Source organism: Ylistrum balloti, unplaced genomic scaffold (assembly GCF_031769215.1).
Source record: "Ylistrum balloti isolate Yb309-2 unplaced genomic scaffold, AGI_CSIRO_Ybal_v1 Utg369782, whole genome shotgun sequence".
Taxonomy (NCBI): Eukaryota; Metazoa; Mollusca; class Bivalvia; order Pectinida; family Pectinidae; genus Ylistrum; species Ylistrum balloti.
Window position 1 is genome coordinate 1,551,812 of NW_026781970.1, and position 105,974 is coordinate 1,657,785.

Genomic DNA, 105,974 nt, shown 5'->3' on the forward strand with positions numbered 1-105,974 from the left:
GATGACACAACAAGCATTCACAACAACATCAGTATAACTGTATAACATCCGATACAGTGACAAGTTTACATCAACGATAATACTCTCAACTGTTTTACGATGTTTGTTCGTGAATATAACATAATAAGCCACAAACAGATCATTTATATTTAATAACTTGACAAAACATCATAAATATTCAATCGTATTCAATAATACACATCAACACATTAAAATCACTCGTTGACAAATTCAATAAATTTCACAATGTAATGTGCATTAACTTTTCACATTTCACAAATAAATAAAAATCTACAATACAAAAACATTTAAAGCTGATATAGAAGGTGTATTTCAGGTTAGTATATATACATTGTAGCTTGTAGAGAATGACCCATACTTTCCAGTCAAACATCCGCTCTGTTTTTTTTTATAAAATTTTACAGTAAAAATATTATCACAAAGCTTTTGATACTTACATCATACTCATCTAACATTTTTAATAATTTGTACACTAATAGACTATGCCATTGTAACCTGTGTATCATCTATGACGTCACTAATAGACTACGTCATTGTAACCTGTGTATCATCTATGACGTCACTAAAAGACTACGTCATTGTAACCTGTGTATCATCTATGACGTCACTAAAAGACTACGTCATTGTAACCTGTGTATCAACTGTAAATAACATGTGTAGTAACTAGGTAGAGATAGTATATAAGTCCAGTATTTTGAATAATTACTCTGTTCTGAGGACGGCATACCTAATATGCCGAAACATGTCAACTATTAAACAGTTTTAATTCTTCCTACAGATGTTGTCTGGTCCTCTATACCTGCTAATTTTTAATAATCTGTAAATCATTATATGTTGAACTATGATGCTCTACATATAACGGCTTGATATCAAAATAATGTGTTATCATTTCCAATTAATCTATCAGATTGGAAATACAAACGTAAAGCATAAAAAAAGTAAATTTATTCCATTTATTGCCTCAAGTTTAACTTCATAAAATCTGACTGTTTTATTGCAGATATTTTCTGTTTTAGTCTGTAAGGTTATTTGTAAAATCTAAACTAACTTTCTTTTTAGACAATTCTGACAAAAAGGCTCTGGTTTAGAACTGTCCTATACCCAACAATGCTTTCAAATTTTAAACCTGCCAATGATAACAGTATTTAACTTTTTAAAAATCTCTTTTATGAAATATCTGAACCCATAAAATAAACCTTTATTGAGAACTAACTTCAGTTGGATGACCATGTCAAAGGTTTAATGACAGTGAAGTCACAGGAAATTAAAAACAAGACAATTTTTTAACAGAGTATCAAATTTCCATATCAAGCTAAAACTATACCACATCAGTACAGTTGAATAATATCACCTGTTTAATTCTCCATACATTAAAAATAGAAATCTCTAGAGATCTTAAAGTACATTTCCTCCTGTGAACTGTTCGACAAAACACAGACGAGGGGTGATCTTTGTTCCTTTCAACACATTCTCTTTCCTATCTCCTCAACTTTACCAGGTCATGTACTTTTAGATTAAAATAATGGTCATTTATCACACCTTTCCACAACTCTATTATTATGAGCTAAATGTTCTGATGATGAATGAAAATAATAACATCATCTTTTGATGTTAATTGGATTTTTTTGTATTTGAAACACGGCTGATAACATTCAGGATATTTCAGATTTGTAATCTTCCATTGTTTGGATAATGAAATGCCTGTATGTGATACCAATGTGGATTTGACATAGAGAAATGAAAGAAATGATGGCCTTTTTTTATATATTTTCATATCAATATTACAGAGATTGTTTTTATAATTATTTACCAACTATATACCTATACTTTTGCAAAATTTCATTATATTTTCTCCGTTAACATCAATAAATTAACAATTAAGATTTTCATCAACCATAAATCAGATTTTTCTTCACTCATGTCTTTTATGCCTTTTTGGCACATATAAATCCAGAACATTAAATCTAGAAAACTACACACAGATCTACATCCATCTTATAATACATATCAGGGTAAGCTAGAAAAACCAAACGGCTCTGACAGAGATCAAAATGATTGTATGAAATGTTGTTTAAAAGAATTTACAACAGAAAGTTCTTACTAAAATAGAACTTGTACTCTAACAATATTCAGGACAAAGTTTATATTTTATATACAAAACTAACATACAATAACACTTAATTTGCATAAAACAACACATTACGTAAAGTCAAACCTCAGTAACCATTCCAGTCAGGAAAACAGAAATATAAAATTGATCTCCTGTTACAAGATTATTCTGCTCAATATATATAATTTTTTGCCCTTGTTTCTTAATTATGTCAGGAAATTTTCATTATTCTTATTTTTCCAGACACTGGAGTGTGTTGATTAAAGAGTTCGACTTTTTAAGCAGCAATAATTTAGGGTTAAATAGAAGAGGCACTGGGATACAAAAGAATACATTATCACAGTTCAATATTTGAGAGGCAATAAGGTATCACAATACTACTGAGGGTGCTGGAAAGGGCAGGGTGCAAGGGGACGAGGGGATGAATAAGGCCAAATGATAATAATGTTCACAAATGTTGAAAGGAAAGGATTTTGGTGTAAAAAGGGACATGGGTATGGATAAGGCCAAATGAAAATAATGTTTAAGGTCTTGGAAGGAAAGAATTTTGGGGTAGAAGGGGGCATGGGGATGAATAAGGCCAAATGAAAATAATGTTTAAGGTCTTGGAAGGAAAGAAGTTAGGGTAGAAGGGGACATGGGGATGAATAAGGCTAGATGACAATGTACATATATTTATAAGAGGTTGTATGAATAAGATCATTGATAATATTTGAGTTGTTGGAAGGGACAGATTCAGGGATACAAGGGGATATAGGAATGAAATGGGCAAGATGATACCAGTAGAGGCTCAAATAGTTGGATATTGCAGTCATGAACGATGATTGAATGTTTTTAAGAACTCAGAGATGGCATTACAAGTAAGTCCTTTCAGATTTCAGACTGGGAGAGCGGCTCAAACTGTATGTTACACAGTGTATATCTACAACTGTGATCACATCCACATAAAACACACATCTCCAAGATCACTACAGAATAATCCTAACACATGGAAATGATACCAATAAAACAAAAACAATCCCGCAATACCAGGTATAAATTGTCAATTAAACGCCAAAGCATGGTTAGACCTATTTAATGTGGGGACATTTCATTTGTTAGGTGATGAGAAACAGGCTCTTTAACATTTACAGATAAAACAGTGGTTATATTTAAATCTCTTGGCACCCATCAGGTAACATATTGATCTATCAATATTTTTCTAGTCCTTTTTAACAATATAAACTAAACAAAAGTAATTAAAATATCCATTTCAAAACAACAGCAAACAGTGTTGTAACAAACATCGGATTCATACCCCCTGGTCTTGTCAAAGGTTTCTCTCTTGTTCCCTTTTAGTGTTGCTGTTATAGAGTCACAAGGTTCACCCAGTGCTTTGTTACTCTCTGTATCCACCTTTCCACCATACAGAGATAGGTTGGGGGAGTTGTCTAGCTCACCGAGGTCAACTTTCATGTCTAAAGGCCAAAGAGGTCATTAATTTTACTTAATATAACCATAATTGACCTCAGCCATTCAGTCATGAATCCTCTATTATTAGTGATAATTTCGTGTTCCACATTGCAATATACATTTTGCAGAATTTACTTGAGTCACCATATACTTCCATTCTGATCAGAACCCATCATTTGTGTAAGCTAAAACAATTCAAATGAAGTTCAAACAAAGCACAGAATATCCTTTCAATGCATATAAGGAAGCTGTATATTAATATAAATTATTAGACCTTGTTGTAACTAATGGGCCCTATAATACAGCCTAACACCCTTGATTTTGAAGAACTACAGCCAGAGCTTTGATTGCTAGAGGTTGGTAACCCCAAAAGAAAAGAATGAATCTGGGAGACCAAAATGGAATATCACCACCAAAATAAACACATCTTGTAGCTATCCTACTTGTTACAAAATATTTTGAGGGTAAAGTTTTGCCCAGAAAACTTCTCCCCATTGTTCTTACAATTTCAGAAAAAGATTAACGAAAGCAACCTGTAAAAAACAAATGTATTTCAACAATCTGTAGCTTTTGACTGTAAATGGCACCCCACTAGTAGAAATTCTCTACTTTTTACCCCCAATTTACCAAAACAGCATGCAAAAAATTGTGACAGCTATCTAAATTTTCATATCTTCTAGTATAAGTGACAAACTTCCACAAAAAAGCCCCAATATTAGATGTTATGGCTAATTTGAAAATATGGTAATATTTAGCACCCCACAACCCATCTTTGGTTTACTCTCAGCTGACATCCAAAGTTAACATTCTAGACCACCCACATCTAGAGCTGGGAATATAGATGTGCAACAAACGGTTTTGGGATTCAGAATTAGCAAACGCATTGAGAGACACAGACAGATCATAAGGAATGAAATTAATTTATTCCCCTGACTAGTTGAGTAATCAAGACCTATGTTGTAACTCCTGACATTTGATGGAGGACTGCCATCACGAAATAAATGAAAGCTTGATGAAGGAATTATGTTTTCACACGTAAGATAATGTAGAATATGTACGGACGATGTTCATGCTGTAATTACTAATCCCAGATCTTGAGTCATTCCAAGTAATTTTTCTGGCTTGCAAGGTTCCTATTTGTATTCCCTTAATACAAAAAAGGCCAGGCTTTAATTGGTGTCGGAGAAGTACCTTCACATGTAAATAAATCCTTCATTTTCTTTGGAGTTTTTTATAGCATGTTTAAAAACAAATCTTCTTTGACAAGACATCTGTAGATGAAAGATTTAACAAACATAATTTCAAATGATTTCTAAAATCTAAAGAAGCAGTTTGAGATTAATTATGATTGAAGGCTGTTACTTTGTAATAATGTGTTAAAAGGGCCGTATTTTTAACACTGAACTAATATTTAACAGCTTCAAGTTTTACATGTAATATTAAACATCTACAAACAAAAAACAAAAAACAAAAAAAAATTCTTAATGTTTCTAACTTCAGTATTATACAACACTGACTAAAATAACCGATTCTATCTTTAGTAACATAGTTACAATAACTCTGTTATAAGACGATATTGTTTAAGAGTAACACCATAAGGTAATGGTCATAATATCACATGCTTCACCTAATGATATATTTCATATCACTTCACCATATCATACTAATATTAGCAGTTTTTTCTTTTGTCTTTTATACATTAAAATAAAACCAGTAACTGATAAACAAATGAAATCTTTCATTAGGAAAAAAATCTGTACATCATAAAAATTTGTTCAAAAATAAACTAACATCTAAGAAAATAAATAATTCTAATCTCATTTAAAAACTAAATAGAAAATAAAACAAATGTTTTGGACATCGCCATCAGAAGCAAACAATACCAACACAAAAATAATAAAGAGCACATCCCACTAAGAAAGCAGGTTAATGCACCAGAGACTACAAATAATATCTAAGATAAGAAACAAACTAAATATGTCCATGCGTTAACCTCGTTCGGCAGACATCAAAAGACTTACGTGCAGCGTATATTTGCTTATATTCAAAACATTGCGATGTTTTATGAAAGAGTAATATTATCCCAAATCGGCATTCAATAAAAAATGTTGTAACACCGTATACATTGTACAGTAGCTTGAGCATTTTTTAAATGCTTCCCAATTTAAGCCAAATCCACCTTCAGAAAAATGACTTATGAAAAGATTTTCTGTTGGGGTAGCATGCATCTTTAAAAATGTTTCTGTTTTTATCAAGCTGTAGAAAATTTTCAAATGAAATCTTTATGATATAGAAAGTTCTGTAGTAAACTTTTGTGTTAATATGTATAAAAGTGACTCAAGGATCAAAAACATATGGTTTGTTCAATGTTAAAGAGAAATGAACCCAGAACCTTGATTTGTGGGCCAAGGTCAAAATGACTTTAACCATCTATATTACTACAAGATGGCAAAATAATGCTGTAACAAATATCAAATCAGATGTAACGATCTTGTAAGCAAATCTTCTATGTTTGCTCAGACAAAGAAAATTATTTTGTAACTAAATACATATATCAAAGTTATGTGTGACTATCATAATAACTTCAATTCCCCACATGAATGAAACATCTTTTTTTTTCTTTCATCTGTATAATTATTAATTAAAGAAAGATTTGCCGATCGTTAACGAGAAATTCTGTAACATCCTTACTGGTGTTCCACACGCCTCTACTTATTATCTTCTTGATGATATTTCTGATAAAACAAGGAAATATTAACAATAAGAAATTTTCACTTGCTGTTTTTTTCACATTAATGACATAGATGTAATTATCTGAGGTGTTGAGGAGTAGATGTATAAATAAAGAAACTCCGCCGAGATGATTACACAGAAATGACTGAAGGCTTCATTATACAATGTACAACCCCACTATTTGCACGTGTTCCATGTCTATCATTAAACCTGATGAACATTACGTCAAGACAAAACTTTATTCTATGTACTAGGTGATATCAGCTATACCCCTGCCATTGTCTTTTTTCTGCCAACAAGTTAACCCAAGGTTTCTATGCTGATGGGAGGACTCTGTGATGAATTTCAAATGAGGGATAACAAAGAACCCTGTAATTGTTGGGAATCCTTGGTTATGATATCTTAAAGTATTCCTGTGCTGCCATCCACTGTTCCATAGGAAATCTTGAGGCTGATTGCATTCTAGGTTGCTCCAAATCTTTTGTTTTCTCTTTTTCTGAAATTGATGAGAAGTAGATTGGGCTTATAAAGCACATACTTCATGAAAATATCACAAGGAAATTTCTGTTTCAGGCTCTGATATAAAATCAATTAAGTACAGCTAATGAATTATAGAGGGTGGGATTTGATGATTTTCAGTCATCCTCCAGGCCTAACCTGTAGGTCCACCAGGCCTAACCTGTAGGTCCATCATGTCTAACCTGTAATTCCACCAAGCCTAACTATAATTCCACCAGGCCTAACCTGTAACACCACCAGACCTAACCTGTAGGTCCACCAGGCCTAACCTGTAACACCACCAGGCCTAACCTGTAACACCACCAGGTCTAACCTGTAATTCCACCAAGCCTAACTATAATTCCACAAGGCCTAACCTGTAACACCACCAGACCTAACCTGTAATTCCACCAGGCCTAACCTGTAACACCACCAGGCCTAACCTGTAACACCACCAGGTCTAACCTGTAATTCCACCAAGCCTAACCTGTAATTCCACCAAGCCTAACCTATAATTCCACCATGCCTAACCTGTAACACCACCAGGCCTAACCTATAATTCCACCATGCCTAACCTGTAACACCACCAGGCCTAACCTGTAACACCACCAGGTCTAATCTGTAATTCCACCAGCTCTGACCTGAACCTCATCAGTTATAATCTGACACTCCTCCAGCTATAATCCGTAATTCCTTTAGCTCTAACCTGTATTTTCACCAGCTCTAACATATAACTTCACTTACTATAACCTGCATTAAACTTTTACATATTGGTATCATATCTTGAAACTACATGTCACAGCTTTAGACTTCAGCTCTGATTGCCATCACCTGTAACTGTTGAAACTACATGTCACAGCTTTAGACTTCAGCTCTGATTGCCATCACCTGTAACTGTTGAAACAACATGTTACAGCTTTAGACTTCAGCTCTGATTGCCATCACCTGTAACTGTTGAAACTACATGTCACAGCTTTAGACTTCAGCTCTGATTGCCATCACCTGTAACTGTTGAAACTACATGTCACAGCTTTAGACTTCAGCTCTGATTGCCATCACCTGTAACTGTTGAAACAACATATTACAGCTTTAGACTTCAGCTCTGATTGCCATCACCTGTAACTGTTGAAACTACATGTCACAGCTTTAGACTTCAGCTCTGATTGCCATCACCTGTAACTGTTGAAACAACATATTACAGCTTTAGACTTCAGCTCTGATTGCCATCACCTGTAACTGTTGAAACTACATGTCACAGCTTTAGACTTCAGCTCTGATTGCCATCACCTGTAACTGTTGAAACAACATATTACAGCTTTAGACTTCAGCTCTGATTGCCATCACCTGTAACTGTTGAAACTACATGTCACAGCTTTAGACTTCAGCTCTGATTGCCATCACCTGTAACTGTTGAAACTACATGTCACAGCTTTAGACTTCAGCTCTGATTGCCATCAACTGTAACTGTTGAAACAACATATTACAGCTTTAGACTTCAGCTCTGATTGCCATCACCTGTAACTGTTGAAACTACATGTCACAGCTTTAGACTTCAGCTCTGATTGCCATCACCTGTAACTGTTGAAACTACATGTCACAGCTTTAGACTTCAGCTCTGATTGCCATCACCTGTAACTGTTGAAACTACATGTCACAGCTTTAGACTTCAGCTCTGATTGCCATCACCTGTAACTGTTGAAACTACATGTCACAGCTTTAGACTAAATCTTTAATTGTCCTGACCTGTAACTATTGAAACTACATGTCACAGCTTTAGACTTCAGCTCTGATTGCCATCACCTGTAACTGTTGAAACTACATGTCACAGCTTTAGACTTCAGCTCTGATTGCCATCACCTGTAACTGTTGAAACTACATGTCACAGCTTTAGACTTCAGCTCTGATTGCCATCACCTGTAACTGTTGAAACTACATGTCACAGCTTTAGACTTCAGCTCTGATTGCCATCACCTGTAACTGTTGAAACTACATGTCACAGCTTTAGACTTCAGCTCTGATTGCCATCACCTGTAACTGTTGAAACTACATGTCACAGCTTTAGACTAAATCTTTAATTGTCCTGACCTGTAACTATTGAAACTACAACATGTCCGTGATTTTTGAAGCCTTACTCTGTACAACTTTCCTAACTTAAGTAATGATACAGGCCTCTACCTGTAATTCTCAAAGTCCTACCTTTATTTCTCACACCATTAACATGTAACTTTACAGTCTTAACCTGCTACTATGCTAGCCCTATCCCCTCACCCTTGTCACTATAGACCCTATGACAGGTGCCACGTTGTTGACCGCTTTAGGTAACCCTCTACACTCTCTCGCCTGTCATCTACCTGTGTTTACCTGTGATCTTAACGACCACTCATGGTGTGGCCAGTGGGACCCTCCAACCTCTGACAGACAGAGAGGATTAGACCAGATTAATGACACTTTCGTTCGTCATGAAGTACGATGGAGGACATTGTCAACCGTCACTTTGTCTTAAACTTCCATCTTCACTGGCTCTCTTGAGGTCAATAAATTACAATGAATGGTAATTCAAGAACAATAACAGAAGTGTAGGGGATTAGAGCTGAAAAGTCAAGTCGGGTGACACTCGGCTATTGTGACACGGAGAGAAAACCAGGAAATGGTCATACAGGTTGTCTAGATCCTTGCTATGGGGAGTTTATCTACTTGTCAACTTAACCAGAGAAAATCTCAATGTGATTTATAATCAACAAGATATGCATAACATTACAATTACAAAATTCATTTGATGATCTATAAAAATCAAAAAAACAAAAAAGGAAAAATAAAAATTAGAAAACATATTCCAGGATAACAACAAATATATAATATTTTATCTGACATTCTGTGAAACTAACAGAATAGGCCTGTAATAGTTTAAAGTATTTTATACATTAATGGATTAACCAATGTCTTGTTACCTTGGTTGGCACTAATCTTTCTACCTTGAGAAAAACTCTTCTGATAAGGAAACGCCTGTAGGTTTGCACAGGAAGTACATAAAAATCTAGACTGATGTCTTTTGATAATTTACCTTTCTTTGACGGATGAAGTTTTGCCTGCTGGACTTCCAGCTGTTTCTCCTGTAAAATACAAAGAAACAAGGAAAGATTAGAAACAATTGACCATTCTATCAGATATAATCAATCATGGCTTGAGTAACTGTGAAATTTACTTCTCAATGCTTATTGATGTTTTCCTTGGGAAATTTCAGACCGCTCTTGTTAGAGTACATAGTCTCAACATGAAACTTTAAAGGCGGACATTTTATACCGATTAAGCAAGTTGTTTCATCATAAAATACATATCTTTATGAGAACAGCAAAAACTTAAGAAAATCATCTGCCTTTCACTTTTTCAAACCCTTTCTTTGTCATATCCAAATACAAGACCATTTACGCAGGGTAAACGAGGGGCCAAAACCTTCAAAATTTACACTGTATATTCATAAAGCAAACTATCAACTGGCAGAAGTAAATTTATTGCACAGCGAAAACAATTTTACAGACATAAGAAAAAAAAAGCTGTGGTCCTAAAGATTAAAACAATGTTATAAAACCAGATGAAACTTAAAATGAGAATTGCACATGTGTACAGCTTTGACCTCAGAGTGAAGAAAACCAGGAGATGTGGCGTTATGGAAAAGTATGACAAAGTTTTTTTTTTTCAAACGGTCACAATTTACATATAGAGTATGGAACATGCAAGCTAGTTGCACCTTTAGAAGTTATAAAATTCAAAACCAAAATACAACATTCACAAAATGTCGGAGCAATCCTGACACGTTAATTACAGCACTTCATCTCAAGATGCCTGAAAACGGCACAAGTGCCAGGACTAGATTGGTGAGGGGGTGTATGGTTGACAGGCAGGGTGGATACAAGTGCCCTTCAAGGGCCGGACTTAGCACTTACATAATTACCCAGAATTACTTAACCAGTGCTGTAATCTTTCCTTCACAGAGCTGACATACATGATATGGAGTTGAGCTGTGCTTTGTAATCGTAAGCACGGCAGGCTTGACTATCACAAACACACCGGAACATCACCAAACTACCACAGGTTTCTCACAGTCAGAACATGTGGTTTAATCAAGTCACTTACGTATACAAATCAAGTCCAATAGTTATGCTGGGTGTTAATGCATTTGAAAAAAACAAATGATTTGGGAAGAAAAAAGATAACATTTACTATGTTCAGAAAAAAAATGTTGATCAAAATATCCTATCCCCTAAATTTTCAAATCAAAAAGAAAAATATCCACACAATTAGTATATCCTTATAAAACTTTCCCTATTAAATTTTTACTCCCTTTTAAAGAGAAAATCCAGATAAGATGAAATCAATTAACTGTATGAAGAAGCTAACAATCATAACACACTATTCTTAAAGGGACCAGTATTTCTCAAAATGCAGGACTCACTTTAATACCAGGATAACACTTCATGAATTTGACACAATTAGAATTTTTTCCCATATTGAAAAATATTTCAAACTATCAAACCTCAATATACAGGAGTGAATTTTGAATGTAAAAGCCATTGTTATTTCAATGTTTGTCTACGGGTATGAGTCGGAACTCTTCAAAGGCGAAAGATAAATACCAACTGATCAATTTCATACTAAAACTGTGTAACACAGCGGTCCGGTTTGAGATGTTGGGAGTCTGGGACCAATGCTAACAAGAAATTCATCCCATGTACATTGTCATTTCATTAATCAGTGTTTGGTAGTAATTATAAAGTAGACAAAGGGAAGCTGGTTGGAGTGTTTACACTCTGACTTGTTAAACAATTGACCAGACCAACAGATTCAACAGGAAGTTCGCTTATTGTCTCCCTTTTCCTCTGGGAGTTGACGATTGTCGATGCATTGATCTCTTCCTATTCAGGTACCAAATACACAGCAGATTTCCATACCGACACAAAGGTATTTGTTCTGAGCCAAGTTTCAAGTTACATATGTTTAGAGATAGTTTCAATGACTCAAGTAAACAAACAGAGGTAGAATCCCTGTAGCAGTCGGTACCAATAAACAAACCCACCATGCGACTTGCATAAAATCGTAGAATTACCTATAAATCAACAGAACCCTTTTAAAAAATAGACTGTAGTCACTGAATGAAAATGACACCGTTTGTTTTTTAAAGTAGAACCGCACAATAGAACTTGGAACCTGCTAATGAATTGTCCTAACAATAGTGATGAGTGCTGGGTAGCGAGCAAACACTTGAGGGGGTGGTGACAATACCCAGAGGAAGACGAGTTGGTCGATTCTTGTACGACTAACTAAAAGAAGGCTATTCTGATTTTTTAATATATTGTTGTGATATCAATAATGTCATTCCAGTGAAACATTTGTTGTTTCATTTATCTGAAAATATGAACTGTTTAACAAACATTTACACATATGCAATCAATGATGAATAATTGTGTTTACTATTTATTAGTGTAAAACTAGAACAGTATGCTAATGCATATATATTGTCCCTCCTGAAAGCCATAAAGGCCCATTATGTGGGGTTGGTACCTGTCACTTATTCTTTTTATGAATTTTGTTGTCTGAACTATACAAAAAAAATGGAATTTCTTCTCATAAGGCCATCTCAGAATTTCTGTAGAAGAATTAAAAACATTTGCAAGCTGAAATTTATCTTAATTATTAATTATCTTAATTATCTTCTCATCATTGATTAAACTTCATCACCAAGGAGACGGTCAGTTGGCTTTTCTTTACCTTTATGCTGGGTAAAAACAGTGAATACATTACAACTTTAAACATCAATGAATTCCGTCTTCTCCACTCGTCTCTACCACTGTTCTGCAATAAGTCCACCTTGACTTTGACGAGGACCTTGAGCACTGCTGCTTCCATTTAACTTATTTACCAATTTAACAGCTAAGCTATGGTCAAGATGGCATTTTAAAGACGTTAAACCAGTCATTGATTGATTTGTAGAAAATGTTACAATAAGTTAATGTTATCAAACATCAGTTTTTGTATCTAAAAATATCCCATTCAAGCTATATGCTTAAATAGTTGAAAATTAAAGTGAGCAGAGGCTCCTACAGATATATCCCCATCGCTGGATCTGGAAATATTTGTCATTCATTTTCTTTGGAGGATCTATTGTCATTGATATGGGTAATTCTAATCAATGAGTTCATATGTCTGAGCCGATATTTACTTTACAGACATTTATTGAGCTGTATTCATCCATGAAATTAAATGTCCATGAAAAAGTGATTTTTTAGAAAACTACAAATACTGAACCGGATAAAAATATATCTTTTAATCTAAATGGTTATTGTCATCACGTGTTTATGTGTTTACTCTCTGTCAAGGGATTCATGAGCTGTCATGCCTTTTCATTCCAAAAGTGGTCAAGGTGACTTCTGACCTTAACCTTGACCATTAAACACCAAAATCTAATAAGGTAAAGACCTTGATTGAGCGATGCTTGGATGTGAATAAGAACCAAATCTGTTGCGGGGTTCGTGAAATAATTTGTACACAAGGTTATCACGAATGCACGCAAAAACACATGAGCATGGTCCATGAACCAAATTTAACCCCTTGGCCTGGACACATCTACAATTCCAGGGTCATGACAGTTATAAAGTTGAATCAATATACTTAATGATACCCTAGATGCTTGCAGCTATCTCACGCATGTGAGGAGTATGACACTATCTGATATATAATTATATCAAGTATCTATAATGTATGGTTCAGAACCAAAGCTGAAACATTCTGTAATGGTCATGTATGGTTTAAGAAAGGCTGCCCACTAAACAAAAACACAGAACCACTTTGTAACGAATGTTTAGAAAACGAATCAAACTTTAATGTGTTAAACTAGCAATGTAGCTAATAGATGAGATATCGCAACAAATAACTAATCTGTGGGCCATCAACCAGCAGAACAAACTCAGCCACCATTCCATGATGATGTTATGATATTTTCTCTATTAAATATTCAGGTGTGAAGCTACGTAATTACACCTGTGTTCCGACTTATCTACTGATCTATTGACATGAGCATGATCAGTCCTATTTACTGATGACAATTTTCCCACATCCGCAAACAAAACATCAAATCATAGGCAATAGTGGTTGGATGATTCTTCAAGGTAATAGTTATTTCCTGGCAGCATTCAATAATATTAAAAAAGTCCAGATATTCTGGTTAATTCAGATATGCAGTCTTTTAACAAAGAATTTCAAATATGACAAATAATTTCTGAAAAAATATCCATATTGAGTTACAGCTTTGTGGTTGAAAAGAAGTCAGAATCATCATTCATAAAAATAGCTTCAGACCAAACTTGGACAATATTCTTGTACGAAGAAGGATTTTTAAGAACTTACATTTTCTTTATTGGTCCCTACATCTCTAATGTCAGAATCCTAGCTGATACAAATTAGGTTCCTTCCAACTAGGTATGCTTCAGACGAAATTGGGAGAGAAAATATTCCCAAAAAAGAATAATTTCAGAGAATTTCCTCTATTTCCACTATTTAGCCCCGCCCTAGAGGGCGGAGATCTACACATATATACATAGTTTTGTATACAAAACTGATTCCCCTTCACCCAAGTATGCTTCAGACCAAATAAGGACAGAATCCTGATATTTCTACAGAAGATCTGTTCAGAAGCATGTTGCTTTTGTTACATTGTTGAACTCACACACACATCGCTGACGACACTGTTTACTTAGGTACACCAGTAAATAAGTACATACCTCTAGAAAGTTGGACAGAAGCATACAGCTAAGTTCCTGCTCCAAAATCTGGCGATTAGACTGATTGTTGTAACAAGATGAGATGAGAGTTGGGAACAGGACATTGGTGAGTCGTGGGTCGGAAAAATATTGAAATGGCAATGAACACATCTGTTGTAGAATTGTTGGTGGCTGGCCCGACTGTATCACAACCTGTAACAGAAAAAAATTAGGATGTGTCTCGCATCAGAACGCAACTCATATCAGGACAAGTCTCAGATCAGGTCAGTGGCTAACATCAGGACCTGTCTCACATTAAAACTGGACTCAACTCCAAATGAGTCTTGCATCACAACTTGACTCAAATCAGAATGATTCAAGACTGGACATCACAATGCATATCCTACTGAAACACTTCTTACAACATGTCTCACATCAACAGGTCAGTAGAATGCATATTTTACAAGTATTTCATAACATTTTCTTTAATATGCAAAATAATGAATTTAGTAAAACACAAAAACACATCATCTACTGTAACATAAGTTTGAAAATGAACATGTGAAAATTTCATTTTATAAATATGTCAAATTTATATCACACAAAATTAACAGTTAACATGCTTTGTTGGTCATCATTATGCCGCATATCATGTCAATTTAAATGAAAATGATTGCTCCAATGATAAGAAAATTCACCTTATCTTTGATTGACAAATGAAGTAAACAATAAAAATGGTTTTGATAGTAAGATAGATAAATATACAGATATAACAGTAAGATTACAAGTGGAAGAAATAAAGAATTAAAACGGATACATACCAAAAATATACGTCCTAACCCCACTCCCCTCACACACCACACATTCCCCACCTCCCCTTGGGATTAACATATGTAACTAAATCGTAGTTACAATTCATTAAAATCTTGATGAAACAAGATTTCAGTGTAAATCTGCTGTACAAATAATCTTATAACTTATGTGGGCAGGTGATCAGGTGACTTAGTGGCAACACATTCACCTTTCACTAAGATGTCCGATGTTTGATTGCCCAAATGGACATTAAAAGGTATAAAGTCACCTGCCTCACTATCTGGGTTTCCTTTGGGTACCCTGGTTTCCTCCTACAATAAGGCCTCTTGCTTATTTCCATCTAGGCCAACAAGTCATTAATGTAAGTTGAAATAAGTGATTGTTGTCAAATAAAGTTAATTCCTGTATAACTTTCTCACGACTTTAAAACTAGTATAGTTTTAGCCTATGAATGATATGGACATTGTGTTAGCATGAGATTTTTAATAAACTAAGCCAGTAACAAAAATTAGTTCTTACAAAAATAACCGTTGATGTATAGAGAGAGTATGGCTATACCTCAAAACACATGTACTGAAGCAGAAAGTCCTCTGTGACACCAACAAATACTCATAATTAAAACTTAAACGTAATTACATATCACGTACAAACTCCGCGTTTCAAGATCTCTCAATTTGTACATTCAACTGTCCAAATAGGAATAAATTTCATGAAATTAAGACGTCAATTCGTGTAATCACTCTGGAAAGGAGTTGTGTGCACCTGAAGAAGATTTTACAAGCATTTTACAAGTATTTCCTCATAAATTCATCTTAAACATATACATTATGCTATTCCACATCTGCTTCTTGAGTTACCTTTGACCCCGAGACTCCACAGCTCTATAATACCAACCCTTCAAAACTTGACATGCATGAAAGTTGTTTTTAATCAGAGAAAGCTGAACACAACTTAAGATTCATTTTCTACTTCCATACAGCACACCAGTCTATAGGAATACCTGAGGAGGTAAACCCTGTAGTGTCCTACAGAGCATGTCAGTGATTGATGGAAGGAATGAGGTCGCTGTATCCAGGTTTGACTGGGCCCATATCAAACAAATATTTGGAGGCGTGATGCCTGATTGGGTAATTGTTACTGTATGTCTATAAGACGAAAAATACACAGAACTGCAGGAAATACAGTCCTATCACAGACACACAGGACTGGGACAAAATAGATTTGTACAGTTCTATCACAGACACACAGGACTGGGACAAAATAGATTTGTACAGTTCTATCACAGACACACAGGACTGGGACAAAATAGATTTGTACAGTTCTATCACAGACACACAGGACTGGGACAAAATAGATTTGTACAATTCTATCACAGACACACAGGACTTGGACAAAATAGATTTGTACAGTTCTATCACAGACACACAGGACTGGGACAAAATAGATTTGTACAGTTCTATCACAGACACACAGGACTGAGACAAAATAGATTTGTACAGTTCTATCACAGACACACAGGACTGGGACAAAATAGATTTGTACAGTTCTTGTATCACAGACACACAGCAACTAGTAACAGGGACAAAAGCAATTCTCCTATCAGGGACAAAAGGTATACTGGGACAAAAATGAATTTGTACAAAGAAGTGGGACAAAAATGAATTTATGCATAGAATCAGGACAAAAGCGATTTTGTATTCACAACTGGTACAAAAGCAATTCTGCTCTAGTAACAGGGACAAAAGCATTTCTACTCTAGTAACAGGGACAAAAGCATTTCTACTCTAGTAACAGGGACAAAAGCATTTCTACTCTAGTAACAGGGACAAAAGCGATTTTGTATTCACAACTGGTACAAAAGCAATTCTGCTCTAGTAACAGGGACAAAAGCATTTCTGCTCTAGTAACAGGGACAAAAGCATTTCTGCTCTAGTAACAGGGACAAAAGCGATTTTGTATTCACAACTGGTACAAAAGCAATTCTGCTCTAGTAACAGGGACAAAAGCATTTCTGCTCTAGTAACAGGGACAAAAGCATTTCTACTCTAGTAACAGGGACAAAAGCATTTCTACTCTAGTAACAGGGACAAAAGTGATTTGTATTTATAACTGGGACTAAAGCAATTTTGCACAAGGAATGGGGACAAAAATGAATTGGTACAAGGTACTGGCCAAAAGTGATTTTGTACACAGAATTGGGACAAAACCGATTTTGAATCTCTTTCATGTACCTGTGTGTAGGTAGGAGTAGTTTCACTTTTGTACCTGACTTACATGTTTCTGTTGGGAATAGAACCTGCAAGTCTAACTATTACTGAATGTTCTACTGATCAATTCCAAATAACCTACTGCCATCCAAAGTTATTGGTTAAACAGAAGGAATATTCAGTCACCACAATTTTCATATTAAAACAATATCTTGCCAGCAACACATGAAAAGGAGTTCGACATGTTATACATCATTCAGCATCAATTTCCAGAGTTACTTGCCCCTTGATTTTTTGATACGTTAATTAGCAAGCTCTTGCCTGAATCACCATCAGTCACCAACATTAATCAGCATGAAATATAAATTAAGTTTCACATCATCACCCAATGCTCTATGTACGAAAGGGAGTTGATTAACTCAAAGGTGAAGAAACTGATTATCTAACTGAACCTTCGTGCAGATATTTCATCAAAATAATTGAAAACAATTGCAATATGATAATTGTCTTTCTTTGAGATTTTTAATTACTAGTGTGAAATAGGAAAAATATTTCAAATGATAAAACACTTTCATCTCGCCCAGTACACCAATAAACAAAATGGATGTTAATGAAAAACATCCTCTTTGAACACAAATGGGAAAATATAGTTTTAGTTTTATTTCTTCTTCTTTTCTATAGAAAAACTCAAAATTTCAAATACTGAAATGTACTGAACAAACTTTATGGGAAAATAGATCCTACAGTGCAAAGAAATAATTTTCAATTCTGACTGCAAACTTTTACTAAAAACTATCCTAATCACAAAATTGTAAACAACAGTTGTCATTAAGTATAATCTGAAAAGAAATATTTTTTTGTTTAAACAACAGTTGTCATTAAGTATAATCTGAAAAGAAATATTTTTTTGTTTAAACAACAGTTGTCATTAAGTATAATCTGAAAAGAAATATTTTTTTGTTTAAACAACAGTTGTCATTAAGTATAATCTGAAAAGAAATATTTTTTTGTTTAAACAACAGTTGTCATTAAGTATAATCTGAAAAGAAATATTTTTTGTTTAAACAACAGTTGTCATTAAGTATAATCTGAAAAGAAATATCTTTTTGGATTTTCTTCAAATTAAAACTAATTAACTTCGTTACAGAGGGTTTGCTGATGAACCAATATAAATAAAAAACAAAAAGCTTTCACAAGTCTCATCACAATAGTGTGTGGCCATATCTTGAGAACACAATGGAATGTGTTTGCCATTTAATTTCACATACCTGCTAGGTTAACGGACAAGGGAAATTAACGTCGGATAAATCGTACTGCATTATGATATTAGAATATCAAAAGAGCATAATTATTGATAAATCAACCACGCTGTATGTGAGAAAAGCCAGTGTTCTTTATTTCTTTTAATTTCCTGCATGTTTTTGTAATTAATTCATATCCTTTGATGTGAAACATTCATCTACATAATGACACATCGGCGTTACCAGTATCAAATACTGTGAGAAAATAAAGATGACATTGTGCTGAAGAAACACAGGTAACATCAGATCTCCGGGACCATATGACAAATGTGATGGATGTGTTCCCGTACCACACTCTATCTCCGATCCTTTGCGGATCCTTGTCATAAACAGTATCCCTCTGGACCACTACAATACCTTTACAGGCACCAATCATGACCTAATCCATACAAAATATGTGTCTTTTCAATTACCTGTCACACGCTTAGAGCCAGCCAAAGCTCAAGGTATTCTCCATAGACATAATAACAGGGAGCTGAAAGCACGCCTGTCAGGGGGATTATCTTCAAGTTGATTAAATGGCTGTATTCTATAGCAGCTCTGAGTCCATTTTCCCCATATTTTAACGAAAGAAGCTGGCGGGTGCGTTTTGTTCCTTTATAAACACCAGATTTGTACATTAGATTCCACATGACGACTGACAAATTAAAACATAATGTATTCCCCCAGAAATGAACAAGAAAATTCTAGCCTTTATTCTCTAGAATTGGTAAGCTATTCTAATGCTTTCACCTGACAAAAAACAATTAAATTACTAAAAATATGCCCCAAGCTATAAATAAGATATATTGCATTTTCATCACACAAACATTAAAACAAAATCTTGAAGAATTATCTCTCAGTGTGAAATGCTATTATATACATTCAAAGTTGCATTACAGATTCTGGTGGTTAGAATTAAAACCAAAAAAATTTACACAAAATCTTATGAAATCTTAATGCAATCCTAGTCCTGGATTTGCATGCGTTTTGTAGTTGCTACATTGCTTAATTCATAAGAGAAAATATTACTTTGTTGTAAAAAGATAGACAAACAAAAAATGAATATTAAACAAGGAGATATAATGTTTAGCATACCCTACACCCAGATATTGGACACATAGTGATCTTACAGTAATATTAATATTCTGATGTAGATCTTCATTGTCTTTCAGAGTGGATTTTTTTATTAGTTTTCCCCATTAACAAATTTTCTTAACAGTCAATCAAATCTATTATTTCCTGAATTTGATTTTACAAAAAATTTGCAAATTTGATCAAAATCCCCAAGGAAATAAAACAACCATTAATGATGAGAGTGGTTTAACCACTATACCATTTGTGACTGTGACCTTGACCTTTTACAAATAGCATTGACCTTTAATTTGTCTGGAAAACTTGAAGTTTGATGAAAATTTCATTGAAGAATAGACTAGCTTATTCTCCTACCATGTGATGGTTGGGTTTTACCTCCCAAAGCTTAATCCTCAGGTAACACCAGTATGTGTTATGTAATATTATATAACACAAACATTATCATATAATCTCATTATTATATCATATTGTTTCCACATAAATCATCCTGTTATCACCCAATGGCAATCAACACTTTCTAAATAGTTGTTACACCAGCTCTAAAAATCAAAGCACCAAAAGCACTTAAGGACACTGTTTATGATGGATAGAACAAAAAAGTACCGGTAGTCATTCAGTAAATAGTGAAAGAAAATAACTACAAAAAATTAAATTGTCAATATAACCTAGCTGGAAATTCACAAGGCAAGTTGTCTTATATAATGAACAACATTAATCTCAAGTCTAGCTCTGACTTTTACCAAAGTACAGTGATTTGTTTTTTGCAAATATGAAAATTGTCAGAAAGCATGATAGCAGATTTATACTGCACATCTGTTGGCCTCTTTTTATCCTCTCTCCTTAATCTAATATTAAAATGGATCATAATTATAATTTAAAGTAACAACTTACACTATTTATTTACATGTTGTGTATATCAACTTTCAACGAAGAAGAAAACTTACATCCACAAAATTTCAATGTTATCATTTCATATTAAACCCATTAATTGTATGTAGAGAAGCTATGAAGAAAAAGATAGGTTTCATTTTATACATATATGAAGTATTATCATATCAAAGCTTTATAAAAATCAAGGGGAAAATGAAAATAACAGAAAATGGGATATTCTCATTTGACTAGTAATTTGTCAGTGTAAAATGCTTCATATTTAATGCCTAATTTTGTGTCCTGTATACGATGTACATACTGCCTAGAGTACTAACACAAATCACCAGTAGGTAAAATTTTCATTTCATTTTATCCAAATAATCACGAAATAATACAATCTAATTTCTCATTTAGCTTTACAGTGTCTAATTCTAACTCTGTATTAAAAGGTGCTCTTAACTTGTGTGTCTTTCACACAATCTCTGAATACGTTATTGTTGTTTTATGGTGATAGTGTGAACACAATTTCTGTCTGAAATGATTAGCACCTTAGGCATATTCTTTTATTAATGTACACCATTTTGATGTGTTATAATATGGATGGGATCGTGAGGGAGTGTTGGGGTATGGATTGTGGGTTGTGTTTGGGTATGGATTGTAGGTTGTGTTGGGGTATGGATTGTGAGGGAGTGTTGGGGTATGGATTGAGAGGGAGTGTTGGGGTATGGATTGTGAGGGAGTGTTGGGGTATAGATTGTGAGGGAGTGTTGGGATATAGATTGTGAGGAAGTGTTGGGGTATGGATTATGGGTTGTGTGGGGGTATGGATTGTGAGGGAGTGTTGGGGTATAGATTGTGAGGGAGTGTTGGGGTATGGATTGTATGTTGTGTTAAGGTATAGATTGTGAGGGAGTGTTGGGGTATAGATTGTGAGGGAGTGTTGGGGTATGGATTATGGGTTGTGTTCAGGTATAGATTGTGAGGGAGTGTTGGGGTATGGATTATGGGTTGTGTTAAGGTATAGATTGTGAGGGAGTGTTGGGGTATAGATTGTGAGGGAGTGTTGGGGTATGGATTATATGTTGTGTTAAGGTATAGATTGTGAGGGAGTGTTGGGGTATGGATTGAGAGGGAGTGTTGGGGTATAGATTGTGAGGGAGTGTTGGGGTATGGATTGTATGTTGTGTTAAGGTATAGATCGTGAGGGAGTGTTGGGGTATAGATTGTGAGGGAGTGTTGGGGTATGGATTATGGGTTGTGTTAAGGTATAGATTGTGAGGGAGTGTTGGGGTATGGATTATGGGTTGTGTTAAGGTATAGATTGTGAGGGAGTGTTGGGGTATGGATTATGGGTTGTGTTAAGGTATAGATTGTTAGGAAGTGTTGGGGTATGGATTATGGGTTGTGTTAAGGTATAGATTGTGAGGGAGTGTTGGGGTATAGATTGTGAGGGAGTGTTGGGGTATGGATTGTATGTTGTGTTAAGGTATAGATTGTGAGGGAGTGTTGGGGTATGGATTGTGAGGGAGTGTTGGGGTATGGATTGAGAGGGAGTGTTGGGGTATAGATTGTGAGGGAGTGTTGGGATATAGATTGTGAGGAAGTGTTGGGGTATGGATTATGGGTTGTGTTGGGGTATGGATTGTAGGTTGTGTTGGGTTATGGATTGTGAGGGAGTGTTGGGGTATGGATTGTGAGGGAGTGTTGGGGTATAGATTATGGGTTGTGTTGGGGTATGAATTGTAGGTTGTGTTGGGGTATGGATTGTGAGGGAGTGTTGGGGTATGGATTGTAGTTTGTGTTAAGGTATAGATTGTGAGGGAGTGTTGGGGTATAGATTGTGAGGAAGTGTTGGGATATAGATTGTGAGGAAGTGTTGGGGTATGGATTATGGGTTGTGTTGGGGTATGGATTGTAGGTTGTGTTGGGTTATGGATTGTGAGGGAGTGTTGGGGTATGGATTGTGAGGGAGTGTTGGGGTATGGATTATGGGTTGTGTTGGGGTATGGATTGTAGGTTGTGTTGGGTTATGGATTGTGAGGGAGTGTTGGGGTATGGATTGTAGTTTGTGTTAAGGTATAGATTGTGAGGGAGTGTTGGGGTATGGATTGTGAGGGAGTGTTGGGGTATAGATTGTGAGGGAGTGTTGGGATATAGATTGTGAGGAAGTGTTGGGGTATGGATTATGGGTTGTGTTGGGGTATGGATTTAGAGGGAGTGTTGGGGTATAGATTGTGAGGGAGTGTTGGGGTATGGATTATGGGTTGTGTTAAGGTATAGATTGTGAGGGAGTGTTGGGGTATGGATTGTATGTTGTGTTAAGGTATAGATTGTGAGGGAGTGTTGGGGTATAGATTGTGAGGGAGTGTTAGGGTATGGATTGTATGTTGTGTTAAGGTATAGATTGTGAGGGAGTGTTGGGGTATAGATTGTGAGGGAGTGTTGGGGTATGGATTGTGAGGTAGTGTTGGGGTATAGATTGTGAGGGAGTGTTGGGGTATGGATTGAGAGGGAGTGTTGGGGTATGGATTGTGAGGGAGTGTTGGGGTATAGATTGTGAGGGAGTGTTGGGATATAGATTGTGAGGAAGTGTTGGGGTATGGATTATGGGTTGTGTTGGGGTATGGATTGTAGGTTGTGTTGGGGTATGGATTGTGAGGGAGTGTTGGGGTATGGATTGAGAGGGAGTGTTGGGGTATGGATTGTGAGGGAGTGTTGGGGTATGGATTGTAGTTTGTGTTAAGGTATAGATTGTGAGGGAGTGTTGGGGTATGGATTGTGAGGGAGTGTTGGGGTATAGATTGTGAGGGAGTGTTGGGATATAGATTGTGAGGAAGTGTTGGGGTATGGATTATGGGTTGTGTTGGGGTATGGATTGTGAGGGAGTGTTGGGGTATAGATTGTGAGGGAGTGTTGGGGTATGGATTATGGGTTGTGTTAAGGTATAGATTGTGAGGGAGTGTTGGGGTATGGATTGTATGTTGTGTTAAGGTATAGATTGTGAGGGAGTGTTGGGGTATAGATTGTGAGGGAGTGTTAGGGTATGGATTGTATGTTGTGTTAAGGTATAGATTGTGAGGGAGTGTTGGGGTATAGATTGTGAGGGAGTGTTGGGGTATGGATTGTGAGGGAGTGTTGGGGTATAGATTGTGAGGGAGTGTTGGGGTATGGATTGAGAGGGAGTGTTGGGGTATGGATTGTGAGGAAGTGTTGGGGTATGGATTATGGGTTGTGTTGGGGTATGGATTGTGAGGGAGTGTTGGGGTATAGATTGTATGTTGTGTTAAGGTATAGATTGTGAGGGAGTGTTGGGGTATGGATTATGGATTGTGTTAAGGTATAGATTGTGAGGGAGTGTTGGGGTATGGATTGTATGTTGTGTTAAGGTATAGATTGTGAGGGAGTGTTGGGGTATGGATTGTATGTTGTGTTAAGGTATAGATTGTGAGGGAGTGTTGGGGTATGGATTGTATGTTGTGTTAAGGTATAGATTGTGAGGGAGTGTTGGTATAGGTATGGATTGTATGTATTTTGTGTTAAGGTATAGATTGTGAGGGAGTGTTGGGGTATGGATTGTATGTTGTGTTAAGGTATAGATTGTGAGGGAGTGTTGGGTTATGGATTGTGAGGGAGTGTTGGGGTATGGATTGTGAGGGAGTGTTGGGGTATAGATTATGGGTTGTGTTGGGGTATAGATTGTGAGGTTGTGTTGGGGTATAGATTGTGAAGGAGTGTTGGGGTATGGATTGTAGTTTGTGTTATGGTATAGATTGTGAGGGAGTGTTGGGGTATGGATTGTAGTTTGTGTTAAGGTATAGATTGTGAGGGAGTATTGGGGTATGGATTGTAGTTTGTGTTAAGGTATAGATTGTGAGGGAGTGTTGGGGTATAGATTGTGAGGGAGTGTTGGGGTATAGATTGTGAGGGAGTGTTGGGGTATGGATTGTGAGGGAGTGTTGGGGTATAGATTGTGAGGGAGTGTTGGGGGTATAGATTGTGAGGGAGTGTTGGGGTATAGATTGTGAGGGAGTGTTGGGGTATGGATTGTAGTTTGTGTTAAGGTATAGATTGTGAGGGAGTGTTGGGGTATAGATTGTGAGGGAGTGTTGGGGTATGGATTGTAGTTTGTGTTAAGGTATAGATTGTGAGGGAGTGTTGGGGTATAGATTGTGAGGGAGTGTTGGGGTATGGATTGTAGTTTGTGTTAAGGTATAGATTGTGAGGGAGTGTTGGGGTATGGATTGTAGTTTGTGTTGAGGTATAGATTGTGAGGGAGTGTTGGGGTATAGATTGTGAGGGAGTGTTGGGGTATAGATTGTGAGGGAGTGTTGGGGTATGGATTGTGAGGGAGTGTTGGGGTATTGGATTGGAGTGTTGGGGGTATAGATTGTGAGGGAGTGTTGGGGTATAGATTGTGAGGGAGTGTTGGGGTATGGATTGTAGTTTGTGTTAAGGTATAGATTGTGAGGGAGTGTTGGGGTATAGATTGTGAGGGAGTGTTGGGGTATGGATTGTAGTTTGTGCTAAGGTATAGATTGTGAGGGAGTGTTGGGGTATAGATTGTGAGGGAGTGTTGGGGTATGGATTGTAGTTTGTGTTAAGGTATAGATTGTGAGGGAGTGTTGGGGTATGGATTGCAGTTTGTGTTAAGGTATAGATTGTGAGGGAGTGTTGGGGGTATAGATTGTGAGGGAGTGTTGGGGTATAGATTGTGAAGGAGTGTTGGGGTATGGATTGCAGTTTGTGTTAAGGTATAGATTTTGAGGGAGTGTTGGGGTATAGATTGTGAGGGAGTGTTGGGGTATGGATTGTAGTTTGTGTTAAGGTATAGATTGTGAGGGAATGTTGGGGTATAGATTGTGAGGGAGTGTTGGGGTATAGATTGTGAGGGAGTGTTGGGGTATAGATTGTGAGGGAGTGTTGGGGTATAGATTGTGAGGGAGTGTTGGGGTATAGATTGTGAGGGAGTGTTGGGGTATGGATTGTGAGGGAGTGTTGGGGTATAGATTGTGAGGGAGTGTTGGGGGTATAGATTGTGAGGGAGTGTTGGGGTATAGATTGTGAGGGAGTGTTGGGGTATGGATTGTAGTTTGTGTTAAGGTATAGATTGTGAGGGAGTGTTGGGGTATAGATTGTGAGGGAGTGTTGGGGTATGGATTGTAGTTTGTGTTAAGGTATAGATTGTGAGGGAGTATTGGGGTATGGATTGTAGTTTGTGTTAAGGTATAGATTGTGAGGGAGTGTTGGGGTATAGATTGTGAGGGAGTGTTGGGGTATAGATTGTGAGGGAGTGTTGGGGTATGGATTGTGAGGGAGTGTTGGGGTATGGATTGTATGTTGTGTTAAGGTATGGATTGTGAGGGAGTGTTGGGGTATGGATTGTATGTTGTGTTAAGGTATAGATTGTGAGGGAGTGTTGGGGTATAGATTGTGAGGGAGTGTTGGGGTATGGATTGTAGTTTGTGTTAAGGTATAGATTGTGAGGGAGTGTTGGGGTATAGATTGTGAGGGAGTGTTGGGGTATGGATTGTAGTTTGTGTTAAGGTATAGATTGTGAGGGGGTGGTCTATAACTTTACTGACATCAGTGATATTTACTATTTCTATACGCCCACAACATTATCAGATATCTGAATCCAGTATATCATCACTAGTTTATCAATTTATCAATCTGACACCACTCCATACTCCATATGCTAACAACAGACATAAAGCATTGTGAAACCTAATATGAATATCCAGCTCAGTTTTAAATTTAAACTACACAATTCCTTTTTTTTAAAACATCATGAATAGACACTAATTCTATAATGTATATGATAGTGTTGTAACACCAATAGCTACAGCTGTACATGTATATATGATCTTAGGCTTAATTCTGAGAAGATCAATTTACATTATCAGGTATGGATATTCATTAAATGTAATGAGATGTTGTTTCTAACAAAGAAAAAAAAAATTTTTTTCACTTTCTTAACTATTCTCTTCCAGTTGTTTTTTCTTGCCTTATTTAAAAATATTGAACAAATGAGTAATGTGACTTTGATTTGCTTTTTTAGATACCAAAAGTTAGGTTTACATTAATTAAAATAACAAGCCATGTCAGACATATTAATTAATTTTATGGATATTTAGTTCCAATAAGAAAAGGTAGGATATTTTAATACCAATTCAATAAAAGTTTGTATTAAAGCATATTTACAATAATATTCAAACTTTGCAAATATTACCTTTCAAGACTGAGAATGCTGATGATAAATTCATTTATAAAATTTTGTAGATTTTTTTGTTTGTAACAGTCTCATCACTTAAGGAATTTATCCTGGTAGAATTTCAAAGCTTTTAGTATAATTTGGTAGCAAACTCCTGGAGGGGTTTTCTTTAAAATACTTTTTTTAAAATGAAGAAAATGAAGGAAAAACTGGTTAAAATTATAAAAAAAAACTTAGATTAACTTGTAATTGATGGAATCAGAAGGTAATTATAATGTACGGTGTACTTCTCAGAATAAATTGCTGTGGGGTAAACTCACCACAGCCATGTAATTTTCTCTGCACCTCTGATTATATTTCTAATCAAATGCTATCAAAATAGACAGGCTGTTTCACACATATTTATAGAGGTCCTACACAATCTAATCAGTAACTAAAATGTCTCTCTTCGAATGTCACATTTCTCACATATGTTAGTAGGTATTTTCTATATCTTCAGTGGTGCAGCAACATGTGAAATATCAACTAAATTACATCTTACAATGGTACAACATTCACCATGAGCTAAATTCTGCATACAGTTTAGTTTTCCATATTTCCTTCTAAATGAATCACTTCCAACAAACATGGGACATAACATACAGAAATCTGATATTTAATATCAAAGACTGTTATATGTTGATTTCATTCTTTTCACTAACACTACTGAAGATTTCCTGAACATAGAGACATGACCTTCTTTGACCTATGACCTAAGGTGACCTATTAGCCTCCTAAAACCAAGAGTCACCATACTGTCAATGTTACTATTTTTGTGAAGTTTCATTTTTCATCTTTTCAAGGATAGAACAAAAACATGGAAATGAGATACCCTGAAAAGAAGAGGTGTAAAAACAGGAATTTGTGGCCCACTGCAAAATTTCTACCAAAATTATATCCTTTTTGCTTCATAATATTGGTTGAATTGTGAATATTTCAACCAACAAAAAATCAACATGAACCATATGCTGATGTGCAATGGTCTTGCAGTTACATACCTGGTTGTCTGGACAGAGCACTGTGAAGTAGCCTACACACTGAATGACCTCGTGGAGTATATCTTCTGATGTATGATGGCTACAGTACCACATGAGGTAGCTAGCTATGTGACGAAACTCCAGTGACATGCCCTCATCTCCTAGGGTTTTCTACAACCAAAATATATCTGATCATTATCATTAATTGATTCCTATACTTCATATATTTATCATGGAACTTCCATTTAACAATACAAGTATTTTGAAAGACACAACTTCTTCCCTGAATTGTAGTAATTATGGGGATTTCACCTGTGGTGCAAGACATTAATGAGAAAATCTCACCTGAAGCATAGGGAGGTCAAGAGTAGCCATGTTGTTGAGCATTCTTAATCCAGTAAGTGTTACAGCCATGGTGTGCTGAGGAAACTCTGGCGGGGAGGAATCATTACGACTTGGTGCTCCAGAGTGTAGGAGCATGCCGTACAGAAGAGACACAATTCCAACCAACTCTGTCATTTCATAAGTGTTGATAAGCTGGGTGGGATCTTCTACTTTCTTCTGGTCAAATATAGAGTTGTTTCTGTGAAAACAAGAAGCGTAAAAAGAAATTAGAATTAATCTACTTATCAGGTTTCAAGGTGAGTAATCCCCCCTCAAAATCCAACTGGTTTTCATCAAATTTGAATTTTGTTATAAAAAAGGATCCTCATCTCTTTGAATTTTTTAAAGTATCAGGAACAATTTGAAACTTTAAATTCTAGACATTTAAAGCAGACTAAATTTGTTGCACATAAATATAAAGTAATTGGGGAAAAAATCTGTTTTAAAAAAAAGGAACAGTAGTTATTGTGATTAGGAACTCTTTTGAAATGAAAGTAGTTTTAGACATGTCATTGGGGCAACTTTGATGACAAACAAACATGGTGGCAAATATCAAACTATTGGTTGTTGTTGTTGTTCAACAATCTCATCATTATTGTATCTTCTTCATATAATTCCTTTAAGAAAATGAATCCTTGATTGTGGCGGGAAAGGTTCCTATCAAAGAGAAGTTAAGCCTCACTGATTAAGTATTATCCATAATAATGATGTAATGATAAAGTGCTTCTTTTGGTTCAGTTTGGAATTAGTTGTTTCAACATTATTGTTTTGCTGCACTGAGGAACTCTTTCTCTGTCAGAATATTTGTAGACATTTGAATAATTTTATTATTCCTCTTCCAGACACATATTCCAGTGTCACAATCTGTATTTTGCCCCTGAAACCTCACTGTATCTCTTTTTTAACTCTGGCAAATGAAGTCTAAAGAAGGGAAATAACTCATCAACAATCATGATACTTCCTATTTAAATAGCAATAGGAAGTTTATCTTAATAAAAAAATTATTATAAATTTGTGTATGAACCTGAGAAATATTTTTCTATAGATCAAATGACTCCTTAACCGCCAGAAATGTTAACTATTGATCGGAAATCCTGGTTTTTGGACAGATACTGCAAATTTGTCTTCTTTCCAAATATATTCAAATGTGTAATGGAGTCTTCTGAATTTCACTTGTAAAATTGTGGCAAATACACATTTGTGACATAGCCTTAATTCTATGATTTATAATGGACAAGTGTTTAAATTACCAACCTGAAATTCTAATATGACCATAAATCATTATTTTTTTGTTTTTATAGATAATTCCAAAAATTCTAAAATTCAAAAATTCTTATAATGATGTACACTTGTACATGTAATTATAGGTGAAAAAAATATTCCTCATCAAATTATCTTGACATGGGAAAATCTACATCATCAATCAAAAACACAGAAAATAAGTCAGTAAAAAAGAGCAGGAATTTTTTTGCCATTGCTAATGGATTATACTATTATGAAATACACACATAGACAAAATCTGTCATTGGAATCACCACTCATCCATCAAAAAAACATCAACTCACAAAAATTACAAAAATTTGTACTGGAGCTCCACGGCTGATGCTGCAATAACCTTATCTTAACTTTTTTTTCAAATTAACTTTGAAATTCAATTCATACCATCCATCTTGTAAGTGAAAATTTGTAATATATAATGTGTGATGTCGAAAGCATTATGTCTATCATACCAAACTAATTTCTGGTATTTGTAAAAAATTGGTGAAGTCATTGTGTATATATTACATTATCTAGCACAAACTCTGTGAAAGTATAATGATCACTTCACCAAATACACTTTATGTATTGTTTGCTTGGTTTACTGCCTGCTCTGTGAACAACCAGGGTAACTTTAAGGTGGAGTCTCCTATAGTTGCTAATGACTACCTTACAGAACAACATATAGGAGGCCCACTGCATGTCATCCGTTAGCAATTTGGGTAAAATGTCTTACCCAAAGGTACATCTACGGTAGCACTGAACCAGTTGGTTTCCCAACTTCCTGAGAAACACAAGCTGCCACAGATCGGAAACATTGGGCTACACAACTGGGATCTTCAGCTGAAGTTCTTGTGTAGGCTAATGCTTTACTGACCAAGTCAGCTACACCTTTTGACCTGAAGTAGCTACAAACCTTCCCGTTTCCATCTGTGTTGACTACTGAAGTTAGTTAAGTGTGACAGCATGTAAACAGAAAGGAAAAAAAGGAGAGAAAAAAACCAGGATGTTCCTTCATTTCTTTCACTATGCTTCTAACATTCAATATTTTCTAAAGTTCTTTCCTTTTGCAGTTGATTTCATGTTGTATTTCCTCTTCTGCTGAATGATTTTAAATAAATTCAGTAAGGTTTCTGGTGTTAGAAATTTACTCATGAAATAATGATGAACAATTTGAAGGCAAAAATAAGTAAAGAGAGATAACTCCTACCTTGATTTCCATAGAATGTGTGTAAGGTAGCATAGATCCTTAATGTAAAATCTGATCATTATTACAAGGCCAAAAATAAACTGATACCACTGTTTTCAGTAATTTGTCCTATTTTAAAGTTTTAGTATGTGTTATACAACCTTGGCATATGAACAGTAAACTATTGTATCTTTTCATTTTCTCATTTATCCTGTCTATTTTCAGGCTGATGTACAACACCACATCAACAGAAGAATTTCATCCAACGTTCACAATTACATTACAACAACGACAAAAAAAGATCTCGCTGGGTGGTAAAAAAATTACATCATCACTCTTGTAGATGTTGTTATCACCCTACCAGTGTCTTTGATTACTGGATATAATTATTTTATTATTTTTAATCATCAATGGCCATCAAACTTTCAGTGTGAAAGCCATTCTGGTGTATCCCAGATAAACACTACTGATTACATTTTTACCTTTCATATTATAGCGATTATGAAAACAAATAATACTGGATGGGTCTTTATCGATGAAAATGAAAAGTATTTCAGTGTTACTCAGCATCATCAAATACCAGTAATTTTTGGTGTCTATTCAAATCACTGCATTTCTATTTAAAAGATAGCTGACTTGTTTATTCAACTGATCTTTTTTACATAATTGTCATTTCTTCTTTTTATTACTTAAAAAGGTTGTGCGACTGACTCCTAATAAATCTAGTGTATCTAAAAAGATTTGTGCAATCTTCCCCCTAGCAGTGCGATAGTATGTGACAAACTTTCCCGTCTCCACTGAATGCTTTGTAACAAATGTAACCCAGAAAGCCTAGAAGGCCATTAATTTCTCAGGCACCCAATTATGGTCAATTGGCTAGACTGCAACCTCACCTAACTGACCATTAAGCGTTGGGCCGATCGACTGACCACCACTCATGGATCGTCTCAAAATGAGAATTTTGTCTGCAGCCACCAAATAAAGATTGAAGCATGTAACATTGGATGTCTGGAAAAAAATACCTGAGCTAGACACAGGATGTTTTAATCGTCTTGTATTTTAATGCCTTAATCACAGTTTAATAATCTTCCTTGCCAAATCAGACGACCCTCCTGTCAATTTAAATCATTTCTATTTAGGGTTCAAACATGTAGTTTTTTCCCCCCAGTTGCGAAAACTAGAAAATTGTGAGGTTGATATTTAGCACCAGACATCAAAAAGTCTCTATAGCCACTTGAAAGGATGAACACTGGCGGATCCTGGATTCCAAATATTATCATAACCTCAGAAAAATTACACAAAATGACATATTTGGTCTCCATCATTGTATTTGGTGTTTTGATAGCATATTATTAGCCCGACATAAATGAGTCATATTTGATCATGGATGCATTTATCAAGACGGGTGTAACTAGCATGTATCTTGGATATAATAAATTCACTTATGCCTCGCCAACGATCTAATGAACGGTCTGCAGGGACTTCTCCCGGTTCCATTAACTAACGCTCTTCTCCTGATGCTCGCATTAATAAGTTAATAAGCGGGGATTGTAAGATTCCCCGAGATTTTCTCCTGTCATAACGCATCGGGATTATAGGTAGAAAAATGCTGGATGCATTGACAAGTCCAAAATTAGCTTCTTTGTTGATGGCTATCCCTGCAAGTAATTCAATAAAGGCCAATGGCAACCGGGAATTATTGTCATAATCATCACAAGAAAAAATAACTCATCTTTCGGAACTGCAAAAATATCACTTTTTATTGTAAAATATTGCTCCATAATGCATGCGAATTAAGTTAAATCCAGAGAAAGGATAGGCCTGAACATTTGGATGCGCTTCAGTGCATCACTACAAGGTTTCTACAACTTCCAATAAGCTGTTTTGGTACGGACATTTCAGACTGTAGCTGTGGCTAGTACATTAGTGAGACGTGCCATTGTTTTCCCACGTTGGCTTTATACAGAAATATGATGGGCTCATGATACATTCCAGAGCTTCTTTTTATCAGATAATCCACTTTTTGCAGAATTAAATTTCAAACCAAATCGAGTGGAAATCAAATTTGTGTTATCTCTACCAGGTCTGGTTAAACCCTCAATCCCAGTGTTCCTAATTATTCCTCAATTGAATAAAAACAAGAAATAATATTCTTTTGACAGTTTGTTGTAAATTATGATATTAATCTCAGTGATGAAAAAAAAATAAAATATGCCAAATCATATCTTATTGTGTGACCTCTGATCATTATAACTGTTTTGTTTATTTTTTACCTGTTAACTTCATCATGAATTCTTCAGATTGAATATATCTTTTAGGTAAAAATGAATCATTTTGGTAACTTCATCATAACTTCAATGTCAAATCAAGACATATTTCATGAAATATTTTGATCTTTGGTGAATACATGTATACAAAACTGATAAAAAAAAGGCAAATAAGAAAGGGAAAAAAAAGTATACTAAAACCAGTTAATAAAAGTACTAATAAGCTGTACAATCTAAGCTGCTATTTTATTTTTTAAGTAATGACTAATGATGAAAATGACAGTTTCCCCTGACAAGACGAGCGTAACTTCACTATGTTAGAATTAAAGCAGTGCTTTAGCTGTTATTTCGCGATGATTTCATTTGCTATCATCTAGTCGGTGTCTCAGAATATCTCTCGCCCCCAACTAATGGAACAGCCGTGAAATTTACATTAAGTCCCCTAGAGAACCCGCCTGAATTGTCACCTCATACCAGGAGATACAAATTATCTCCGTTTGTATACCATATGTTATGGACATCAAAACAAGCTAATTACTTGAAATCAAATCTAAGAATGTTCAAATTACCAGTTAGAAATTCTCACCGGGACCCTTGCCCCTCCCACTCTGGTTCAAGGTGTAAACAGGCCCGGATTAAGACAGAATTTGGGAACTTTAATAGAGATGAGAACTGAGGGAAGGGAATCAAGCCACACCCCTTTCTGGAGCATTCGTTCCTTTAAGTACTGTGTAACAGTGCGGGTGCTGGACTTCCTCGTCCCCTAGGGACAAGTTGATGGCGTATGTACAGAGAGTGTAACAGAGGAACAGTGTATGCTCATCTTGCGAACTAACTTTAGAATTGCCTATGCCTAATGTGTAATTAACACCTCCAGTTTGTAAGCTGGAGAATGCTTCCTCACGTTAAATATCCTCTCTAATGGACTAGCATCAACATTACGAGGCGTAAGATTGAAAGGCAAGGAGAGTAAAAATCTCATAATACAAAAATTACCACACAATCATGCACAATGTGAACTACATGGGATTAGCTGAGCACAGCATGTGCTTCACAAAAGATACATGTAACTTGCTGTAAAAGTATCCACTTTCATTGGCGACCATATTGTATGAATGCCCATCAAAATCTTTTTCATACCCGTACTAAGTGTTCAAGACCACAACAGAGCCTCCAAAACATGATAATAAAAAAAAACTGAGTGAGCTCATTTACGCCTTTCCTTTCTGAACAGATAATGGCCAGCATTATAAACATTGGGATTGCTGTTCATACTTTATAAAATTTCTCTAAGAATGCTTTATTCCAACACAAGACGACATTTGGGTTAATGTGTATGAAATAGAGGAGGAGTTGACATGAAATGCTAAAAGTCACACCATAAACACTGACATCAAATTTGCTGAAATCAAGCTACTCTCATGTGTTTAAATGTCTGTACAACTCTGGACCACATGTATTCAGAAAAGAAATGATTATTTCTAATAACTTGCTGTCATTTTACCATCATTAAATGTAGTAAAAATGAGTAATGGACCAAAGCAAAAAGATATTTTAGGTATCCTTGGCATCCTTTTAATTTTTCATTATGGTTCTCAAGTTAAATAGAAATCAAAACATTTATTTATCAAATTTAGTTTTTAAAACACAACCTAATAACCTACTACATTTTATGTATAATGCAATTAAATTACATATGCACATTATCACAAATACATCTATATAAATATGGAAAATGGTTATTTCATAATCCAAGTTGTTTAAAAGTATTTGTGATATTTATAAGCATCATCATGTTCTTTTCTTTGCCGTATTTTAGAGTCCAATATTTTACATTTTCTACAGTAAGATGAGTTAATTTTACACCATCTACATCAGGATAAATAGATTTTACATCATATGCATTAGCATAAATTAATTTTGCATTATCTACAGAGGTGTAAATCAATTTAACATTATTAACAAAATTAATTGATTTTATCAACATTTGTTTAAATAAATTTTACACTTATCTTCAGAAGGATTAATTAATTAACGTCATCTACATTAAGATAAATAATGTTATCTACTGTAAGATTTTTTACAGTAATTTTACAATACCTTAATGGTAGAACAGATCAATTTTACTTTATCTATCACAAGATAAATAAATTTTTACAATATCTATCATAAGTTAATTAACATTTTACATTTCTACTATACGACAAATAAAATTTTACATTTTCTATTGTAAGAAAAGTAAAATTTCTACAGTAAGTAAAATTTTACATTTTTTATCATAAAATCAGTAAAATTTGACATTTCACTAAAGTAAGTAAAATTTTATCATTTCTTTATCACAAGATCAGTAAAATTTGACATTTCCTACACTAAAGTAAGTAAAATTTTATCATTTCTTTATCACAAGATCAGTAAAATTTGACATTTCCTACACTAAAGTAAGTAAAATTTTATCATTTCTTTATCACAAGATCAGTAAAATTTGACATTTCCTACACTAAAGTAAGTAAAATTTTACTAAAATTTCTTTATCACAAGATCAGTAAAATTTGACATTTTCTTTATCACAAGATGTAAAATTTGTAGTAAAATTTTATCATTTCTTTATCACAAGATCAGTAAAATTTGACATTTTATACAATAAGATCAGTAAAATTTTACTATTTCTATGGTAAGAAAATCAGTCTGATCTGCATAAGAATAAATCAATTTATACTATCAACAAATGAATAAATTAATTCTACGTTATCTACAGTAAGATAAATCAACCTTTACTTACATTATCTACTTTTGATGCGTTTCCAAATCTAACTCTTATCTGTTGTAAAGTATTAGGCAATGTTTCTTTCTTACTGTTTTAATTATAGACTAATACATTTTCACACTTTTCAAAGTTTTAGAACTTTTATTTATCTTTATCTTAAGACACAGGTAAGATTCTTGTACAGATTGAAAATTATAAGACATTTTACAATAAATAACTATATAAAGATACATGTTGTATCATAAACGAACATGTATTCAGATTTCATAACAACAAATGGTAATTGAAAAATACTTCAAGAACTGAAAGCGATTGTTTGGGAAAAAAAAAGAGCGTTTTATAAAATGCATTATATACATACTCAAACACTTGACTAACAGTATTTGATGATTTTATATCTTATTTCAAGTTGGCTCCATACATGGAATTTTCACTTTGTCATTCTGTTTGCAATTTTATTCAACTCAAGTACTCTTGACTCTTTCCCATAATTTAATATTTGTGTTTGTAGAGGTGATTGGAAACATACGGCAACTTAAAATGATTATCAACTGATGTATCATGAAAAACACAATATCAGATCAATTAAGAGTACGCTAATGACAGCCACCGTTTACTGGAAAATTTACAGTAATAACAGTTAATGATAATTCATCCCTATCAACATCATAAATACAATAAATGACATTTATTACGGGCAAAATTTACTGTCTGGACCAGAAACATATTTTCTCAGTGGCTATGTAACATCCTGACTGTACATACAAACAATAATCTGACATTTCCTATAAATCCAAACAGCAGATCTTTTGCCCCTGGACATCTAGTCTGATGGAATTACTGCCACAAAATACGGACAAAATTTCAGCTTGTTTGAGTTGCGTAGTTACCATTTATCGCTGAGGCAATCAGCATTCTCACCAGAGTAATGGACAAGGATGATCGTTTTCTCTCAATGCATTGTGCCAGGATTAACATGAACATTTTCCATGCGTTAGAGCCGGAATCAATAGACTTGCTTTGTTAACATTCACCATATGAAATATCAGTCCACCTGTGTGTCATGTTCTCATGATTTTTCAGATTTTTTTTTTTTAAATCTACAAAAACACAGACATATCTTATATATCAGCCACAAAACAAGGGATTTTAGTCTGAAAAAATTGGACAAATTTCATTCTATGTGGAAATTTACATCTTAAGACATCAGTCAAATTTTAAACTATGTGAAAGAGCTGAACAACTTCCAAACAAGAAGAAAACTTTTCCAATAATTATTGGTTGAAATAATTTCTGTGTGATTCAAAGAGGTCCTCACATGTATAAGTTAGTGATCATACACCACAGCTTGAAATATCCTCAGCACAAAGTAATGAACAGAAAATGAAAACGAACCATCGCATTGTACTTCATGGAACACAAGCCCCAACTTAAGTATACTTTAAATATACTTTGCCATCGGAAGACATGCTCAAATATAAACTTAGGCTACTGCAAGTCATATGTGCCATGGACAAAGTGCCGTATCATGAAGAAAGGGATATAATTTTGTAAATGGTGGGGTGTGAAACCCCATTAAATATTTAAAAGACAGATTTTGCTGGTAATTAGTAATGTGAGTTGTATTAGACTCTGTGTTAAGTTCATATACAATTTCATTATTCTCTTCTTTATTTGATGGGGGGTGGGGGTGGGAGGGGGGGGTGTTAAGGTTTATCTTTCATCTCCTTTTTCAATATGGCTTTAATTTTCAGTTTTCTTACCCTTGTTTCAGAACCTCACACGGGATAAATCAGTATTTTGATAAACCACAAAAATCTTGATTTGTCTTTAAATCCAATAACTGTAACAACAGTAAGAATTTTAAATCCAGATATACACAAATATATAATGTTCCAAAGATAGATTTATCAATTTTTCTTCAGTCATCAACTCACCTTTTTGACATAATTTTTGTCATAGAAACCAGTAGACCCAAACTGTGTTGTAGAAACTCTGCTCCCTCCTTATCTTCATCAATTGGGCCCTGAACACCACGGAAATACTGTGTCAGCTTGTCCACGATACCAACACTGATGATATAACTGCAAACACACAAATCATTGATGTTTGTAAAATCAGGAGCTTTATTTCATAACATTTTCTTCTTGTTGGTAATGCCAACAAAATGAAAGTAACACAGCTAGCCAATAAACAGTTTAAGTGTGACTTTGGATAACGACACTGTCACTTTAATCAGACACAAAATAAAAAACCCCACTAATTTACTGATTTGTTTTGTCTGATGAAGGTGACAAAGTTGTCATCAAAAGTGGTTGTTCTATAAGAACATACAAGATAGAGACATTTATTACGATAACATAGACAGTGTTAAAAGACTCCAAAGGATACCAGCATCCAAACATCAAGATAATCAATGCTTTGGTAACTATAGCAAAAAATGTGTATTTTCCAATATTCTGAGGGGGAAAAATAGAAGCATAAAAAAAGAGTTTAAAAGTACTTTTAAGCACGGTTGATTATTTCTTTAAAACCAACTTATTATATCATATTTATATTTAATTATATTAGTAGTTCTGAAAAGTGGAAATCAGACATGAAACTGCAGACAAACTAATTTATAAATTACATGCATCGAAGGTAGAAGTAAACAGCCATTTAAATGTGCAACATTATTTACGGGAAACAAATTTGTGACCAACATATCTCTCTATTGCTAAGAACAGGAGGGAATCCAGTTATTAATTTTCATTTACAGTTTTTTTTTCTGTTTTTGTTACATTTGATCTGTTAAATTCTCCTTTTGTTAACCTATACTAATGACAGGTAAGCGGCTATCCACAATTGGAAAGCACAGTTATCAATCACTCTAAGCGAATGAGACGTCACATATCTGATATTGTGGTCAATAGGACCATGTTTGGTCAATATTCACTCTGTCCATGTTGAGATTATAAGTGTGCTTCTGTATATCTTGGGCACGCTGGCATCATAATATTTTCATGGGCATCATAATGTTATTGCAGGCATCAAAATATTACTGAGGGCATCATAATGTTACAGTGGGCATCATATATGCCTTCAGATTACCACATATTAAATATCTATAATTCATTTCTTCTGGTAATCCTTTGTTATTTAAGTTTCAATAAATATTTTACTACAAATTGAGTTTTTTGTTCATATATATTGAAGGATAACAAATGACACTGAAAACGTAAGAGAAACAAAAGAAAAACAAACAAACAAACAAACAAATCATTACACACATCACATATCTATATAGAAAATACATATCTGGCCCTAATTACTCATTATAACATAGACAATCATTTACATTCAGAATTCATTTTGTAGAAATCCATCTAATTCCAAACTAAGAATGAAATTAGCCATGTATAATGATTGAAATCCAACTAAAGGAGATATGATGAGTTGTTAGGGAGGCTGACCACATGGGACAATGACATCACTATGCAAACCAACCGTGACTGTCGCCCAGATATACAATTTCATCTCCTCGCAATGAAAACATATTTAATTTGTCACATTAACCATTAACGACTACAGGACAAACAGTCATAAATTTGGGTTATTTTCATTGCCACAGTTTGAATGGAAAGAAGACATCCATTATAAATCTCTGTAAATGAATCTGATGCTTCGTGTAACACTGTGCTATTGTCTACCTGAGGTAGCTTGAGTCAGCCGAGTGCACAAAATTAACAAACGACTATTTGATATTGTCTTTATTGAGACGAAGGATTACGGTGTTGATTGACAAACAACGAAATGAGTTGATCACAAATCTATTAAACCTAATACTAATCCTAAAGATTCAGAATTTATTCTATTCATCAGTTTCTATACCAACCCGTCTGATGAATCAAGGTTGGTAATAAAATCTTGTCCGTCAATTCACAATGAAGCGACCATGTACTGACTTCCTAGCTAGTGATGGCTATCAGATGAAACAAAACATAAAACTATTAGGTGAAAAGTGAACGGAAATTGGAGCAGGCCTTTCACAAATTAGTATTTTTGTGTGAGTTTTATGGATGAGGGTTACCACTAGCATAGCTAGACTCCGCATGTGGGCTTGTCGACTAAGATTGAAACAGCTGATGTATCAAGTACCAGACTAGATGCTGAGATGGACATTCATTTCCGGATGGTGAAAGTATGAATGGGATTCGGTCGGCCGTGACAGGATCCAGTCATTGAAAATGCAACGTAATCAGTCGGCACGACACCTATATCCGTCCTTGTTGTTCAGTCCTAGGTGCGGGTGTCAACTTCCGCCCTCTTTGTTAGAGTTATTTGAGGCGACAAGCAGTACTGAATCATTACACACTATCAAAAGACATAATTAATAGCCATCCCATATATAATTTTGTGTTTACTTCAAGAATTCATTTCAGAAAATAATTAGTGTGAGTCAACTTCCAACCAATACAAGGTAAACTGTAAATAAGGGCAGAACTTTATGTTCCATATTAAAAATGTCTGATATCAAAGATCAAATTGTCATAAACATTTATTTACACAAACGGGATAATTGACATCTGACAAACAGTCATAACTAACATACAAATCACATTGCAAATAAAAAACCAAATTCCATGATTTTATGGAGCCCCATGTAAGGTATGGAATATAATCGCCCTTGGTGTGATGCAGATCTTTCTATATTTTACAAGATTATGTTCTCCCATAGTAGGTTAAACACATCATATGATATTTCCTGTAATCAGATTTCACGAAAATCATTATCTTTAATCCTCCTTGGTCGTAATTTGAAATCAATATTTGTGTTTAATCCTGTGTAATGCTGTGCTATACATTGAGCCCTTTATAATGAAAAGATGGAGGCTTTGTGTTCAAATAAAGCATTAAACAATGTCAGTCATGTGTAAATCTACTATCTCCAAAGTATCTTCAACATTTTCCACTCCGCACTTCATCTGAATCTGGATGACAGTCATCGGCCACAGATGAAATAGGATGCGCTATTCGTTGTTGTGCGGTTGAGTTGGTGGTAGAGAGGAGATTCCTGTCATGTCCTTAAAGTCCCGACTGTCGTTCGATGGAATCAAAGTTTACAATAAAATAGCTACTGATGACACCCCTGTTTAAAGCCTTATCAATCATCATTGGTTTTCTCACTATCCGTATAGGCATCAAGATAATCACTCATGGAAACGGCTGGAATTCAAATCCATATTTACCATCAGCGAAGCGCCCCACTGTTAGTAATGACACATCCTAGGGTGTAACAGAAATACATCTTTTCTACTGATGCTTTGTCATCAGATTCATCACCAGGCCATGATCAGTCTAACTACCACTTAACATCAATGCTGTTAATATTCACTCAGTCTTGTCTTTTTTCCCCGTGAAATTGGCAAATATGAAAGCAATAATTAAAGATGCTGAAACTGAGAACTAAACAAAATCCTAGGTTTATAACGCCTGCAGTCTTGTGTTAAACTCACTTTTTCTGTTGATTCATATCTTTAAAAAAAACTGCCAATCTACAAAGTTCTGCTATACACAAACCCCAAGTGTCCAATCTACAAAGTTCTGCTATACACAAATCCAAGTGTCCCGTCTACAAAGTTCTGCTATACACAGACCCAAGTGTCCAGTCTACAAAGTTCTGCTATACACAAACCCAAGTGTCTAGTCTACAAAGTTCTGCTATACACAAAAACCCAAGTGTCTAGTGTCTAGTCTACAAAGTTCTGCCATACACAAACCCAAGTGTCTAGTCTACAAAGTTCTGCTATACACAAACCCAAGTGTCCAGTCTACAAAGTTCTGCTATACACAAACCCAAGTGTCCAGTCTACAAAGTTCTGCTATACACAAACCCAAGTGTCCAGTCTACAAAGTTCTGCTATACACAAACCCAAGTGTCTAGTCTACAAAGTTCTGCTATACACAAACCCAAGTGTCCAGTCTACAAAGTTCTGCTATACACAGACCCAAGTGTCCAGTCTACAAAGTTCTGCCATACACAAACCCAAGTGTCCAGTCTACAAAGTTCCACATATACACATTAAACAATAAGTGTCCAGATATGATATTTGTTTGATTTATTAATCAAATCTACAAACAAAAGTGCTCATATACATAGATGAAAACAGCATACCAATCCATAGTGTATTTCGCAAGATAACTAGGCAACCATCTACACATCCTATAAAAAGCCCAGGGGGCCAACAAATTACCTCTGTATCAATGTTACCTATTATCCTAGGATTATCAGAGGACAATTAAATTTCATTAATTGGTAGTTCCAATGAAGAACTATTAATCATATGTCAACTCATTAGTAAAGGTACAAAATTAGTTATTCTAAGAAAAACATACTGCATATAATGAAGTCTATTATTTATACATGTACAATTTTACACCATTAAACATGCATGATCTGTGAATCTAAATAAAGCTTAATACTCTATATGTTTTACGATATCAATTTCTATGTAAATTGACTTCTGTCATCTAAAGCCAGATGTCAATATGAAGGGGAATTTTTACAGTGTTAAGATTTCATTTCAGTGTATATTGTAGGTTAGAGGCATATTTCAAAATTGCATCTAATCTCGCGGAATCTGCCAGAAATTGTCCTTAAGTTGTAACAACTGGCATAAGCGTGTAGAGCACATACCAAAGAAACACATAAATTTCATCATAGCCTGCTGTTGTTCATCAAGTCTTTAAACAGCCAACAAATGTCACACCAAGGTATCACTGTTGTGAACTCTGACCTCTACAATCCCCTCATTATCCGTATGTAGCCCCCTGAGAATCCGGGGAGGGGTACAAATTTCAGGCAGCTTTGTGTGTTTCCTTACTGATTATATATGGTACCACTGTGAGTGCCAACACACTACAAGTGGAGTCAGAGCAGTCTTTTTTTTATATAATTCTGAGCTGTTTTAGAGCTGTAAATTGAAAGCAGACACTTTGACATGTGTCGTTGTAAGCGTTGCCAGTGGAATCTGTTACCTATTGTGTTTATGTTCAAACATAATTCTGTCAACTCTCTTAGGAATCAAATTCACTTCTTCAGCTCTTAAGGGGAAGTATAAAGCTGGTGCATCATTAATCCACGCATCACTTGTCTGTTTCTGTTACTATCTCGCCCCAGATCCAGCTACCACTTTACTCTGATTATTTTACCTTCTAGCCACCACAGTACTAATCTGGTTGCCCAGTATTCCAGCCACCACTTATCTAGATGTCCCACATTCCTGCCACCAAGTATGCGATTGTCCTATTTCCAGCAACCACATACAATACAAGTTCCCCAAAGAGATCTTTATCAAAACTAATCATCTATTGAAACTCAATGTAATACTGATTTATACAAGGATGTTCTATTTATCATCGAAATTAAAAACTTCCCCAAACTAATTCCCCTCAATGCCACATACCAAACTCATTTTGTGTCCAAATGGATTTAGATATACTGAAAACTACCTCTACAAACCATCTTAACCAAGTGGATTGTGAAATCAACACGAGTGACAACATTCATAATCTTTGTACCTTAGATGTATACAAGTTGCGGCTAGGCTTATACATACCCCGCTCAGGAAGGTTATGATTAATGTTATATATATATAATTATCACCAACAACAAGATGAATCAATACTTAATAAATACATCATTTCACTGAAGCAAGTAAATGCTAGAGACAAAGAGAAAATAAGTACTTAGGCAAAGCTAGAAATCTGCAGTTTCTCATCTAATTTGTAAATCATGGAATATATGATATGGGGATATTAACAGAATGTTGATTTATAAAATAGTTACATTATACCGAACAACAAAAACAGTTTATCAACTCAGCTGTAAATAAAATAACCATCTGGCCCACGTCCTAATACTAGCGATTAACGTCATGGTATTTATTACTAACTTGATGATAAAAGACAATATGTGTCTGTGTGAACCAACAGTGAGCCTGGTACAGCCTTCTAGTAGGAGTCACCATTACCGAGCCTGGTACAGCCTTCTAGTAGGAGTCACCATTACCGAGCCTGGTACAGCCTTCTAGTAGGAGTCACCATTACCGAGCCTGGTACAGCCTTCTAGTAGGAGTCACCATTACTGAGCCTGGTATAGCCTTCTAGTAGGAGTCACCATTACCGAGCCTGGTATAGCCTTCTAGCAGGAGTCACCATTACCGAGCCTGGTATAGCTTTCTAGCAGGAGTCACCATTACCGAGCCTCATATAGCCTTCTAGCAGGAGTCACCATTACCGAGCCTGGTATAGCCTTCTAGTAGGAGTCACCATTACTGAGCCTGGTATAGCCTTCTAGTAGGAGTCACCATTTCCGAGTCTGGTACAGCCTTCTAGTAGGAGTCACCATTACCGAGCCGTGCACAGATTTCTTTTCAAGTGAAGTCACATATTGCTTACCACATCCTTTATCATTATCATTTTTTTCACTTCATTTAAATGTTTTGATTCTATAAAGTTTCTTTCAAATGAAATAGTTAACATAATGTACAGAACAGAATCAGGTCAACTATTTGAGTCCACAACAGTCAACTTCATTCATGTCAGCAAATTGCACCTTCTTTAGACCAGCCAATGTTCATGTTTCATATATAGTAGGTGTGGAGAGGTTCTACTGCTTGTTTCTTTTTCCAGCCATCAGTTATCTTGTTTTCCCATTTTCCTGGCATCATCTAACTGGTTGTCCAATTTTCCAGCCACCATTTATCTGGTTGTCCAATTTTCCAGCCATTATTTAAATGGCTGACTCATTTTCCAGCCACCATTTAATTGGTTGACCCAGTTTCCAGCCACCATTTAATTGGTTGACCCAGTTTTCAGCCACCATTTAATTGGCTGACCCAGTTTCCAGAAACCAATTAATCGGTTGATCCATTTTCCAGCTACTATTTATCTGGTTGACCCAGTTTCCAGCCACCATTTAATCGGTTGATCCATTTTCCAGCTACTATTTATCTGGCTGACTCAGTTTCCAGCCACCATTTAATCGGTTGATCCATTTTCTGATGACCATGATGAGAGGTTCCACTGCTTGTTTCTTTTTCCAGCCATCAGTTATCTTGTTTTCCTATTTTCCTGGCATCATCTAACTGGTTGACCCATTTTTCAGCCACCATTTGATTGGTTGATCCATTTTTCAGCCACCATTTAATTGGTTGATCCATTTTTCAGCCACCATTTAATTGGTTGACCCATTTTTCAGCCACCATTTGATTGGTTGATCCATTTTTCAGCCACCATTTAATTGGTTGACCTATTTTCCAGCCACCATTTGATCAGTTGATCCATTTTTCAGCTACCAATTAATTAAATGATCCATTTTCAGGTGACCATTTGACTGGTCATCCCATTTTCCAGTCACTATTGAATCTACTACAAACAGGTATTGATAAGAAAAATCAAAGCAAAAAGACAACATCAAAATTTACTTAAATTCAAATCAAATAGTCTTTATTATTATTGCCTTGCCTTTTTTGAAACTTCAAAATTGATTTTTCATAAAATACCTCTTTCAAAATATCTAGAACAATTTTCCTTCCTTCAATTCCATTGATGACCTTGAACATATTTAGCTCTATGTATAAAGTTTACATCAATTCTCATATCTGTTGAGATTACACACATTTATTAGCAAGCAGGGGTAGTGCCGCGACAATATGACGACGTCCTAAAACGTCCCTCTTTTCTTTATGCCATATCTGCCAGCCAGACGCCCTATAGTGATAAAACCTTGCCCTGTTTTTTGCCCATTCTGACTGCCCACGTCTTCTTCAGTCAATATTAACTGATCAATATCGCATCCCTTTTGTTCGTCAAGACCGAGATTCTGTCAAGCTCTATCATATTAGCTCTGCATGCCTCTGCACAATAGGCTCAACATGTGTCACATATGTTGAAATAAACATCTAAAAATTCTAGATATTTTCATCTAGAATTTTTTTTCTGATAAAAAGGGGAAAAAAACCTCTGTAAAACAAACTGTTTGCCTTGCATATATTCCAATTTATCAGAAACAGAAATGAGACGACAAAAGCCTTAACTGTGAAAAAAAGTACGAACTTGCTCCCTGCTGGTACAGCTTGGGAATAGAGCACCAAGATGTCTGCCCTTGAGTTCACTTCGCAGTGCGTCTTAATGATACCATCCTACAATTGGGTATTTATTCAACAAAAAAATGCCATATTATTATTTTTTCTCTTCCTGTTTGCAGGTAGCGTTCCACAAGATGTGTGATATGGACACGTTTTGGCATTACGTAACTGCTGTATCAGCGATGACGGCACTTTAGTGGGAGATGTAGTAGTAAGGGCATCAACTAATATCACATGTATCACACCAAAATTTGTTGAATTGGAGATACAACCATCTCACTATATGCAACTGTTTACACAATGAAGCTTTTAATCTACAGCTATAAATTATTCAAAAGCTGTTTTCTGGCGAGCGATTGTCTGCCGAAAAAAAACTTATCAAACAAAATACCTAGATACTGGTACATATAAATCTGGCATGCTCAGCTTCGTCAGTTTATCAGACAAAGACAGAAGTTGATGCTGGAGTCTTTTTCTTATTGTAAAAGGAATTCCAATAAATACCATTTACTTTTTAAGGAACATATATCATTGATAGCGAGAACATCCTTCTGAAGAAAAGAACAAATAAAAAGTAAAAAGAAAAAAAAAAAAAATTCATCAAACAACCCACAGAAAAATCATTTGTTTATATTTGCAGGTACTGGAAATAGACTTTTTACTTAATGATGTATAACATTCTCTGCAAATTAAGTCACATGTAGCATTCAGAAAGAATAATAAATTTTTATCCAACAAAAGGAACTGCTGTAGTCAGCCACATTATAATCACTTTTCAACAAGCTAAAAATTAGTTAAAGTCTAAAAATTTTCAATCTTCATCAAAACTCTTAACCCTGAATTGCACTAAAATACCTTCCCCAGACCATTTTTTTTCAAATCTTCAATTTTAATTTACAAATACACTTGTCACTCAATACAATCACATGTGGAAGCATATTTGCACTGAAAAACCTTCCCATGGTACCATACTGAAAAATAAATAAAAAAGAAATATTCATAAAAAAAATATTACGTATGTAATCTTATGGGGGTAAAAACCTGACGAAGGAGCTGCAATTTGTTAGAATTAAAACACAGTGACATATCAGTCGTATCTGTGATGGACGTAGCTGGTATCGGAGTCCCCCCCTGGGGCAGGCTACACAGGCCGGGGAACTAACCATATCACCGATTGGCAAATCCTACTATCTCATCCCAAGCTGATAACACAACGGGCAGCAGCGATAAAACTTTTCAAACAATCTCCCCATAACCTGATTACTTCCAGTATCTGTTTTTTCCCCTCCTGCTATGAAATGACAAGAAAATCTAGTGATAAAATGCCAGGTTTTATCAGAAATAATACCCACAGAAATTCCTCTACTTCACATGGACTAAATGTGATAACGGCAGTGGTCAAAGGGAAACAACTCCTGTGAGATAGTTATCTAGAAATTGAAATGGCACCGGCATTTACTATTTTATCTGATAAAAGATCTCAGTTGAGAAAGTTTCACCTTTAGATTTTGATTTAAGATAATTCCAACAACTTGCCACAGCAAGCAAAATTGCAGACCCCATACCATTTCCAGGATGCATCATGACTAACTGACATTTTTCAAAAGTTAACAGATGAAAAAAATCATACCTCCAATTATTTTGTAATATCTCAGGAATCTGCAAACAATACTAGTGATTTTCTGCTTGCTGTTTTCTAAACCATTGAGGTGAGCTTTGTACAGAACACCAGCCAACATTATGGGACAGTCATTCACAAATTTGTCTGCTGATTTCTATCTTCATATTTACAAAGTTTTTTGAACCATGATTTTTTTTCGTGATAAGTAAATTGATATTAGAAAGAATGTTTTCCTGATAACTTCACGAAGCTAAATAGAAACAGATTACAAACTTCAATGATTTGTTGTAGTTCAGTGCTGTGCAAAGTGCAAGGCTATTTAAGATATGACAGTAATGATTTCAGACAAGTAACAGTGTGTTAAGATAATTCTGTGGAAATTTTGTTTGAAAGTATGTAAATATATATCTTCCTGTCCTAGCATTGACTCGGTCTCAAAAAACAAAACAAAAAACCTTTAGAAAAAAATACCAGGCTGAATGAACTTGAAGTCAGTGTTGGAAAGCATTGTTTAGAGAAGAAGTATGCAACATTTCCAGTCAATTTGAATTTTTTTTTCAAGGAAGTTTAGTCCAATTCTAGAAATCCATCAAAATTTCAGGTCCTCCCTGCCACCCCCTTCGAAAGAAAACAAAACAGATTATCCTTTCTTAGTCTAGATTTGGTAATGGGGACAATGATGCATGTGCTTTAGTTTTGTGTAAGAGAATGTGGCTTATACTGATCTGTAAGACATCAACACTCATACTCACTGGAATGAAATCATTGATTGACAATTACCCACTATTAGTGGGGATAATGTTGTCCATAGCCCCCTGAAACACAAAGTCTTCTTATACCTTGATATAGATATCAATTGAAACCCCAAAAGAGATTACCAGAGGGATAAGAAAATTGAAGATGAGACTGAAAGGGATAAGAAAGGGCTTGGATGGGACACAAGGCTTGGATGGGACACAAGGCTTGGATGGGACACAAGGCTTGATGGGACACAAGGCTTGGATGGGACACAAGGCTTGGATGGGACACAAGGCTTGATGGGACACAAGGCTTGGATGGGACACAAGGCTTGATAGGACACAAGGCTTGATGGGACACCAGGCTTGGATGGGAAACAAGGCTTGGATGGGACACAAGGCTTGATGGGACACAAGGCTTGGATGGGACACAAGGCTTGGATGGGACACAAGGCTTGATGGGACACAAAGCTTGGATGGGACACAAGGCTTGGATGGGACACAAGGCTTGATGGGACACAAGGCTTGATGGGACACAATCTGATCATGTAAGATCATGGAAATTCATATAAAAATTTTGAATTGACGACCGTTTTGGAATACAGAAGTTTAGATTTTATTGCAAACAATTCAAAAACCGAAGAATTTCTTATCTTTTAATATGTCTAGGAAGCATCAACTGAGGATCACAATACAGACTGGATCTACAGTATGTCTGATGCCATATCTAGTAACATACCTAAAACCAAGGTCATTTATATATGTAACAGTCTGTTGTATAATATCTCTAGCCATGGTATACAACAATAAAACCACAAGAAAATCAATTCAAACTTTCTCAATACTTCATTTAATCAGTGAAGGCACCAATTCAACATTTCTTTGTAAATATCAAAACCTACAAGGACTTTAATGTTTTTATCACTGAATATGTACAGTCAAATCACTGCCAAGAGAAGATCGGACAAACAAGAGCGCACTTCTCCATCCCTATGCATTCCCTAATGATGACAAATTGGTTTGGTAATTCATTTTTGGCACCCTTGTGGAAATCAATCATCGCTGTAATTAGTCAATCAGATCCCTATTCATATGAATAATACAGAATTAGTATGCAAATGATGGGTACCTAGTATAAACTATGGGCAGTGATAAGATCTATGGCTAGGACAATCTGTTCCCTAGTGGCCCATGTATGGAGGGATAAATGTAGACAAGGGGAGATAAGCCTCAGGGTCAACAAGCAGTGTAACTACAGCATCCAGAATGTAGCAGGAATATTCCGCTCCTAGCAAGACCAGTCCTATACTGCATTTCCAAGTCAACTTCAATTAATGTAAAAATATCTCCTGCTGGAAATCTTCAAAAATGACAGTAAATTTACTGAAGCTGAAAGTTACAGACCTCTTGTTCGATTCAGTATTCTATTTGGTGATGCTTTTCCTCTGAATGAGAAATATGAAAATATCGCTATGAATTTTAAAAACTTAATTTTTAAATGTACATTGAGAGCTAACAATGATTTTAATACAGAGGCTGTGGTGTCTGCTGTTGAACCAGACAGAGCTCAACAGATTGATGCAATCAAAAGATAAGTAAAACATATAAAAAATATTGCGTTTATACAATCATGGTTTATGGACAAATCTAACGGCCACATGCTTCACCCCTAGGGTGCTGTATGGAATAGTGTTCCATACTGTGTGCACAGTGACGTCCGCTATCTGCATCGCATGGATGGGATAGAGAGATTACCAAATGGAGTACCCTCACAAATCACATCATGCTTGTACAAAATCAATGCAAAGTGAAAGTAAAACATTAATTCTCAATTTCCGTCGACATTTATTCATTTGCATCACATCAGATTAAGGAAAACAGATAGGCAGTCAGTAAATTTGTTCAATGTGAAAATTGATTAAACATCTTAATAATAAGACACACCACTGTAAAGTAAAAGTATGTGAAAGTAAGTTATTATTTCAGTGTCTCCATCAAGTTATTCCTCCACAGAAAACAAAAATGGGATACATTCATTAAATGAATTGTGTTATTGCTCTAAACTTGTAAAGTCTCTTAAACACAATAAAAAATATTTTAGTCTACAATCTTTAAAAGTATTTCTTGCGAAGTTTTTGTCTTCAATCTTAAAAATAAATCAGACTTTAACTGTCATTATAAGATAAGAGAAATCAGAAGCACTGCATGAAGGCATGTTGTAATAGATTCACTTGTTTAAAAAAAAGGAGCTCTACATCAAGATTACAATCAGACATACACTGTAGATGTTTCCATAAGTGTGTTGGTCTTATTGCAGAAAAGACTATAATCATAAAAATTTCTTACTTTAGAATGAAATGTTCACATAAAAAGTTCTGGAAAGCAGATAAGTTCCATGCAATTTCAACTTGCATCTTTATTTTGATAGATGTAGTATCAAGGCCTCTGGACTTTGTATCCCTTTTCCCCTCGACCCTTATTTCCTGTCCTGCAGACCTTTTCTCTGCCCTACTTCCCATTCCATCTCATTTTCTTCTCTGTATCAATATCTCTCCTACTTTATCCTGCAGGTTCATGGTTACTATCATCCCCTTCTTTTTGTATTCAACATGTACTTTCTTTCTTTATCCCCTTTCTCCTATCTATCTCCTTATCCACTACCCTACTTTTTCGTTCCTACTATTTCCCCTTTCCCATCACATACATCTGTTATGGTCATACATTTCTCTACAATCTTCTACTTTATATATATATATATTTTCCTATCAATTCCCTTGTGTTCCCTCAATACCTTCCCGTTTCCGATCGCATACATCCGTCATACATTTCCCTACAATCTTCTACTATATATATGCATATATATATTTTCCTATCAATTCCCCTGTGTTCTCTCAATACCTTCCCTTTTTCCATCTTATACATATATGGTACATTTCCCTACAATCTTCTACTATATATATGCATATATATATTTTCCTATCAATTCCCCTGTGTTCTCTCAATACCTTCCCTTTTTCCATCTTATACACCTGTAATGGTCATACATTTCCCTACAATCTTCTACTATATATATGTATATATATATTTTCCTATCAATTCCCCTGTGTTCTCTCAATACCTTCCCTTTTTCCATCTTATACACCTGTAATGGTCATACATTTCCCTACATTCTTCTACTTTCCTTCCTTTTGAATTTATCCTATTCATCCTCTATGAAATAATTTCACTTTTTTGTTAATTTTTGTTCTCATTTCCCACTTTTCTTTTTTATTTTCCATCCTCGCTTTTTCCATCCTCGCTTTTTCCATCTTTTTCTTCCATTTCCTTTTCCTAATTGCCCCTATCTTCTCTATTTTTTTCTCTCCCTTCATTTTCTCAATTTCTCCTTTTCTTTCCTAGTTTTTCCCCACGTTTCATTTTCTCAATTTCTCCTATCTTCCCTAGTTTTTTCCCACCCATCATAATCTCAATTTCTCCTTTTCTTTCCTAGTTTTTCCCCACCTTTCATTTTCTCAATTTCTCCTATCTTCCCAAGTTTTTTCCCACCCATCATATTCTCAATTTCTCCTATCTTCCCTATTTTTTTCTCACCCATCATATTCTCAATTTCTCCTATCTTCCCTATTTTTTCCCACCCATCATATTCTCAATTTCTCCCATCTTCCCTAGTTTTTTCCCATCCTTCATTTTTCTCTATTTCTCCTATCTTCTCTGGTTTCTTCCCACCCTTCATTTTCTCTTGTTTGAATTCTTTCACCTCCAATTCCTCTCATTTCATTTTTCATTCTTAATATTTTTTCCACCATTCTCTTATAATCCAATACTCTCACTAGTCCCCCCACCCCCCCAAAATTTTTTTTGAAAAATCAACAAATGGACAGTTGAAAATCTTCTGACACATGCTTTCAGATATGCTTTTAAACATTCATGTTACATTTGGAAGTGTGATACTCGGTAGGATTGTAAGGTCTCCTGGTATCACAGCCAGTCATGGAAATATGACAAATAAGATAAGTTCTCATGTATGATACTAGACTATTTTAGCAATCCTCTATATAAACCTATCATATCTTCAGTCAGCATATAGGTAACATAGACTGTATGGATTTAAAGCTCAGCCAAACAGCTAGTGTAAGGGACACAATTATATGGATACAGCAGAGAAATAAATGCCTTTTTGAGACATCAGAAATTGTCTACCACTCAATGAATACTTACTGACAATTTCCACACAGAAATGATTTGGGTATCCTCTTCCATATATCTGATCACCCTTGGGTAGTTAAACCATGAGTAACCATTATAAGATAACATGTAAATGGGTTTAGTAACCAAGTATAGGCTGATCTTACCATTAATAACCCCATATAGATTGATTCTACAGTTAAGTAGCCCTGTACAGGTTGATTTTACAATTTAGTAACCCTGTATAGAATTTAGTAACCCTGTACAGGTTGATTTTACGGTTCAGGAACCCTGTACAGGTTGATTTTACAGTTAAGTAACCCTGTACAGGTTGATTTTACAATTTAGTAACCCTGTATAGAATTTAGTAACCCTGTACAGGTTGATTTTACGGTTCAGGAATCCTGTACAGGTTGATTTTACAGTTAAGTAACCCTGTACAGGTTCATTTTACAATTTAGTAACCCTGTATAGAATTTAGTAACCCTGTACAGGTTGATTTTACGGTTCAGGAACCCTGTACAGGTTGATTTTACAGTTAAGTAACCCTGTACAGGTTGATTTTACAATTTAGTAACCCTGTATAGAATTTAGTAACCCTGTACAGGTTGATTTTACGGTTCAGGAACCCTGTACAGGTTGATTTTACAGTTAAGTAACCCTGTACCGGTTGATTCTACAATTTAGTAACCCTGTACCGGTTGATTCTACAATTAAGTAACCCTGTACAGGTTGATCCTACAGTTCAGTAACCATGTATAGGTTGATTCTAGTTTAGTAACCCTGTACAGGTTGATCCTACAGTTTAGTAACCCTGTACAGGTTGATCCTACAGTTCAGTAACTCTGTACAGGTTGACTTTACAGTTAAGTAACCCTGTACAGGTTGATTTTACAGTTCAGGAACCCTGTACAGGTTGATTTTACAGTTAAGTAACCCTGTATAGGTTGATTTTACAATTTAGTAACCCTGTATAGGATTTAGTAACCCTGCACAAGTTGATTTTACAGTTCAGGAACCCTGTGCAGGTTGATTTTACATTTTGTAACCCTGTACAGGTTGATTTTACAATTTAGTAACCCTGTATAGAATTTAGTAACCCTGTACAGGTTGATTTTACGGTTCAGGAACCCTGTACAGGTTGATTTTACAGTTAAGTAACCCTGTACAGGTTGATTTTACAATTTAGTAACCCTGTATAGAATTTAGTAACCCTGTACAGGTTGATTTTACGGTTCAGGAACCCTGTACAGGTTGATTTTACAGTTAAGTAACCCTGTACCGGTTGATTCTACAATTTAGTAACCCTGTACCGGTTGATTCTACAATTAAGTAACCCTGTACAGGTTGATCCTACAGTTCAGTAACCATGTATAGGTTGATTCTAGTTTAGTAACCCTGTACAGGTTGATCCTACAGTTTAGTAACCCTGTACAGGTTGATCCTACAGTTCAGTAACTCTGTACAGGTTGACTTTACAGTTAAGTAACCCTGTACAGGTTGATTTTACAGTTCAGGAACCCTGTACAGGTTGATTTTACAGTTAAGTAACCCTGTATAGGTTGATTTTACAATTTAGTAACCCTGTATAGGATTTAGTAACCCTGCACAAGTTGATTTTACAGTTCAGGAACCCTGTGCAGGTTGATTTTACATTTTGTAACCCTGTACCGGTTGATTCTACAATTAAGTAACCCTGTACAAGTTGATCCTACAGTTCAGAAACCATGTATAGGTTGATTCTAGTTTAGTAACCCTGTACAGGTTGATCCTACCGTTTGGTAACCCTGTACAGGTTGATCCTACAGTTTAGTAACCCTGTACAGGTTGATCCTACAGTTTAGTAACCCTGTACAGGTTGATCCTACCGTTTGGTAACCCTGTACAGGTTGATCCTACAGTTTAGTAACCCTGTACAGGTTGATCCTACAGTTTAGTAACCCTGTACAAGTTGATCTTACAGTTTAGTAACCCTGTACAAGTTGATCTTACAGTTTAGTAACCCTGTACAGGTTGATCCTACAGTTTAGTAACCCTGTACAAGTTGATCTTACAGTTTAGTAACCCTGTACAGGTTGATCCTACAGTTCAGTAACTCTGTACATGTTGATTTTACAATTTAATAACCCTGTATAGGTTGATTTTACTGTTTAGTAACCCTGCACAGGTTGATTTTACACTCTAGTAACCCTGTATAGATTTGATCAACAAACAGTAAATAAAGAATATAAATATCTGGGCACTTTACTTTCTGCCTATAAATACTACGGAGCATGTTACTTTGGTATACCTGGTCAGGAGAGTTTAACACATAACATTGGTCCATCTGGTCAGAAAGTTGTCCATCTGGCCAGAAAGGTTACAGGTTATAGGATATCAGAACAGGAAGGTATAAAGGATATGACATGGGAAAGATACAACATTTACAAAATTTTACCTACATTTTTTCTTCATGATAGCTTAAACAATGGTATTACTGTCCAGACTGGTATTTTTGGGAGGTTCTCCTCCTTGCTTTTTCCCCCCGAGGTGGAAAAAAAAACAACTAAAAATATATACCTATAAAATAGGATTGTGATCACCAAAACCTTTTATATAATTCATATATATTGTTGTGTAAGGGCAAGTGGAGAGAATTGATAGTGTGGGAGAAAAAGTGGTTAGATATAATGATGATAAGGTTTGTCTTTCTTGTATAGAAATTCACACTTGAAAAAATGATAAAAATGAATGTGTGTTAAGTAAGTATCTAGCAAAAGTATACTATTTCTTTTTTTCAAATTCAAAGCTGTTTAATTATGTAGTGAAATGTACTTAGAATAGTACATAAATACTATGTGTGTAGGTTGATATTTAAGAATGTATGTGGATGTATATTAAGATTTGTAAGTATGTGCTATTACAAGATAAAATAGATGGTGAAACATGGCAGAGTAAACAAAAGGACAAGATGATGTATGTATGTTAGTGTAGCTGTTGACAGTGTATGTTGAGTAACAGCCCTTCTGCCCGAGGGCAAAAATTGTAGAATGGGAATGGAAATCTGAATTAATTTTTTGTTTTGCCTTTAAAAAATTTTTTTTTTAGTTTTCTACAAGCTTTAAGTAAACCCACACAACCTTAACCAATGAAAAAAACCCACCTGTTTCCAGTATGCTGTAACACATAATGTGGTGACTTGGTGATCTTTGATTTATTGTGTGTTCACCAGTTAAGAAATGAATTAACAATTACTTTGCTTAAATTATGACCCAGTGACTTGAGTTTTGGTAATTGACCCAGTGACCTTGAATTTTGGTCATTGACCCAGTGACCTTCAGTTTTAGTCAGACAACTTCTTGCTTGATTTTAATTAGCTTAAATAGTACTTTAATGTCATTGGAATAAGAATGTTTCATTTTTCATATTTTTGTCTAAAAAAACGTACTGAAATTGCTTTCTGGATAGTAACAAAGAAAGGACATATCCGGTACAAACACACATTACACCTGGTACAGACCAGTATCAACAATGCAGAGTGTTAGGCAGTGCAGAATGTTGGCAAATCCATCACCTTTACAATAAACCAACATATTTCTTTGATATTTTTCCAGATGAAAGTTAAACACTGTATGGAATGTTACGATACCAATTACAGTGATGATGGTGGGCACAGCTGCCTAAGAAGAAGGCTGGACGTTGGTCTCTGGTAAGGAATGTTAAGATATCAATCACACTGATGATGGTGGCCCCAGCTGCCTCAGAGAGAGGCTGGACGCTGATCGTTGAGGACAGTAACTGTTTCAGAAGTTTATCTATGCGTCAACAGATGGAGCACCAATGCACACCTGTCACATGAAGGCTTGAATAAGGGATAAAGATATGCTTACAAGATAATGAAGAGGTCACCAGAACAACAGGTACATATCACTACAGGATATAATGTGTATTTATCATAGACTTCTAAATAACATAAAATGTTTCAATACCACATATTTATATACACAACTTTTTCATTATCTGCCTAAATGGTTGTTCATTTCTGTGCTTTGTCTTTATCCACAAAACAGAGTCAGTTTCTGTTTGTATATTTATTATATGGAGGCTTGTAGCAAACTGACATGGACAGGTATTTTTCTAAAATCTAATGCTCAAAATTATTCTTTAATTCCATGAAGACACCAGTCTGCAGATATCCTAGAAGTAATATTATCATCTGGCCCTGCAAAAACACAACATCTGACGCTACAAAGACACCTGTCTGCAGAGAGTCTAGAATTCAAAATAAGATTTGACTTAAAAAATGAATATTTGATACCCTAGATAGACATGAAACGTCCTTCAGGACATTAACATACAACATAACGGCCAGTAACTATTCGTTTCTAGCTATTTAACTTGCCTTTGCAGCCATTTCTAGACATACAAGCAGCGTGGGATGAGTTCTCCCGTGTTAGTTGTAAGCCCGATGATGACATGTTATTTTTTCCCAGTGGGCTTTCCTTCAACATCTGTTCCCCGATGTACGTCACATCAAAAGCTCTACAGATCTTGTGTAATTTTTTCAACTTGTAAACAACATTCAGTAAATGTTTATCTTTCAATTTTTTTCAAATTTTCTTAACATTGATTTTACTGACACTGTCTTTTCCAACCAAATAGATATCAGTTGATGGAGTAACTGTGTAAAAACAAAAAATAACAACCATCTCATCATCACAATTAAACCTTTGGTTAACTGGAAGAAACTTAAGTCATATGCTATAAAGACTTGTTAGAAATATCCACCAGTTTGAGTAGGTAATCTTTGAATAGGTTAAAGTAAGTAACCACTGAACTGGTTAAATAGTTCAACTGTCCAATACTTATGTTTATAAATCTGATAGACACAAAAGTACATTAGCAATCTGATTCCTATAGGTTATTACTTCTACAATAAAACTAACCACTGGTCATCTTTTTATGAAGAACTATCCTGTACATTGTAGTCCCTTTATTTTCAAATCACTTTTTCTTTGATGCTTTTCATCCCGTATCAGCCAAAATTAAGAACAACTCTGTTAAATGCCTCTATGTTAAGTAAGATTTTCTTTGAATCAGATCACAGTACAAAAAAAAAATTTCTTTTCTTACATATAAAGCTAGGTTATTAAATAAATGTAACCTGGTCAAAATGCAGTCATCGGCAGTTTGAACATTTATCCTGGATTAATATCATTAATTAAATGCTAATTAAAAGCTAGAGTATTTACAATTTACTTGATGCAATTAAGCATAAAATTGTTACAAAAGAGTTCAAAACTAGTAAGTTTGTACCATTATTCTTCCAACCTTCCAACCTATATGTTCTGTAGCTTTGTTACCTTACCATGGACATAAAACCATCTCACTCATAATACAAGTAATCAGACTCTAAATCACTCTGCATAATTTGACAACAAAAAGATCATTATAATGAGTAAAAACATGCTGGTTGTATAACTGTCACTGATACAGCTGTTACACGTTATTTAACTAGAACATTTTCTTGTTTCACCATTCCTTGGCATTTATTTTCATGGATTCAAAATCGTCTGTTAAGGTATTCATGTCTTTTAGCACCTACACAAGTCACCTGAAGATATTTTGTCATCAGAACATGTAAATCCTAGGAACTTGTTGTCTTTTCTTCCAATTAAACTTTAACAAGGAGACACAAAGTGTGGCATTATGCCCCGCACCCAGCTGTTGGTGTAAAACCCAAATATTATATATATATGCTGGTATAACAATTGTGACATCACTCTATTATGAACCACTACTATCCCCTGAAGATCTAATACAGTGAAAGCACTTTGATTAAATTTCCATGCATCTCCTCAACTTCAACATTTTTATATATATGTATCAACCTTATAGTAAGTGTATATATGCTGATGTAGATCATGTGTGTTTGACTGTTGATATTTGAATAGAGCTGGTATTGTCCATGAACGAATTTATGCAACACTTTATGAGCTCTTATGTAATACAACAAGTCACAAGAAATAAAAAAAATTTGATGGTAACAGAAATAAGATAAATAATAAAATGTCCTGCATAAAGGCACAACCAGGGCACTAACATAATGTATTCATAAAGTTTTGGGGAGTTAAATGGAAAGGTTTTGAAGTCGTAGTCCAGAAAGAAATGTTAACATTAATTTTGTGTTTTTTTATTATGTTTCCATGGTAACAGAAAAAACATAAAAAATGTAATGTTATAAACAGCAAAAGGCACAACTAGGGCACTAACTTAATATATACAGCAAGTTTTGTAAAGCTGAGTCGAATGGTTTTGAAGTTATAGCACGTAAAAGCCCTAGGACGCATGTACGGATGCACAGACAAAGCCCAAGTTAATGTCCCTTGCCAGTGCATTTCGCCAGGGATAAGCACCCATGTTGTGCTTCAATACATTAACTTGATGATCATTAACTTCTATGCAGTAACTTTCATTTCTTTCATGACCTTTCAGTTGATCTGTCATGTTTTGTAATGTTTAAGAACATAATTTTCCAGGTAGATTTTTCATTCTAAATCAACAATACGATTTACTTACATAATGTAAATGCTTTTCACTACAGTGTTGGGGATTGATAAGTGACCACTGATGACAATTAACAACTTAAAACAAGTGCTTTTTTTTATCAATTCAAATGATGACTCGTCCTGCTGAAAATTCGTTATTATCATCATTATATTTGATTTTCCATTACTCGTAAAATAATCCTTTATCAAGGGTTGCCTACCTGATAACATCATTGCCGCGGATGGTGAAGGGATCCCCAGAGCTGCTCATCCTCTCAGCTGATGCCTCGCTACACTTAGCTGTTGGACCATACTTAGCCAGGCAGTTGAGAATGGAGGACAACAGTTGCATGAGGCTGACTGCGACTAAATCAAACGGAAGTTTGCATGGGCCAGATGATCCAGAGGAGAGATTTGTACCAGAAAATCCTGAAGCTGGACGCTTCTGTTCTTCAGGTAGCAAGATCTGAAGAAAGTAACAGATGATACTAGTATGATAGTTCAATAAATACTGCTATGTATATACATTTTCCTTTGGAAGAAGTATGAAACATTTTGGAAAGTTGGACAATTTATTCTTTCTGTTTACAATACTAGAAAAACAAATGCAACAACATACCACATCCCACAAAAAACATAGGCCAAAGTAGTCTACATGTCAACATAGAATTCTGATGATGTGCAGAGGATAATCTTCTTGTCTTGTAATGAAAAAGACATGATCTTCCTAATAGATAGATGATTTGATGAAAACAAAATGAAATTTAATTAGATTTCTATTACGTTATGGAACAGTTTGGCTGCACATTTCTTACATATTTACAAATAAATTGTACATTGTGTTTAAGTGTAGTCAATAGGCAAACTAACAAGCATCAAACATCCAACTTAATGTTGTACCCTTGGTTAACAAGAAGGGTGAATGTAAGACGGATATAAAAGAAAATTTTTTTTGTTGGGAAAATCAGAAATCTTTAACATGTACTCACCGTAAGTCTATGTACGAGAAGGTCTATAATCGTGCCAAGCTTGTTACTAAATAACATATAGTGACAGTTGTCATAGCAACCTTTACAGGCCTGTCGGAACACGGAACACGTTAGGACTAGAGACCTGTGGACACAACAACATGTATATATGATGTAGGTTATCTTTTTCCACCATCATTTAGACAGATAACAAAAATGACTGCAAGTTTTCTATTTGGTGGTTTCACTAAAATCAATGAGTTTGTGTTAAGGAAGAATAAATTCTCATTTATTGTCCTGTCCGTAAGTTCCTAGGAATTGAATCAACTCGTGTTACACAAAGTGTAATTCCCCTAATTTTGTTGAAATCCACTCATGATGGTTAAAAGTCTACCCTAGAGGTCAAATATCTAATAAGCCCTTGGAGAAATACAGAGTTTGTGTTTAACTTACTTTGCAGGTAACACAGAAGGGAGGTGAAAGTCAGTAACGTCTACTGTCTGCAGAATTCGACCAAGAGTTGTTAATCCACCCAGGATCCTCAAACTTGTCTGATCTGCCGCTACCTACACAACCAAGTAAACAGTGGTACATGTGTTATTTCATGTCTTGAAAGAAAACATCTTCAGTGAGAATAATCCATCAAATCAAAACACTGTTAACTCAATATATTTTCATGAGGCTGAAATATAAAAAAAAAAAAAAAAAACAAATAAAAAAATCAAAAACACCCTGCTATCTTGATAGTATATCCTTAAATTCAATGTAATCCTTGATGAATATTGTAGCTTTCCAAAATCAAAGACATATTCCAGCAACAAAACAGCATTACTTGAAGATCATGTAATGTGTAAGGAAATGAAATCAAAACGGTCATGGAATAAACCTCCTGATTTAGTGACTAATACAGTCTATGAAGATGACATCCCACCATAATTTACTAATAACTACATGTAAGTAGTTTAACTTGACTTCATCACATCATATTTTGTGGACAATTTCTTACATGGGAGAGTTTTCTTATATAGTAGTGACCTTTCCATTGGAAACTGAAATTTGCATAACAACACTAATAATAGAAAAATTATATCAAAATACCAGGAAGCTTACCTTTTTATCCATGATTCGACTGATCTCCCCCAAAGCACGGTCAAGGGCCGATACCTTGTTCTGGGGCCATGGACCAGTATCAGGTGCCTGAAGATATTTACTGATGTCTCTTACTACTTTCTGTAGTCTGAAAAACACAAAATACAACTCCGTTACATACAACCCAAGGATCATCCATTAATGAGTAGCCCCAGGCTTTAAACATTTCTAGACAGAACTACCAAAGATAAACACAAAAATTTTCCTGTATCATCCACTGTAAACATTTAACACATTCATCATACTTACTTAGCTTTATGGGCCGAGTCAGCATTGGTGAGTTTCCCCGTCAGACTGTTCTCATACTCCAGTCCCCTGTGAAAAATCAATGTATTACAGTAAGTATGACAGTTCCTATTATCACAAGAAAAAAGCTTATTGAAATAAAATTTCACATACGCTAACTTGATACACTAAATAATGTTGTTTTCTGAATAAATCCGAAATTTAACAGAATCTCCATAAAAAACTTTTAAAAATATGTACCTTGTTACCATTCTTTGTCGTAACTTTTTACAACGTTTCTTGAGTGACTTAAGCCGTTCCTTCTCTGACACAATTTTGGGATGTGTGCTGTTGGTTGGAGCATCCACTATATGCTTTAGATTAAAAGTCTCCTGAAACCGAAAAAGTGGGTGTCTTGTGTGTCTAAATTGGTATAAGGAGATCATACAGACCGATCTTTATCATCTACATACACTGCATATTTCTCTCACATGAATAAATTTACTATTTTGTCAGTATTTATCAGTATCGTGAAAACTCACCTAAGTAGTTGTTATAGTGATACAATAAGCTCTATACACAACAACACATATCAAGTGTTTGCTGGGAATGATAACACAAAAAGGTAAAGAGCAGACTCTATTCTTATGTTTACTCATTACTATTTGGTGAATGATATTTTAATTCAACATTACAATAAATATAATCTGACAAGACACACTTACAATTTCCTGTTTTGTCATGACCTTGCCTGAATTATTGTCCTGTAATGCTTGTTGATGTTTCTTTCCTCGTAAATGACTCAGAAGATGAACCTCAGACGGGATCTATAAAGTACACAAGTCAACAACTATACAAATACTGTGTCAGAGGAGGTAACTCTTGTTTGGCCTCTCTCTCACTCTCTTTCTCTAGATTCCCTACCCATCCCGTCCATCACCACAACATTCTCTCTTATCTCTTATAATTCTATAATTGTAATTTCATACATTATTGATCAGTAAATAGTCAGGACATCATCTTCACATTTAATGACAGCACAGTAGGAAATCCCTACAGCATTCTTCGGTATAATATTATCAGAAGACTGACAATGAACTTTCTGTAAAATCACTCGTTCCCTCCTTGCTCTCTATGTGAGAACACAGACCCAGCTGTACACTGGATGTTTACCGAGTTACTGTATCTTAAAAAAAAAAAAATAATAATCATGAGAATCAAACAATAAATCCACAAGAACATATTTTCACACTTAAGTTGTGGGATATAACATTGTCAACATCTTAGTTTCTTAGTTATTTGTACGTGATGAGATCCACTGTACCTTGCTCTCATTTTACACTGTACAATGTCAATCTTTCCACTTACCAGAACATTACAAATGGTGCACAATTTCTTGGTGTCGTAGGGAGCAATGTTAGGCGGCTCGTTATGGTCCTCGGAGGACAGACGCAGGACGGTCATCTCAAATGCTTTTTCACGGATCTGTTGGAGAGCTTCTTGGTGACGCTGAGTGGACTCATCTTGCTAAAATGTGACCAGGGTAAACATGCAGTATTAAAATTTTCCTCCATTTTGTCATTAAGAATAATATCTAAGGTTTGACACTGACAAATCAATTTCTAATATTTTACTTCTACAATTGTAAGCAGATTACTTATTATAGAAAAGTGATATGAACAATGTTCCACTGTTTATTAAGAAGTTGTCTACATTTCACTGGTAAAACCACTAGGTACTATAAAACATTGATTTTATAAACTATATTCAGAGAATTATGTGTACTCATTCATTAAGGGTGATGTTTTAACATGATTACTATCTCAGGAAAAAATTCATTGAAAATTTTGAATTCACAAATGAATCAAACTATGAAGTTAATGCCTGATCCCTCATGACAGCTGTTTTCAAGCAAAAAAATGATACAAGGTGATTATTACCTGATATGAAGACAACTATAACATTTTTGCCACCGAAATACAGGAATTTTTCAAATTGATAAAAATTGATATCATCACTGCATCTTATATCATCAGTAGTGATGATATAACTTTTCTAATGATGATATAAATTTTGTAATTTTGACCAACCAGAGCAGTGACTTCTAGTCACTATGCTCATATTTGTTTTCCTGTTTAGATGCAAATAAAGTGTAGATTGAATAAGAAGCCTAATCAAAGTGGCATTGTTTTGTTGTCAAATGTGACGTTAACCTGTCTGATGTCATAGAATATGATAATATTTCCCGATTTTTTTAACACTGCTATATTTTGTTTTGATTGGCCTTTTTCATTTGGTTTCCTTTCAATAGATAATAAAAAGAAAACTGAATTATTCATTGTTTAATATCATCTACATTTTCTTCATATGAAAGAATATTCTATAGTTTTTCACTTGTGATTTATACTTTTGAAAAATATAGATGTTCTGAACATAGTTACCTTTTGTTGTATCTTTTTCTGTAGCTCCTGAATATGTGCTTGCTGTTGGGCATTGAGAGCGGCCAGTCGCTCCTCTCTTTCCCTGAACATAAATGATTTTACATTGTTGATAATATTCCCTATATTAAGTTTTGTTTGTTTAAATGTTGGCTCCAAGTATTCCCCTACTCCTTCAGTTAATCCTATAGCTTGATGGAAAGGGTTTATTACATATCTCTTCATTCCATCCAATTATCATTACCAAGTATGGATAGATAGTAAATGTATAAATTTTACTTGGGAAGAAAAAGAAGTATTCTGTCCAACCTCCTTCATGGACAAATATATCCTGACATAGAGCTTTCTTATCTTATCATAAGTCTTGATATATATTAATCATATTTTACCAGAGTCTTGGAATTCAATTTTTCCCAGTGCGTGACAAAGAAAGTGTCAGGATATTTCTATCTACTATACTTACTGTTCAGATCTTACAAAAACAATCCAGCATATTAAATTCAGTCAATATTAGTCTACTTACTATGCTATCTATGTGGTGTTTAAGGCAATAAAACAATTTATACTTTTTGACAATGTCTGTTCAATAATCCAGCCATTTTTTTCAATAAACATTGGTAAATGCAGTATCTGAGTTCGTATATATTGGCATCTTGTAAAGTTTCTGACACTTCATTTATACCAACCGTTCTTTTATCCTGAGGGCCTCCAATCGTTCCTTCTCCTTCTCCTGCTGTTGCTGTTCCACACGTGCATCACGTTGTTTGCGACGTTCCTCCATATCTTTCAGTTTAGCCTGTCGCTCAGCGTACAGTGCTCGCCTTCTCTCCTCTACAGCCGATTCCTTAGCCAGCTTTTCAACATGCTTTCTCTGACGTTCCTCCTGCAACAAAGCAAGAGACAGCATATTTGTGATTATGTCACAAATAAAGCAATCTAAAAATGTCAGTGTCAGTGACAACAACTTTAAACTGAACTTTGAATACTGTCTGGTTTTTTATTGCCAACTTGTGTAATGTGGAAAACTGTCCATATTGACAGAAATGATGAGTCCTTGTAATTTTCTAGTTTTGAATTAGCAATCCTGTTGGTTTCTGAATCCTTATGCTTATTGTTCTTTCTGTGAAGTGTTGTGCATTGTCTCACAACTGAAGGTGCATTTTCTTGATAAAGTAAAAGATGATTACAATAAATCTTGTAATCTACACATTACAAATTACTTGCCAAACTAACAAAAATTTGAATTCATCATGACAATATCATATTTTAATAGATGCCTATCAGATACCACTGAAATAGTTCCAAACTTCATTTAAAATTTAGTGAACAGGAGGGGGAGGGGAGGGATATAATATATATGCCACTCCCTCCCGTCATCAAATTAACATGGAGGTAGTCAATTCAAGAAGTATGATTTAAAGAAGCCAATAGAGACCATACCTCTATATTCTGAAGCCTTGCTTCAGACTCTTGATGTTTCGACATGATATCATGTCGCTTGTTTTGTGCATCCAGAGCATTGATGAAGGCTATCTCATTTGCCTGAAAAAAATAATAACTGGATTATTTTCATAAGAGTTCAATCATTAATTATCAATACAAAATGCTTCCATCTTACACAAACAGATGAAAACATTGAAACCTGAAAGCATTATACACCCCATACACACTATTATCTTTTGTGATTTATAACATAGTTTTATCAGATTGTATTCCGCTGTTGTAAAAATTTATGTTGTGACATAACTGATATCAAATGTCTGACATTTGATGTCTAAAACATGGCCTTTACCTAAGATTACATTTGAAATTTTATCTCTTAAACATGGCCTTGACCTTGGGCTACACTTGGTATATGATTTCTTAAACATGGCCTTGACCTTGGGCTACACTTGGTATATGATTTCTTAAACATGGCCTTGACCTTAAGTTACATTTGAAATTTTATCTCTTAAACATGGCCTTGACTTAAGGTTACGTTTGAAATTTTATTTCTAAAAGGATTGATTACCTTTGCCTCTTCTTCATGAGCTTTCTGTGCTTTCATTCTGAGCTGAAGGTGACGCTTCTCCTCGGCTCTCATCATTTTACTCTGAATCGTCCCCTTCCTCTGTCTCATCAACTCTTCCTTCCAAGCTCGTACCTCCTCAACCTAACAAAAATAATACATTCTGACATAAGACCTCCTATCTTATGGTAAAAAAGTGTAGCACTTCCTCTATCTGACTTCCTTTTCTACAGTGTGTAATGCATATTACACATACTTCCATTTCACAATGTTATTTTCGATATCAGTTTCTTAAAAATTTGTCAAACCCAGCTAGAAATATCTGTTGGACTAGTAGAAGAAAGGACATTTGTTCAGCACTCTTTTCATTATATGGGGTCAAAGGTGAAATCAAACTTTCCTTGGCTAAGTTTTATATCTGAATTTATATGGTGATTTTGCAAGTTATTTCTCATACTATTTAATTCCAAATTAGTTCTAAGAGAAGTAACTCTACTTTACAGGATACAAAAGATATGTAAGAGAGACAAATCTGGCGTGACTGTCATGCAGACAAACCTAGTTGTCAACAGTTTAATATTTCAGACATTGATTGTGACAGACCTGGATATATAAGTATGCTCATCAGAATTAAAAAAATCAATAAATATGTCCTTTTTCATGAACAACTAACCCTGGTCCAACTGGTCAAACCACAAAAATGATCTTGACACATACTGTTTCATTTAATTATCAGGGAATTATATTACTTTTGGTCTTACCTTTTTGGACAGTTCTCCAAGTCTCTCTGACTTTTCATGCATGAATTTTTCACGCAGTTCCCTGGCCTTGGCCTGCTTCTCTTCATGTCTCTTCCTGGACTCAGTAGGTGACCTGTAAACAATTTTACAAGATGTTTTACATCCTTGCTTCAAAAATACACATTCTAAAGAAAAATACAGGTAATTGTGTAAATGTATAGCCGGAAGAAAATTGTTTTATGCAACATAAATAGATTAAATAGAGCTAAAAACTGTATTTGGGCAACCTTACAATGTTTTTCCACAAAGTTCATAGTTGAACCCTAAAAATATTTTTCAATCATCTTTACAAGGATTGTTGGCTAGGTTCATAGTTAGACTCTGCAACAAGAAAGGACTATCCATGAATTATTAATATAGGAACATAAATCTGCCCTGGGTAGGGTTTAAGCCACACATCTTGGACCTTTATCTGTCAGAGATAGAAATGTTCAATGATATAAAATTAAGCTATTTATAGGGGCCCTTTCTTTACATTGTATTTCATATGATCTGGAAATATTAATGTACATATAGAGGCAGACAGTAATACCTGCGGCGAGAAGGCGAGGACAGCTTCTCATGCATGTGAACCCCATGACCGGGTGTCCTTGTCTCAGCTTCATCAACTATCTCTCCCCATGACCTCTTTGGCTTTCCCTCTGCATCTAAAATAGCAATAACAGGCTGTAATGACTGCAGCTGTTTAAACGAGCCTCTTCAGTGTCATATTTCATATTTAGCTAAATCTTGTTTGTAAATTTGTCCATAGCACTTCTACTTATTTTTAAAAAAAAATCATTGTGAATGAGTCACAGGAAAATTTAAGGACTCTGAAAGACTGATATACTTACCTGATCTATCTTAAAGTGATATAAGTTTTACCTTCATATTGGGCACAGAGAGTATCCCAGTCCAGAGTCTGTCCTGAAGCCTCCAATGAACTCATTGTGTTCTGCAAGTAGAGTACCAAATAAACTTTATCTTTTTAAAATTGATAATTTTAGACTTTTGATGTTTGTTGAAAACAAAAACTGGTGTCAAAGTTACACCACTTATGAATTGGTTGTGTGACAAATATGTAATTAATTTTCAACCTTCTCCTCATATCATTCCATTATCAATTATTTACATTATCTAATTTATTTACAAACTTGAACAAACTACAGGATCTTAAGTCAATGGTCCACATATCAAAACCTGTTGACAAATGGATTTTATTGAAATCTATATTTAATAACTGAATGTTGCTTTCACTAATCTTGTGTGAAAACAATGGGTCAATTAATTCTTTCCTGGACATAACATTGATTAAAACTTCACTTTCACATGTACATGTAATATAAAGCTACTGCATCCTCATGAGTCATGTAATAAATTATGGCTTAATAACAAAGAACATACCCCAAGTTCACTCTCTGTTTCCGTCTCTGTCTCAACCTCGATAACAGAGTTTTGTTCCTGAGCCAGAGCCTTCAGCCATGTCTCTTCCTCTTGTATGGCTGACTCCAGGGCCTGTTCTTGTTCTTCCTCTAGTTCACGTGTCAGTGTATCCTCCTCCTCAAACGCTGATGCTAATGCCTGTAACCAACCGACCACAGTATCCTACAGTTGATATAAGACTGATGATACTAATGCCTGTAACCAACCGACCACAGTATCCTACAGTTGATATAAGACTACTAATGATAACTAATACAGTTGATATAAGACTGATGATACTAACCAACTGATGACCAGAGTATGCTACAGTTGATATAAGACTGATGATACTAATGTTTGTAACTAACTGACCAGAGAATCCTACAGTTGATATAAGACTGATGATACTAATGTTTGTAACTAACTGACCACAGTATCCTACAGTTGATATAAGACTGATGATACTAATGTTTGTAAACGACCAACAGACCAGAGAATCCTACAGTTGATATAAGACTGATGATACTAATGTTTGTAACTAACTGACCAGAGAATCCTACAGTTGATATAAGACTGATGATACTAATGTTTGTAACTAACTGACCAGAGAATCCTACAGTTGATATAAGACTGATGATACTAATGTTTGTAACTAACTGACCAGAGAATCCTACAGTTGATATAAGACTGATGATACTAATGTTTGTAACTAACTAACTGACCAGAGAATCCTACAGTTGATATAAGACTGATGATACTAATGTTTGTAACTAACAGTTGATATAAGACTGATGATACTAATGTTTGTACCAGAGAATCCTACAGTTGATATAAGACTGATGATACTAATGTCTGTAACTAACTGACCAGAGAATCCTACAGTTGATATAAGACTGATGATACTAATGTTTGTAACTAACTGACCAGAGAATCCTACAGTTGATATAAGACTGATGATACTAATGTTTGTAACTAACTGACCAGAGAATCCTACAGTTGATATAAGACTGATGATACTAATGTTTGTAACTAACTGACCAGAGAATCCTACAGTTGATATAAGACTGATGATACTAATGTTTGTAACTAACTGACCAGAGAATCCTACAGTTGATATAAGACTGATGATACTAATGTTTGTAACTAAACTAACTGACCAGAGTATCCTACAGTTGATATAAGACTGATGATACTAAGAATCCTACAGTTGATATAAGACTGATGATACTAATGCCTGTAACCAACCGACCACAGTATCCTACAGTTGATATAAGACTGATGATACTAATGTTTGTAACTAACTGACCACAGTATCCTACAGTTGATATAAGACTGATGATACTAATGTTTGTAACTAACTGACCAGAGTATGCTACAGTTGATATAAGACTGATGATACTAATGTTTGTAACTAACTGACCAGAGAATCCTACAGTTGATATAAGACTAATGATACTAATGTTTGTAACTAACTAACCAGAGAATCCTACAGTTGATATAAGACTGATGATACTAATGTTTGTAACTAACTGACCAGAGAATCCTACAGTTGATATAAGACTGATGATACTAATGTTTGTAAACTGACCAGAGAATCCTACAGTTGATATAAGACTGATGATACTAAGACCAGAGAATCCTACAGTTGATATAAGACTGATGATACTAATGTTTGTAACTAACTGACCAGAGTATGCTACAGTTGATATAAGACTGATGATACTAATGTTTGTAACTAACTGACCAGAGTATGATACAGTTGATATAAGACTGATGATACTAATGTTTGTAACTAACTGACCAGAGAATCCTACAGTTGATATAAGACTACAGTTGATGATACTAATGTTTGTAACTAACTGACCAGAGAATCCTACAGTTGATATAAGACTGATGATACTAATGTTTGTAACTAACTGACCAGAGAATCCTACAGTTGATATAAGATGATACTAATGTTTGTAACTAACTGACCAGAGAATCCTACAGTTGATATAAGACTGATGATACTAATGTTTGTAACTAACTGACCAGAGTATGCTACAGTTGATATAAGACTGATGATACTAATGTTTGTAACTAACTGACCAGAGAATCCTACAGTTGATATAAGACTGATGATACTAATGTTTGTAACTAACTGACCAGAGTATGCTACAGTTGATATAAGACTGATGATACTAATGTTTGTAACTAACTGACCAGAGAATCCTACAGTTGATATAAGACTGATGATACTAATGTGACCAGAGAATCCTTGTATGATACTAATGTTTGTAACTAACTGACCAGAGACAGTTGATATAATGATACTAATGTTTGTAACTAATCTACAGTTGATATAAGACTGATGATACTAATGTTTGTAACTAACTGACCAGAGAATCCTACAGTTGATATAAGACTGATGATACTAATGTTTGTAACTAACTGACCAGAGAATCCTACAGTTGATATAAGACTGATGATACTAATGTTTGTAACTAACTGACCAGAGAATCCTACAGTTGATATAAGACTGATGATACTAATGTTTGTAACTAACTGACCAGAGAATCCTACAGTTGATATAAGACTGATGATACTAATGTTTGTAACTAACTGACCAGAGAATCCTACAGTTGATATAAGACTGATGATACTAATGTTTGTAACTAACTGACCAGAGAATCCTACAGTTAATTTAAAACTTGACAGCAGTATTTCAAACTGAGAGCAATTTTACCAATTAAACTGTATGCTTCCATCTAAGTTCTCAAGATATAACATTGATTTAGGATTGGATGGGATAGAAGGCCACAGGATGGACTTGTGTAACACTTTCTCTCTCTTTATACAGTAGCAACGGCAACCCAAGCAATTGAAATTTTTTGTCAAAACAGACATTAACAAAATATTTTTATAAAAACTTCCACAAAATGTGTTAAACTCACACTATCTAATTGGGCTGCATATGCATCATCTTCTTCGTCTTGTCTTCTGTCATTCTCTCGACGTTCAAACTCTCGTCTTTCTTCATCTTCATCTCTTTTAACATCCTGGGGTGATACTGGCTTTCCCTGGAGAGAAATGTCTAATGGCAATTCTGACCCCTGTTCACAATTACTAGGGGAAGTAGTTTTCAGATGATCATCCACTGGAGAATCTGCACATTGAACAACCAAAACAGAGTCTACCTCAATCTCCTTCTCTATTACCTTACTTAGAATCATACTAGTGTCCTCCTTAAGATCAAGGGACTGTGATTTCTGCTTTACTGTGTTAAAAGCTTGTCCTCTGGCTGATGTTGGAGATTTCCCTTTTGTTACTGAGCTACTATATGACATCTTTGATGCCACTGTTGGTTCAGAACTTCGACTTATACCAGATATATTTGGAGAAGATCTAGACACAGTAGGTGAAGATTTGTTCAGAGCTTGGCTCACTGCAACCCCACTAGTCCTTCCTGGCCTTGACACAGACAAGTCACTATGAGACGAGGCAATCTGCCGCCGACTCTCACTAGGACGATTTTCTTTTTCACTATCTTTACTATCAGTCCTCTGTCGAGGTGCATTTTTCTGATTTCCACTGGCAACAGTTTTTTTAGCTAAAGGGCTTTTTTCGATTTTAGTTTGCCCAGGTTTACCACTTTTACCAGCATGAGGGTCAGACAAGGTCCGTTTTAAATTCTTACGTCCAAGGTTCTGTCCAACCCCTGTCAGATTTTCCAGGGACCTCTGTGAAGGTGAATGTCGTGCTTTAGATTTACTTCCCCTTTGTACAGTCTCCCATCCTTCATTGTCATCTGTAACATAGAAATATATATCTATGCCAGATGTGCTCAATCAAGAAAATTTGACATAAATAAAATTCAGTAGGTATAACAATCTGCTCTACTCAATTAATGAAAGTATTGGGATCATTAGGTTTTTTTTTGTTGTTGTTTTGTTTGTTTTTTTGTTTTTTCATATTTCTGATATCCAGACTTGTAAAGTGAAAATGAGAGCCAATCAGTGACTAAAAACCATAACATTTAAACAAGTATCTTGTCATCATGACTAAGAATACACGTACTATTGATTTCTTAACACTCGTAATAACATGGAATGTACCATTCTTCAATTTCTTTCCACAAACTAAATAATCAAAAACGTTTCTACAATAGAGACCACTATGACATTTTTCAGATATTATCAATTATCAGAATAAAACTTCTATTCAAATTAAGACATCCACTCCAGCCAAATGATTTATCAAAATTTACTTTGTAACTCTTAATAATGTTGAACCTTTAATGTATCTGGGACACTCCACAGTTTAAAAGGTGGTGGTAACAGATGAAATAGCACAAGATGTGCCCTGCACAATGCTGGGCTCAGACTGACAGCCAAACTCAACAAGGTGTAATATCATACCCTCAATGGTAGTACTGCCGTCTGTTTCAGGCTCAGATGCAGAGATCCCATTCTGTGTGACTGGTGGTGGTGGAAGGGGAAGAGTGCTGGTAGGGGAGACAACTTCAGGCATATCAGCAGAACTCACAGCTGTCACTTTGCCCTTTACCTTGTCTGCCCAACTACTCTGTGTTGGACTACAGAAATAAAAGAGAAGAAAACGTTAACTCTGGTAATAACAAATCAAGTAAACTCTAAAAGGTGATGTTACATACATCCTGTCACAATACTTTTAATTTATGATTTAAAAATCCTATTCCATACTGATTTCACTCCTTGGATACTGGTACTCATCAAATGTCTACTTCAGAAGTATAACACTGCCGAATATTTTTAAACCACAAGTAGGCAATTTCAACAACCTTTGTCTGATATTGCTGAAGTTATCATAATTATTAATAAGCATAAATAAAGTAATTGAGTTTTCAATGTTTTTCAATACATGCAGTTCTATTTGGCAATAAGTACATGTATTTGTATAGCAGATAATTGACAACCAGTATTAGGAGGAACTCAGACCCCTGTAAACAGTCACAACAGAATAGCTGGCAACATCACAAAACAAATGTGTAATTAAGCCCTGTAATATTGAAAGCATCAGGCACATAATTATACATGATCAGCATTCCTGCCACTGTGACAGACATTCTACAAACAATATAATGATGTATATATACACACATATATATATAGAATATAGCGACATTGTACAACAGTTAATTAAGTTATCCTCCAATTTCTACAAAATCAATACATGTACTTATATTGCCTGATTAATACATAGGCTTTCTAATCCAGTGCGTCATTATGTTCCCCTGATATATATCAGATATATTAAAACACAGGTCAACAATGTATGAAAAACCATTGGATCAAAATTTTACATAGAACAATGGACCAGTTAAAACATAACAAACCAATCAAAACTTTACAAAAAATCACAGAACCAATCAAACTTCAGCACAAAATGGAGAACCAATCAAAACTTTAAATGACAGAAACCAGTCAAACTTAACATGAAACACAAAACCAATGAAAATTTTACACATCACAGATAACTAATCAAAACTTTACACAATACATTACACAAATCAAAATGGGAAGTAAATAAAACCTACAAGTATCTGATGACAGAAACCAATCAAATCTTTACAATAAACGGGAAGCAATCAAAACTAGAAAAAAAGTTTAAATGGTTCTCTGACAAGCGAGAATCAAGCAATAGTTAGTACAAACAGGCAAAATTCACTACAGCCTATTAGCAGAAACAATCATTACTCAGATCTCTGCTCCGTGAAGGTGAGCACTCTCTGGGCGGGACTCGGGGAGCTTGTACTCCTGCCATGACTCTGGGCACCAGCACTTTTACCTGGCGACATTTTTCTCACTTCCCATGCTATTGATGTTGGCCTGAAAACAGTGCAAATAAAATCAAAGTAAAGCAAATTAAAATAAAGAAACTGTAAGCAGGTTTCCCTTCCAACAGAAGCAAATTAAAATAAAAAATCATGATATCCCATCCCCACTTTAAAAAAAATGACGAGAGATAAATACCACATTCACAAAGAGTCCAATAGGTCTCAAATTAGGGGTAGTATTTATTATAGGACAATGATATACCCCTGTTCTTCTAAAATACCAGACATGGGCTTATTGCCAAACACAGTAAGTCATGGATGTAGACAATAAATAGAGGATGACAATGATTTTTTGATTCAGCAGCAAATGCATTACACATGCAGGCATAATGCAGCAGGCAGACACAATAACAACAAGCCTATCACATGCATGCACAGAATACTTTTAGCCTGGTAATATATTAACAAACTCCTAACATATGTGTTTTCATTGAGGTGAAAAACAATCCCCCAGTGTAGAGCAACCTTAAGAATCATTCATGTGTATCAAGTTTCACAAGTGGCAAATGTGATGCAATTATCTCAGATAAATTTTGTATGAAAATCTGTAGCATGAATAAACATATAACTCCCAGAAACAGTGACTGAAGATAAACTGCAAGTACACAAACTTAATCCCGTGAAGGAGTAAGACAAAGTGAATTCCATACAGACAAATTTTCATTTTATTCATCACAGATCTGTTGTACATGTTATGTTATACATATACATACCAATATTCAATTTTTTTACCCGATAAAATATTACTTGGACAAAGGATTTATATCTTAATGTTTTACAAGTCTATTAGAATCATCAAATCTTGGAAAGATACTTGCTATTTTATGTTTTCAAAATGTTTATTACTAACCCTATGCAGTAGTTTATGACCGTAAATCAAGATCAGACCACAAACTGTGTATAAGTTTACTGTATATGGATATAACAATTGAACTAAATAAATAATGGCAAATTCTAATAACCTCCTAAATGATGTATCTAAAGATATCTTTCTATATAAACTCCCCAAAATTCTTTTATCACTGAACGAAGACCTCTTCAAGGGAGATAACACTAATATGACTGTTTGTATCAATTCTTGACCAGTATATCAATCACTGACCTGTCTCCATCTTTAGCAGATTCCTCAAAGGCACGCAGCATGTGAAGTCTTTCTATAAGAGATTTAAAGTCGCGTGTACTTTGTTCCAGCATCATGATCACTTCCTGTAAACAAAATATCATAATGATCAGTTCCTGTACACAGAATATCATAATAATCACTTCCTGTACACAAAATATCATAATAATCACATCCTGTAAACAAAATATCATCACGATCACTTCCTGTAAACAAAATATCATCACGATCACTTCCTGTAAACAAAATATCATCACGATCACTTCCTGTAAACAAAATATCATCACGATCACTTCATGTACACAAAATATCATCACGATCACTTCCTGTAAACAAAATATCATAATGATCACTTCCTGTACACAAAATATCATAATAATCACTTCCTGTAAACAAAATATCATCACGATCACTTCCTGTAAACAAAATATCATCACGATCACTTCCTGTAAACAAAATATCATAATGATCACTTCCTGTACACAAAATATCATAATAATCACTTCCTGTAAACAAAATATCATCACGATCACTTCCTGTAAACAAAATATCATCACGATCACTTCCTGTAAACAAAATATCATAATGATCACTTCCTGTACACAAAATATCATAATAATCACTTCCTGTAAACAAAATATCATCACGATCACTTCCTGTAAACAAAATATCATAATGATCACTTCCTGTACACAAAATATCATAATAATCACTTCCTGTACACAAAATATCATCATGATCACTTCCTGTACACAAAATATCATCATGATCACTTCCTGTACACAAAATATCATCATGAATTTCTTATTTCTTATTGTTATCATCAATCTCTGATTTCTTATTGTGTTTCTTTTTTGAGATACGAAATAGGAATATTAGATATTGATTATTGTCAATGACAGCCCTCTTCTTCTTCTGATTATTGATCTTGTAAGTACATTAGGACCTAGTATATTATACCAAGTCCATGTATGATTTTCAAAAGACAGTAAATAACAAGTTGGTAGACAGGTACATATTGCTGATTATATATACAATGTTCCAGACAGCATGTTTGCTGCTTCCATTTCAAGCAAACATACATTGACTGCAGCTTGACAAAAGTATTTCACCTGTTTCTTACAGACACAAACTAGTCTACATCACTAGCATCTTGATTCCAGTTATATTAATTTCTTGTAGAAACTACTTACCATAACCTTGTATCATCAGTGACATTTTCATAAAAGAAAATCAATTTTAAAATTTTAATTTTGAAACATCAAGTAAACATCTATTTAATAGAATTATATTTTTTCTAACTTTCAACTTGAAATCAGACTACCTCTAACAATCTCCAACATACCTATTTACTATCCCTTCCTACCTCCTATTTATCCATACCTACCTCCCTACCTCCTATCTATCCCTACCTACCTCGTATCTATCCCTACCTTCCTCCTTACTATCACTACCTACCTCCTATCTATCCCTACCTACCTCCTAACTATCCCTACCTCCCTCCTAACTATCCCTACCTACCTCCTATCTATCCCTACCTACCTCCTAACTATCCCTACCTACCTCCTATATATCCCCTACCTACCTCCTAACTATCACTACCTACCTCCTAACTATATCTACCTACCTCCTATATATCCCTACCTACCTCTTAACTATCCCTACCTACCTCCTAAATATCCCCTACCTACCTCCTAACTACAACTTCCTACCTCCTAACTATCCCTACCTACCTCCTAAATATCCATACCTACCTCCTATCTATCCATACCTACCTCCACCTCCTATCTATCCCTACCTACCTCCTATCTATCCCTACCTCCCTCCTAACTATCCCCTTCCTACCTCCTATCTATCCCTACCTACCTCCTAACTATCCCTACCTACCTCCTATATATCCCCTACCTACCTCCTAACTATCACTACCTACCTCCTAACTATATCTACCTACCTCCTATATATTCCTACCTACCTCCTAACTATCCCTACCTACCTCCTATATATCCCCTACCTACCTCCTAACTACAACTACCTACCTCCTAACTATCCATACCTACCTCCTATCTATCCATACCTACCCTCCACCTCCTATCTATCCCTACCTCCCTCCTAACTATCCCCTACCTACCTCCTAACTATCCCTATCTACCTTCTAATTATCCCTACCTACCTCTTAACTATCCCTACCTACCCTATATATATCCCCTACCTACCTCCTAACTACCCCTACCTACCTCCTATCTATCCCTACCTACCTCCTAACTATCCCTACCTACCTCCTATATATCCCCTACCTACCTCCTAACTATCCCTACCTACCTCTTATCTATCCCTACCTACCTCCTAACTATCCCTATCTACCTTCTAATTATCCCTACCTACCTCTTAACTATCCCTACCTACCCTATATATATCCCCTACCTACCTCCTAACTATCCCTACCTACCTCCTATCTCTCAATACCTACCTCCTATCTATCCCTACCTACCTCCTATTTATCCCCTACCTACCTCCTATCTATCCCTACCTACCTCCTATTTATCCCCCACCTACCTCCTATATATCCCTACGTACCTCCTAACTATCCCTACCTACCTCCTATATATCCCCTACCTAATTCCTAACTATCCCTACCTACCTCCTATATATCCCCTACCTACCTCCTATCTTTCCCTACCTAGTTCTAACTATCCATACCTACCTCCTATCTATCCCTATCTACCTTCTAACTATCCCAATCTATCCTAACTATCCTCACCTACCCTTACCTAACCTCCACCTACCCCTAACTATCTCCCACCTTTAACCTCCACCTACCCCTAACTATCTCCCACCTTTAACCTCCACCTACCCCTAACTATCTCCCACCTTTAACCTCCACCTATCCCTAACTATCTCCCACCTTTAACCTCCACCTACCCCTAACTATCTCCCACCTTTAACCTCCACCTATCCCTAACTATCTCCCACCTTTAACCTCCACCTACCCCTAACTATCTTCCACCTTTAACCTCCACCTACCCCTAACTATCGCCCACCTTTAACCTCCACCTATCCCTAACTATCTCCCACCCTGTTCCTTATAATTCCCGCTCCCCCACTTCCAATAGTTTATCCTTACTATCCCTATGTAACTGCTAACTATCCTCAATCATCCTCCTAATTATCCCCATCCACTCCTTAACTATGACCTCCTACCTCATAACTATCCCTCATACCTACCCCTTAACTATCACACACCTGACCCTACATATCTCCCTCTTACCTGACACTAAAGAACCCCCAAAATGACATGATAGAGCCACAGACAGTGAACCAGGATGTGCCAACTAAATATGACAGATTCTAACAAAAAAGAATTATTTGTTGGAAAAGAGCTTGAACATTCAGAGAAAAAGCAGTAGCTCTATATTGCTATTTGTCACTCCTGAACAATTCTTTAAGGATTATCAACAATATCTATATAATTACATAACCAATAGTTAGGCAATCTCGTATCAAATCTCACCTTGCATTCTACAACACTCTCGTCCTGTTCACATGTTTCATATATTGCATCCACTGCTCGTTGTAGATTGTCAAACAGGAACTTCCAGTACCGAGCTCGCAGGTCAGGTTTACGTAACCCACTGTCAGACTTGGGTGACTTGAGTAATTCTTGCTGAGACTTCTGCTGAATAAGAGCATAATCATCTGAGGCCTTCCTCTTTGGAGGCGTGACATTTCGGTGTGGATTTTGGTCCTTCAGTGGATGTTTCCTTCCCCCCATTCTACCCATGGGTAAAACTTGTTGACCTGTGAAATAGAAAACTCTGCGTTAATTTAACAAACAACTTCTGTATGTAGCTGATTGTACACAATGTACCTGTAATGCACAACAGCTTGCATAAATGAAATTTACCAATTTGTAATAATACAAACATTTCAGATATTTTTATCGGTTTTGATCCCATTGTTATATAGCAGAGCCAAGATGTAACATGTGTCCATCCAAGTGATAATGATTTGAACACTTGAGAAACACAATCCAATTAAATCAATGCTGTATATATACATATATCCCATCAGTTACTCTCACTAAACCAAAAGTGATCGCTTGTTAATTGCACAACAATCAATGACTGACAATCATGGCAATATGGTATATCACTGTCTATCTGGCCATAATGCACTGATCACAACAACTTCATATTTAACGACATCTAATTCTGTGTTGTTGAATGATCTGATAAAATCAACCAAGTAGAACCTTCAATAAACCCTGGGTCCAATATTTCTGTCACAAATTAGGAGAATAGGATTTTTATATATAATCAGTAATTTTTGTAGGCTTTTAAGTTGAGTCCAGAACATCCATTCCAAACTTTGATGAGATCCCAATACTAAGAGATATAGTGGGATCTCAAAATTTGAGCAGGTTCTACAGGAAAAACATGAGCCCAGGACCTAAACATCAGAGTTCCAAAAAATGTGGCATAATAATAGGATACTGACTTAATATTTGTTGGTGATTCTACAAAACAGTAATAGATGGGAGTGAGATTTTAATTAGACATAGGCTTAATACTGCCTAAACATAATACTAAACTGGTGGTAAGTGTGCAGCACCAACTTATACTGATATACTGACGGTATGTAACTACACTGTACCGACATACTGACGGTATGTAACTACACTGTACCGACATACTGGCTGTATGTAACTAAACTGTACCGACATACTGGCGGTATGTAACTACACTGTACCGACATACTGACGGTATGTAACTACACTGTACCGACATACTGGCGGTATGTAACTACACTGTACCGACATACTGGCGGTATGTAACTACACTGTACCGACATACTGGCCGTATGTAACTACACTGTACCGACATACTGGCGGTATGTAACTACACTGTACCGACATACTGGCGGTATGTAACTACACTGTACCGACATACTGGCGGTATGTAACTACACTGTACCGACATACTGGCCGTATGTAACTACACTGTACCGACATACTGGCGGTATGTAACTACACTGTACCGACATACTGGCGGTATGTAACTACACTGTACCGACATACTGGCGGTATGTAACTACACTGTACCGACATACTGGCGGTATGTAACTACACTGTACCGACATACTGGCGGTATGTAACTACACTGTACCGACATACTGGCCGTATGTAACTACACTGTACCGACATACTGGCGGTATGTAACTACACTGTACCGACATACTGGCGGTATGTAACTACACTGTACCGACATACTGGCGGTATGTAACTACACTGTACCGACATACTGGCGGTATGTAACTACACTGTACCGACATACTGGCGGTATGTAACTACACTGTCCGACATACTGGCGGTATGTAACTACACTGTCCGACATAGTGGCGGTATGTAACTACACTGTACCGACATACTGACGGTATGTAACTACACTGTCCGACATACTGACGGTATGTAACTACACTGTACCGACATACTGACGGTATGTAACTACACTGTACCGACATACTGGCGGTATGTAACTACACTGTCCGACATACTGACGGTATGTAACTACACTGTACCGACATACTGACGGTATGTAACTACACTGTACCGACATAGTGGCGGTATGTAACTACACTGTACCGACATACTGGCGGTATGTAACTACACTGTACCGACATACTGGCGGTATGTAACTACACTGTACCGACATACTGGCGGTATGTAACTACACTGTACCGACATACTGGCGGTATGTAACTACACTGTACCGACATACTGGCGGTATGTAACTACACTGTACCGACATCCTGGCTGTATGTAACTACACCGTACCGTCATACTGGCGGTATGTAACTACACTGTACTGACATACTGGCGGTATGTAACTACACTGTACCGACATACTGGCGGTATGTACATACTGGCGGTATGTAACTACACTGTACCGACATACTGGCGGTATGTAACTACACTGTACCGACATACTGGCGGTATGTAACTACACTGTACCGACATAGTGGCGGTATGTAACTACACTGTACCGACATACTGGCCGTATGTAACTACACTGTACCGACATACTGGCCGTATGTAACTACACTGTACCGACATACTGGCGGTATGGATATACGGTATGTAACTACACTGTACCGACATACTGGCGGTATGTAACTACACTGTACCGACCGACATACTGGCGGTATGTAACTACACTGTCCTGATATACTGGCGGTATGTAACTAAACTGTACCGACATACTGGCGGTATGTAACTACACTGTACCGACATACTGGCGGTATGTAACTACACTGTACCGACATACTGGCGGTATGTAACTACCGACATACTGACGGTATGTAACTACACTGTACCGACATACTGACGGTATGTATGTAACTACACTGTACACTGTACCGACATACTGGCGGTATGTAACTACTGTACTGTAACTACACTGTACCGACATACTGGCGGTATGTAACTACACTGTCCTGATATACTGACAGTATGTAACTACACTGTACTGATATACTGACGGTATGTAACTACACTGTACCGACATACTGACGGTATGTAACTACACTGTACCGACATACTGACGGTATGTAACTACACTGTACTGATATACTGACGGTATGTAACTACACTGTACCGACATACTGGCCGTATGTAACTACACTGTACCGACATACTGGCGGTATGTAACTACACTGTACTGATATACTGACAGTATGTAACTACACTGTACCGACATACTGGCCGTATGTAACTACACTGTACCGACATACTGGCGGTATGTAACTACACTGTACTGATATACTGACGGTATGTAACTACACTGTACCGACATACTGGCCGTATGTAACTACACTGTACTGATATACTGACAGTATGTAACTACACTGTACTGATATACTGACAGTATGTAACTACACTGTACTGATATACTGACGGTATGTAACTACACTGTACTGATATACTGACGGTATGTAACTACACTGTACCGACATACTGGCGGTATGTAACTACACTGTACCGACATACTGGCGGTATGTAACTACACTGTACCGACATACTGACGGTATGTAACTACACTGTACCGACATACTGGCGGTATGTAACTACACTGTACCGACATACTGGCGGTATGTAACTACACTGTACCGACATACTGGCGGTATGTAACTACACTGTCCGACATACTGGCTGTATGTAACTAAACTGTACTGACATACTGGCGGTATGTAACTACACTGTACCGACATACTGGCGGTATGTAACTACACTGTACCGACATACTGACGGTATGTAACTACACTGTACCGACATACTGGCGGTATGTAACTACACTGTACTGATATACTGACGGTATGTAACTACACTGTACTGATATACTGACAGTATGTAACTACACTGTATAGCATTTTTTAAAAGCTTTGTGGGATAAATGCATAAGAATGGCTAATTCTTAACCTTGATATGACAAGTATAACAGTATTTACAGGCATAGCCAGATCTGACACACTTGCACATGTAGCATGTAGCATGATATGCACAATGTACCAGCCAATATCATCATAATAATCTATGTCTGTGAAGGAAACAACATCTACTGTTGTAAGGCTTTGTCTGCTAGACGCTAAATCCATCCTTATTTGGAGACAATATATCCATGGCCACAGTGAAACGTGAAATCAATAGACAAGATTCACACTTAAGTTGTATAAAGTCTCTTTTAATCTAAATCTTCCAATGTGCATTTGCTTGATACAAACTGCTAACAGTTAAAGTCTGGCACCCAGTAATAACTGTGTGGACACAATCCAAACTAAAACTGAAGCAAACAACAATATGAGATTTGAAATATTTTGAAAAAATGTCTTGTATAAAATGATACCTGTACCTTTTACCTGTTATAAAAGCTGTTTTCTGGTAAAATCACTCATATATATCCTTTTACTTACATCACATAAAAACTTAAATACTACAGACAATTGTCATTCAAAAGACATAATTCACTTTTGAAAACTTGGAATGTAGACATATTGGCTGTGAAAGACATCACTCTTTATATTTTTTTTTTCACTTTCAACACTGTAGATGTATAGACCCCAAAAGACACCTATTTTCCAGTTATACACTGGTGAAGCTGGTTACATAAATCCACAGTTTATCCTATGATACCATCTTCTGATGCATCCTGTCTTGTGATTCCAGCACAGTCTGTCTTATTGTGTAGAGAATTCACAAAGGCCTATTTAAAGAACACTTAACACTCCAATAACAGATTTAGAAAAGGCTTGGCAAGGAAAACTAATGGAAAAGAAAAACATTTGCAATCTCTGTTCTAAAACGAAAGCCAGTTGTGGTACTGAAACAGTGAAAGTCTGAACTAGAACTAAATCAAAGTCCTTACCCAGCATTGGATCTGATGGCGATTTCACCAGTATGCATATACAGGTACACTTAGTAACCATATACCTGATGTACTGTATCTTTGTATTAGTGTTTCTCACTTAAAGGCTGGCCAAAGGGTGCTAAAATATTAATAGTAGGTAAGTATACGACCCTGGGATTAAAGGTGTAGTTGTGACCTCATTAAGAAAGCACACTTGGGATTGTGAAATTGATTAAGGGAATATCGGATATTGATTAGACCAGGTAGGTTAATTATATACCTGAGTAAAGGAGAACAGTAAACAAGGCCTCAACAAAGGAATAGTTTTTACATTGCTTTTTCTTACACATGTTGTTTTGTTAAATTTTATCATTAAATACCGTAAAGCTAGTTACTTACTCAGTGATAATATTATAACTAGTTCGCAGTACATAAAAGTGACCGTGAAAAACTAATCCATGGAAAAATAAAACACAAGTGTATTAGATGTCCTTTTACATCCAGATTGTAATAGTTTTATTCAATAACGTATAATTTGATAATTTAAAAAAAAATTTTGACATGTAAAAATCACCAGCTATACATTACCTATCCCAGATCTAACCATGAGTTCAATATTTAAATCTAAGTACTTCCATTTCTTTTTCTACCAGTTACCCAAATTACAGGAAGACTTGATTTTACCAGATTAAAAGTATTTGAAATTCCTAGTAGGTAAAACATCACAGTATGAAGATAGTTATCAGAAATCACCTAAATCAACATTTCCATTGAGAAAGTAAAGTCTGTCTTACAAACCTTACAAACCTAATTAAGCCAGATACATACTGTATCAAGAATCAATACAGGTACATAAAAGGAACACACATACTAAATATTTACTGTTTAAAAATCTGGTTCAGAAAAAAATTGTTTGAAGTATGCCAGCTTCCACGGACTCCATCATAAAAATTGTTTCTAATTATAATGACGAGACTTTTGTCTAGTCTAGTTTTTCTCTAGAGAATACATAAAACTTTGAACAATAGAACTACAAATGACTGCATCCCATTCAGACTCTCCTAGCTCCATTATCTACATTGGAATTTATCTATGTTATACAGACCTTTTAATCAGGTATGTTTGAAAGTTCAACTTCAGTCTGGATATCCAGTCCTGCAAGTTTTATAAGAAATGAAGTCCCAGGTATATACTGACGACTGTGATGTTATTTCAATTTTTCACAATTAGGAAAGTTTTATATATGGTGTTGATGTATTTCTTGAATACATATATGCACCTTACCAAATCCTTTCATCTTAGGATAACCTGAAAGTGTTACATGATGTTTGTCAGGGAAATGAACATATATATATATATACATAAATTGATGCACAATTAAATAATTTCACCTGCCTTACTCAGAATCTGAGGTTCTTCAAATCATTTCCATCGTAATGTAGACTTCTCTATGCCATAGTTTCCATTCATGGAAAGTATATTTTCCAACACACATAGAATTTTTCAACTTGACAAATCTACTGTAAAACATCGCTGTATTGAAAACAGAGCTGTAACCCTGTAACTACACTGTAACCGAGACAGCTGTAAGTCTGTAAATATATGCTGTTCCATACGATACTGCAGCACTCCAATATATGTGCAAGTCACTAATCCATAAAGATCTGTCGCAAGTTAAATGTACAGTGGTGCATAACATAAGACTACACACAACTGTAGCAACATTTGTATGTGGGTGGAAGCAAATGTACAGACAGAAGGATATCATTCAAAGACATCACTATATCGGCTGATATTTTTTCCCAGCACCACCTCATTTGTCGTATAAGTTACGTACAGTAATCAATACGTGTAGTGGCTTTTTGGACATGAATTCTGCGTGTTACAACCATAACAGACTGTCCCAAGTAATTATCCAGTCCATTATAGTGAGAGTGCATGGAAAAGGTCTCCATCATAAAATCTGATAATACGCTGACATTAGGGATACAGATATTCCGATACTACAGCATTTATTAGCCTAACGAGAATATTCATGACTTACTGGAAATATGGCCTGACCAGGGCAGATGGAAATGTGACGTCATAATGACACAGAACGGTAACAAATATTTCAATTAATAACCACATGTTACTCAATGTCAGGGATTACATTAAAGCTTAACCAAATTATTAAGTGGCCTATTGTGAGAAAAGGAAATCAATACAAACTTAAAGCTTGCTTTCCCTTTTGGTATCTGAAATATGTAAATCTTGGTAATGATTTTTTTTTGGTCATTTTTTACCATACAAAGTAAGAGGCCTTATGGCCTTCACAATTATCCAACTACAAAGACCTATAAACGATAGAGGCCAAATGGTCCTGGCTTGTTCACCATTTCTCCAGCTTACAAAGAGGACTTTGGTGGTACATAAAGTTAATTTCTGAAAACTTACAATACTATTCCTCAAGCATGCTACTAAGACATTTGAAGTTCTCAACACATTAGACCCAAGTGACCTTGCAAGTGGGTCTAGGTCAATTGTTTATATAAATTTGTTTATATCAATAGCCTGGACGTTTGGATTATGGAGAAGTCATTTGAAGATTTTAACAGTAGGTCAAGGTCATTTATTTGAACAAACATAGTATCTCTTCATCAAATAATGCTACCAGCCAAATATAAGCTCCATGAATTTTTTGGTTATCAAAAAGTTGTTTGACGATTTTAACACATTCAATCTCTGAGACCTTGAAAGTGGGTTATGGTTATTCATTTGAACAACTTGGTAACCCTTTATTCCAACATGCTACATGCCCAGTAAATAATTCTCTGGGCCTTTTGGTTATTGAAATGAAGTCATTTTAAGGACACAAAATGACAGACAAAACGCAACTGCTATTGATTATCTTGACCCTTATAAAAATTATATGAAAGAGAAATTTTCAGGAGTTATACTCCATAATGTTATTATCCTACAATAGGCACAAGGAGATAACATTTTCAATTATTACTCAAAGTCAGGGGGTAGGCAGTAAATGAAGGTCATGCCAACGATGGTATCTGGGGACTGGCACCATACATTTGCAGTCACAACTACCATGGAGGACTATCATTTGATCCTGAAGTCAGGCTATCTGATCTCAAACTTTGGTTAATGGAATTGACTGACCAACTGGTTATAGAAGTCTGAATTAGATCAATAACAGAGCACTGGATAAGTGGCCTATTTTCCCAGTCCTATTGACTCTCCAGAACTTTATCATAGAAGACTAGTGGTGGGTAGCAAAATAGTCTCCATCTGTTTGAAAGAGAAGAGATTCCATCTCAACATAACAATAAATGGATCAATGTTTGTCATATAACACACGGACAAGGAGGAAGGGTTGAGTCTTTTTTCAGATTAAGGCTGATCATCAAACATAGACTTGTTAAAATCACAAAATCTATGATCCATGGTTAGTAGTTTGAAATACCCTACCCATGACAGTTAGTGTTTTTCAGAAAACCAACCAGTCTGTGCTGATATGGTTTTGTCCTAGAGCAAGACACTTAACTCTTGTTGCTTTGAGTGGCATGAGTTGGGCCTTCCACATGTTGTCCGTTGTGGTAATCACCAGTTACAACAAGGAGATCCCCCTCAAAATGACCGTGACTTTTCACCATGCAGTAAACCCAGAAAACAAACAACTATCTAATACTAACATACAGTCAAAGACTTTATGAATATTCAATATAAGGGCAAGATGTTAAGTTGATGTATATTTGGCCAGTAAAGAGGACCTGACAACATCCATAGGTAGGACACGTTCTGTCATCACAACTCTGAGAAAGTTACACATCAAATTAGCCACGACAGAAAACCATCTGGAATAACTTGAACACTGTGATAATACGCATCAGGTACCCAAAACTCTCTGTACTAACATACGACCACAAATTCCTGGCACCAACGTTACATTTCTCTACAAAAGGGATAAAGTACATCTGAACTTTAGTGGATCCCTAGTGATACTCCTTTGGGATTACTGGAATAACAGAGTGACCACCATCAATGCGGAGTTGAATCGATGAAATCTCGCACATAGATGATCTACTGGCTTCAACCAAATTGTCCATACAAAATTAATTCACAAACAACACAGTCCAAAGAAATAGGTTACAACAGTGAAACTGCACTCTACTGCAAGTAAAAAACTTTAACTTATTTTCCACAAGGGACCTTCCTCCACTAAGTACACAAAAATACATATAGGAAATGTAGAGCTTGGACAACCCACACCTACGCGGTTGTTAACCTATCCAACATCATACCATCTAATTATGAACTTTCAGTTTATCCAAGGGACTTTCTTTTTGTCCCACACCAGCGATTACAGAACCTATCGATCTTTTAACGGACATAAACCTATTTCAACACAGAGTCACACTTCATGTTTTTTTTAAGGATCATGAAAATTAGTAATACTTTTGCTCCTAACCCTTTCAGACCTACATCAGACTGGACACCACAATCTGGCCTTGATACAGATTTGGACACTTTCCCCAATACTACTTTGTTTTTGATAACCAACACTCCCCCAAAACAAAATATTTTTCATAATCTTAAACAAGAAGAATCTCAAGTGCGCATCTCCCTCAGACAGAATCAGACCATCAAATCAGCAACACCAAACACTATAGATTGTTAGATGTAGATCCATCTCAGGGCATAGTGAAAGATTTAATCATTTTCTTCATATTGAATCTAAACTCGACAAAGATATTGTCTAATTCAATAATATCAAGGATGCCAGGATCCCTCTTTTCTATCTCCCACCTAAAATACAAAAACCAGGGAATCCAGGTAGACCAATAGTGTCAGCTACAGAAAAGTTGTCAGCTACCTGTGATTATCACCTTAACTTGTGATCAGAGCAAAATCTTACTTAAAAGACACAAAAGACTTCCTCTATAAAATTAACAATCTTGGCCGAATCCAAACACATAGTCTTCTAGTCACTGCGGATGTATCCTCTCTCTTTACATCAATTCCACACAGAGACAGCACTTTTGCAGCAAAACAAGCCCTGGACACTAGGGTTGACAGGTCTCCACTGACTTTGATCCTCTTTAGATTTCTACATTTTACCACAACAACAAACAAACAAACCAGTATGGGAACTAAATGTGTACTTAATTACACCGTATTATTTATGGACCAACTTGAAACGAATTTCCTAGGGACTCGGCCTCTGGTTTATCAATGATTTTTTTTATTTGGACATTCCCCAACGAGGACCTTACTGCCTTCATGGGTGGCCTTAACCAATTTCATCCTAAGATCCATTTTATGTATGAGGTGAGCTCTACTCGGATTAATTTCCTAGACACCACAGTAATCAAAGAGCAAGATGGTACTCTACAGACCACACTATACACTAAGCCTACTGAAGATGGTACTCTACAGACCACACTACACACTAAGCCTACTGATGCACACCTACACCTGCAATACAATGCCAACCATGTATTCACATTCACAACAATCCATTAGGGCAACTTCTTAGGGTATGTAGCATACTCGACTTTAAACGAATTTGACAAACACAGCAAAGCCATGTGCAAGAACATTTATCCAAAGAATCTCTTAGAATTCACTACAGAAAAAGCTAGGAATACCAATAGATCAGCATTACCTAGCAAGGACAATCCAGAGACCAAATCTCTTGTTCCATTCATTACTAAATTTGATCCCCACCGTCAACTCATAGAAAGAACTCTAAAAACACACACAGTGATTCTCAACCAAATAGGCCCTCCAATGAGTAATTCGGTCATTACCGCTGCCTATAAAAAATCTAACAACCTAAGGAACCTACTTGTGAGGGCTGACAAATCCATCAAGCCAGACTCTGGAAAGTCTACCCTGTCATCGAACAAACATTCGTCATTAGGAAAACTCTGTAAGCCCAATCTACATAATACAGTGCCTAAAATGTGGAATACAATACATTGGACGAACTGGAAACACTATCCACGAACGTTTCCATGGCCATTTCGCCGATATTCGTAACAACGATAAACACAAACCAGTTTTCCACCACTATACATCCACCGAATATGACATCAGTTATGTGAAAATTATCGGCCTTAGAACCACCTCCAAAAACTTAAATATACACCAAAGCACAGAAGAGGCCTTTATCTCCTTTCTAAACACCACTTAACCAAAAGGATTAAATATCAGACACGGATAACCAAAGAACTTTGTTACTTTTTTCATGGCTACTTGTTACATATGGTTTAACATAAACTGAAATCCTAATTTATTTGCACCTTTGTCCATGTACCGGACATTAGTTAACTAGACTGTTATTTTATTTTATTTCATTCAAATTAATCTAGAAAATAGTGCTAATTCTCATATTCAGTTGTAGTGTACATACCTGTAGATATTCTGTACCAAGCACACTGCCTGCAGAAGCTCTCTTACAGCTGGCATAACATTTTACTTACCTATATTTTATTTTCGTACTTCTACATGCACATATATACCATAGTACTCGTAGTTATTTCCGTTTTCTCTTTATTAATATTGTTAACATGCGTATCATTACAGTATCTAGCATAATCCAATCAAGATTTGTACATTATGACGTCACTAATAGACTACGTCATTGTAACCTGTCTATCATCTATGACGTCACTAATAGACTACGTCATTGTAACATGTGTATCATCTATGACGTTACTAATAGGCTACGTCATTGTAACCTGTGTATCATCTATGACGTTACTAATAGACTACGTCATTGTAACCTGTGTATCATCTATGACGTCACTAATTGACTACGTCATTGTAACCTGTGTATCATCTATGACGTCACTAATAGACTACGTCATTGAACCTGTGTATCATCTATGACGTCAACTGTAAATAACATGTGTAGTAACTAGGTAGAGATAGTATATAAGTCCAGTATTTTGAATAATTACTCTGTTCTGAGGACGGCATACCTAATATGCCGAAACATGTCAACTATTAAACAGTTTTAATTCTTCCTACAGATGTTGTCTGGTCCTCTATGTTTGCTGTTTATACATCTTTGAACCAAACTTGTATTCCACTAGGAATCAATCCTAGGAAGACTGCTGATATTACTGAATCTACCAGACTAGACACTGGATCTTGTTTTCTTAGTATTGATGTATATTTGTAGTTACAAACAGACATAACAGGAATAATGAAGTCAATACAGCACAAACTATGTCAATGTCTTGCTGAAAAATCTTGTTCTTTCACTAATCTTATCAGGAACCAAAGAGTACATGTGTCCTGCATTTCCCACACAAAAGGAACACTTTGATAAATAATTAAACCTTTCAGGCTGTTTTAAATACACCGTGCAACAATCTGCTTCATATGTAGATTTCATTTCAAATCTTCACAGTAAAACTATTGATTTTCTTGCCAACACAAATGAAACAGACCAACATAAGCTTGTATATACATATATATAGCAACTTACAATCAATATCAAATTTGTGCAATTACCAACAAATTGTCAATTCATTGATTTCTATTGTTTTGAACACTTATATTCAAAGAAGAATATTATTTCACAAGATACACAATTTTAGAATAATAAACTACATTTTCTGACCTTCAAATGGTTGCAAAAATAGCAGAAAACTGCCACATCTAAATTTCAAGATTGTATTATCCTTATTTTGGTACAGGAATCATATTTTTTAAAGTTTACTATGCTTTCTTTTAAGAGCATTTTATACGGGTAACTTTATAACTTAAACAGATGTTTGGAGTAATTTACTGTTATAAGAATACATATTAAAAATTTAACAAGCCATATGCATGACATAGCACCAAAATTCAATAAAGGCAATCTGGATTAATTTTTTGAATGGCTGAATATGTTTGGACTCTGAGACTTTCAACAATTTGAAGAAGCAACTGCATTTTATGTATGTGGAGTCATTGGAGTTATCTCCCTTTGAGTGTTCACATTTCACTGGCATATATAAAGTGCATCACCATCATCACAGTGGTCTTCCTCATCATTACATCTTCCCTGAAGATTCACCTGATATAAATATACATGTCTGTTTAACTTTATTTATCTCAAACTTACCTGTAGGAACATCTGTTATGAACAAATTATTCTATTTCTCTTACCTGCAGGGTTACCTGCTCCTGTTCGGTTCTGTTGTTCAACCGGAACATTGTAAATGACAAGATTTCGTGCGGTCCTGCCTTCCTCCTGAACAATTTTACGCACCCTATCATAACTGTTCATCCTATTGTAATGTCCCTGTAAACACAAAAATGTAGGCAATATAGCACCAATCTAGTTTAATTCCAAGGAAATTCATAACCTCATGTCACCGTCTGAAGGAGCTGAATTTATTTCTTCCACCTGTTTATCACTAATTTGAGGTAATATTGATATACACCTATACATATATATGAAAATATGTACTGTAAACTTCAGTAAATAGTCAATATATGTACATACATACAGCATTAAAAATATGCTTAAAACATCCTTTGGTTTATGTGTGCAGATCACCCATTGTGTATTAAAAAATTTTCAAGGTCTAGATCTTAACACTATTTTTTTATGTTGCATATACACAAATAAGATACCTGCATGCATAATGGGAATTAATTTTACACCACCATACATATGACTTCTTTTAAAACATCTCAATTTCATTGTTGATCATGATCAGCTGTTGCGTGTATTTAGATTCTGTATGTTTATATTCATCCAGTAAATATTATGGATACATTCATGTGACACTTTAATAAAAAACCTTGGTTACTTTGATGTCTCCACAAGTTTTTACATACCTAAGTCACATCTTAACCTGAAATACTAGATATTTGCAATCAGGATATGTATTAAAATGTGTTGTCACTTAAAAAATGAATCCTATACAATGTTTACAGGCATGTGATAGCCTCTTTTCTGCTTCAGTGACTTCTCACAGTTTAGGTTTGAGAAATATCTATCTATTACTTCTCATAAAACAGTGATAACAATCCTTTTTTGTCAAATCGAAGATGGCCACCTGTTGACGATTTATTTTTTTTATCAGTCACAAAATCAAATGGTGATTTAAAAAGATCTTCAAGACATCAGAACAATAGTATTTCTAATACTTTCTATGAATGTTTATGAAATCAGAATGAATTTTATTTCTGCGGCATATTGATTGTGTAATTAGTGGTCTCTTAATATACTAACTTCCCTAATTTGGTATACTATCAATGTTTACTGATCATACAAATCATTATTATATCTTCTAGAGTGTTTGGTATACTATCAATGTTTACTGATCATACAAATCATTATTATATCTTCTAGAGTGTTTGGTATACTATCAATGTTTACTGATCATACAAATCATTATTATATCTTCTAGAGTGCTGGTGATAAACAATGCTGATGGACTTTAAATCCCTGGATTTGGTCTTAACCTGCATACCCTGTTTTAATCAACTACAATAGTGGCATGGTTCTGAATTAAACACATATACTTGATTTTCTTCTCAAATTATCAGATGTATAAATTACAACATTATTGAATTATGGACTATATATAATTAGTGCACCTTCGCATCTTGATTTTGCATTTTTTTAATCAATTTTGCTTTTCTCTCAGACGCCTCCTAGGCTTCAATATTTTGGCATTTAGCATCATTGAGGAATCTGAGAGCGATACTGGTTGGCTCTATTGTATATCTAACTCCAAGTTTGCATCAAAAGGTGCTATTCACTTGTGCATCTTTTGTACAATCTTCATGCCTCGTATATATACAACAGTAGTTTACAGGTTTCACCTAAATGAAAATATGCAGACCTGCCAAACAAATCTGTAACATTAAGAGATGAAATAACAAACATACATGAATTACTAGGGAAAACTGCTGAGAAACGACCATTATATGCAAAAGATGCACGATGCCATTCACAACAAGATTGGTTTATATGTACCAACACTTGTAACTAAATAGGACTGGAGTACACAAATACATCACACACATGTACAGACATTACAATGTTGTAACCTAATATGACATTTACTAAAGATAAAACGAGATCTGTGGTTTATTCTTGGACAACAGTTAAGTATTTGGTTTCTAAGACGAGTAACAGGTTTAACACTAATAGATGGGGAATTCATTTATATTACAGTTACATGTATGTGTACAGAATGGTACAACACACAAAAATATCACCTACTCCTACCTATGCTGGTGTTTTAAAGGCCAACGACATCATTTCTTATCTTCTGAAATGAAACAGGATCCAATGATAAGAAGTTCATATAACTACTCACTTATCTTAATCTACACAACAACCACCATTTTACAACAGTTTCCATCACAGTCACACATATATAATCTGTATTACAGATCTTACTTATTGGATACATAGAGGTCTGAACAACTGATTAAAAGACAGAACTACGTCAAAATGCCCAGTATTACTCCTAGTTTATTTATTGATAGTCAAACTCATTGTTGCTATGACAACCTCATTGAATCACCATTTTGATATTGTAAAGGATTAATCTAGATTATATTGGCCATTTGAAAAACTTTGAACTTGAATTATTGATCATACACCGTGATACAAAGATATAACAATAATATTATTAACCAAATTAGCTTCAATATAATATATTATCATTATATTATTTTATGAAGAAGTTGAATTATGTCACATATGTCATCCTAAAAGTTTGTGAAGGTCAGATGACTCAACAAAGATGATAGACCTTCACTCAAACAATCAATTGTACATGACAAAAATCCTTACCCTCCACGTCTCTCTGTTCCTTAAGACATGTAGTTTCAATAAAATGATGACAGACACAACACTAGTGAAACCTTTAGGTCGTATTCTTGCCAAGGAGCTAGAAATGACCTCATCATAAGAACTGCTATAGTCTAGAGATCAGCCCTGTTCTCCAACTACACAGGATACAGGTTACCTAGAACTGTGAACATGTACATGTGCGTCTTTCATTAGATGGGAATGGTAAAGTGTTGATGAGCTTGCCATAATATTTATAACACATGTACCTACAGAGTGAGGTGGTTCTATTTCCCTGGTCCTGTATCTACATATTGTTTGTTTTAACATGTTTCTTCAGTTGTACATATTTATGTGATCAATCATTTTCTAATATATGTCTATTACGCACAAAGTAAATTGCTATAATATGGAGTTTACCTTTACCCTTTCAGCTTGTAAACACTGACAACATAATAAAAGTGTTTACTTACATTAAAATGACACAATCTTACCTTGAACAGGTTTCTGTTTGTCTTTATCACAGAGCCATGAGGTATGCTCCTATCCTGCTAAACTTGCAGTACATATGTGTGAGAGTAGGTTTGGGGGATAAACATATGATATCTGGCTAATACTGGATATTTGCCAGTCTGAAACAATCATGTGAGGAGTTTTTATCACAAAGACTTACCCCTGTACACCTGTATGTGGAGAGCCAAGTAGTCGGAAGAAGAACATCACACATATGTATATACCTGTCTATGGTACAGCAAAACTGGAGGGGTACAGTACTTATACTAACTTACACATATATCTACCTGTACTGGGGTACAACTGTAAATACAAATATCACATACACTGTGGTAGTGAGGCTATAGATGAGGACACTCCATGTAAACACACCTGTAACAAGGTAATGATGATAGAGATAGGGATAATCCAGGAACACACACCTGTAATAAGGTAATGAGGTTAGAGATGGGGACACTCCATCTACACAAACCTGTAACAAGGTAGTGAGGCTAGAGATGGGGACACTATATGTACATATATATATCTTTAACAAGGTAATGAGGCTAGAGATGGGGACACTACATGTACACACACCTGTAATAGGTAATGAGGCTTGAGATAGGGACACTACATGTACATACAACCGTAACAAGGTAATGAGGCTAGAGATGGAGACACTACATGTACATACAACCGTAACAAGGTAATGAGGCTAGAGATGGGGACACTACATGTACACACACATGTAACAAGGAAATGAGGCCAGAGATGGGGACACTACATGTACATACAACCGTAACAAGGTAATGAGGCTAGAGATGGGGACACTCTGTGTACACACTACATCTGTAACAAGGTAATGAGGCTAGAGATGGGGACACTACATGTACACACACATGTAACAAGGTAATGAGGCTAGAGATGGGGACACTACATGTACACACACATGTAACAAGGTAATGAGGCTAGAGATGGGGACACTACATGTACATACATCTGTAACAAGGTAATGAGGCTAGAGATGGGGACACTACATGTACATACAACCGTAACAAGGTAATGAGGCTAGAGATGGGGACACTACATGTACATATATATACCTGTAATAAGGTAATGAGGCTAGAGATGGGGACACTCAGTGTACACACTACATCTGTAACAAGGTAATGAGGCTAGAGATAGGGACACTACATGTACATATATATATACCTGTAATAAGGTAATGAGGCTAGAGATGGGGACACTCTGTGTACACACTACATCTGTAACAAGGTAATGAGGCTAGAGATAGGGACACTACATGTACATATATATATACCTGTAATAAGGTAATGAGGCTAGAGATAGGGACACTCTGTGTACACATATATATCTGTAACACAGGTAATGAGGCTAGATGGGGATAGGTACACACTACATGTACATATATATATACCTGTAATAAGGTAATGAGGCTAGAGATAGGGACACTACATGTTCATATATATATCTGTAACACAGTAATGAGGCTACAGATGGGGACACTCAGTGTACACACTACACCTGTACTGAGGTACTTGGGCTAAACAAGGGAAATATCACAATGTGCACACTTTTACTAAGATTGTGAGGCTAGAAATCATTGGGTACACCTGTATCTGCACACATTTGTAGTGAGACCAGAGATTCAGACATCCCGTGTGCATATTTCTACTGAGGTAGCACAAAATTTAAACACATCTATACTGAGGTTGTAGGGCTAGAAACAGAAAAACACCATGTATATATCTACACTGAGGTCCTGAGACAAGAGGGAGACATTCCAACACATCTGCACTAAGGTAATGAGGTTAGAGAAAATGACAAACTGTGTACACACATCTGTACTGAGGTATTGAGGCTAGAAATGGGACACTCCATGTACAAGCACTTGTACTGAGGAAGTGGGGCTAGAGAGATGGACACTCAAAATGTACACATCTGTACAGAGGTGTAGTGAGTTTAGAGAAGGGGAGACTCAATGAACACACAACTGCAGGGAGGTAGTGAAGTTAGAAATGGGACACTCCAGATACCTGTACTAAATCAGTGACACTAAAAATTTGGACCCTGTATTATGGGGTTTGTTTCATAAAATGGAGACCAACAAGTACATGAAATCTATGCAATGGAAACTTTAAAAAGCTGACTTAATGGTATAATTAACACACTTTTAATCATGTCATGTTTAATTAGTGTATATCAATTGATTAAAAACATCAAAATAATCTCTGTTCAATTCACTTTGTTGCATTTATACTGTCTGAAAACACATTTATGATATCAAGAAAGGACTAGTTTATGAACGGTGGATTGAATATGATGTCAACTTCACTTCTCAACACAATATCAGGGCTTTTTCACATTTCACTACTATGGGAATAGGGCCCATAACTTTAAATTCGAAAAAGTAACAAAACATGTCTGAAGCTAGGTAACAACAGTGCTGTACTATCAGATTTTTTGACAATTTGCTACCATCATTTATAATGCATATTAGGCAGAATCTGATATCATAAAATACTTGTTATGTCAGCTCCCTGAATACATCTAAAAATCTTTGTTGAATAAAACACCAATAAAACCAATTAATAGGTCCTCAAACAAGGATGTAACTACCAAAACATGTTGTAATATCATGAAATACAGAGAAACCTGCTTAATATCATGTTCCATTTGTTTTGTCGTATAATTTATTCATCCATTACTGTATAAGCTTTATCATCGCAAAGTTGATATATATATAGTGTATATCTCGACAACTTCAATAAAATGTGTTCTTAAGATTGTAACTCAAGCACTGCCAACAAAAATAGCCGATTGTGAACTGTTCTTCTTTGAAACGCCACGTTTCCAGTGCTGTGAGTGGCTATTTTTAATGACCAATCAGATGTTGTGAATCACAACATAAGGAAAACCCAGTTTCAGAACATTTTATTGTCACCTCACCAATGCTCATGATAGTTAAAGTAATAAATGATTAGAAGAAAGGTTAAAACATTGTCACTCTTGATATTATGACTAATTGGATTTTCAATCTTTATTTCATATCGTACATTATGTACCCTATACAAATCGTCTGAGAAAAATGATTACAATATAAGCAAAGATGTAAGTGGTCCCGTGAAGGTTTTTGGGGCACACATGATAATCTTCAGCAAGATTACAGTAAGTGTTGCCTGCAACACTCATCGTTGATTAAATTTTCTAAGCAATATAGACCTTGATTGCAATGAACAGATGTCACATTTTAGCAACTGGAAGTCTTCCCACCAAAACCAGTGACTTGTCAGGAAGGACATCAAAACCAGAAAGTAACACAGCAAAAAACTTCATATGCACTCCCTTGTGTTTAATACTGTATAAAGTTTTCATCAAGTTTGTCATCCCTTGTTCAATTAAATGATTATCTGGAAATAGGAAGCCTAACAACCTTGACGGTCACCTCAGTTAAGCAATATGGAATATAAAGGTTAAAGGACAGTTATCAAGAGTCATGAAACAGATATTGTGACACTGAATGTAGTAAGCCAGTGTCAATTCATGCATCCAGAAGGAAATAACTTACATTATGCTCAAAAATGCAATTTTTCTATGAAAATTATGATGCTTCTATTCATATTCCATCCATACAGAACATTTGGTTCTGCCATATATCTGGGTGTTGAGAAGAAGTTTTTCGAAATTGAAGTCAATTCGACCCCTTTTGGCCCCATCCATCAGCCCCTAGGGGTCAGTCAGGATAAAAACGGGCAAACCATCAAGCCGTCATCCTTCACTCATAATTCTAACCAAGTCTGAAATTATTTCCAATGAAAATTAAACAAATTATGCGCAAAATCTATTTTTTCTATATAAACTATAGCAAACTTTTTTACCCCCTCCCCACGGGGAAATGTGAGACCCTGGGCCCATAAAATTCACAGTTTTGTTAAAGGACCTTAAGATGCTTCCATTCATGAAGAATGTTTGATTCTATCATAACTGGGTGCTGAGAACAGAAATACTGCCATGTCAGAAAGAAATCAGCTTCGTGTCTTACCTTTAAGGGTAAATTTAATCATTTTGATTACATTGTCAGTATACACATGAAAAGATGTAAAATTTGACTGCCATGTTAGAAAGGATTTGGCATTTTGTCTTACCTTTAAGGGTCAATTTAATCATTTTAGTTACATTGCCAGTATACACATGAAAAAATTTGACCTTGATATTTTGACAGAGTGACCTTGAACATTGGTTAGTTGACAACTGGTGTTATTCTTACAATCTTTGCCTCCTACATCTAAAATGGTTATAAATGTCTATTATGGTAGGTGACCTTCACAGCCTTCATAGTTGAACTTTTGACCCCTAACTCAATCCCACCTGTATGTTTTCTAATAGTATCAGATTGCATCAAGTTACAATACAACTGATCTACCTTATCACAAGTTATCTGGAAGCCACATATGACAATAAAGTCTACTTTTAGTAAGTGACCTTCGTAGTTGACCTTTTGACCCCAAACTCAGTCCCACTCTGTTTTACTTCATAAGCTAATAATGTGTGAAATTTCAACCAAATCCATCACTCCTTTCTAAAGTTGTCATCTGGAAATCAAAATCTGATGAAAATATCTATCTTTAGCAATTGACCTTTGTGGTTGACCTTTCCATCCCAAACTCAATCCCACTCAGTATTACCTCATAACCTAATTTTAAATGAAGTTTCATTCAAATCCATTCTTCTTTTCTCAAGTTATCATCTGGAAAGCAGGGTTAGAAAAATCCACTCATCTGCTCATGTAGACGAGTCAAAGCTACTTGCGGGCAAGTGATTTGTTTCAGCTACTTGTCCGGCGTGCGAGTGAAATTTGTAGTTCTAACTATTGAACATACAATAATAAATTACGTTTATCAACTTCAAAACTCTTAAAACTAATTTAAATCCACTGATAGTCGATCAGATACATGGATGTAGTATCCTTGTTTACACCACGTGTCAAGACTCGGGCTGATCCAGACTACGCGAAAACCTATTGCGTCACCACAAATGTTGCAAGTCGATGTTCTTGCTCACGTTAACAGTGAATTAAATATGAGTAAAACAATAAAAGGAAGTGTTGAGTTCAAACATTTGATACATAAATTGATAATAAAATTTGTGTTCCTTAAATTATGTTTTGTTGCCTTTTTTTCTTCCGGTGAGTGAATATTGGATTCGGGCTAGTGAGTTTCAATTTTCACTTACCCGACAGACGAGTAGCTGAAAATTGTTTTTTCTAGCCCTGGGAAACAAACATCTGGACAGACAGACAGACGGACATACAAACACTTTACTCTCCTCCAGTTCCACCAGCAGGAGACTAATTAGGGCTTATCCAAACTTCATTTCATTAAATTTAAGCTTGAATCAATTGGTTGTTTTAGCACCTTAAGCTTTGTATAGGAAATGTGTTCTTGTAAATTTAAAGAAACAAAACAAACACAATTTATCATAAATTATGCTTCATGCTTGATTATTTCATGAAATGTCTTTTCGCATCTTTTCTGTTTTGAAATTGATCCCTGTATGCAAACTGAAGACCCGAGACAGTACGTCGGACACATTGGAAAAGTTAGCGGCATGCATGGCATCCACTCCAACATCGGTCATATTTCATTGAAATTTGGCTTATTACTATCAAATAATTATCATTTCAGTAATGGTTCACCAGTTGATGGATGCCTTAAAATAATTTTTGAAAAACATGAATGAATTAAGTAATCCATCAATCAAATGTCATATCATTTCTCAATTAAATAAAGGGTTTTGCAAGTTACCACCATAATACCATGTATCATTATCACAATGTCATATCTTTCTACCGCAACGCCAAATCATTATCCAAATGGACATGAATTTTATCCTAACCATTTGTAAAGTGTTTTGTCATTTTGTATATATCCTTACCCCAAAACTCTAACAAAACAATGAAACCTTGAAAAATTGGTCAAGGTTATGAATTTGGTTGCTCCAAAGCAAAATATTAATTATAACATGAATGATAACTTTCCTCTAATCATAATATTTCAATAAAGTTTAAGAACAATGCACTGAATTACCCTTTTGTTTATATTCCAACTAAAGTTTGCAATCTAAATTAAATGTTATAGTAACGGTATAGAGAAGTGAGAGGGAGAGTTCACTGCAGACCACATTTACTTGCAGAAAAATTATCATATCAATGAATAATACCAGTGCTTGTTGAAAGTTTTACACTAAATGTATTATTGAATTATTGATCCAAAATGTACAGTAACGATAGCATGACCCAGCTATAGATCAATATGTGCCCAATAAAGGCTGTCAGGTTAGTTGACTGTTCAAGACAGTTTCCCAACCCTGCTCATGCCGGCTTTGAAGAAAATGACCTAGACGTGCATTCTGAATCCTCAAACTTCTCGAAAAATGTATTTTTTACCCCCTGAAATATTTATATAAACAATGTAATCCTCAATGACTTTACAGAAACACTAAACATGAGGATAACTAACTGAAGTTTAAATTATGTGTCATATTTTGATAGAGATCGTTTGCGCTAACGAGTCATCATGCTAAGAAAAGAAATGACAGACCACGTGTCATGGTGTGCATGTACAAACTCACAGAAGATTTGTAAACAAACCCTTGAATTCGTCTTCGGATCGGTGAGCAGACAGGTCCAAACAGAACGAGTTTCTACAGAATTTGGTCTGTGTTGAACTCAATAAATGCACATCACGTAATTAAAAATGTCTAAATATCTGGAATATTATATTTCGAGTCATACAGAATCAAGTCTTTATTTTTTTCCCCGTTGAAACTTACACTTGTCTGTGAGTTGTTGTTTCGGCCTCCCCGAGAATGATGAGATGAAGATCCAGGATTTCTATGGTGGAAATTTTCTCCATTATCCGATCTCATTCTTCCTCCAACGCTGTGCCTTTTTCTCTTTGTTTCACTCATGATGCTACACAATCACATGAGCAAAAAAAATTAATTCAGTCACAAAATAAACATTCCTTACTCTTTCTCACTCGAAGTGTACTCAGAAATGCAAAGATTCTGTCTGCGGAGTCAATTATGGCTATCCCGCAGTGCAGTTATAAATAAAAGCGTTGTTTAAACAATAAAATCTCGATCAAATATATGTTACTTTGATAAAACTTAATTTATTAAAATTCAAGACAGCAAAACGCTGGCCAGTTAAATAAAAAATAAATATTTTCGCTCAACTTGAGATTTATATTTAACATGGTTCATGGTAAATTCTAAAGGTGTTCCAAAGCTCATTTTTCTTCTGTTATCGGAAGGTCCCGGATGTCAACATAGACCACATGTGGTAGCAGACGATACAAGTATAAAATTGCTCGATCGGTAAAGTAGGCTAACGCCGTAGTTAAATCGACCGTTGGGTCATATTAGCGTAAAATTGTGAAAAAAACGTGCCATATGTCCGTTGATATTTGCAATATTATATATTGATGAAATATGATTAAGAAATAACTCGAGTGAATGATTTATGTGTTCTACACCAAAGAGAATATCTGTAAGTCAATGGGATCATACTCACTACAGTAAAGTCAGTAACTCTAATAAAGATCGCCTTTTCCTCACGAATATTGTACTAAAACGGGACCATCATTAATTGTGCAAAGAAAGCGGTATAGACACTCACGACTGCGTGTGGTCCTTCACCGTCATGTACCATGTCGCCATTTGTTAAATCGTCATGTACCGTGTATATATTATAAATATAAGCTGAACGGCCCTTACAGTAATAGAAACAGCGATAAATAGGTAACTAAAAACCAATGAAGGTTTCACGATTGTCCCACAAAACATATGTTTACCACTAAGCAATAGACTAAGCGGCATCGTTTTGAAATAATTTTAACATTTTGGAATGTTTGAATTTCGACGAGTCCCAGAATACGATTCAGCTTTCACCATATAGTTAGAAATCATGAGATTTAAAAACGAACGCTGCGCTCTTGTCCTTTTGATATGGCAAAATAGCGATAATTATATATAACAAAGGTTCAAAGCACAACCCTGAACATATCAGATACGTATATATCGATATATACGTCTCTGAAAGTATGTAGCAAGCTCCTTGATCATATAACTGTTAGTAATTTGATATCACATGCAGACAAAGCCAACATAGTCTCTCATTACAACACCTTCCGGCTTCTGTCATTCTAGATCCCGTAAAACCGAGCTTTTTGGAGTTTTCATCTGGTTATTTGATATTTCCAAAAAGTTGAAAATCAGAAACAGACAGACGTCCTTATTCTTGACTTCGCTAAGGCGTATGACAAAGTCGGACACAATATCTTCGTCCACCAATCAAATCACCACTAGATCAGGGGCATCAATTGGATAGAGAATTTCATTTCCAGTAGTACATAATCGACGTAACACTCGGCGGAGAACTGACTTCCTACGTACAGAGTCAGGGGTCCCCCATGCCGGTCCTCGGACCGGTTTTTTGCTTTTTTTTGTTTGAGCTTTGCTATATAGTGGCCCTCCCCTTTGATCTCTCCTACATAGTAAGACTGTTAACCAATGACACCACTGCATGTATCACTCACTTCTAATAAGGATGCTTCAGTTTTACAAAAAGATATTGACAAATTATATGACTGGGAAAAAGATGGAAAATGGAATTAAAAAACTCGATAAACTACAAATATCATCTACAGGGCAACTGCCTTCAATAGACTGAGAATTAAAGGCGAGTTATTTTGGCATGACAATACAACAACATCTGAAATAGGATTCCCACATTACCAACATATGTAACAAAGACAGCAAGTCTTTGGGCTTCTTTTGGCGAAATTTTAAGATATCTTTTAAAAAAAAAAAAAGCTTTTATGTCTCTCGTGCGTCCTTCTTTGGAATATGATTGCACTCTATGACCACTACCAACAAGACAATATTTATAAATTGGTTGTGGTACAGTGAAGTGTTGTCAGACTCGACCCTGGCATCCTTTTTCCTATAAAACATTGTACGGTAGAACTGACTATCGGAAATACTCCTTTCCTAAAACTATCTCAGAATAGAACAAACTTACACCAGATCTTGTCATAGCCGACTCTCTTAGATTCTTCAAAACGAAATTCCTAACTTCTGTGTCATCCCATCCACACCAACAGTATCGACACAATCTTCCGTATGTTGTGTAGAAGGTTGTTTCGATGGTATATATACTTATTTTGTCGTTTCCGGATGGACGAAATGACGACTCTTCGTACGGTCGCATTGAGAAAAACGATCATTTTAAGATGTCGCTGCGAAAAAATGATGAATTTAGTTCTGTTTCTCCATTTCTATTTTCGCGTAATGGTTTTCTATCGATGGCGGACTAATTAGAAAAATGATTATACTATATCGATCATGGGGCATTAATGACGTACAATGAGCATGACGTCATAATTACTATTGCATATGCATTTCGGGATCGCGCAGCCTTTCTGTTTGCTTTATTAATTGCTACAGTGTTTTTGATGGTAATGTGCCTATAGTCATGGGTTGTACAGAATCGAGGAACTTGCTTTCAATGGTTGGTCGTAAACCCGGAAAGAATTTTACTTGGAGATGGAGAAGATGGAGAATAAGGAAAGTTGAAGACAAGCCAGATTCTAGAACATCGTCTCGTATCAGGAATGTATCGCAGATATTGAGCAAATCTCCTGCGGATGCAAATCGACGCAGTCCGAGGCCAAAATCAAAACTTGAAGAAGTCATGACCGAAACTTTAGAAAAGAACAAATCTGAAGAAATATCCTTGCAAAAGGCTGTGATTGTCGAGGGCATACCTGAAGATGACGACGAAGTAAACTTACAGGTAATGGAGGAGAAAATAAAGATGTGGAAGATTGAATCTTGCCTAAGAGTGAATAACTTCAGACCACAAGCTGCCAAAGGTCCGAGGAAACCTATCAGTGACAGCCTTGGTGCTAATATCACAGACGATGTCAGGAAACTGGAACAGGATATGCAGGCTGTAATTGATGGTGTAGATCAGGTGAAATCCCTGTCCTCAATTTCGGATGACAAGAGAATCCGAATAAAAGCAGGACAAGACTTTTGTATCAGCCAAATTTCAAACGAAAAAAGAGTTCGTCCCGGCGCAGCACGAGGGTTTCGAACCCCTTGTACCGTGGTGTCGGCCGAAGAGTATGTGTTGCCCGGTGCCATCCTTGATGTATCGGACACTGAAGCACGGCCACACTTAGGGAATGGATCAACCGTCCAACAGGATCAGTGTCTTCGTTCTTGGATGGAGAGACAAAAATCTAAAGAATTACAGGATGGCCAACAATGAAGAATTGATTTTGAGGGTATCACTTAACCACTATTTTCGATTAGAAGAACAAAATGTATCTGGGTTAAGCTTTTACACACGGAATCTATGTCCCGATTAAATGATGACTGTATATTATGTTTCACATTGTGAAAAAATAAATAAATATTTGTATATTTCACACAGAAGTTTTTTTGTTGTTATCATATATCATATATATCATAAATGAGTTCAGCTTCCAACAGGCCATCAACATATGATACGGTATATGATACATTTGGTCAATCTATTAATATTTGGGCCTTGTAACACAACTTTTTGACTCGGGTAATATCCGGTCCTCGAACTCACGGTCTACGGTACCAAATCGCCTAGCCATGGAATTCTACAGCTGCATAACCATTACACGACCACGACATCTCACAAAAATGACGTTTGGAACTGAGTTGTAATGCAGAGTGGCAAACTGTCTATTACGTGATTTGGACTCCTGGATCGTAATGTTTATTATACATATGTACATATTTCAGGAAAAAAAGTTTAATTTCAAAATATGAGATTGATATCTAGCTTCATCTATCCAATTTTCAGAAACTTTTAGATATTAACCAAGTTCATAGCTTTCTAGACATATTAAAAGAAATGATAATGATACGAATTAACACGGATAAAATTATTGAAAAAAGGTTTTCACTGTGTTAAATTCATATCTAATTTAAAACATTGTTTATTTGTGTTTTTTTTTTTTTTTTTTTGCGTACTGTCTAGACGTATATAACATAATTTTACTGTGATCATTTTCGTTCTGTCTTGGCGAATATAACATCATATATTTGGGAAAATTTTCGTACTGTGTAGA

The 105,974-nt window shown here is 35.6% G+C and overlaps 1 protein-coding gene across 1 annotated transcript; it reads right to left on the bottom strand.

The window, feature by feature from the left end:
- Positions 1 to 5,448: 5,448 nt before the first annotated feature.
- LOC132544216 (S phase cyclin A-associated protein in the endoplasmic reticulum-like) lies at positions 5,449 to 101,766 on the bottom strand. Its single transcript, XM_060207788.1, has 29 exons — positions 101,629 to 101,766; positions 91,635 to 91,770; positions 78,590 to 78,876; positions 75,064 to 75,167; positions 73,822 to 73,953; positions 72,505 to 72,680; positions 71,041 to 71,894; positions 68,090 to 68,266; positions 67,571 to 67,640; positions 67,239 to 67,353; positions 66,668 to 66,779; positions 65,910 to 66,050; positions 65,339 to 65,440; positions 64,585 to 64,781; positions 63,902 to 63,983; positions 62,829 to 62,987; positions 62,186 to 62,287; positions 61,722 to 61,852; positions 61,485 to 61,550; positions 61,197 to 61,323; positions 60,540 to 60,652; positions 60,108 to 60,231; positions 59,340 to 59,584; positions 37,856 to 38,002; positions 28,403 to 28,640; positions 28,079 to 28,228; positions 14,587 to 14,778; positions 9,876 to 9,924; positions 5,449 to 6,812 (listed from the first exon to the last, which is right to left on the bottom strand). Exons 1-29 carry the CDS (start codon positions 101,764 to 101,766, stop codon positions 6,709 to 6,711), a joined length of 4,770 nt encoding a protein of 1,589 aa, XP_060063771.1. The 3' UTR covers positions 5,449 to 6,708.
- Positions 101,767 to 105,974: the final 4,208 nt, after the last annotated feature.

Excerpts from the sequence above, each read along its gene's own strand:
- LOC132544216 (XM_060207788.1), bottom strand. The coding sequence starts at position 101,766 with ATGAGTGAAACAAAGAGAAAAAGGCACAGCGTTGGAGGAAGAATGAGA. Across the intron at positions 67,641-68,089 it reads AAACAGAGAGTGAACTTGGG|AACACAATGAGTTCATTGGA; the intron begins GTATGTTCTTTG and ends CTCTACTTGCAG. Across the intron at positions 64,782-65,338 it reads CAAGGCTTCAGAATATAGAG|GAGGAACGTCAGAGAAAGCA; the intron begins GTATGGTCTCTA and ends GCTTTGTTGCAG.